Source organism: Hyperoodon ampullatus (genome assembly GCF_949752795.1).
Source record: "Hyperoodon ampullatus genome assembly, chromosome: 16".
NCBI lineage: Eukaryota > Metazoa > Chordata > Mammalia > Artiodactyla > Ziphiidae > Hyperoodon > Hyperoodon ampullatus.
In genome coordinates this window covers 56,919,971-57,041,866 of record NC_136929.1, presented here as the reverse complement: position 1 = coordinate 57,041,866, position 121,896 = coordinate 56,919,971, and the positions used below count along the sequence as shown (strand labels likewise).

The 121,896-nt window shown below is 46.1% G+C and overlaps 1 protein-coding gene across 1 annotated transcript; it reads left to right on the top strand.

Moving 5' to 3' along the window:
* Positions 1–933: 933 nt before the first annotated feature.
* SIAH3 (siah E3 ubiquitin protein ligase family member 3) lies at positions 934–78,376 on the top strand (the record flags this gene model as incomplete). The annotated part of the gene is made up of 2 exons (XM_079721967.1): positions 934–1,181; positions 77,702–78,376. The coding sequence occupies exons 1-2, from the start codon at positions 1,047–1,049 to the stop codon at positions 78,374–78,376; spliced, it is 810 nt and encodes a 269-aa protein (XP_079578093.1). The 5' UTR covers positions 934–1,046.
* Between the last annotated feature and the right edge of the window lie 43,520 nt (positions 78,377–121,896).

Genomic DNA, 121,896 nt, shown 5'->3' with positions numbered 1-121,896 from the left:
TTTGCAGAGACAAGCAAATGATGTTGTATGTGTGCTCTTAACCTCTATTTTAACGTCTCCAACCATCTAGTGGTTAATTAGCAATTTGCTGCCCACCAATATGCAAATGAATGACAAGCAAAAGCCCTCCGCATCTGTAATTATTTTGCTGATTTACAAGCCACTCTCCTCTCCGTGTAGGTTTTTCTGTGTGTGTGCATTCATGCATCAGGGATTTCATTATTTTTAGAAACGTACTCTGTACACTTTTATGCTTTAATATTTTCAGGCTTCAGTAATTACAGCATTATAGATATACATACATGTTTTTCCCCCTCAACTCCAAACGCATTTATTTGTCAGGAATGCTTTTTCTCTGATAAAGAGTGGAAAGGCAGATTTATCAAGGGGCTGAAATCCAAACTGCAGAGAGAGTCAGAGCACAAGATTGAAAGATGCACGTTTCTGCTGTTGCCAAATCCTTATCTGGAATCTGAGGAGTCTTGTAATATTTGATTTTCTCCCAAGCAGCTCTGGTGAATCAAGCCGCGATCTGCGTTATCCATCTGCTTACTTTGGTGCAGGGTGCTTTACTATTTGGCGGTTGAAATGCTTTACGTTTTTGCCAGCGCGTTAAGAAAGCCTCTCGTGTTAAATTAAGTCAATTAATAAATGGAGACACATTAAGCAATCAATTTTGTCAGCCTATCTCCCCAGCATTATGTATGGTTGGCTGTAATCACAAGATAAATGCAATGTGCTGATCTATGGTAATGTTCAATGATACATTCTCCGCCAGGCTCAATTCATCAGGGAGTTTCGGTCGGGGAGGCATTTGTTATTGGCTGTCTCTGCACCTCAAGGATAACATTTCTGTCCTTTCGATTGGCCGCCTCGCTGCTGCAAGATTCTAACCGTCTTATTTTGATGATTGAATATGAAGGCACACTAAGCCGGGCTGGAGCGTAGTGTCTCAGAGGCTGCGCTCCTTCCAGACCCCAAGGACTTACAGCTTCCTCCGCTGCCTTCCTGTGCCAACAACCACCCACCCCCCCAAAAAAGTTGTGATGCTTTTCTTCACCCAGTGCTTTGGGGCTGTGTTAGATCTCATTCACCTCCGCTTTCAGCACTACAAGGCTAAACGGGTGTTCTCCGCCGCTGGGCAACTTGTCTGCGTTGTAAACCCCACGCACAACCTAAAGGTGAGTGGCTCTCTCTCGCTTGACGTTCCCGCGGCTTGGGTTCAAGTCCATCCTCCGGGGGCGTCTGTGATCCTCCCGCGAGCGCGGGGAACGCGCGGCAAAGGCTGGTCCGCTGGCGCCAGGACGGTGTTGGGTACCCGGGGCCGGTGCCTCGGCTCATTCTCCCTCTCTTGGTGGTTGGATGCTCTCGGCGACAGTGTGTTGTTTCCCCGACTGGCAAAAGCAACTGGAGTGAGAGTCTTTTTTTTTTTTTTTTTCCACGCTGTCAGCCTAGGAGTGGGGCGGAGGTCAGAAGTGAGGACGGTGGACGGCGCAGGGGGCTTGCCCCTCTCTCTCCCAAGTATTTGTGGGCAAGTGTTTAGGAGACAGGATTTGAAAAGTTACCCAAATCGCAGTCTGTCCCACGTGCTGGAAAGGCAGGCGAGCACACGGATTTAGGAAGCCCCTCTGGCTGCCGCTGAAGTAACTGGGGTCGGGGTGGGGGGACAAGAACCCCGAGGCAGGGATCTGGGAGTTGGGGGAGAGCGGCTCCTTCTTGAAAGTGTTTTCCCCTTGTGCTCAGACTCGGCGTGAGTGGGGATCGGGGTGGGGGCGGGGATGTCGGGAGGAGTTTGTCTCCTTTCCTTCCTGCGAGCTAGATGCGCCCGGTGCGCGGGGGACAGGAGGGGCAGATGTGCTTCAAGAGTATCGAAATGAAACCGGCCCCGAGCCGCCACTGCCCGCATCACCGCAGGCGCTGCGGGTGCCTCTTTGCTGTGGCCGCCGCCGGGCTGCGCTTCCGACGCCGCTGCGTTTGTGCCTTCAGGTCAATGCCCTTTAAGGGAACAGCCAAAATATGGGCTGGAGGGACCGCTTCACATCACCGCCGAGACTGGGGGAAGTGAATGCAGAGCCCCTGGCTAGGGGAGGCAGGGGAGACGGGAAGGCAGGGCGGGAGGGGCGGTGCGAGGGCGCAGCTGAACTCCCCGCAGTGGGAAAGTCTGAGCCCAATGGGCTCTGTCCCCAAATAAACGATGGACTCGCTTGGGAGTTGCTTTCCTGTTCTCGTTATACCCAAGGTGGAGTGACGGGGGAAGGGCACGTCTGCAGCTGAGCCACGGAATAGTCTCTGCCAGAATAGATCTGTCATTCTGACCACTGCTGTTGGGCAGGAGATGTTGCTTGTTGCTCCACACTTTCTAAACTCCTGCAGTCAGACTCTCTTCAGCTGGAGCCCTGCAGGCCAGTGCTGAAGGATGCCTCCCTGCAACACCCCCGCCCTTCCCCACAATTCCTGGAAGTCCTCAGGAGGGACAGCTGCCTGGAGTCCCTGGGGCCATATGCCAAGGCCACTCCTGGATGGAGGGATGATGCACTACTGTGGGACAGCTATGGTGCTCCTGACCTAGGAACCGGCTTTCTGCGGTACCCAAGCTGTGACTAATACCATCTCCCTCAACCGCTCAGCCTCCCAGATCCCAGTCCCTCCTTCTCTCGCGCTCTCTCTCCCTTTCTCTCTCTTCCCCTCAGTCTCCTATTTTCTTTTTCCCTTCATGGCTTACTTTTATAAATGAGAATTCACCCCCCAGTCATCCTTGGCAAAGCGAGTGTATGATGTACCTACTAAAATATGATTCTGAATTCCATTTTAGGGCCACTTTTGAGACTGCATTCAAACTCCCATTATTTTGTCGCTTTACATTAGTTAGTTCCCTGTGGCAAGAAATTTTGTTTATTCCTGTTTCGTATTTTAAAGCCTTTACAATTTTTTTATGAGACTTAGCATTTCCAAAGTTTGAATTTAGATGGTTCGTTGGCTGCAGCAGATGATGGAGGGGAGGAAGGGTGCTAAGGTCTTGGTGTGGGCTGGAGTGAAAAGCCTCTGTGTGTATGTTTCAGTGATGTCAGCCTGGACATTGATAGGTAGTCCTGCTGCCCGGACTCAGGAGTCCAGATTCAGTGTGGCAGTCCTTGGGTCAGTGCTGACTAGCTGTGTGACCTTGAATGACTCGATGTCTCTGAGCCTTCCCTTCCTCACCTTCAAAATGAACCTATGAATCTTTAGCCTGCCTCCTCCACGACTCTGTGAGGCTGAAAAAGAGATGATACTCAAGGTAGATGTGCTTTATAACGGTCTCCTCCAAAAAAAGATTACATTATTGTACATAATTTGTAGGGTTCCATTAGGAACTTCAAAAGTTATCACTTAAAGCCTCCGGCCAACCTAGTAACATAAAAATAGTTGACATATGCTTTGAGAGGCTATTTCCCATGGCTCACTTTTTCACGTACATTCTCATTTGGCTTTTCATTTCCTATAAAAAGCCACTTAGAGATTTTGCTCAGATGAGTGTCACTGCAGATAAACAAATCAAATCGATGGCCGCTAATGTTACCAGGGGTTGCAGCAGGACACACAGGATTTACGGAGGCTGTACCAGGCGGAGACAGACCTCCGCATCTCAGGTTGCCCCTGGGGAGGTCTCATCCAGGCTCCAGGTGGCCCATCAGGTAAGTTTTACCTGCTTCTCAAACCTGAGGGCTAACAACCCTTTGGAGCTGATAAAGGAACAGTTCTCTAGGAGCATTGCTGCCCCATCACTGATATTAAAAAATGCATAAAACCTCGAAAGAAAGTGCTCCTTCTCAGCATTCCTTTCCATAGACAGACCACAGAAATATGCCTTAGATGTAATAAGCTGTGATCCACATAGGAAGAAAAATTCTTTTTTTAAAGAAAAAAAAAAAAAAAGCTGTGGCAATGTTAACCCAGAATAGCTATTGATCTGCGGTGCTTCCCCGCATTTTGTATGACAGGCTGGTACATAAAATGGTGACCAAGGACAGAGACTGCAACCTTGCTTTCAATTTTCTAGGTTGCATATTGCTACAAAGAGGGCTGGGAAGCCTGTGTTTTTCTTTGTGGAAGCATTTTTTGCACTTTGTCCTTTCCTGAGAATGCTAGCAGTACTTTAGGACCTGAGGCAAGTGCGGAGTTATAATCAAAATTCACTTACTGAACAGAGAAAATTGTGTATTTACCATGCTTCTACGGGTCACCTTCATTCTCAGTTTTATTAAGGCAATTACTCGGTAACCTGGGATTCCTTCAAGCAAGCTGATGCCTTTCCTTCTAAGTGGAAGGCAGAAGCCTTCCCGGGGAATGCAGACAACCCAGTTAAAGCCATGACACTCCTTAAGCCCACCCTACTTTAAAGGGGTGTTTAGAGTCGCTGGCCTGGAATAGGAGGGTCTTCTGCTTCAAGAAGAATCCATAGCAGAGCTGGCTCTGTGGACTGCAAATGGCACTCTGTGTTGCCCCGTGTCTGTCTGTCTGTCTCTGCCTACAGGGATGGCTCCTTAAAGGGATCAGGCCCCCCACTTCTCCTTCCCACCCCATGAAAAGGGACCACCAAGGAGCCGGTGATCTTGGCTGGCTGCCATCTGCTTCCTCATTCATGGAGGTCACTGAAATGTGGCCCACGGGCTGCAGGCTGGCACCGGGGAGGGTGCGGGCTCCTGGTCCTGATTCAGCACTGCTTTCTCCCTCGTGTCCTTTGCTTGTTTCCAAACCAAGAAAGCCTTTCTCTCCTGGCTCCTCTCCCATCGACACTGGCTGCTTGTACAATGCCCTGCCCCGGGCAGCCCTCCCTGCTTCCGACCCATCCCCAGAGGTGCCCTGTGAGGGGTGACCTGGCCAGTCTCTGCACCCAGGCCTCTCCAGGGAAGGGTCTGTAGTGGCAGCCAGACCCCTCTGGGGTCAGTGCTCAGCACTTCCCAAGCGGACAGGCGCTGAGCTGAGGCTGGCTGGGCGACTTCCTCCCTGTAGCCACAGCGCTTGATAAACCAGGTTCTGAAAGAAGTCTAGCAAAACACTTGCTGGCAGACTTCCAAAAGGCCCTCACCAGGGCCAATGTCCATTGCTGAGACCCCCAGTGCCCTCCCCAGCATCCAGACCTGAGGGCGGAACCTCCCCACCTCTCCTGGGAGGCTATTCATACCTCCATCCAGCTGGTCCAGTCCCTGCAGCTCTTTTCGATTATTACCCGTTAACCTTGAGTTGACAGACAAACAGACACACACACACACACACATACACACTCACAGTCATGCAAACACACACAGTGGGAAGGGCATATGGGACAATGATGGCTTTAATCTGTGCCTGACAGATACTAAATCTAAAATTAGGGCATTTTAGTACCATCACTTGAAGCATCCACGTACCTTTCATTCTAAGACCAACCCATATGGATGAATGTGTTCTGAGTGATGGTGGAGCTGGTGGGCTGGGGATCAGCCAAGGAGGGAGCCGAGGAGAGGTGGGGGGACAAAGGCAACCCTCACCTCTACCGTTCATGGGCTGATCTTTGGAGATCCCGTGCCTGCCCTGGGGCTTTCACTAACTCCGCTTGACGTAGCATGGCAGGCAACTGAAGGAAAGCTAAAGACATGAACATCATTTTTAGAGATTTAGAGGTGGCCCTGGAGTATTCAGCCTGAATAACTGGTTTAAGGCAGTTAAAGGCTTCCGATAAGATTGTTTCATAGGCAGGGTGTGGGTTGCTCAGCTCTTCCTGACACAGCCATGTCTGAGGGTCGCATCCCCAGTCTTCTGGACATTTCACCACCTTCCTTTGCTGCCCGGGCTGGAGGCTCTTCACAGCTCCAACAGCACCTTAGACGGGGGCGGGCAAAGGAGGAGGGAGGAGCTGGCTGTCCTCACTCTGTGAGCTTTATCCTAAAGGCTTTCCCTGGCTGCCTCCTCCAGCCCTTTGGTTTCTGTGAATATTATAAGACATTCTACACTGTAGGCACAGAGCAGTCATGCAGCTTTTCTGGTTAATGGAGATTGCAGATGAGGCTCCTGAGTCACATAACTGGAGGCGCGAGCCCCGAGCAGCCATTCGGTTAGCAGCGCGCTGGTGATGGGGAAGCAGGGGAGGCTGAAGCTGGCGCAGAGGTGACATGAGCCCCTTGCCTCCGTACTGCATTTACCCGGCAGCCCCAGAGCAAATTTTGTGGCTCTCCCTTCACCACGGTCCCTCAAGCTGCAGGGACTGTTTGGAAGAAATAAGAAAACAGAGACTGAAGGCTTTTTTTGAAATCCACAGAGAGGTCAGAGCTATTTGGATGGCTTCCCTGGGGCAAGGCAGAATGTTTCCCTAGCAATTAACAATAAGAAAAAAAAAAATTAACTGTCTGGGATGGTATTTTACTCTTAGCAAAGTCATCTGGACTCAACCAACTCTGTTCCCCAAAGGGGAAAGGCGGCCTGTTTAGACACAAAGTGCCACATGGAAGGGGTTACCTGGAGAATGGAGCTCCATTCTCTATGGCTCAGAGAGTGATGGGGAGAATGCCAGAACTGGGAGCCTTAACTGTCTTAGTTTACAGTTGAGGAAACGGAGGCCAAAGAGGGGAATGACTTGTATTCAGTTCCTACGGCTGCTGCAACAAATTACCACAAATGGGGCAGCTGAAAATCAGAGTGATCTATTTCTCAGAGAAATCAGGAGGCTGGAAGTACAAAATCAAGGTGTCAGCAGGGCCAGGCCTCTCCAAGGCTCCAAGGAAGAGTCTGTCCCCTGCCTCATCTGGCTTCTGAGAACTCCACGTGTTCCTCGGCTTGTGGCCGCATCCCTCCAATCTCTGCCTCTGGGGTCACATGGCCTCCTTCTCTCCTTTGTGTGTACCTCTTATAAGGATACAGGTTATTGCATTTAGGGCCTACTTGGATAATCCAGGATAAGCTTCTCATTGCAAGATCCTTAATTTAATCACACCTTCGGTCATATAATATTCACTCTTTTGCTAGTTAAGGTAATATTCACAGGTTCCAGGCATTAGGATGTGAATATATCTTTTCAACCCACTACTTGACTTTTGCAGAGTCAACCTATTTAGTGACAGAATTTAGGAACCAGAAGTCAGCTCTCCTGATGTCAGACCTAGATCCCCTGCACTGCCCCAGGCTGCCTTCCAATTAGCCCTAACTAAATATCCCTTGCTTGGGTGCATGCTGTGGAAGAAGAAAATTGTGGGGACCCCCCTTCCTGTACCCCATCAGGCCCAGGCCAGCAGTGTGACCCCATGGGCTGCACCACACACCCACCATCTCCCCTTTGTCAGATCCACATTTCAATCTGGAGCCTCTTCATCTTCCTCCCTTATGCCCCTACCCCCTCCATAAATCTTCTTCCCTTTTCTTTTCTGAATTCTTTAAAAAAATATATAATTAACATGGAGGCATGCACATCATATTTAAAAAGCAAATGTAAAGAGATACGCTGTCAAAAGCGTAGAGCATAGGGAATTCCCTGGCGGTCTAGTGGTTAGGACTCCACGGTTTTACTGCTGAGGGCCTGGGTTCAATCCCTGGTCGGGGAACTAAGGTCCTGCAAGCCACAAGGCCCCAAAAAAAAAAAAAAAATGCATAGCGCATTATATTTTGCCCTTAGTACATATTTTATAAATCCACCAGGTCAATATGGGGAGAAGCAGTGGGTGTAGGAAAAAAACATGGGCTTTGGGGCAGACAGGTCTGAATTCAAATCCAGGCTGTGCCACTGGCCAATGTGTGACTTTGAACAAATGACTTCCTCTCAGAGGCTCCATTTCCTCCCTCTATAAAAAGGAGAAAAGAATACCCACCTTGTGACCACCTAGAGGGGTGGGATAGGGAGGGTGGGAGGGAGACACAAGAGGGAGGGGATATGGGGATATATGTATATATATATATAGCTGATTCACTTTGTTATACAGCAGCAACTGACACACCATTGTAAAGCAATTATACTCCAATAAAGATGTTAAAAAAAAAAAAAAAAGAACGCCCACCTTCTATGACCGCTGCAGGCGTAAATGAGTTCACAAAAGGAAAATGTCTACCACAGAGGAGAGAGTCGGTAAATAGCAGCAGTTATTGTCAACACGGGTCATTACGATAAAACTAAAAGCGACTCCTGGGAAGTTAGAGTCAACTCTCCAAAACCCCACCTCCGGTCTTTCTCCGCCTCCCCTCCCTCCCTGCAGGCCTCGGTACTTGCTGTTCCTTGGTATTTGTGAATTGCCCTTGGCCTTGAAGAGATTTTGAACGGAACAATTTCTTGCCTTACATAAAAGTCAGATTTGTCCTAATGTCAAACTTCAAAGAAAGCCCTGAACCCTGCTTGGGTTCTGAGCCCAGAAGTGCAGTGGGAGACGGGCTGGGGCTGGGAGGACACGTGTGCCTGCGGTGGAACAGGGGCTGAGGACCTGGTGCCCATCATTGGAGCCAGGAGCCAGTGCTGATGAGGCCCCTTTTCCTCCCACCCCGGGACGGGCCCTCGTGACTTATGCATGCCTTCTTTTCATTAGAGGCAGCTGACTAAGCACAGGGGCTAGCGGCCCTGTGAGGGGCACCTGATCCGGAGCAGTGGGGGGGTCTGAGGCTGAGTGACACCACTGAGAGATGCAGCGGGGTGGGGAGAGGTAGGTGGGCAAAAACTGCAAGCCCCCCTGGGAGACTGGACATTTCCTCTCTGCCCTTCAGTTCATTCTGCCTTGAGGAAGTAGCTTCCCTCTGAGCCGGGCAGGATGAAGGGGGTTGATGCTTAGTGGAGGACGCAGCCCCTGGCATCAAGGGCAGGCGAGAGGTGCTCGGACCTTTCTAAGCCAAGAAAGAATTCCTGGATCCCACTGGCATCAGACACTTTTTTTTTTTAATTGAAATGCATTTTGAGTACTTAAGTATGGATATTAAACCGGGCATGACTATCTCTTAAACAACTATGTTTGAGTGTTGAGTGTGTGTGTGAAAGAGTATAAATTTAGCCACACAGATTTCAATTACGTGCATTTAATACATTTACACTATTATTATAGCTATCCAAAGAGAATCTACTCAAAATGAAATTACAACCATTATTTGAAATTAGAAGAAACTAAAACTATACAGTATGGATCAATCAATTAAACTAGGAGAATCCCCCAAACCATTTTTTTTTCCAAATTTATTTTTTATTGAAGTATAGTTGATTAACAACTTGTATATATATATTTTTCTGTTTATAACAAATTTAATCAGTTATACATATACATATGTTCCCATATCCCCTCCCTTTTGCGTCTCCCTCCCACCCTCCCTATCCCACCCCTCCAGGCGGTCACAAAGCACGGAGCTGATCTCCCTGTGCTATGCGGCTGCTTCCCACTAGCTATCTACCTTACGTTTGGTAGTGTACATATGTCCATGCCTCTCTTTCACTTTGTCACAGCTTACCCTTCCCCCTCCCCATATCCTCAAGTCCATTCTCTAGTAGGTCTGTGTCTTTATTCCTGTCTTACCCCTAGGTTCTTCATGACATTTTTTTTTCTTAAATTCCATATATATGTGTCAGCATACAGTATTTTTCTTTCTCTTTCTGACTTACTTCACTCTGTATGACAGACTCTAGGTCCATCCACCTCATTACAAATAGCTCAATTTCGTTTCTTTTTATGGCTGAGCAATATTCCATTGTATATATGTGCCACATCTTCTTTATCCTTTCATCCAATGATGGACACTTAGGTTGTTTCCATCTCCGGGCTATTGTAAATAGGGCTGCTATGAACATTTTGGTACATGACTCTTTTTGAATTATGGTTTTCTCTGGGCATATGCCCAGTAGTGGGATTGCTGGGTCATATGGTAGATCTATTTGTAGTCTTTTAAGGAACCTCCATACCGTTCTCCATAGTGGCTGTACCAATTCACATTCCCACCAGCAGTGCAAGAGTGTTCCCTTTTTTCCACACGCTCTCCAGCATTTATTGTTTCTAGATTTTTTGATGATGGCCATTCTGACTGGTGTGAGATGATATCTCATTGTAGTTTTGATTTGCATTTCTCTAATGAGTAAAGATGTTGAGCATCCTTTCATGTGTTTGTTGGCAGTCTGTATATCTTCTGTGGAGAAATGTCTATTTAGGTCTTCTGCCCATTTTTGGATTGGGTTGTTTGTTTTTTTGTTATTGAGCTGCATGAGCTGCTTATAAATTTTGGAGATTAATCCTTTGTTAGTTGCTTCATTTGCAAATATTTTCTCCCATTCTGAGGGTTGTCTTTTGGTCTTGTTTATGGTTTCCTTTGCTGTGCAAAAGCTTTTAAGTTTCATTAGGTCCCATGTGTTTATTTTTGTTTTTATTTCCATTTCTCTAGGAGGTGGGTCAAAAAGGATCTTGCTGTGATTTATGTCATAGAGTGTTCTGCCTATGTTTTCCTCTAAGAGTTTGATAGTGTCTGGCCTTACATTTAGGTCTTTAATCCATTTTGAGCTTATTTTTGTGTATGGTGTTAGGGAGTGATCTAATCTCATACTTTTACATGTCCCTGTCCAGTTTTCCCAGCACCACTTATTGAAGAGACTGTCCTTTCTCCACCGTACATTCCTGCCTCCTTTATCAAAGATAAGGTGACCATATGTGCATGGGTTTATCTCTGGGCTTTCTATCCTGTTCCATTGATCTATCTTTCTGTTTTTGTGCCAGTACCATACTGTCTTGATTACTGTAGCTTTGTAGTATAGTCTGAAGTCAGGGAGCCTGATTCCTCCAGCTCCATTTTTCGTTCTCAAGATTGCTTTGGCTATTCGGGGTCTTTTGTGTTTCCATACAAATTGTGAAATTTTTTGTCCTAGTTCTGTGAAAAATGCCAGTGGTAGTTTGATAGGGATTGCATTGAATCTGTAGATTGCTTTGGGTAGTAGAGTCATTTTCACAATGTTGATTCTTCCAATCCAAGAACATGGTACATCTCTCCATCTATTTGTATCATCTTTAATTTCTTTCATCAGTGTCTTATAATTTTCTGCATACAGGTCTTTTGTCTCCTTAGGTAGGTTTATTCCTAGATATTTTATTCTTTTTGTTGCAATGGTAAATGGGAGTGTTTCCTTGATTTCACTTTCAGATTTTTCATCATTAGTATATAGGAATGCCAGAGATTTCTGTGCATTAATTTTGTATCCTGCTACTTTACCAAATTCATTGATTAGCTCTAGTAGTTTTCTGGTAGCATCCTTAGGATTCTCTATGTATAGTATCATGTCATCTGCAAACAGTGACAGCTTTACTTCTTCTTTTCCGATTTGGATTCCTTTTATTTCCTTTTCTTCTCTGATTGCTGTGGCTAAAACTTCCAAAACTATGTTGAATAAGAGTGGTAAGAGTGGGCAACCTTGTCTTGTTCCTGATCTCAGTGGAAATGGTTTCAGTTTTTCACCATTGAGGATGATGCTGGCTGTGGGTTTGTCATATATGGCCTTTATTATGTTGAGGAAAGTTCCCTCTATGCCTACTTTCTGCAGGGTTTTTATCATAAATGGGTGTTGAATTTTGTCGAAAGCTTTCTCTGCATCTATTGAGATGATCATATGGTTTTTCTCCTTCAATTTGTTAATATGGTGTATCACGTTGATTGATTTGCATATATTGAAGAATCCTTGCATTCCTGGAATAAACCCCACTTGATCATGGTGTATGATCCTTTTAATGTGCTGTTGGATTCTGTTTGCTAGTATTTTGTTGAGGATTTTTGCATCTATGTTCATCAGTGATATTGGCCTGTAGTTTTCTTTCTTTGTGATATCTTTGTCTGGTTTTGGTATCAAGGTGATGGTGGCCTCATAGAATGAGTTTGCGAGTGTTCCTCCCTCTGCTATATTTTGGAAGAGTTTGAGAAGGATGGGTGTTAGCTCTTCTCTAAATGCTTGATAGAACTCGCCTGTGAAGCCATCTGGTCCTGGGCTTTTGTTTGTTGGAAGATTTTTAATCACAGTTTCAATTTCATTACTTGTGATTGGTCTGTTCATATTTTCTATTTCTTCTTGTTTCAGTCTCGGAAGGTTGTGCCTTTCTAAGAATTTGTCCATTTCTTCCAGGTTGTCCATTTTATTGGCATAGAGTTGCCTGTAGTAATCTCTCATGATCCTTTGTATTTCTGCAGTGTCAGTTGTTACTTCTCCTTTTTCATTTTTAATTCTATTGACTTGAGTCTTCTCCCTATTTTTCTTGATGAGTCTGGCTAATGATTTATCAATTTTGTTTATCTTCTCAAAGAACCAGCTTTTAGTTTTATTGATCTTTGCTACTGTTTCCTTCATTTCTTTTTCATTTATTTCTGATCTGATCTTTATGATTTCTTTCCTTCTGCTAACTTTGGTGTTTTCTTGTTCTTCTTTCTTTAATTGCTTTAGGTGTAAGGTTAGGTTGTTTATTTGAGATGTTTCTTGTTTCTTAAGGAAGGATTGTATTGCTATAAATGTCCGTCTTAGAACTGCTTTTGCTGCATCCCATAGATTTTGGGTCATCGTGTTTTCATTGTCATTTGTTTCTAGGTATTTTTTGAGTCCCTCTTTGATTTCTTCAGTGATCACTTTGTTATTAAGTAGTATATTGCTTAGTCTCCATGTGTTTGTATTTTTTACAGATTTTTTCCTCTAATTGATATGTAGTCTCATAGTGTTTTTGTCAGAAAAGATACTTGTTGTGAGTTCAATTTTCTTAAATTTACCAAGGCTTGATTTGTGACCCAAGATATGATCTGTCCTGGAGAATGTTCCATGAGCACTTGAGAAGAATGTTTATTCTGTTGTTTTTGGATGGAATGACACTTTTTAAAAAGCACAGAGGTAGGCCACAGGGCTGAGTTCCCTTACTCCAACCTGAGTTTCTACACACACACACACACACACACACAAAGACACACACACACACACACACACAGAGTCAATGGAGGTTCTGAGATGCCAACCTGTTTGTACCCTGAGTAGTCTCTGAATAGCGCACGATCACAGGGTACAGGGCTTCTCTGGTGGCGCAGTGGTTAAGAATCCATCTGCCAATACAGGGGACACGGGTTCAATCCCTGGTCTGGGAAGATCCTACATGCCATGGAGCAACTAAGTCTGTGCACCACAACTACTGAGCCTGCGCTCTAGAGCCTATAAGCCACAACTACTGAGCCCACGTGCCACAACTACTAAAGCCCACGCACCTAGAGCCCGTGCTCCACAACAAGAGAAGCCACTGCAATAAGAAGCCTGCACACAGCAACAAAGAGTAGCCCCCACTCGCCCCAACTAGGGAAAGCCCAAGTGCAGCAACGAAGACCCAATGAAGCCAAAATATATATATATATATATGTGTGTGTGTATATATACATATATGAAGATCACAGGGTACGAAGCCCAGTGGATGGGGAAACCTGGTCCCCAGCACTGTGGAGGAAAGCACAGAGATGAACAAGATCCCTCTTCCCGACCCAACCTGTAACTGACCACTCCAGCCTCAGGAAAGAGGTAAAAGGGAGAAGACAGTGATGGGCGAGAAAAGAGTAACATTCTAGTTGAGGTCCTGGAGTGTGGGCTTTGGAGTCAAACTGATCTGGGTTTGAATCCAATGCTGTCACTTGCCTTGAGTAATCTCTTTGACTTCCCTAAGCCTGCATTTCCTCAACTATAAAATGATTGTTCTGAAGGTGAAATATCATGATATACATAAAGTGCTTAGCATAGCACCCAGCACCTAATACATACTCCATAAATGGTAACTATCATTGCTAGTAAGTGGAGTCCCTTAGAGATGTTACTTGATACACAAGATGTGACCAAGATTCTTTTGCCCAACTTGTATGAGTGATCAAACTTCTACTCAAACTGGATGTTGGGGGAAAGAGAGGGATGGGTCAGCAGTAAAAGGAACTGTCTGTTGAGTGACCAAGATTTTGAGCATGGCAGGTCCAAGCTCAGAGAACCAGAGCCATGCTCCAGTTCCAGGTCCTGGTCTAACAGATGAGGCCCAAGGGGGTGATGCCCAAGGTCACAGCTGATGAGGGGCAGGGTCCACTGCTCTTCCTGTGCCACCACACTGCTGGGGGGTAGGGGCGTTGGATAAGGATGCTGCCTGTCTGCTATGACCCCCACACACTGGGCATCTTCCCCAGGGGTCCCTGTCCTCAGGACCTTGCCAAGGTATAAAGCAGCCGGGTAAGAGTGGGGCGTTAAAAAGGCAATGTTCCTCATATCTCTAGTGCTGGCACAAATACATAGCGAGTGACTGAGATGAGGCTCTACGTGACATCACTCAAGCCAGGAAGCCATAACCCTAGGCTTTCACATAGCAGGGTGGATCAAGTTCTGCTACAAAAGGCTGCATTTTCATCTTGACCTTGGGCCCAGGATGAAAGCACCACCAGAAACCAATCTGAAACCAGCCTAATGTTTTTAGCAGAAGAACAAGGTCCTTGTGGATAATTTAGAATTGTGGTGTAACAGGAAATAGCAGTTCTACTTGCAAGATGCTGTAGCTCAATAATTCCTTGGTCCTTTAATGTATGTTTAATCACGAACCGGTGATTAGGAGAGATCTGTGAGCCGCAGAGCTATCTCCAGGTGGCACTGGGAACTCCAGCCAGGAGACACTGGCCTGTGGAAGGGACAGGGCCCCGCAGGATGAAACTGGAGAGTGTTCTCTATGGAAGGGAAAGGCCATCGCAGACCACGTTTGGGGAGGGAAGACGGGGTTAGCATGGCATTAGGAAGGCTCCACAGAGACAGAACCAAATCAGATCAATACCAGCTTTTACAAAAGACTGGCCAGCCCATCTAGCGATCTGCCCAGCTTTGTAGCCAATGCCATGGTCCCTCAGATCTAATTCCTACGACTTCATCAAGGATGTGCTGGGAAGTCCCAGGCAAGTAGCCACTCAGAGCCTCGCGTTCCCTTTCTATAAATTAGAGGTATATCGTGACTTAGGCTAAGCTGGCCACATATCCTGAAATCCACAGACTGTAGTTTTCTGCTGTCACAGTTATGCACACAGTAATAACAATAATGATCAGAACAACCACAAAATAGCTACCATTTATTGAAGGCGTGCTATGTCCAGGAACTGTGTTAAATGCTATGCATTTAGTTCTCCCTAGGAAATAGTATATTATCATTCTATCAAAGCAAAGGAAAGGAAGAGAACTTACTCAATCTTACACAACTGTTTGCGGCGGAGCCGTTTAAAATTAAAATCCTGTGCTTTTAAGCACTTCTTGGTATGTCATCCCTCAGTGTTCTCTTTTCACAACAAACAACTGGCCATAGGACTAATATTGAGTATATTATATTTCATTGAAAAATACTGCGCTAAGATCCTGTCTCATTCACCTTGTGTCTGCATACATCAAACACACACAGATGTCCCAGCTCTTGGGGGCTGATCCTGGGAGGAATGCTCTAGGCTCCCGTGGGCTGCCTGGTGGAATGGACACCTGCGTCCAATGGCAGTGACTTTGTCCCTTCCTCCTGCTTCCTGGAGTCACTTCCCAAATAAACCACTGCATCCGAGTTTTTATCTCAAGCTCTGATTTGGGGGAACCCAAGTTAAAACTATATATGTGTTTTTGTTTGTTTGTTTGTTTGCAGTACGTGGGCCTCTCACTGCTGTGGCCTCTCCCGTTGCGGAGCACAGGCTCCGGACGCGCAGGCTCAGAGGCCATGGCTCACGAGCCCAGCCGCTCCACGGCCTGTGGGAACTTCCCGGACCGGGGCACGAACCCGTGTCCCCTGCATCGGCAGGCGGACTCTCAACCACTGCGCCACCAGGGGAGCCCTGTGTATATGTGTTTGAATTAGCTCACGTTTATTGAGCACTCACTAAGTGCTAAGCGTGATGCTAAGTGATTTACCTGAATTGTCTTTTTAAAAATCCTCAGAACTACGCCAACAATCTATCCCCAAATTACACACGAGGAAGCTGAAGCACAGAGAGATTAAGTAACTTGTCCAAGGCTGCATTCAATCAGTGGTAGAGTTTAGCTGGTGCTTTTAATCTTTGTTAAGCTGTCTCTCCCTCTCGGTCACAGAACTGCTTACCTGGAAGCTTCTACAAAGAGCCTAGCCTTCCAATTCAGGCTTGATAAAAATTATGATTTGCATAAAATACTTGAAGGAAATCTTGGCAACAACTTTATTTAAGTGCACGACTCAAAATTATCCTGCAGAAAAGGAAGTTGGTGCTCCGTGATCATTTTTTTAAATGGGTTACATGGCTGGACAGGAGGACAGATCATCTGCAACTAGCACGGACCCCCAAATCTGGGACATGTGATCATCTTGTCAATTCCTCACTTGGTTCTCAATGGCAGTGGGAACTAGTGGACCACGTCAGAAATGCAAACGTTCTCTAAGCACTGGTATAGCATTAAACAGGCCACTTTTTCTCTGAGAAAAGAAGAAAGAAATCTTTTCAGACAAAAGCAAAAATGTCCTTCAAGAGAATGTGGCTCTTCCCCTGTCACACCAGTTCTCTGAGAGAGTCACAGGACTTTGAAATTTCCTTTCCCATTAGCAGCCATACTTTATTACTAAATTTATTTTTTTTAACTAAAATCGAAGAGGAGGGAAATTTTAATGACCATTTTCTACCTCACTTCACTGAGCCTCTACCTTGATTAGGGGAAGGGTCGACCCTTCCCCCTAATGCACTTCAAACATTTCCTTTTTCCAAAGCTGCCGTGGGAAGAACTGAGCTGAGGGAGGTGTCCGGGTGAGAGGTGAGCCTCTGGGAGGAGAGCGGAATGATGTTTGTGAGCTTTGTGCCCAGGGTACAAGCTGGAGCCGCAAGGAGCAGCGTCTACACTGACTTCAGGGGGCGTGAGGAAAACGCTCAGCCAGGCGCTGTGGAGGGGAGGCCACCAAGGTAATCCCCCAGGGGTCACCTCATCCAGCAGCTCTGACATCTGGGGAAAGTCACAGAGGCTACAGAGGGCTGACGGGGGACACTGACACGAAGGAACTAAAGGAATTCTGCGAGGAAAGTGCCTCAGACTTGAGCGATGTGCCATCACCACCATTCCGAGCCCCGCATGACCCCTGCTCATCCCCACGCCCCTCAGGGTGACGGCCTGAAGGACCACAGCGGGGGCAGGGGGCTGGCGCTGCAGGCACCTCTGCCGACCCCAGCCCTGCCCGGCCTCCCCGTAAGCAGGAGAGCTGATGAGCACGTGAAGAAGCTGCCTCAGTGAAAAGACAGTCTCTTCAGCAAGTGGTGTTGGGAAAGTTGGACAGCCTCAGGTACATCAATGAAGTTAGAACACACCCTCACACCATACACACAAATAAACTCAGAGGGGCTTAAAGACTTAAATATAAGACATGACACCATAAAACTCCATAAAACTCCTAGAAGAGAACATAGACAAAAAAACTTTCTCTGACATAAATCGTAGCAATATTTTCTTACATGAGTCTCCCAAGGCAAAAGAAATAAAAACAAAAATAAACAAATGGGACCTAATCAAGCTTATAAGCCTTTGCACAGCAAAGGAAGCCATTAACAAAACGAAAAGACAACCTACAGATTGGGAGGAAATATTTGCAAACAATGTGACTGACAAGGGCTTCATTTCCAAAATATACAAACAGCTCATAGAACTCGATATCAAAAAAAACAAACCACCCAATCAAAAAATAGTCAGAAGACCTAAATAGAAATTTCTCCAATGAAGACATACAGATGGCCAAAAGGCACATGAAAAGATGGTCCACATCACTAGTTATTAGAGAAATGCAAATCAAAATGACAATGAAGTATCACCTTACATGGGTCAGAATGGCCATCATCAAAAAGTCTACAAATAATAAATGCTGGAGAGGGTGTGGAGAAAAGGGAACCCTCCTACACTGCTGGTGGGAATGTAAACTGGTGCAGCCACTATGGAAAACAGTATGAGGGTCCTTAAAAAACTAAAAAATAGAACTACTGTAAGATCCAGCAATCCCACTCCTGGGTTTATATCTGGAAAAGACAAAACTTCTAATTCAAAAAGATACATGCACCTTAATGTTCACAGCAGCGCTCTTTACAATAGCCACGGCATGGAAGCAACCCAAGTGTCCATCAACAGATGAAAAGATAAAGAAGATGTGGTACAGATACACAATGGAATATTACTCAGCCATAAAAAAGAATGAAATATTGCCATTTACGGCAACATGGATGGACCTAGAGATTATCATACTGAATGAAGTCAGACAGAGAAAAACAAATATTATATGATATTCCTTATATGTGGACTCTAAAAAATAATACAAATGAACTTATTTACAAAACAGAAACAGACTCACAGACATAGAAAACAATCTTATGGTTACCAAAGGGGAAAGGGAGGGATAAATTAGGAGTATGGAATTAACAGATACACACTACTATATATAAAATAGATAATCAGGGCTTCCCTGGTGGTGCAGTGGTTGAGAGTCCGCCTGCCGATGCAGGGGACACGGGTTCGTGCCCCAGTCCGGGAAGATCTCACATGCCGCGGAGCGGCTAGGCCCGTGAGCCATGGCCGCTGAGCCTGCGTGTCCGGAGCCTGTGCTCCACAACGGGAGAGGCCACAACAGTGAGAGGCCCGCGTACCGCAAAAAAAAAAGATAAACAACAAGGAAGGTCCTACTGTATAGCACAGGGAACTATATTCAATATCTTGTAATAAGCTGTAATGGAAAAGAATCTGAAAAAGAATAGATATCTATATATGTGTGTGTGTAACTGAATCATTTTGTCTACACCTGAAGCTAACACAATATTGTAAATCAACTACAGTTCAATTAAAACAAATAAATAACAAAAGACAGAAAAATAGAAGCTGCCTCATGAAGCCCAAGTGATACATGTTTATGGTAATTAAATAAATGCCAGTTGGACCCTTCTCAGCGTGCTTGCTGAAGTCGGTGCCAGACACCTGAGGCTCTCCAAGAACCCAAGAGAAATGAGAGCGGAAAGGCGGGCTCCCAGCAGGCACTCACCACGGCTCCATGAAAACGCTCGGCCGAGGAGGCTTCCTCAGAATCCAGAGGCTGGAGCCCTTATCTGCGGCCTGGCTCTGTTCCCACGGGGTCTTGGGCAAGTCATTTAACCTTGGCTTCTCCATCTGTCAGGTGAGAGGTGACACTTGCTCTGTGCCTCCCTCCTGGGTGACCTCGGTGTGCGGAGGACCGCTCTTCACTGCCGACCTCATCCACGCGTGGTCTCTTTTCAAAGGGGTTTGAGACAATTGAAGCCAAATGGTAGCGTGAACAGGTGAATAAAATGGAAGAAAAGTGGAGGACGCGAGTAGTTAATTGGAAAGCTTAACCCATTTATCGTTGCAGAAATTTAGTAGAAAAGTGAAATTCTACAGATGTATTTCAAACACCTCTCAGTGTACTGGAAAGATCATGGCCTTTGGACTCAGATGTGGTTTCAAATTTAGTTCCAGTATTCATAGCTGTGTGACCCTTGGCAAGTGACAACCCCTCTGAGTTTCATTTTTCTTGTCTATAATAAGACAAATGCTGCGAAGCTGGTGGAGGCTTCAATGTGACAAATACATGCAAACGTACCTAGATCAGTGCCCAGCACGCAGTAGTGCCTTCGTGGACGCTGATTTCTTTTTGCCTGCCTTCCTTCCTCTTTTCATTTTTTTTTTCCCCATGGTAAATAAGGAAGTCTCCAGGAAACACTTCTGGCGTTATTTGAATAGTGGATTAGATGAAACTCTCTGAGAATGAGAAAGTTTGAAATTACGAAAGGAAGAGAGCCTTGTCATGCAGGGAAGGGAGAAATCTTCAAGATGAGAAATGACTCAGTAAACTTATCCAAAGTCACCAGATGAGTCTTTTACATTCTCTACGTCGTATTTTTGTTATCTGGGTGTAGAATTAATACAATAAGTTCTCTCTACAACTGAGATCTCCCAAGGGTATCTGGGAGTAGAACAGGGAACCCTGGGAGGATGTTTTTTCCACGTGAAGCTGGGAAGACCAGGGGCAGGGTCACTGTTAGGGAGGGCAAGGGGTGCAACTCCAGACGGACGTGAAACTTTGCAACATCAGGACGCCTGGGCGGTCTAGGGGGCGCTGGAACCTGCCAGTCCCCTGTTCCTGGAGCTGGCACTGGACGGCAGACGTCTGCACATTTTCTACTAACCAACTAGAAAGTAAAGATGATACAGCTTCCCTGGTGGCGCAGTGGTTGAGAATCCGCCCGCCGATGCAGGGGACACGGGTTCGTGCCCTGGTCCGGGAAGATCCCACATGCCGCGGAGCGGCTGGGCCCGTGAGCCATGGCCGCTGAGCCTGCGCGTCCGGAGCCTGTGCTCCGCAACGGGAGAGGCCACAGCAGTGAGAGGCCCGCGTACCGCAAAAAAAATAAAAATAAAAAAAATAAAGTAAAGATGATAAATGCAGCTCCTTCTTGCACTCTGAGGTCACGTGGGTGTGTCCAGGCAGGCAAAGAGACAACCAGCAAAATTCCAGGCAACTGGCTGGTATCAGGGATGCGCAGCCGCAGGAAGCAGCCCATGCCACCTCCTCTGTGTAGCCTGTCCTGATAACCCCTCACCCCAGGGAGAATCAAACCCGCCTTGTCCACCTCAACTGAATTAATGTTCATCACAGCCCTCAGACTCTTCCACTCTATGCAACCATTTGCACGTCTGTGTCCCTGTCACACACGGTGAGACCCTCCAAGGCTCTGTATCCCCAGGCCTAGCGTAAATGACCATCGCACACTAGGTGCTTGGTGAATGCGGGTCTAATTAATAAATGGAAGGCTCAGGACTGTAAGAACATGGTAAGGAAGCGGGAGAACTGAGCGGGTTAGCAAGACAGAGGCTCAAGAGCAGGGAAAGAGACAGAGCCTGTCTCCTGAAGCCTACGCTAAGCTGGAAACTTACAAGGAGGACAGTCGGGTTACAAGGCCAGAGCTAGACGAGCAGTGAAATTTGACCCAAGCCCCGCAGGTCCCTCCTGCTTGGGGACAGTGTTGGGTTTCTGAGCCTGGACTGGGTCTGGGCTCACAGTTGGGGTCAGTGATACAATCAAGTGTAGTGTGATGCTGAGGGAGGGACTCTGGAGCCACACTGCCTGGGTTCCACCACTGCCTCCACAGCTATAAGCTGTGCAATGCTGGACTTGCAACCTAGCTTTTTACTGCCTCAGTTTTCCCATCTGTAAAATGGGAATCGTAACAGTAGTACTTGCATCCTAGGATTGTTGTAAGGGCTGTTGTCATTACCAGATGCAAGGAGGGCACACTTAGTCCACAGGTCCTGACAGTGATGCAGTGTAAGAGGAAAGAGGAATCTAGTGGGTTCTGATTTCTATCCACTCTATTACAGCTGCTCTAACTTAAACTGGGTAGTTGATCATCTGCAGGTCAGTTCTCTCTCTACATGCTGCTGAGAAATGTTTTAAGGTCCACTTTGGGAGAGTCTGGGAGTCACTACCATGATGGTGCCACGGGTACTTTTAAAAGAACATGGGTTTGGGCTTGTTTTGCTGGTGTATTCAAATGAACCAGTGGGCTTTGTGGTTTAGGCTTTCTGTCCCTTTAAAAGGGACAAAAGAACATTAGAAAGCTCCTTTAGATGTTAAAGTTCCTTTTTGTTTTTAAAGGCACATGTACTATGAGCCAGGCACGCTGTTCTAATTACAAATATTAACGCACTTAATCCTCAAAATAATCCTGTGAAATAGGGCAATAACTATCACTAGTATACAGATGAAGAAAGGCAGAGAGAGGGTAAGCACTGTGTCCGCAGCCACACAGCAGTGAGAGGTGGTGCCAGGAGCATGAACTCAGGAGCCTGGCCCCGGAGCTGCTCCAGTGTCTCCTGTTACACCTGTTATGCCAGAAGATCTAAGTTTGGGTAAATTCACAGGAAGGTAAGCGGGCCTCTCCCAGCCCAGGGTGGGTTGAGCTGCCTGATGGTCCTAGGGTAGCTCTGTCTTTCCTGCTGGAAGGAAAGGAGAATCCCACAGACCATATCAGACTCCCTGGGTTGACTCCAAGTGGCCCAGCTTTGGAAGGGAAGTTCTGTGGTCCCCCCAGAAAAGGAGCTGAGAAGCCAGGCAGACAACCCCCATGAGGTCAAGGACACTGCCTACCAGCTATGGGGCCTGAGCTCCCAGGGAGCACAGCCCTGTAACCTGAGACCTTAGAGGTAGATCGCTTCTTCCCCTTGGTTTACTATTACCTCTCAGATGGTCCCCGACTCAGACAGAGGACTGGGGGCCTGGGGGACTTCCTCCCTCTTCTCAGCAAGTGGAGGGAGCCCCAGGGAGCCCCACGGATGCTGGTAAACAGGTGTATGTGATTGCCAGGCCTTCACAATTGGACAGCCTTTCCTTTCTCCTGATAGAGGTAAATGTTGATAACTCAGTGATGATGATAAAAATTGTAAAGTGCCAGGCACAGCATGTTTAGTTACAAAAGCCAGGAAATAATTGCTGCAGCCTTGCCGCTAAGAAAACCAGTTGTTGAGTCCAGGATAATTCTAGTAAGAAATTGGCACCCAGGGATTAATTGTTTAGAATGTAATGACCGCTACAACCCAAATTAATGAGAACAGAAGGCAGTTTCCAATTTGAACCTCAGGAATGAAACAGACCTTGCCAGGCTGGCTGATACAGAAAAAGAGAATGGAGGACTTTTTTTTTTTTAACCTCACTAGTGATTGGGCGAAAAATCAGAAAGCATTTTGCAAGAACAGCTTCTGAGAAGACTAGCCAAAAGTCTGTGAGGACGCCTCAGGAAAACTCTTGATTGATTAGTGAAAGCCTGGCTGAGCTCGTCCTAGAATCCCTGAGCAGGTCTGGGGGCAGCAAGGCAGGGGTGAATCATCAGCGCGCTGGGGGAGAGGGAACGGATGCCAGGCATGGAGACAGACCCGCCCCTGACACTTCAGCTTGACCTTCAGCAGATCACCTCTCCTTTCTCAATCTGCTCCTTCCTGCAGACCTGGGATGGACTGCAGTACTTACCCTGCCAACCTCCACGGCTTATTGTGAGGGTCAAACAAGAAAATACCTGGCAAAGTGCTCTGTGGTCTTTAAATCACAATGTGGGTGAAGAGTAGTATTTGGATAAATTACCTCCTTCCACATTCTTTTGTTTGCTTAGCCCTTGTTGTTCTAAAAAGGACTCAAGGCAACCTGCCTATTTTTTCCTCATTTCTTGCAGAGTCATAAGCACTCTGTAGAAAAATTGTCATGGCGAGCAGTGTTCAGCCCCAGAAAAGACCCAGGATGGTTTGCTGGGTCCATTGGACAGGAGTCTGAGGGTCCCGGTGGGAGCAGAACCCTTAGCAGGTCTTCAGAGCATTGAACGTGATGGGGAAGTGAACATGGGGTAGCCCATTTGTTCATGTGTCTACTTACTGAGCTCCTGCTATGAGCATATATTTACTGAGGACTTGCTATGAGGATTGGCTCTATCATGGAGAGATAAAAGGACCCTCAAGGGGCTTCCCTGGTGGCGCAGAGGTTGAGAGTCCGCCTGCCGATGCAGGGGACGCGGGTTCGTGCCCCGGTCCGGGAAGATCCCACGTGCCGCGGAGCAGCTGGGCCCGTGAGCCATGGCCACCGGGCCTGCGCATCCAGAGCCTGTGCTCCGCAACGGGAGAGGCCACAACAGTAAGAGGCCCGCGTACCGCAAAAAAAAAAAAGAAGGACCCTCAAAAGATACCTACTTAACAAATACCCATGGGAGAGGTCCCCAATTCTTCACCAGTTTCCCAGTTCTTATCCATTTCCCTCCCATCTCCATCCCTCTTCCTAGCTGACATTGGTAAAAGAGGTGCTGAGCAGGATTCCCCTGAGTTCTTTCAACTAACTGGAAGGCATGCTCATCACAATGAGGAATCCCAGGACTGCCCGCCAGACTTGAGTGGTCAGAGTAGGTACTGAGACAGGATGCAGACTTGGTGCTCCTGGTCAATGGAAAATCTCGAGTGCTGTCAGAGGATGTGGTGAAATTGGAAACCTTGTGCACTACTGCTGAGCCTGTGAAACGGAGCAGCTGCTGTAAGTAACAGTGTGCAGTTCCTCGAACAATTTAGCATAGAATTACCATCTGACCCAGCAATTCCACCCCTGGGTATACACCACAAAAACTGGAAATGGGCTCAGACAGGTATTTGTACACCCATGTTCACAGACGCATTAGTCACAACAGCCAAAGGGTGGAAACAACCCGCGTCCATCAACAGATGAATGGGTAAGCAAAATCCATATGGTATATCCATATAATGGAATATTGTTCAGCCATAAAAAGAAATGAAATTCTGACATACGCTACAACATGGGTGAACCTTGAAACTATGAGGCTAAGTGTAATAAGCCAGTCACAAAAACACAAAAACTGCATGACTGCACTTATATGAAATATTTCAAATAGGCAAGTTCATAGAGACAAAAAGTAGATTCGAGGGTACCAGGGGCTGAGGGAAAGTGGAACTAGGGAGTTTTTGCCTAATGGTCACAGTTTCTGTTTGGGGTGATTTTTTTTAAGTTCTGGAAAGAGATAATGGTGGTGGTTGTACAACATTGTGAATGTAACTGATGTCACTGAATTGCACACTTAAAACTACTAAACATGGCGAATTCTGTGTTATATATTTTTTTTACCATACCAAAAGTATACTTTGTTCAAAAAAAAAGGTCAAGTCCTTGAACTTGCTGGTCATAGCGGGGCCCTAGCTTACCATGGGGAGCTTCATGCCACGCCGCTCTCGCCCTCACTCTCCGGCCTCTTGGGCCTGGTTCAGCCTTCCTGTTCATCGTGCTCTCTCCCATAGCTGTGCCTTTGGAATGCTCCTCCACCCACCCAAAGCAAGCCTTTTCAGACCCCTCAGGCTAGGTCAGGTTCCTTGGTTATATGCTCTCAAAGCCCATACACTTTCTCTTCAAAGTACAACCTCCAGTGATGGGATATTCCAATGATGCCTGACTCCCCCTGGCTCTCCCAGGGACAGTTTAAATCTCTCTAGTTTAGTGCCATTGCCCATAGCAGGCCCTCAGTACATAAATATGTGCCGGATGAAGAAACACATGAAAGACTGAGCTAGTCCGTCTTCTTCCCACCTCCTCCATCATCTCTATCCCATGATTCATTATCCACAGGACTTCGGTCTGTCTGAAATAATTTGAAGTATTTATTTCTTTATGTATCTGTGGCGTCCCTGCCTTCTCATTAGAATGTGAACCCCTTCGGGGTAGGTCCCTTTTCTGCCTTGTCCACTGCACTACCCCCAATATAGAACAGTGCCTGCCATATTGTAGGGCTCAATGGATATCCATTCGATCAATGAATAAGCAGACCTTCATTAGCTCCTGCCTGGATTATCTTCTTCTCGATTTCATGGTCTCCATATCAACGCCAGAGTCCTATGGCTACAGACGTTGATTTGCCTGTGTCCCACTTCTGCTTCAAGCCTTTAGTGCTCCCCCAGGGTCCAGAGGGATGGTCCCTGTTCCTGTTAGAGCATACACTGGCCTCTCCTGACACACCCCAGGTCACCGCTCAAACCTTCCCAGGCTGGAGGGCTCTAAGCTCACTACACAGACCGTTCTTAACTCACACTGTTCTCTCTCCCCAGAATACCCTTCCCTGCTTCTTCGTCTGGTTAGTACTTTCCCACCCATCAAGACTGCTCAGATGCCATCTCTTTGCAGGATGCCTTCCCCAAACCTCTATCATGACCCAGTATTGTTAACCGCTGGGCTCTCCCACTAGACTTGAGGCAGGAGAGCTGGGAGCAAGTTCCGCTCATGTCAGGACAGGGCTCACTGCCCGGCAGATGGCAAGCCCTCAGTGAAGAGGGGCTTCACCAAACCCAACTGTTCAGAGTGAACTTGAGAAGGACAAGAATGGTCTCTTGTTTGAGACCAATGATCGCAATTCTGTAGAACCACCCTTGGACCAGACAAAAGGGCATTTTAAGCCCCGAGCTCTGCAGGTCCCACCTGGCCCTCATGCTGTGTCCCAAGCCTGTGGGGTAAGGAATCTGCAGCTGCAAGTGAACATTCCCACCTGGAGCTCGCACCTTCCCTTCCAGGCCTCTCTCTGGGTATCCAGAGCGTATCTTTTGCAGATCTGTGCCCCATGCCACCAGCGTGCTGGGCGGCTGATTAAGGAACGTTAAGGCTTCCTTTTTGTGGAGACCGTGGACAGAACTTAGATGTGCAGGCTGGGGTGACCACGTACATACATCGGGTATGGGATGGAGCCAGAAATAGGAAGGGAGGCAGGGCAGGCTGCCCAGCCTAGAACCCCAGCTGACTCTCTACCACCATGTTTCAGAATTCTGAGGAGTCTGAGCACTCTACATTCAAGCTTGGTCTTCTAATGTGTTATGAAGATGTTTACTTATCAGGATGGGAAAAAAAAGTGCTTTATCAATCTATTGGCTTAGCTGTAACCCTGAAACATCTCGACAAGTGGTCTGTGGGCCTCTATGTTACCCTTGCCTGGGGTCTCCCTAATGTTAAGGGCAGGCCTGACCTGACCACCAGGAGAGGGGCATCATGGAGTGTGGGGCTCGTGTCTCGAACACAGAAGCCTCTAGAAATACGAGGTATTTTTTTACTCTAAATAGAGATTTTACATATAACTGAACCCAAGATATAGATAGGATTTATTAGCAGGGCTGAGAGACAGAAAGCACCTCTCGGTCTCCTCTGAGGAAAAAAATGCAGGAAGGGAAACAAGCAAGATTGTTTTGTCTCAAACTAATTGATGTCAGAAGAGGAATTACTGGGGGGTGGGGGGAGACGGAGAGAAGCTTCCAGAACGCTGGAAGTGTTCCACATCTTGATCAGAGTGGCGGTTACTGGGTCATGCACATGTTAAAATTCACCAAGCTGCACCCTTGAGATTAATGCACTTTACACACGAGCAGTTTGGGGAGTCAGTCGGCTGGGGCTGGCCAGCTCCATGCCCTCAAGCAAGTCACTTATCCTCTTAAACCTCAATTTACTCACGCGGAGGAGGTAAGGTCAACTCCCTACCTCAGGGTACTGCAGGAGAGGGAGGATGTGCAAGTGCTTCATCACTGGTGGTGATTATATTGTATCAGCGACATTAACTACTTGTGCATTAGCTATGTAAGCCGGTGCTTAAAATGCTTGAAACTTTGAAAAGTATGGATCTGTTTAAGGTAGAGTTTTTCTAAATGCAACAAAATGAGTTACTGCTGTCCAAAACTCTCCTCTGCCTAACAAGTCTATCAATACCACTCATTTTCACTGACGGATTTCTTGGACACCACACTTGGGTCTAGGTGTCAACTTTTCTGCATGGTAAGCAAGTTTCCCCTTGGCCATCGGGCATGATGATGTGACTGGAATTCAATCCTAAGGGCAACTAGAGCCCACTGTGGAAACTGCCTTATTGAAAAAGACCTTTATTACTCTTGCAGTGGACTTCACCTTGGGCCCCCCAAAGAGGCCTGGTCCTGGTTGCACTGATTCCTTATGGTCATGTCTCAGCTCTAATCTAATTCCACATGTAAGCTCAGAGGATGTGGAGAGATTTTTCTGACTGTTTTATATTAGGTAAGCCAAGCCAGGATAGCAAGTTTTGAGTCTCACAAAATATTGACTATGCCTTCTTTGTTATACTGCTGTTAAATTATGCTGTTCTCTAAATCCAACTTCCAAAAGAGAAGTGGGCTTCTCCTAGAGTCCTAGAAGCTTTGAGAGCAGCATCCGTACATCATCAAACCTTTACCTGGTGCCCGCCAAGGACAAAGGACCATCACAGGTACCATAGGAAGAAATAAAGAGGATCTCGGCTCTCAGAGAGCTTAACTGGCAATCAACCCCCTAAATGACGTATCAGGAATGTGAACTTCAACCATGGAAATGGGCATGGGTGCAACAAACTGCAGTATGAGTCAAGCCAGGACCAATACTCAAGAGAAGGGTGGGGGCTTCCCTGGTGGCGCAGTGGTTGAGAATCTGCCTGCCAATGCAGGGGACACGGGTTCGAGCCCTGGTCTGGGAAGATCCCACGTGCCGTGGAGCAACTAAGCCCGTGCGCCACAACTATTGAGCCGGCGCGTCTGGAGCCTGTGCTCCGCAAGAAGAGAGGCCACGACAGTGAGAGACCCGCGCACCGTGATGAAGTGTGGCCCCCACTTGCCACAACTAGAGAAAGCCCTCGCACAGAAACGAAGACCCAATACAGCCAAAAATAAATAAATAAATAAATTTATTTAAAAAAGAGAGAGAGAGAGGGGTGGGAGAAGGAACCAGAACAGGGCACTCACAGAGGCAAGGCACAGTGCGGCTGCTTTGCTTATGTCTCATTTAGTCTCCCCAACAACCAGGCAAAGCAGCTAGGGTTATTCTCATTTCACAGATGAGGAAACTGAGGCTCAGAGAAGCTAAGACATAGCCCAAAGTCAAAGTTTGTAACAGAGGCAGGACTGGCTACATTTGTGAGGCACAGCACAAAGTGAAAATCTAGGACCGTATGTTAAAAAATTAAGAATTTCACAGCAGTGACAGTAGCGCATTAAAATCAAGCATGGGACCATTCCAAGTGCAGGGCCCTGTGTACCTGCACAGTTTTGATGCCCATGAAGCCAGCCTTGAATGGAGGAGCTACAAAGAATTGTGGAAGGAAAGAGGGATTAATCTTGGTTGGAAAGATTGATAAATGAAAAGCTTTATTGATAGGGGTGGCAATGAGCTGGAAGGGGAATGTCACTTTGGTTTCATATAGTCAGACCCAAGACCACCCTGGTGGTGCTTTTTAACCTGAGCAAGATGTAGCCAGGAGCTTAGGTATCTCCTGAAGCCTATGAGACTAAAGAGTCTGTCCCAGGAGCAAGCTGCCAGTGCTTGGTTTAATTCTTTGCTGTCTGCAACTTTCCCAATCCCTCTGAGAACTCTGTGACCTTCTGGACCAGCTCCAGGCCTAGACTGGACATGTCTGCCTAGTTCCCTATCAGTTAAGAATAAGTCGAAAATAACAGAATAATTAAGCATCAGTGGCTTGAACAAATATAGGCCTATTTTTCTCACAAAACAAAGTCTAAGAGTAGATAGTTTCTAGCATTAGTTCAGGTTCTCAAAATGTCAGTATTGGCTTCTCTGTGATTCTCCTGCCCTTTTTGTCAGGGTATCACCTCATGGTTGCAATATGCTTACTGTAGCTCCAGCCATCTTGACTGCATTCAAGATAAATAGAAGAGGAAAGGGTGACACTACACACAATAGGGAAAGCAAAAGCTTTCTCAGGATCCCCACCTCCAAATGGTGGCCCTTAAATTTCATTGACTAGAGCTGGGTCACAGCCACCCAGAACTGCCAAGAAGGGTGGAGAATCAAAGAACAGTGACTGGCTCAGCACTGGAACTGGCCACTAAGCTGCCATGAAGTACTATTAGCCACGAAAAAAAGAGAACTGGTGTTGAGTAGGTCTTCAGCCTGTTGGTTACCCTATGGACAAATCTAGTGCCCGGTGTTCATCCCAGTCCACCTGTATGTCTCCCAGAAACAGTCCTAGGGAATCTTCGGGTCATGGTTGGCCTGGGTATCAATCTGGGGGTGCCTGTTATCCCAGGACTGTGGGCAGCTAGGCAGTCTTCTAAGTGATGACCTGCGGTCCCATGGCGCCTCACCTCTTCCCTTTAGGGCACTTACAACTCACACAGAGGACTTAGGTCTTTCCAAGGATGCCCTTTCTCTCCTGTGGGGCTATAAACTCCTAGAGGGGATATCCATGTTCAATTTGAAGAAATGTATTTAAGGATGTCCGTTGTTAGGAATTGAGATGTTGCTGTAATCCATTAATGCATAATAAAGGCTGCAGCACAGACACGAGGAGAGTGATAAGAGAAAGCATAGAGTTCCTGTAATAACACAACTTGGAGAGTGAAGGAGGGCTTGCAGAGAAGGCTGTTGACTGATCTATCCATCCATCCATTTAAATGTTTATTTAACATTATGTGCCAAGCACTGTCCTAGGCTCTGAGGATATATTAATGAATAAGATAAACAGGTCCCTGATCTCACGGGGCTGATCTCAATCTAGTCCAGGGAGGAAGAAAAATAAAGCTCAAGTAAATAAACAAATATATAAGGTAACGTTACATGCTTTACAGAGAATTACAAGCTTCTATGAATTGGGTCATCCAGGAAAGCCTTCTCTAACCAAATTGCATGTGACTTCAAATCTGAATGAAGAGAACGGTTCCAGAACCAGCCCTGCAAGGCTTGGGGGAAAACACCTTTCAGGCAGAGGCTAAACAGAGGAGAAAACAAGAAACAAAGCTTCAGGGCTGGGGTGTTGGGAGCCAGAGCGAGGCAGGCAGGGACCTCTGAGTGCTGAGGGTCCTGGGCTTCCTCGGCGAGCGGGGGGAGCCTCCGGATGAGAGCTGGGTCTTAGAGGATGAGCCCAGGTAGTGAGGAGGGAGCAGGGGGAAGGGGCATCCTATGGACAAAGCAGGATAATGGCAAAGCCCAGAGGCTGTGTGTGGCTGAGCAAGTGTGACGCGGGGGAAAGGGAAAGTCCTCCGAGACACAAGGGGCCACTGACAAGTGTCCTTGTCCTAGACCCTTGAAAACTGCCTGGGGGAGAGTGAATGCAGAGAGATGTCTTAAACTCAGGGCAGAGAATGCCAGTGGGAGACCCTCTAAAGGCGTCGAAATATCCAGAAAAGAAATGACAAGGACACACACCTTGGAGGGGGCTGGGTGGTGGGAAACACAGTCGACCTGGGAGATAAGTAGCAAGTAGAAAACATGACCGGGCTTTCATCTTTGGACGCTCTGCAGGGCCCACCTGGTACTCTACCTGTTACAAGCGTGCTCTGACGGCAGTGGAAATGAATGAACAGACGATGCGAGGCTCAGAAGCTCCAGAGAGCAGTGACAGGGAAATGAGTCGCAGCAACAGAAAGGGCTGCCTCCTAAGTCACTTTCTGTTTACCAAGAGGTTTCATAAAAGACACTGACTTTTTTATTTTCCCCTACCAGGAAAGTAAGCTGGGAGAAGTGGTCACCTGGAGCACTAATTTACAAAGGTGCGAAAAGGTCACTTCAGATTTACCGCTGAGCACGTCACCCCGACTTGGCTGGGGGCAGGGCTCCCGGCTTTGGTGAAATCGGTTTCCCCTCCTGTGTTTTATGGTGAGCAGCACGGTGGGAAGCTCTGGCGTGGAGGCTGCAATCCCTTCCCTGCCTTTTCTCCATCATCTTCCTTCCCATTTTATTAATGTGATGTTCCCAGAGTCGAGATAATGATTTAAAAGCTCTAATTTTGTTACATTCTGAAGGCTGTCTGCCATCAAGGCTGATTGTAATGAGATTTGGGAAGGAGCTGAGCTCTTAGCTGGGGTCAATTCATCTCTGGGAGAAAGTGCTACCATCAAAACGCCCAGGAATTATTAGCACTTAGAGGATGGCTGAAGAGACCTATTAATGCGAGCTGCCTGGGGAGTCCTGAAGTGTGAGGTGCAATTATATTTCTTATTTATTTCCTCCGGCTTCATATTTAAGGGTGAAGAAAAGATAGGGAGAAAAGATCTAGTGAAAAATCACTAAATACTTAGTGATGCTGTCCCAGCGCCTTGCCCAGGTACCACGTTCTGGCACTCGTAGATGTGAGCACATCAGCACACGCTAGGTCTCGCATCCACTTCTCAGCCCAGCCCTGCAGACAGGAGAGGATGGCCTGTTCTCCATGTTCGTTTTTTTAGAATGAGGAATCTGAGGCTCAGAAAGAATAAGTCCCTTTCTCTAATAAGTGATAGAGCAGGATTTAAAGCTGGATTTTCCATTCCCGGTGCACTGTTTTTATAAATCCATCACACCCCTTTCTTTACATGCCAGGCTCTGTGTGATGCAGTCTGGGGGTCCGGAGAGATTTTAGCAAGTGGTTTCCAACCCTGCCTGCATGTTAGACTCAGCTAGGAAGCTTTTTTTTTTTTTTACATCTTTATTGGAGTATAATTGCTTAACAATGGTGTGTTAGTTTCTGCTTTATAACAAAGTGAATCAGTTATACATATACATATGTTCCCATATCCCCTCCCTCTTGCGTCTCCCTCCCACCTAGGAAGCTTTAAAAGAAGAAAAAAATGTCAAAACCTGGTCCCCACCCCCAGAGATTCTGCTTTAATTAGATGAGGTCAGGCCCAGACCCTTTGAGCTTACAGAGATGGGAGAGAAGGAAGAATGTGGGAAAGACACTGAATCGTAGGGGGGCCGTGGTTACTCTGTTACTATTTTTATTACTATCAATGCTTTAATGACTGCAAGAACGGCCATGTGCCCTGCCTGCTTCTGGGCCTTAATCACACTCAATCCCACTAACAAGCCTCTGAGGCAGAGAACATAATTGACGCTTTTAGGCAACTTAATATGGCACAGGGAGACGAATTAAGGGCTTGGAACTAATAGGAACTGACTTCAAAACCAAGTTCTGCCGGTTTCTATTTGTGTGATTTTGAACAAGTCACTTAAACCTCTTTAAGTCAAATTTGCCTGGTTTGTAAAATGGGATGTAAAAATTGCCTAAGTTATAGTGTGTGGAGATCAAATGGAAGAAAGTGTGTCTTTGAACTTTGTGGAGTCTACTACGTAGGCCATCAAAACAACGTCCTGATGATACTACAGAGGAAAAACACTGAGGATCAGAGCAGGAAGCAAGTTGCCCAAGGTCACAGGCGGGACACACTCCAGATACAAATCGGTATCACCTCCTCTACTGTGGACCTACAGGATTAAACCACCAGATGAACATTTTCGTGGCACCTGGTTGCCCTGAAGGCATCTGCATCTTTAGACCTCTGTCTTAAAGGAAGGGCAGGATAATGTGGGCGGAGAGGAGTAGGAAAAGCTTCCTAGTGTCTTTGGATGGTGTAAGTCTGAGACCAAAATGTTGCCAGTGCTTGGGGGATCACGGGATAGACCAAACTCTCTAGGGCCGAGAGTTTACATTCAGATAAGTGGAAAATTTTAAAGCTGGAAGTCATATCAACTGTAGGTTTCACGAAGGAAATGGGAAAAACTCCAGAGGTAGAACGAGACTTAAGGTTTCTAAAGTAGTAGCTATAAAAAGACTTGCCTTAGAAACTGGGGCAGACTTGCCTTGCCTGTAGCAGTTCGGAGGATCAGCTGAAATAGCAGACGAGCGCTTCTCAGCGCTGGCTGCATATCAGAATCACCTGGGGAGCTTTCACAAGACTCCAGAAGCAGATTAAGTCAGCAGGCTGGGGGTGGGCCGGGCAGTAAAAGCTCCCCAGGCAAATCAACTGTGCAGTTAGACCTGAGAAACCGCCACTCTGAAGCATCATGCAAATCTGAGCTGTGATTATGTTATTAGGCAAGTACCCCCAAGACCATCATGGAATACAGTGCCCACCTTCTACTGAGGTTCAAATAAGAGCTAACAGCATTATCTACAGCAGAAGGGACCAGTTACACCAAAGGAGGAGCTGTCCGTCCTGAGGGGGGATGAAAAGAATCCCTTGTGGTTGCCTCTCTCTAGGGCAACCCGAGCATAGACTTCCACGACCATGTGACCTCCAGCCTTCATTGGCTCTTTTTTTTTTTTTTTTTCTTTGCGGTATGCGAGCCTCTCACTGCTGTGGCCTCTCCCGTTGCAGAGCACAGGCTCCGGACGCGCAGGCTCAACGGCCATGGCTCACGGGCCCAGCCGCTCCGCGGCATGCGGGATCTTCCCGGACCAGGGCACGAACCCGTGTCCCCCTGCATCGGCAGGCGGACTCTCAACCACTGCGCCACCAGGGAAGCCCCCATTGGCTCTTTAATAAAGGAAATAAGTGAAACCGCACGGAGCTCATATTTAAGGCTGGGCTGGAGGCCATGGGGGCAGGAGGTGGAGTTGTACAGCACTTCAGCCTTCAGACCAGCTCCTGTTTCAGAATGAGGATGAATTTCTGTCTCCCAGGTCTGCGTACACCCAGCTCTCACACATTAGCTATGTGTCAACTGTACTTAGGATACTGACTTTTAAAAAAATAACGTTTTTCTGATTGGATGAAAAATACACGTTCATTTTCAAAATTTGGCAATAAAAATATTAAAACTTAAATTGCCCATAATCTCACAGCCCAGAGGCAATCCTTATTAATATTAATTAACATTATTTATGCCTTTTTCCCCCAGTCTCTCTCTCTTTCTCTCTCTCTATACTCACTTGATAATGAAAACTTTAGCTCACTTTTTCATGGCATTAATCACTCCTGAGTAATAATTCAGAGCTGAAGCTTAAATCAGAAAAGATTCAAATTCAAATGCAGTTTATTACATTACAAGAAAAACCCCTTTAGCTCAGTGTGTTTTCACATGATCCAATATGCTGCTTACTATACAGGCACACCTCATTTTATCGTGCTGCACAGATATTGTCTTGTTTACAAATTGAACGTTTGAAGGTTTGTGGCCACCCTGCGTTGCCAGATGATGGTTAGCATTTTTTTAGCAATAAATTATTTTTAAATTAAGGTAGGTACATTGGTTTTTTAGACATAATGCTATTGCACACTTAACAGGCTACAGTGTAGTGTAAATGTAACTTTTATATGCCCTGGGAAATTTTAAAATGTGTGTGACTTGCTTTATTGCAATATTCTCTTTATTGCAGTGGTCTGGAACCGAACCTACAAGATCTCTGAGGTCTGCCTGGACTTTGAAAAAGTAATGAGTGATTAGTGGGGAAATATAGTCACTTCTAAGAAATTTACATCAGAGTTGAAGAACAAGTTCCCAAATCACATTCCAGAAAGACTGCAGTTTTTCTGCTCATTGTTCCCCAGTTATGGGAGCAGGATATCAGACGGGTGTGGGATGAGACCTCAGTGTCTTCAGAAGGTGCCCTGTGAGTAGTTGAGCAGGTGTCAGGACTCACTCTGGAGGGCCTGGGCTGGTAGCTCCAGGAGCCAGACTTCTCTGAGATGCCCTGGGTCCCACATGTCCCCCGCAGTGGGGCACACATGCCCCAGGAGCAAAAGCATGGAATCCCAGTTAGGAACACACAGGTAAGATGCATTCCCTGATGATGGCCCTCATAAATCCCTCCTGCCTCTTCCCCAGGCCCTCAGCCCTGCTTCCTGGAGGGTGGTGCTGAAGCATAAGAACCAGAAATCAATTTGGCCCGTGAGGAAGCACCTCCAGGTATCTTGCAGGGCACACTTGTTCTGTTCTCTCTTCCTACGCAGCTGGCTGAGTTGCAAATCGCCCCCTTCACTGCCTTTCTGCCCCACTTCATTGATTATCGACCCAATAATCCAGGACAGGTATTTCCTGGGGGCACCATCTAGGTGATGAGATAATTAAGAGGGGCTACAGAGCTGTTTAAGTAACACGTGTTTGTAATTTGCATCTCTGTATAGTTAATTAGGACAACAGTTAAAATTCTCTCTAGCAGTTTTCCACCTCAAAGTCTAATTATTCTTATGGCACTGACATTTTCTGATGGCCTACTATGTGTCAGGCACTGTACTAGATCCTGGGGCAATATGGTCCAGGCCTTCAAGGAGCTGAAGGCTTATCGTTGTGGAGACAAGAAATCAAATAAATGTAACAGGCTGTGATTGGGCTATCAGTATCTGTGTTAGTTTCCTAAGGCTGCTATAACAAATTACCACAGCTTAGCTTGTCTCATGGTTCTGGAAGTCCAAAATCAAGGCACAGGCAGGGTTGATGCTGGGAGGGAGAATCTGTCCCACACCTCATTCCGGTGGCCTCAGGAGTTCCTTGGCTTGTAGATGGCGCTCTCCCTGTGTCTCCACATCCTCTTTCCTCTGTGTGTGTCTGTCCTTGGGTCCAAAATTATCTTTTGATAAGGGCACCAGTCATATTGGATCAGGGCCCACCCTAACAGCCTCATTTTAATTTGATCATCTGCAAAGACCCTATTTCCAAATAAGGCCACATCCACAGGTACTGGGGGTTAGGACCTCAGCATCTTTTTCGGGGGCACAACTCACCCATAATGGTACCTGTATCTATGTACAAAGCACAGAGGGGAACACAGAAGAGGAGCAACAGAGCCTGCTGAGAGAGTTTGGGAAGGAGAGGACTTTCCAGGAAGACACCAGCAGCAGCATGTCAGAGAGATGTCCCACAGCTGGCTGTTCCCTGGTGAGGCCGCTCCAAGGACCCCAGAATCTGGGGGAGGAGGAGAAAGAGAAGCCCCTGGGAACCCAGAGACGCTCACAGAAGCGGCCCTGGTGGAGAGTCTTTCTCCCCAGGTTATTCAGGATGTGAAGAAGGAAGGGAAGGTGGTGGGAAGAGGGTCAGCGGCTGCTCAGAAGGACTCTGGAATCACCAGGCACCATCACCCTGAGCAGACCTGCCCCTAATACTTGTGAGGCCTGGGGCAAGAGGAAGCCCCCATCTCATATGTCAACACTTTGCAAAGAGCAGCCCCACGAGCCTTCAGCATCTCGATGAGGGGAAGCAGGCGAAGGTGGACGGTGCGCGCCGTTACCCGTGCCAAGCAAGCGTAATCAGAGGGTGCGCCCCGGAGGGCTGCCGTCCTGAGGCTTCTGTTGATGTTTCCATCCGGATGAATGCCATTCCTAAAGGGTTTTATAACTCAACTGGTCTAATTGATAACAACACTCTAAAGAACATACATGCACATAATTTTCCACTCCACTTGTTAGTGGAAATAAGTGGCTGTAAACACCTCTCTTCTTTTGCTGGGATACGAACACCGGATAAGCCTCCCTTGGCTGTCTTTATTCCAGTCTGGTCACCAGGATCCTAAGGTGAAGAGGCTGGCAGAACCGGGGCCAGTAGGTCGCCAGCCCGCAGGGCACCGTTCCTGGGGCCTTTCCCCTGGAGCGGAGCAATGGGGTGGCGCAAAACAGACACAAACTAGAGGGCGCTTCAGCCTCCCTCCGCGGTCTCAATGCAGGCCTAGCAGGGCGGCTGCCGGGGCTTCTTCACTCCTGCCTCCAACCCACCTGGGTGAATCTGGGTGATGCAGCTAAGTTTCTCTGTGCCTCAGTTTCCTCATCTCTAGCACGGGGTTGAGGAAGATTCCTAACTGGTGGCTTTGCTGTGAGAATGAAATGAGATCGTGCATGTAATGTGCTTCCCTTGAGAAATGTTACACAGGTAGTACCTATTGTCATTTTTATTATGAGGCTCCCCATGCTGCCATGTCACCTGAACTGCCGCTGTCAGTTGTGTGACAGATGAAGAAACCAACTCCCAGGAAGTTCATTGACTTGTCTGGACTCTAGAGACCCGGGGCAGGCATGGAATTCGGGGCTGTTTTTTTTCCTACCAAGTCCTTTGTGATCATAGTGTGAACACCTGTGATCAGCAGGAAAAGCCAGAAAGCATGGTCTTTCCTGGTGGATAAAATGTAACACTTTCAAATGAATCAAGGCAACCTGAAGGCACCAGGGCTTATCCAGTGTAATAGTCAAGGTTCTCCAGAGAACAGAACCAATAGGATCTGTATCTATCTATCGATCGATCGATCAATCAATGCATCGAAAGAGAGAGATTTATTTTAAGCAATTGGCTCACACGATTGTGGAGGCTGGCAAGAACAAAATCTGCAGGGCAGGTGGCCGGCTAGAGACCCAGGGAAGGGTTGATGTTGCAACTAGAGTCTGAAGGCAGACTGCAGGCAGAATTCCCTCTTCCTCAGGGTATGTCGTTCTGTTTTCTCTTAAAGCCTTCAACTGATTGGATGAGGCCCACCCACATTGTGGAGGGTAATCTGCTCTACTCAAAGTCTACTGATTTAAATGTTAATCTCGTCCCCCAAATATTTACCTTCATATCAACATGTGCACTGGTCTTTGATCACATATCTGTGTACCATGGCCTAGCCAAATTGACCCATAAAATTAACCATCACATCCAAAACATGCAGCAGTGCAGGCCCTACCCAACAAGTACCCGCAGTGATTTTTTTTATTTCTGCTAGATCTCTGCAGGAAAATAAACTCATGACTTGCAGCCCAGAAAGACCTGAGCAGCATGGGATTGTGGGGAGGAGCCGAGATGAGAATGAAGCCTACACACTGAGGCATTACCTCTGCAGGTGCTGCTGACTGTGCCAGCTAGCCTGCTCCCGTTTCTCTTTGCTTGCCCAGTTCTTGTTCATTCCCTGAGAGGTCACTTCTTCTGGGAAGCCTCCCCCCGACACTCTGAAGTGGTGCTCGTTTTCCTCTTAAATATTCCCTGGCACCCAGTGACCACACCGTGCCAGGGCACTTCTCCCATGTGATGTCACTGCTGGTTACTTGTCAGTTGCTCACACTGGACTGTCAGGGCTTCAGGGACTACGCTCCACAAACACTTCTTGAATGGATGGATGAGTGTTATGGACTTCATGTTTGTGTCCCCCCCAAAATTCATATACTGAAACCTTAGCCTCCAAGGGGATGATATGAGGAGGTGGAGCCTCTGGGGGGTAATTAGGTTTAGATGAGGTTATGAGGCTGGAGCCCCCATGATGGGATTAGTGTCCTTCTTCTAAGAAAAGACTAGAGCTCCGTCCACCATGTGAGGACACAGCAAGAAGATAGCCATCTGCAAACCAGGAAAAGGGCTCTCACCAGACCCTGGAGCTACCCACACTCGACCTGCTCACAAGTGCTGGGACCTTAGGCCTTGTTCTCAGCACCCAGCGCGAGCTGCCTCACCTGGATGCCCTGGGGATGGGGAGGTCGGTCTGTCTATCTATCTCTCTCTATCTACCTATCTATCTATATCTAGATATATATAGATATACACACACGTGCATGCCCATATGGGTCACAGAAAAGCGCGGTAGTAAGGAAGCTGTTCCCCAGGCTCCCAGTGATTCTGTCATGATAACGATCATTATAATCATTATAATATTAGCCACCCGCTGCTCCAGAATGGCTGTGAGGATTAATGGGATGCTGTTAACAAAGTCCTTGGGGAAAGCTCTTTAGCAGGGACTGTTTTCAACCTCTTTCAGTTGGGGGGGAAGAAAGGATAAACTAGGAATGGGACCACATCCTGGCCATCGCCCTGCCATGTCCTAGCTGCAAGGCCTTAGGCCAGTTGTGTCACCTCTCTGACTCTGTTTCCTCATCCATAAAATGGGCTCACAGGTCTTGTCCGTCCTCTCTCCCGGGATTTGGGTGAGGACAAAAGGAGATCCTGTAAGTGAATGTCCTGTGAAAACTAGCAAGCTTGGGACACCTTCCCAAGCCTGACCCTGCATTATCAACCTCAGGTCCTGTTTCTGCATCAAACAGCTTGGGAGTCCACTGGCAGCTCCTCCTCAGAAGTCCCTGGTCTGCTCGACATGACTCACTTGTTTCTTCTCTATCTCCACTGGTGCTGGGAGGTATCCTTTGGATGAACGGCTCTAGGCTAAAAGGAGCACATGGGGAGAGCTGGGCTCCTGTTCTCTGAATATGTCCCTCGGCATCTATCCCCGCCCAATCGACAGCTGAGGAATCTCTGAAAGTTCAGATGGAGGCTTCCCACAGGGTTCCAGTGCAGAGCTCAGGCCCTGAGCCCTTCTCACAACAAGACCAGGTTAAAAGCTCTCTGATTCCCCAGAGACGGAATCACCTTCCCTTTGGAAGACTCTTTCCCTAAAATGACCTCTGAGCCCTAGGTCAGTAGAGGCTGGTGTACATAAGATGTGGAAGTGAAACCAAGAGCAGCAAACTCCAGGATAGGGTGGCCCTGGGGACCTTGGAAGGAGAAACTGGAGCAGGTGACAACAAAAGTAGTTATTTCCCGTCCGCAAGAAACTTCAGGACAGGAAGAGTACCAGGACCACAGTTTCATAGCCTAAGACCCTGAAGTGGTTTCCTGAAATTAAAAAAAAAAAAAGTCACCCATAAGAGGTGTCATTTAGAGGGCATAAAAATGCTTTTCCAGAACATCTGTTTGTCCTATCAACAAAGCCTAATTACAGAGTTTTCAAAATCTAGTTAGGCTGAAAACTTTTTTTTTTTTTTTCTGCACGGCTTGTGGGATCTTAGTTCCCCGACCAGGGATAGAACTCGTGCTGTCGGCAGTGAAAGCACAGAGTCCTAACCACTGGACCACCAGGGAGTTCCCTGAAAACGTTCATTTCTCTAAGGAAAGGTTCATTGCCTCCCTCATGGCCAGAGTACGAACTACCACCACCCTTCACCCCCTCCAACTAGTCCTGCCTTGCTAAGTTCCAGAAACGATCACCACCACCACCATCATCATCATCACTAGCACTACCGACACTGATTAGCAACTCCTCTGTCCCAGACAATGTGCTAAGGTACATGACTCTCTTTTAATTCTTAAAATCACCCTATGACAGAACTTCTCTCATTGTCCTAATTTTACATAGGAAGCTCAGAGAGGTTAAGTAACTTTCCCCAGGTTGCACAGCGAATGAACAGCTGAACCAGAACTCCAAAGTTCATGCTCTTAACTTCTCTATTTTACTGCTCTTGGGCGTAACAGAATAGTTCCTCAACCATATTCCTGTGGAAACCAGCCAGAGAGATACGGGCATGCAAGCTGTGCATTTTCTTTCTTTCTGACTCTGGGCCTGGTTTCTGTCTGTCCCAGGCCCTTGCAGGTGATGTACATGCAGACCCTCACTCTAACTAAAGAAAATGAACCAGAGGGCCCAGGGGAACTTTGTAAAATTTGTTGCTTCGTATCTCCAGAACTGCCTGTAACTGAATCGGTAGTGACAATTCACTGTCGAAGTTTCACCGTAGAATCTGTTCAGAGCAATCATTTTGGTAGAATACCAATTCTAGACTCCCATCAGTCACACAAATAGAGCAGCACATTGTTTCTCTAAGGGTTTGTCTCTGACTCCAAGGCTAGAAGTGGAGAAACTGACTAGCTCCACGCAAACACTGGGCTAAAATTCCAGTCCTACATCACTCCCTGTTGCAGCATTTTTCTATTTCCTGAGTGTGATTTGCTCTGATTCCAGGACACATCAATACCCCATGTCTAAGCCACCAAATCAGCCACTGGTAGCAGAGTCTGAAAAATACCTCCTGGATTTTAAGTATCCAGGGTGGTTTGCAGCAGCACCACATCAGCCCGACAACACGAGCCAAGATATGTGTGTTCCTGATACAAACCATCCTTCACCCAGGCTCTGTGTGGAAGCTGACTCCCACGCGAAGCAGAAGTGCATCCATCCATTCAGCCAGCTGACCATTGCGGAGCATCCCCAGTGCGCACGGGATAGGGCCGGACCTGCTTGTCTCTCACCTTCACTGAAAGGTGGAGGTTGGGTTGAGCAACCGGAGGGCCCTGGCATCCCCTGGGGGAGGATGCAGAGCTCGGTTTCCTGGGAGGGTCCAGAATGTTGGCTGTGGGCCACTGTGACCTAAGCTGACAGCTCCTCAGCTACCTTTGCTGAATTGTGCCTTCAGCTTGTTGCCCCAGGACTTTGTACTGGTTTAGGAACTTTGGGTGCTGTGGGTCAGAACTGGCTCAAATAGGGGGCCTGCTGATAGGAGGAGTTCTGAATGCAAGTGGTTTTTTCTTCTGTTTTTGCTTTGTTTCATTCCTGTCCCTTTCTCTCTCTCTCTCTCTCCCTCTCTCCCTGCTACACACATTCTTTTTAAAATAACGTTTACTTTTTTAATGACAACATCAGCACATGCTCTGGAAGGATGCTTATAAAATATAGAAAACCACTAAGAAAAAAATTGCCTATAATCAATCCCACCCAGAGATAACCACAATTCTGGTGACTGTGCTTCCAGTAAATTTTTAACACAATACATTTGCTTGTATTTTTATAAGAGGAGCATTAAATAGCATTATGCATATACAGTCTTATCTTTCTTTTTAAAAAATTAATATATTGTAAACATTTTACAAGGTCAGTATGAAGGTAGGACCTTTTTGGGTAAGCACCTTGGGTACTTTTCAGCCCCGTGTTCCCTGACTTGAGTCTCAGCCAGGCTAGAGGAAGATGGTCCAAATTACTGATGCCCTTGGCTGAAACTGTCCTTGCAGTCTTTTTTTTTTTTTTTTTTTTTTTTTTGTGGTACGCGGGCCTCTCACTGTTGTGGCCTCTCCCGTTGCGGAGCACAGGCTCCGGATGCGCAGGCTCAGCGGCCATGGCTCACGGGCCCAGCCGCTCCGCGGCATGTGGGATCTTCCCAGACCGGGGCACGAACCCGTGTCCCCTGCACCGGCAGGCGGACTCTCAACCACTGCGCCACCAGGGAAGCCCTGTCCTTGCAGTCTTGAAGCAACTGATCTGCCCATGATCAGGCATCATGCCTGGCAAAATCCCCATGAGACACAGCTCTCCGTCTCTAGTGGGCACATCTGATTTATTTAGGGCATTTGTTAAAACATCCAGAGATTCTCATTCCACAGATCTACAGGCACGAAAAACATGTCTAGTACTTGTAATGATTTCCAAACCATAGTCTATAAATTTCCAGGGTAGCCTTAAATGTGGAATGGAAATTATGGAGTCCATTTAAAGATCTCGGTTCTATAGAGCCCCCAACGTCCCCAGTCCCCTCCACCCTAACTCCCAACAACTCAGCCAATTACCTTAAGGCGGCAGCCACTGAAAGGTCAAAGGTTATGCAGGGCAGCCTCAGGATTTATGTCCACTTCAAGACTCATTGACCCTCATCAATTTCTCTTATGTGTCAGGACTGAGAAGGGACCATCAATATTGTTACAACAGAGTTGGAGGCCCGCTCATTCCCCGTGTGGGATGTGCCGCGGAAGGCATAAACCGAGGGCACTCTGGTCTCAGAAGCTTCTTATTCAACTAAGCTCTTTCAGATGAGAAATAAGCACAAATCTTAAACATATTCATAATTTGAGAACTGCAATAAATGCAAGATTCTTTTCTCTATAACTGAATTTAATATATATCTTGGGTTCCCATTCCGTCAAGAGTGGAAACAATCTTAGCCAAGTTGAAGATTCCCCCACTTTCGCCCAGAGTTGTGTCCACATCTTGAGGAGCCTATGAAATGACCTTTTTTTTTTTTTTGGCCTCACTGCACAGCTTGCAGGATCTTAGCTCCCCAACCGGGGATGGAACCCGGGCCCCCTGCAGTGGAAGCTCGGAGTCCTAACCACTGGACCACCAGGGAAGTCCCTGGAGTGATGTTCTGATCTGTGTTTAACAGTCAGCTCTCTGGGGGAAAAGTACGTGTATACATATATACGTAAGTTTATTATAAACTTACACAGAAGATGTGCGACAATTCTAAAAAATAATAAAATATACAATATTCTTAATTTTAAATTCCATATAGCCACACAGAATGCCTTGGTTTTGCTGAACTTTTGTACCCATAGCCAACCTATGGTTGCAATTCAGCCATCCTTTGACAAGGTCAGATTACTATGAGAAGTCACCACAGCACTGATGAATGTGTATGATTTCCCCGTGAATGTTGCTTGATAGTTTCTTTTATGTGAACAAGATAAAAGTAAACCAGCAAAGGTAAATAACAGAATATCACTCACTCCTCAATGATTTGAATGACCTCTTGTCTGAATCAGGTAATAATTTTAGAATACTACAAGAATATTTCCTCAATGTTTTGCGCTATTTAACACACCAAAAAAAACAGCTATATACACAACACACTTTTAAATGTAATTTGCCTTGTTAACATTTTCTCCATTACTTTCTTCAATCTACTCTAGACAGTCAAAAAAACAGGAAATCAAGCCCTAGTTTCCAGCATTTGCCAATTTCCTAAATACTCTCACGGTGGCTAATTTCAAGCTACTGAGGTGACATTATACCTGAAGTTGTGAAAAGATGTTTACCATTACTTAGCATTTCCATCATACAGATAAAGATATAAAGGTTTATAGATATGTAAATAACCTCAAGAACACATATAATAGTAAAATGATTAGGAAGTGATAAATTTTGAGTATTTACTACCTTTCTTTTTTTAATGTAATTTACCTGTCAGTTTACATAATTTAATTTTAGTAATGGCTGGGTTTAACAATCAGCACATAAAATTCCTGAAACTTTAACAATTAGCTCTTGTGAGCTGATAGACACTTGCCTATGGGCTGTCAGTGATTGGGTTTGGTGGACATTCTTTCTAGCCACTGTCATCTATCCATACTGACACCCACTAAGAGTTCTTGCTGACCTCTGGTCATGGGTCCGAGCAGGACACCGCTGTGTCCTGATTTCTCTACACACAGTGCCTTCTCCAGGTCCATAAGCTCTCAGCTCACTCCTGTGCCTCTATGGATGAACTGGGGATGCAGATTCTAAAACACATTAGAAGACTTGGTAGTATATACTAGTCCATGCCACTCTCACTTCGTCCCAGCTTACCCTTCCCCCTCCCCGTGGCCTCAAGTCCATTCTCTACATCTGCGTCTTTATTCCTGTCCTGCCCCTAAGTTCTTCAGAACCTTTTTTTTTTCTTTTAGATTCCATATATATGTGTTAGCATACGGTATTTGTTTTGCTCTTTCTGACTTATTTCACTCTGTAGGACAGACTCAAGGTCCATCCACCTCACGACAAATAACTCAATTTCGTTTCTTTTTATGGCTGAGTAATATTCCATTGTATATATGTGCCACATCTTCTTTATCCATTCATCTGTCAATGGACACTTAGGTTGCATCCATGTCCTGGCTATTGTAAATAGAGCTACAATGAACATTGTGGTACATGACTCTTTTTTAATTATGGTTTTCTCAGGGTATATGCCCAGTAGTGGGATTGCTGGGTCGTATGGTAGTTCTATGTTTAGTTTTTTAAGGAACCTTCATACTCTTCTCCATAGTGGCTGTATCAATTTACATTCCCACCAACAGTGCAAGAGGGTTCTCTTTTCTCCACACCCTCTCCAGCATTTATTGTTTGTAGATTTTTTGATGATGGCCATTCTGACTGGTGTGAGGTGATACCTCATTGTAGTTTTCATTTGCATTTCTCTAATGACTAGTGATGTTGAGCATCCTTTCATGTGTTTGTTGGCAATCTGTATATCTTCTTTGGAGAAATGTCTATTTAGGTTTTCTGCCCATTTTTGGATTGGGTTGTTTGTTTTTTTGATATTGAGCTGCATGAGCTGCTTGTACATTTTGGAGATTAATCCTTTGTCAGTTGCTTCGTTTGCAAATATTTTCTCCCATTCTGAGGGTTGTCTTTTCATCTTGTTTATGGTTTCCTTTGCTATGCAAAAGCTTTTAGGTTTCATTAGGTCCCATTTGTTTATTTTTGTTTTTATTTCCATTTCTCTAGGAGATGGGTCAAAAAGGATCTTGCTGTGATTTATGTCAAAGAGTGTTCTGTCTATGGTTTCCTCTAAAAGTTTGATAGTGTCTGGCCTTACATTTAGGTCTTTAATCCATTTTGAGTTTATTTTTGTGTATGGTGTTAGGGAGTGTTCTAATTTCATTCTTTTACATGTAGCTATCCAGTTTTCCCAGCACCACTTATTGAAGAGACTGTCTTTCTCCACTGCATATCCTTGCCTCCTTTGTCATAGATTAGTTGACCATAGGTGCATGGGTTTATCCCTAGGCTTTCTATCCTGTTCCATTGATCTATATTTCTGTTTTTGTGCCAGTACCATGTTGTCTTGAGTACTGTAGCTTTGTAGTATAGTCTGAAGTCAGGGAGTCTGATTCCTCCAGCTCTTTTTTTTTTTTTTTCCTCAAGATTACTTTGGCTATTCAGGGTCTTTTGTGTCTCCATACAAATTTTAAGATTTTTTGTTCTAGTTCTGTAAAAAATGCCAGTGGTAGTTTGATAGGGATTGCACTGAATCTGGAGATGGCTTGGGGTAGTATAGTCATTTTCACAACGTTGATTCTTCCAATCCAAGAACATGGTATATCTCTCCATCTATTTGTATCATCTTTAATTTCTTTCATCAGTGTCTTATAATTTTCTGCATACAGGTCTTTTGTCTCCTTAGGTAGGTTTATTTCTAGGTATTTTATTCTTTTTGTTGCACTGGTAAATGGGAGTGTTTTCTTAATTTCACTTTCAGATTTTTCATCATTAGTGTATAGGAATGCAAGAGATTTCTGTACATTAATTTTGTATTCTGCTACTTTACCAAATTCATTGATTAGCTCTAGTAGTTTTCTGGTAGCATCTTTAGGATTCTGTATGTATAATATCATGTCATCTGCAAACAGTGACGGCTTTACTTCTTCTTTTCCAATTTGGATTCCTTTTATTTCTTTTTCTTCTCTGACTGCTGTGGCTAAAACTTCCAAAACTATGTTGAATAACAGTGGTGGGAGTGGGCAACCTTGTCTTCTTCCTTATCTTAGTGGAAATGGTTTCAGTTTTTCACCATTGAGGACAATGTTGGCTGTGGGTTTGTCATATATGGCCTTTATTATGTTGAGGTAAGTTCCCTCTATGCCTACTTTCTGGAGGGTTTTTATCATAAATTGGTGTTAAATTTTGTCAAAAGCTTTTTTGCATCTGCTGAGATGATCATATGGTTTTTATCCTTTAATTTGTTAATATGGTTTATCACACTGATTGATTTGCATATATTGAAGAATCCTTGCATTCCTTGGATAAACCCCACTTGATCATGGTGTATGATCCTTTTAATGTGCTGTTGGATTCTCTTTGCTAGTATTTGGTTGAGGATTTGTGCATCTATGTTCATCAGTGATACTGGACTATAGTTTTCTTTTTCTGTGACCTCTTTGTCTGGTTTTGGTATCAGGGTGATGGTGGCCTCATAGAATGAGTTTGGGAGTATTCCTCCCTCTGCTATATTTTGGAAGAGTTTGAGAAGGATGGGTGTTAGCTCTTCTCTAAATGTTTGATAGAATTCGCCTGTGAAGCCATCTGGTCCTAGGCTTTTGTTTTTTGGGAGACTTTTAATTAATTTCAATTTCAGTGCTTGTGATTGGTCTGTTTATACTTTCTATTTCTTCCTGGTTCAGTCTCGGAAGCTTGTGCTTTTCTAAGAATTTGTCCATTTCTTCCAGGTTGTCCATTTCTTGCATATGGTTGCTTGTAGTAATCTCTCATGATCCTTTGTATTTCTGTAGTGTCAGTTGTTACTTCTCCTTTTTCATTTCTAATTCTATTGATTTGAGTCTTCTCCCCTTTTTTCTTGATGAGTCTGGCTAATGGTTTATCAATTTTGTTTATGTTCTCAAAGAACTAGCTCTTAGTTTTATTGATCTTTGCTATCGTTTCCTTCATTTCTTTTTCATTTATTTCTGATCTGATCTTTATGATTTCTTTCCTTCTGCTAACTTTGGGGTTTTTTTCTTCCTCTCTCTGATTGCTTTAGGTGTAAGGTTAGGTTGTTTATTTGAGATGTTTCTTGTTTCTTGAGGTACAACTGTACTGCTATAAACTTCCCTCTTCGAACTGCTTTTGCTGCATTCCATAGGTTTTGGATCATCGTGTTTTCACTGTCATTTGTTTCTAGGTATTTTTTGATTTCCTCTTTTATTTCTTCAGTGATCTCTTGGTTATTTAGTAGTGTATTGTTTAGCCTACATGCGTTTGTATTTTTTACAGTTTTTTTCCTGTAACTGATATCTAGTCTTACAGCGCTGTGGTTGGAAAAGGTACTTGATACGACTTCAATTTTCTTAAATTTACCAAGGCTTGATTTGTGACCCAAGATATGATCTATCCTGGAGAATGTTCCATGAGCACTTGTATTCTGTTGTTTTTGGATGGAATGTCCTATAAATATCAATTAAGTCCATCTTGTATAATGTATCATTTAAAGCTTGTGTTTCCTCATTTATTTACATTTTGGATGATCTGTCCATTGGTGAAAGTGGGGTGTTAAAGTCCCCTACTATTATTGTGTTACTGTTGATTTCCCCTTTTAAGGCTGTTAGCATTTGCCTTATGTACTGAGGTACTCTTATGTTGGGTGCATAAATATTAACAATTTTATATCTTCTTCTTGGATTGATCCCTTGATCATTATGTAGTGTCCTTCTTTGTCTCTTGTAATAGTCTTTATTTTAAAGTATATTTTGTCTGATATGAGAATTGCTACTCCAGCTTTCTTTTGATTTCCATTTGCATAGGATATCTTTTTCCATCCCCTCACTTTCAGTCTATATGTGTCCTTAGGTCTGAAGTGGGTCTCTTGTAGACAGCATATACATGGGTCTTGTTTTTGTGTCCATTCAGCCTATGTCTTTTGGTTGGAGCATTTAATCTATTTACATTTAAGGTAATTATCGATATGTTATTATCAATATGTATGTTCATATTACCGTTTTCTTAATTGTTTTGGGTTTGTTATTGTAGGTCTTTTCCTTCTCTTGTGTTTCCTGCCTAGAGAAGTTCCTTTAGCATTTGTTGTAAAGCTGGTTTGGTGGTGCTGAATTCTCTTAGCTTTTGCTTGTCTGTAAAGGTTTTAATTCTCCGTCGAATCTGAATGAGATCCTTGCTGGGTAGAGTAATCTTGGTTGCAGGTTTTTCCCTTTCATCTCTTTAAATATATCCTGCCACACCCTTCTGGCTTGCAGAGTTTCTGCTGAAAGATCAGCTGTTAACTTTATGGGGTTTCCCTTGTATGTTATTTGTTGCTTTTCCCTTGCTGCTTTTAATATTTTTTCTTTGAATTTAATTTTTGATAGTTTGATTAATATGTGTCTTGATGTGTTTCTCCTTGAATTTATCCAGTATGGGACTCTCTGCCTTTCCTGGACTTGATGGACTATCTCCTTTCCCATATTAGGGAAGTTTTCAACTATAATCTCTAGAAATATTTTCTCAGTCCCTTTCTTTTTCTCTTCTTCTTCTGGGACCCCTATAATTCGAATGTTGGTGCATTTAATGTTGTCCCAGAGGTCTCTGAGACTGTCCTCAATTCTTTTCATTCTTTTTTCTTTATTCTGCTCTGTGGTAGTTATTTCCACTATTTTATCTTCCAGGTCACTTATCCATTCTTCTGCCTCAGTTATTCTATTGATTCCTTCTTGAGAATTTTTAATTTCATTTATGTGTTGCTCATCATTGTTTGTTTGCTCTTTAGTTCTTCTAGGTCCTTGTTAAATATTTCTTGTATTTTCTCCATTCTGTGTCCAAGATTTTGGATCATCTTTACTATCATTACTCTGAATTATTTTTCAGGTAGACTGCATATTTCCTCTTCATTCGTTTAGTCTGGTGAGTTTTTACCTTGCTCCTTCATCTGCTGTGTGTTTCTCTGTCTTCTCATTTTGCTTAACTTACTGTGTTTGGGGTCACCTTTTTGCAGGCTGCAGGTTCGAGTTCCAGTTGTTTTTGGTGTCTTCCCCCCCTGGGTAACATTGGTTCAGTGGGTTGTGTAAGCTTCCTGGTAGAGGGGACTGGTGCCTGTGTTTTGTTGGATGAGGCTGGATCTTGTCCTTCTGGTGGGCAGGACCGAATCCGGTGGCGCGTTTGGGGGTGTCTGCGAACTTATTATCATTTTAGGCAGCCTCTCTGCTAATGGGTGGGGTGCCTTGCTAGTTGTTTGGCATGGGGTGTCCAGCACTGGAGCTTGCTGGCCATTGAGTGGCACTGGGTCTTAGTGCTGAGACAGAGATCTCCTGGAGAGCTCTCGCCAACTGATATTACGTGGGGCCGGGAGGTCTCTGGCAGTCCAGTGTCCTGAACTTCGCTCTCCCACCTCAGAGGCTCAGGCCTGATACCTGGCTGGAGTACCAAGACCCTTTTGGGAAGTCTGAGGTCTTTTGCCAGCATTCTGTAGGTGTTCTGTAGGAGTTGTTCCACATGTAGATGTATTTTTGATGTATTTGTGGGGAGGAATGTGATCTCCACATCTTACTCCTCCGCCTTCTTGAAGGTCCCACCCATCCCTTTTTGTTGCCAAATTATATGCCATTGGATGGATATACTACATTTTCTTTATCCATTTATCAGTTGATGGGCATTTGGTTTTTTTCACGTTTTTGGCTCTTGTGAATAATACTTCTCTAAACATCTGTGTGAAACTTTTTGTGTGGAATTAAGTTTTCATTACTCTTAGGTATGTACCTAGGAGTGGGTCATATGGTAATTCTATGTTTAATGTTCTGAGGAGTGGCCAGAATGTCTTCCAAAGCAGCTGTACCATTTTGCATTTCCACACACAGTGTATGAGTGTTCCAATTTCTCTACCTCCTCACCAACACTTGTTATCAATCTTTTTTATTTTAGCCATCCTAGTGGGTGTGAATTGGTATCTCATTGTGGTTTTGAGTTGAATTTCTCTGAAAGCTGATGACATTGAACTCTTTTTATGTGCTTACTGGCTATATATCTTCTTTTGAGAAATGCATATTCAAATCCTTAACCCATTTCTTAATTGGGTTATTTGTCTTTTTGTTGTTGAGTTGTCAGAGTTCTTTATATATTCTGGATATGAGCCCCTTATTGGATATATGATTTGCAGATAGTTTCTCTCATTTTTTGCTTTATCAAATATCTTTTCAACATCAAGGAAGATAATTATGTAATTCTTTTTTATCTATTTATATGGTCAATCATATTAACAGCTTTCTAATATTGAATCATTCTTGCATTCCTGATATGAATCCTTCTTAGCCAAGGGGTATTATTCTTTCAGCATGCTGCTACCACACTCTATTTGGACTATTTTATTTAGAAATTTACACCAATATTCATAAGTGAGATTAGTCTAAGCTCTCTTTTTGTGCTATCTTCATTAAATTTTATTATTAATATTTTGATGGTTTTCTAAAAATCAGATTTCCTTTTAGTCTGCTTAACAATTTAAATACGATAAGGATCATCTGTTTGGTAAAGATTTGGCAGAATTCCTCTGTGGAACCACCTGGGCCTGGTGGTTGCATATTGGGAGGGTGTGAGAGAGGAATGACAGCTTTCTCTATTGCTTCTTAGATTTTCCATCTCTTCTGAGATTACTTTTGTGAACTCATCTCTTCTAGGGAAAATATACATACATTTGCATAGGCTGAAGAAAAACAGTGTTTCATAATTTTTACAAATTTCCTCTCTGCTTATTTTCATTTCATATTTGTACACTGTCCTTTAGTAATGACTCAAGGTGTTCTCTGGGGGAAAGGAGACCGCTCTGTGTGTCCCACCTTTGCCCACTAACCCCAGTGGATCAATTTAAGTGTGAGACAAGAAGTTAGATCCAGCTTGGTCAACCCAGGCTCTCCATGCAGGACACTTGGTACATGTTCCACCAAGTCAAGAGCCATTTTCCTCTCCTTCTCTTGAATGTTCTTCACATTTCCCCTTATTCCCTTTGAGTGATTCCCTGAACAAACATATGCTAATCAAGACTTAGGAAGTAGCTTATTGCTAAATTTGAATAAGGTCAGTAATTTGTTAAGAGCATTGCACCGATTTTATTTTCCTGATATTGACAATTGCAAGATGGTTATACAAGTTGTTAGCATTAGGTGAAGCTGGATTCATGGTACATAGGAAATCTCTGAAATATTTTTGCAACTTTTCTCTAAGTCTAAAATGAGTTCAAAATAAAAATATAATTAAAGAAAATACCTGATAGCTTACACAAAACTTGAATGTATGACTTTACAGCCTAAGATGGAGTATGTGCAATATAAAAAAGTCTTTGCTTTTTACAAATAGATTTGTTTTAATTCATATGTATTTATAGAATATTAATATACTAATAGTAGGAATGGTAATAATGAACTCACCTAAATTACATATAAAGTGATTTTATTTTTAAAAATGTAATATGTAAAACCATTCTATTTGTAAAAGTTCCAACCACAATTTACTTTCTAGGAATCTGTTTTCAGTGTACAACTATATGCATCTCTAAAAAGGGGTGTATATAATTAGATTAAAATATACACTTTAACTGCTACCAACCTTATATCCCTCTTTACATCCCACCCCATCTACGTGTCAAATTTTTAGTAAGAAATTTGCTGATGTCAGCCTCTTCCCTTTCCCCCTTAAAATCCTTTAGTGGACCCACCGAAGCCTTCATGACAAGACCCGAACTCCTTAACAGGGCATCCACAGCTCCATGGCCTCTTCTGTGTCGTTTCTCATCATTCCCACCCACCATGACCTTGACCACCTCGACTTCCCAGGCTGGCTGAATTATTTGTAGCCTTCAACTCTGTCGACATGTCCTTGCTTTTTGTCTACCTGAATGTCCTTTCCTTCTCCCCACAACCTGCCCTTTGCCAAGGTAGTCCCTATTTGTCCTTCAAGCCTGGGCTCAGCTATCAGCTCCTCCATGAAACGTTCCCTGGCTGGACTTCTCTCCTTGTCTCTCCTCCGCTCCCACCACTTCCTGGCCATATTTCTACCACGGCACTGACCACACATGTATTGTAGTTGTCTGTTTTCCAGCCTGTCCCTCCATCAGACTGTCCTCTCTTTAGAGGGCAGACACTAGGCCTTATTTATCATTTTATCATCAGGATGTATCACAGTTCCTGGCACATGGAAGATGGTTGATAAAGTGTGCTGAGTGAATGAATGAATGAATAAAATGAAATCCATACACTCCAGCTTTAGGCAAATCAACAGACACTCTTGATCACCTCTACATACCCACCAGTGACGTGAGCATGTCAGAGCTGTATAAAGTGCAGTCCCCATTTCAAACTACTTCAAAGAGTAAGTTGCTCCTGCCCACACTCTACTGAACAGGCTTTGTAATCCAAGGCTGCTCAACCCAGAACTCCTGGTTCTGCCTTCTTTCGCTTGCCTAGTGCATATTAATTGGGGATGGCAATGTGCTGAATGCAGAACTGGAGCTAGCAGGGCACTTTCATGAAGCTCTCCGAGGTCTCTGCTCTCTGTTTTAAAATAGTGCATCATCCCAGAGAACCCCACCCCCTATCCCAAAACATGAACCATGGCTCCTAGTGACAGCCAATTGACTCCCCAGTCTAGCGTATGAATACCTTGGCTGAGAATTATCCTAATAATCCAGAAGCTTTTCCCACTCTCCTTTCTGCTCAGGGACCATACTCCAAGATACAAAAGAAAGATTAACTCAATAGTTCCTTCCCTGGCTCACCCCACTGTGCTCTGTAACCTCACCACCCTCATCATCAGGTCAGGGCCTAGTGGCTGGGAAAAAACTAGACTCCTGTCATTCTGCCACTTTATTGAAGCTTAAACTCTTTTTTTTTCTTTTTTTAACCAATTTTCTGGCTGATTCTTTTACATAATGTCCCAATCTCCATGAAGAGCGTTTTCCCCTCCTGTTACCTGCATCTTCCAGAGTCAGCCTGGACGGGCAGACTCTGCACCGAAACTCAGCCTCTCTGCCACTGTGACACTAGGCCAGAGTCTTCTGCTGCCGGCCTAGACCAATGCCTAGAATGTAGGGAATATCGGCAAATGTCATCAACTGGGTGACAAGTGCACTTGACCTTCCCTATATTCAGGAGTACATGAGACGCTAGGCATGAAAACACTTTCAAATGCTAAAGTGATGGTTTTTAAGGCAGTAGTTCTTGACTGAAGACAAGGCAAAACAATGAATAATGTAACGCGTTATTAAGTATCTGTTGAGCTCCTGCTGTGTGAAAAGCTCTATGCACACTATTTCCATTATAATTTTCAGTCACTAATATTAGAAAGCATGGCATATTCAATACACCCTGTGTATCATGATCATGTATCCAGGATATGAAACCAATCCAAAGTGAATCCCCATGCTACCCCCCACCCCACCTTGCCCTCAAAGCTCTCGGTAATGTGGTCACACCTCTCTAATTCGGCCTTATTTCTCATTATTCTGCTAAGGCCTCACCAGTCCATGAAAAGACTAGCTCCAAACCAAGCTCACGTTGTTCCCTGGCCTCCGGAAGCACTCTCTTCCCAACCCTCCACCATCCAGCTCTCATCCATCATTTCTGGTCCATTTCAAGGGCCAACCCCTGCACAAGCCTTTTCCTATAACTCAAGCCATTGGATACTAGAGGGAACGCAGCCTGCATCACTCCACGCTCTCTTATATCACAGAAACATATGGCTTCACATAGGGGCTTGTGCTGGCAAGCCCCCTGATGGCCAAAACAGCGACGTCTCTGTGCGTGTCCCCTTCAACACATCACACGGTGTCCAGCATACTCTAGTTGCTTCACAGGCACAAGCTGGTGGATAAGGACCCCGGGAGAAAATGGCCCTGAGCCTACCATCAAAAGTGGACACAGGCGGAACTGGCCCTTCTTGTGGGAGGGTCGCGGAAGCGAGGCCCCCTCCCCCGCTCCCTGCTGTGAACATGGCACCGGGAGAGGTCACCCACAAAGACAGTGTTCTACCTCATTACCAGTTCAGTCCCCGTGGAAACCTTTGCCAGGGCCCTTAATTTCTTGTGTTAAAACAACACACGAGGTGACCCCAGCACAATCTCTAATAGGTAGCATGGGTCAACAATTATTCATTTGTACTACAGCTTTTCGCATGACGGGCTGAGATGAAAACTGGTCCTCTTCCTGGCAAGAGCTATAAATTAGTTTTATGCTACTGTTAAACCCAGAGGCAAAAAGGGGGAAGGGACTGGAAGGCGGGGGGAGGGTCAGTGAATAAGGCCTGGCTGCTTCCAGGGCCAAAGCTACTTCTTGGACCCTGTGGACAAGGGCGGAGGGGACAACAGAGGACAGTGAGACTGGGCCACAAAAGAAACTGATGCAGAGACTCTGAGACAAGACAGTGAACTCTTTGAAGGTCTGAACTGAATCTTAGTTTTCTTTTTATGCCCAATATCTGGCAGGTCTGCTGAATGAATGAATAAATGATTGGATGCATGCAACTGTATCTCTCAGCCAGATGTGCACAAAACCAATTATGCCACCCTCCGTATGAGTCTTCCATGAGTTCTCTGAGGCCAATGGAGCCAATAAAAATGCTGGTGCTAATCAACATTGTTTGACACGTACTGTATTGTTCCATAAGCTGTCAAATGGAAAAAACAGTGTACAAGACCATACATATAATATTTAAGTATTTATGTTTAAAAGGCATTGAAAAAAATACCCACCAAAACATTAACACTGGTACCAACAGGATAGTGGCCTTCTGAGTTTTCTATTTTCTTCTTTATACTATGCAGAATTTTCTGAAATTTCTTTGACCAGAATACATTCCCTTCTGATCAGAGGAAAAAAAAAGTAAAAAAATAAAAATAAAAAAAATCTACCATCAAGCCATAGTTGTCTGGGTTAGAAAAAGAGAACAGTGGTGTAGATCATCTAGAAGATGGGAAAAATCATCCACGCTTGACTTTGGAATATGTTACATGCATTTTTCCCCCAGAAGATTTATCTTCCTAATTATGCTTTGCACTTTACTTAATATCAGGATTAGTTCTAAGTCCCTGAGCTCCCTTGCCAACTAATGAGCTGAACTGGATGGCAAGAAAAAGTCAGCTTGGAGTAAAATGAAATATGAGCTGCAGATAATCCACAGGCGGATACTTGAGCTTTGGCTGCACACAGAGAGGGGGCAGGACGCCCTGGGGGCCTCTGTTCCCCTGTGCAGAAGCCAGATTCCCAAGGGTCAAAACCCAGCTTCACTACTGCTAACCCCAAAGTTATAGGGAGAGACCCTATCCTTTCTTTTTTTTTTTTTTTAACATCTTTATTGGAGTAAAATTGCTTTACAATGGTGTGTTAGTTTCTGCTGTATAACAAAGTGAATCAGCTATACTTATATGTATATCCCCATATCTCCTCCCTCTTGGGTCTCCCTCCCACCCTCCCTATCCCACCCCTCTAGGTGGTCACAAAGCACCGAGCTGATCTCCCTGTGCTATGCGGCTGCTTGCCACTAGCTATCTATTTTACATTTGGTAGGGTATATATGTCTATGCCACTCTCTCACTTCGTCCCAGCTTACCCTTCCCCCTCCCCGTGGCCTCGAGTCCATTCTCTACGTCTGTGCCTTTATTCCTGTCCTACCCCTACGTTCATCATAACAATTTGTTTTTAGATTCCATATATATGTGTTAGCATATGGTATTTGTTTTTCTCTTTCTGACTTAACTTCACTCTGTATGACAGACTCTAGGTCCATCCACCTCACTACAAATAACTCAATTTCGTTAACTTTTTATGGCTGAGTGATATTCCATTGTATATATATGCCACATCTTCTTTACGCATTCATCTGTCGATGGACACCTAGGCTGCTTCCATGTCCTGGCTATTGTAAATAGAGCTGCAGTGAACATTGTGGTGCATGACTCACTTTGAATTATGGTTTCCTCTGGGTAGATGCCCAGGAGTGGGATTGCTGGGGAGAGACCCATCCTTTCTGTGCTCTAGTTTCCCGGGATGCAGATTGCTAGTGATAATGGTCCCCGCCTCCTGGAGCCAGAGAAGGATTAAAGGAGATGATGCGTGTAATGCACTTAGCCCAGGCCCTCAGCACGTGTCAGCCAGGACAATTATGTTGGGGCACAGCCAGCCCACGATTTGCATCCATATAATACTTTCTTCCAAATGGATTTCACCATTTAAAACACATTTCAACATCTCCTTTCTATCCTCTAGTTGGAGGGCAGGTGCCAACATTCTCATTTTACAGTTATGGAAATGAAGACCTGGAAAAGTGAAAAGAGTTGCTTTGGGTTTTGGAAGCAGTGGAAGAATTGGGACCACATCGCATTTCTTTAGGAGCCTTTATGGCCAGGTGCCCCTGTCCCCGCCCCATCACACATGGTCGGGGCTTCAACTCTACGCCTCAGTCCCTTTCTTAGCCAACACAAGGAAATTTAAGTTTCATCCCAAGGCTTGTCCACTAAGACTTGGAAAGATTAGCCAAGAAATTACTGTTAAGTGCTCGGCCAAGATCAAATGCTGTGGAAACGCCGAGTTCCAGTAATGGGGAGAAACTGAAGAGACTTCCATTCACTCTGACTCTTTGTCAGGAGGCTGGCACGTTAGCAGGGCTAGAATTGAGGACTCGTCATTTCTGTGTTTTATGGAGGAAGGCCTTTGTGCCATTATCAATTTATCTCCTTTCCGAAATCTTCTCCAGTGTCAGATTCATGGAAGAATCTTTTGGCCATGGTGGAATGGGGGAAGGTACAGGGAGGAAGATAAAGTCCTTACAAACCCCCTGCTTTTGCAAGTAATTTATACAGAGACCAGACCCTTAGATTCTAGAGAGGAGTCTAGCTCCTTCCTCACCTCCCACCCAAGGCACCTTCTTTTCCCTCTTACCTTCCCTCCCCTCCCCGTGGGTTCGACATTAAGAAAGGAGGGGGCCTCCCTGGTGGCGCAGTGGTTGAGAGTCCGCCTGCTGATGCAGGGGATACGGGTTCGTGCCCCGGTCTGGGAGGATCCCATATGCCGCGGAGCGGCTGGGCCCGTGAGCCATGGCCGCTGAGCCTGCGCATCCAGAGCCTGTGCTCCGCAACGGGAGAGGCCACAACAGTGAGAGGCCCGCGTACCGCAAAAAAAAAAAAAAAAAAAAAAAAAAAAAAGAAAGGAGAAAGCAGAAAAGACAGGGCAGTTTGCACTCAGCTTCTCTCTGCAAGACACCGCACAGGGTACCGCCCTGATCATTCTCCTACAAATTCCTGGCTGACCCCTGTGAGCATGTGCTCTCCCTGCTAGGAAAGTCTGCTCTGTGAAGACTGGAACCACCTTGTCTTGTGCACGTCCCATGGCACATAGTAACAGCTCAATATAGATTTGTTGAATGAATGAGTGAGTGAATGAATGAATGAATTCACTCTGTGACAGCAGACGGCATGGCTATCAACGGACACTGCCAAAGGGGGTGATGCTTGTTTGTTTAGGTATTACTACTTAAAACTTGGAGGAGGAAGCTGTTTCTAAATTCCAAACATGAAAACCCAATTAAATGAAATAGTAGGAAATTACAGGCAGCCATAAAAAATGAAGAATTTATTAATTAAAGCTAAACTTGCTCCTAAAAAATGAATTGAAATACTGTGAAAAGAAAGAAGATAAACCAACTTCCCATTCTGTGCTTAAAAATTCCCTCAGAGCACGACATAAATCACAGCAAGATCCTTTTTAACCCACCTCCTAGAAAAATGGAAATAAAAACAAAAATAAACAAATGGGACCTAATGAAACTTAAAAGTTTTGCACAGCAAAGGAAACCATAAACAAGACCAAACGACAACCCTCAGAATGGGAGAAAATATTTGCAAACGAAGCAACTGACAAAGGATTAATCTCCAAAATATACAAGCAGCTCATGCAGCTCAGTATCAAAAAAACAAACAACCCAATCCAAAAATAGGCAGATGACCTAAACAGACATTTCTCCAAAGAAGATATACAGATTGCCAACAAACACATGAAAAGGTGCTCAACATCACGAATTATCAGAGAAATGCAAATGAAAACTACAATGAGCTATCACCTCACAATGGTCAGAATGGCCATCATCAAAAAATCTACAAACAATAAATGCTGGAGAGGGTGTGGAGGAAAGGGAACCCTCTTGCACTGTTGGTGGGAATGTGAATAGATACAGCCACTATGGAGAACAGTAATGGAGGTTCCTTAAAAAACTACAAATAGAACTACCATACGACCCAGCAATCCCACTACTGGGCATATGCCCTGAGAAAACCATAATTCAAAAAGAGTCATGTACCACAATGTTCATAGCAGCACTATTTACAACAGTCAGAACATGGAAGCAACCTAAGTGTCCATCAAGAGATGAATGGATAAAGAAGATGTGGCACATAGATACAATGGAATATTATCCAGCCATAAAAAGAAACGAAATTGAGTTATTTGTAGTGAGGTGGAGGGACCCAGAGATTACCATACTAAGTGAAATTAAGTCAGACAGAGAAACACAAATATGATATCACTCATATGTGGAATCTAATTTTTAAAAAATGATATAAATGAACTTATTTAACAAAACAGAAACAGACTCACAGATTTCGAAAACAAATTTATGGTTACCAAAGGGGAAACATCGGTGGGGGGAGGGATAAATTAGGAGCTTGGGATTAACATACAGACACTACTATATATGAAATAGATAACCAACGAGGACCTACTGTAGAGCACAGGGAACTCTAGTCAATACCCTGTAATGACCTTTATGGGAAAAGAATCTGAAAAAGAATGAATACTTGTATATGTATAACTGAATCCCTATGCTGTACACCTGAAATTAATGCAACATTGTAAATCAACTATACTCCAATAAAATTTAAAAAAATAATAACACACACACACAAAACATTCCCTCAGAGCTATGCCTCCCCCCTGCCCCTCCCGTGAAGTGGGTGTATGTTACCAGGCTCTGTCTGGGTACTGGGGACCCCATACGACTGACAAATCAAGCCGTTATCCTGCAGAATAGGGGAGCCAGATCACCTCTATGACGAAGGTGCCCTCAAAGTTTGTTAAAGAATCAGAGACTTGGGCTTCCCTGGTGGCGCAGTGGTTGAGAGTCCGCCTGCCGATGCAGGGGACACAGGTTCGTTCCCCGGTCCGGGAAGATCCCACATGCCACGGAGCGGCTGGGCCCGTGAGCCATGGCCGCTGAGCCTGCGCGTCCGGAGCCTGTACTCCGCAACGGGAGAAGCCACAGCAGTGAGAGGCCCGCGTACCGCAAAAAAAAAAAAAAAAAAAAAAAAAAAAAAAGAATCAGAGACTTAATAGGAATGTCTGAGGTCCTTAAGGACCATCTATTTGATTCCCAAAGAGATGCCCAGTAGGATCTAAGCAGGCGGGGAAGGGCGGGGAAGGGCGGGCCTAGCCCCTTGCTCAACCTCAAAGTGTGGTCTGTGACCCAGCAGCTTTGGCATCCAAGCAGGAGCGCAGAATCTCGGCCCCGGCGCACACCTGCTGAATCGCAGTCTGCGCTTTCACAAGACGCCCGGCTAATTCGCATGCACGCTGCAGTGTTTGAGGACGACGGGTCTAGCCCACTCTCAGCGGAACAGTGAAAGGAGAGTTTTGCGCCTTATGAAACTGCAAGGGATGATATAGGACAGGGGTCCCCAGCTCCTGGGCCGCGGACCGGTACCGGTCAGCAGGAGGTGAGCGCGGGCCAGCGAGCGAAGGTTCACCTGCCGCTCCCCATGGCTCGCTTTACCGCCTGAACTACCCCGCACACCCACCGTCGGTGGAAAAATCGTCTTCCACGAAACCAGTCCCTGGTGCCAAAAAGGTTAGGGACCGCTGCTATAGGAGATTTATACAAGTGCAGGGCACATGCCTTCCCTTCTACAACATCCCCTGAGAGCACTGGGAATGGCAGAGAAATAGGAAGCCATCCTGGGGTGACCCCAGAGGCGACCCGCGCTGCAGGCGCTGTTCAGGCTGTTGCCATCCTAGCCTGCAGAGGGCCGAGCCAGAGCTTGGGGACCATCTCCTTCCCTTTGGGCCAGCTGGAGTGTTTGGGACCCTTGTAGAAAGTGAGCACCCGCCAATGGGGAAAACAGGACCAAAACAGGACCAATGTTGAAATGTAGCCACGGTGAATTCTGTAAAGAAATACAGCTCTGGGGACAATTTCAATTGCCTTGGAGTACGTTGGGCTAATTATCTTTGCAGACACTAATAAACGTGTTCCTTAGAGACGCACGGTGACTGTCATAACTCAAAGATGAATATTGGATAAATGAGTTATTAGGGACTGGCCAGACTGCTAACCTCCCAAGCCCAAGGGGCAGCAATTCCCCTTTCTGCCTTCCCATGTCTTCCCCCTTAAGCCTAACTAAGATTTGCGTTAAATATGTACGCAGCTACTGGGGGAGCTTTAGAGTCAATAAGACACCGGCCCCCACCTCGCTTAAGGGGATTGACTTGGAGCCATCAGCAGGGGTGGGGAGAGCCTCCCTGCAGAGACAGGAGGAGACATTTACTCAGCCAGGCCTCAGCCCGCAGCCAGGGGTTAGTCTCCTCTAATCCTTGGTCCTGCTGTGGTATTAGTTTCAGTCCTTAGCCCCCAATCTAGTCTCAGGAACAGCCTTCTGCCCTAAGGACCAAAGGGCTAGGCTTGCCAAACTCCAGGCACAGCTGTGAATACCTGCAATCCTTTCCTCTGGTTTCCAGTCTCCCTGGGAGTGTCAGCCAGACCCCACCTTTTAAGAGCAAGGAACTCTTAACTCTCCCTGGAAACTCAGAGCCTGTCCCTGTTGTGACTCCCATCCCCATCCTCTGATCGCCCTAGTTATTAGCATCCCAGGCAACCAGATCACTAGAGGATCAAATGAACACATGGGAACATGAAAGAAAAGGTTTTCTGGGTTCTGCCTTAAGCCCTGTACGATACACCCATTTAACAGTGACCTGGAGACAACAGCCATGCACACCCACTCTCTTTCTTTTTTGTTTGTTGTTTGGTTTTTGTTCTTTCACGTATAGCGTGCAGTGAGGTACACAATCTCTAGTATATATCCCAACAGTTGTTTACATATATATGCATCCAACTAACCACCACCTGGATCAAAAGTTAAAATATTTCCATCTCCCCCCCAACCAGAGGTTCCCTCATGTCCCTTCCTAGTCAATATGCTCCCACACAAAGGTCCCACTGTTCAGACCTGTCACCATAGGTCAGTTATGCATGGTTTTGAACTTCATACACATAGAATCATTAAGTATGTTCTCTTCTATGTCTAGCTTTTCTTAATCAACATGTTTCTGAAATATAGCCATATGTGTAGCAGTCTTTCATTGTCTTGTGATATCTGGGTAGCATTCCATTGTGGGAATATACTACAGTGTATCCATTGAAAGGACGTTTAGGTGGTTTTTAGACTTCTGGCTACTATGAATTAATCCTTCTATAAATATCCATGTGTATGTTTTTAGATCACACAATGCTCACTTCTGTCAGGGGCTGAATGTTACCAAGATGGGTGTGAGATTTTACTCAATTTAAGGCTCACAAAGTAGCCTGCCCATTTCATGGATGCTGGCAGAAGACACAACACTCCTGGGTCAGAGGTGAAGGGCCGTTTCTCACCCACAGCAAGAGCAGCAGCCAGAGGATTTGCATTTTTGCACCAGTTCTTTGAGATCCAGTCCCTAAAGGGTAATTAATGCAGAAAGGGACAAATGATGCCCACACACACAGTAGGGTGTATTACAAATGCTTGGGGAACCCACATTTTTTTATAATGGACAGTAAGCATGTCTGCCTTTAGTTCTGGAGGGAGATACAATATCTGTGTCCCAAGACTGTAAGCAAATCTGCCTTTAGCTAGAGAGACACTATCTCTGTATCTCAAGGCTGTTCAGTATACAAACAGCCTTGAAAACATAGTCTGGAACAAAGGACATTCAATGCCTTGCTTACAAGGTGTACAGAAATGCAAGAGCCCAACAGAGAATTGCTTCCCAAAAGGTAAATGCCCAGGAGTGGAACTGCTGAGTCAAAGGGGCTGGCCTATATTTAGTTTTAGCAGATGCTGCCAAAAAAGGGGTCCCAAAGTGATTGTACCAATTTGTACTCCCATTAGCAGCGTCTGAGGTTTCAACTACTCCTTGCCAGCACCTGGTATTGTTAATCTGTTTCATTTAAGCCAAACAGCCATACTGATCTGTTTCACTATGGCCATGCCTTTGTTTTTTCAGGAACTCTTCCACATGGCAGATGTTTAGGTGTTATTTATTTGTTTATTTATTTATTTTTGAGGTACGCGGGCCTCTCACTGCTGTGGCCTCTCCCGTTGCAGAGCACAGGCTCCGGACGCACAGGCTCAGCGGCCATGGCTCACGGGCCCAGCCGCTCCACAGCATGTGGGATCCTCCTGGACCGGGGCACAAACCCGCGTCCCCTGTATCGGCAGGTGGACTCTCAACCACTGCGCCACCAGGGAAGCCCCTAGATGTTATTTATAAGGGTGGTTCAGATCAACATGAATATTATTGCCTTTACCAAATTTTCATTTGTCAACTACATATTAACAGCCATATGCCAGGTGAGCAGTGGGCAGTGTAGATATGAGGCTCTGGGAAGCAGACACACAGGGCAAACTTCTCTCAGGAAACACATTTTAAAGACATAGAAAGTAGGATATGGTTCCTAAGCAGGGGGAGCTGGTCTTAGGGGAAGCACTGCTGTTCAGGCCCGGCCACCATGAGGGGCCCGAGGAGACAGACTTGCTCAGTGGAGGAGAAAGGGGTGTGATGGTGGGAACACGGGAGGGCCAATGACCAGACCTGCTCATAGGATCACCTGAACTTTCTAGCGGGGCTGCACTGACCAAAATGCTAGTAGATGATGATGACAATGACGATGATGAAGATAACAGTAATCAGTTACTGAGTATCCCCTATGTTCCAGGCACTAAGCTAGGGTCCTTCCATGTATTAAATTATTCTGTACATTGCAGCCAGCACCCACTGGCCAGTGATGAGATGAAAAGATTTAGTAAAAGGCTTTCTGCTAGCAAAAACACTGGTCTTGGATGAGAGCTGTCAGGGAGGTGTTTTTGTTTTTTTGCGGTACGCGGGCCTCTCACTGCTGTGGCCTCTCCCGTTGCGGGGCACAGGCTCCGGACGCGCAGGCTCAGCGGCCATGGCTCATGGGCCCAGCCGCTCCGTGGCATGTGGGATCTTCCTGGACCGGGGCACGAACCCGTGTCCCCTGCATCGGCAGGCGGACTCTCAACCACTGCGCCACCAGGGAAGCCCAAGTCAGGGAGGTTTTAAGAGAGATTTGGAGGGGCTTTGGTGTTTTTATGATTCCATCCAATTCAGTTACATGTCTAGAAATTATGTAGGGTGAACTTCCTTAGCTTACATCTCGATTAGCTAGCTATTCAATAACAATAATAACAATAGTGATGATGGTGATAATGATAATATCTTCCTACTCTGGTCTAGGCATGATACAATGTACTTTGTATTTCATTCAGTCCTTACTTCAACCCTATGAGATATTACAATTCCCATTTACAGAGGAAGAAACAAGTAGGGAGAGGTTAATTAACGAGTCCATGGTCTCACAGCTTTTAGTAGCAAAGCCAGGATTCATACCCCAGTGGGTCTGACTTCAAAAACGTTTTCTTTCTACTCTGCAGCACTGTCTTTCCATCTACGCGTGGTCAAAAGACACGCTTCTTATTTTAGGAACAGGCTTATAGGAAGGCCTAATTTGCTAAGGATGATTACTGGGAATTAAGCCTGCCGTTGGAAGATGGATTTTTGTGTGTGTGAAATGACCTGGTTCTCTGCTCTAGATTTGTGCAGCTCTGGTTTTAGTACATGGATACTAAGTTGACAATCATCCTGGGAAAGACTGCTACATCCATGCCTGGGGGTAGACACGGTGTATCCTGACAGTGAGGTCATTCCCAGTCTCAATCATCCTCAGGCAAGTCCTCAGGGAGGAAACCAGAATTCTGAGCAGAGGTCCTAAGCAGACAGAGAGGGACCCCCTGCTTCTTTCACAGCCTTGTCGTCTTGGGCCTAGAAGATTTAGAGGAATACAGGTGTGTAGGCATGAGTTTGTCAGCGCTGGGAGATTTGGAGACAGACTGGGAACCAGGATGGGACAGGCTTGAAAGTCCTAGAGGCCAGGCCTCATATTTACACAGTAAGCTAGGCCTGATCGCAAGCACTGGTCCAGGGTCAAAGTCTGGTCAGAGTGAGCTCAGGTTTGTTTTTGCTGCATTTTACTTTGAATCTGCAAATAAGCAGGTCAAAGATACACGCAGGGTCAGGGACACACATGAGTGAACACTGCTCTCCAGTGCCTCTCTAGCTCCCTACAGACACCAGAAGTTCATGGTCTCAGCAGCCACAGGCTATTAGAAATTTGCCAGGTCAGAGTTGGACAAAACTCTGATGGGGAGACCTGGGGGCAGGGGGTGGAGGGAGGGAGGAATGGGGAGAGTCCCTGTCACATCAACATCCCAGTGACACGTGCACTTCACCCAGGTTCTCTAAGATGGAAAAGTTTAAGACCCAAAGGAATTTATCCATTCATTCAAAAACAAAAAAGCCTACTGAGCTCTTTTAGGTATCAGAAAATGTTCTAGAGATACAACGGTGAACACAACCAAATTCCTAGTCCCAAGAAATATACATTGCAGTAGGGAAGACAGATGGTACACAAATAAATATATGACCTACACTATATATACTATAATATAATGTTATAATTGTATAGAACTGATAAATACTAGGAAGTGAAATAAAGCAGAGTAAGGGGATTGAGAGGGTTTCCTTAATAGATAAGTGAAGGACAGCCTCGGACTAGAGGTAGCTGTGGAGCAGAGACGTGAATGAAGTGCGAGAGTAAGCCATGTGGGTAGCTGGTATTGTTCCAAGTAAAGGGAATAGACAGTGCAAAGGCCCTGTGGCAAGTGTGTAGACAGCGTGTTCAAAGAACAGCAAGAGGCCAGTGTGCTTAGAGCAGAGTAGCAAAGGGATGCAGGGGAAAAAAAGATGAGGCAGAGAGTTAGCTGGGGGCCAGAGGATGTTGGTTCTTTTTTTTTTTTTAATTGAAGTATAGTTGACTTACAATGTTGTGCTTGTTTCAGGTGTATAGCAAAGTGATTCAGTTATACATATAAGAATATCTATCTATATCTATCTATATATATTCATTTTCAGATTCTTTTCCATTATAGGTTATTACAAGTATTGACTATAGTCCCCTGTGCTATAGGTCCTTACTGCTTATCTATTTGATATATAGCAGTGTGTATCTGTTAACCCCAAACTCTTAATTTATCACTCCTTTTCTCTTTCCCCTTTGGTAACAATAAGTTTCTTTTCTATGTCTGTGAGTCTATTTCTGTTTTGAAAATAAGTTCATTTATATCACTTTTTTGGATTCCACATATATGTGATATGATATTTTTCTCTGACTTACTTCACTTAGTATGATAATCTCTAGGTCCATCTATGTTGCTGCAAATGGTATTATTTCATTCTTTTTTTATGACTAATATTCCACTGTGTATATATACCACATCTTCTTTATCCATTCACCTGCTGATAGACATTTAGGTTGCTTCCTTGTCTTGGCTATTGTAGACAATGGTGCTATGAACACTGGGGTGCATATATCCTTTTGAATTAGAGTTTTCATCTTTTCTGGATATATGCCCAGGAGTGGGATTGCTGGACCATATGGTAGCTCTATTTTTAGTTTTTTAAGGAACCTCTGTACTGTTCTCCATAGTGGCTACACCAATTTATATTTCCACTAACAGTGTAGGAGGGTTCCCTTTTCTCCACACCCTCTCCAGCATTTATTATTTGTAGACTTTTTGATGATGGCCATTCTGACCAGTGTAAGGTGACACTTCATTATAGTTTTTGCTGTTGTTGTTGTTTTGTTTTTTTGCGGTACGTGGGCCTCTCACTGTTGTGGCCTCTCCCGTTGCGGAGCACGGGCTCCGGACGTGCAGACTCAGCGGCCATGGCTCACGGGCCCAGCCGCTCCGTGGCATATGGGATCCTCCCGGACTGGGGCACGAACCCGCATCCCCTGCATCGGCAGGTGGACTCTCAACCACTGCGCCACCAGGGAAGCCCTTCATTGTAGTTTTGATTTGCATTTCTCCAATAATTAGTGATGCTGAGCATCTTTTCATGTGCCCATTGGCCATCTGTATGTCTTCTAGAGTATGTTGGTTCTTGATGGCATGGATAGGGAGTTTGTGTTTCACTCTGATACTGATGGAAAACTATTAAAAGATTTTGTGAGAAAAGTTACAGTCTGTATGAGGCCAAGAATGGATGCAGGAAGACTTGTGTATTCATTTCTTAGGGTTGCCATACAAAACCACAAACTTGGTGGCTCAAAATAACAGAAATTTATTTTCACACAGTTTTAGAGGCCAAAATGGTAAAAATCAAGTTGTTGGCAGGGCCATGCTCCCTCTGAAGGCTCAAGGAGAGAATCCTTCCTTGCTTCTGGTTCTGGTGGCTCCGGGCATTCCTTGGCTGTGGCAGCATCTTTCCAACCTCCACCTCTATCTTCACATGGTCTTCTTGTCTGTGTCTGTGTCTTCTCTTCTGTCTCTTCTAAGAACGCTTGTCATTGGATTTGGGGCCTACCTGGATAATCCAGGGTGATCTCATCTTGAAATCCTTAATTTATCTAGATCTACAGAGACCGTTTCCTCAAATGGAGTCACATTCTCAGTTCCAGGGGTTACAATGTGGACACCTTTTGGAGGCCACCTTTCAACCCACTACATCTAGTCAGGAGGCTATCACAGTAGCCCAGAAAGGCGGTAAGGGTGACACTTGCCTTAGAGTGGGGGCAGCCAGATGGTGAGAATTGGTTGGATTGTATTAGGGTGACAGCTTAATGGAGAGGATTCACTCGTTCATCATCTCCACAAATATTTCTCGGGTTCCTACCATGTTCCAAGCACTGCCAGCACTAAGGATACAGCATGGAAGAAACAGATGCAACACTCACCCACCTGAGCTCACATCACGGTCCAGCAGCAAAACACCTAAGTGTGCTATGTGTCTTAAAGGAACACGCAACAGTACAGAACACTGGAAGGAGGAATACAACTTAGCCAGGCCAAAGGGTACCCCGGGGGTGGGAGATGAGGAGGGTTGAGAGCCCTGGTGGAGAGAGCTGAATTTGTGGAGTTCCTGGTCACAATGTCTTTAAAGAACCAGACAAACAAGGGTGGCATGTGGCCTTGGGGCAGCCTGGCCATCAGAATGTCTCAGACCACCCGGGACATCCCGCGGTCCACTCGTAGCCTGCCAACACATCTGCTTCTGAAGTTTGCATTTGCATGTGTAACCATTTTAGCAACCCACCCCCCTCCCTAACTTTATGGCCCCGGATCCTACCATAGCGACATCAGGTACATGAGCAAAATTGTCGCCCACAACCCGAGGTTATCCAGATCAGGTGAGACTGCTCCCAGCATGCTATGTACACCACCCTTGAGTCACCCCCAGGGTCCTTAAGTAATCCTACCCAGATCCCTGCAGTTAATGGGTCTTCAGGTAATCAAATCCTAACCTTTAAATTGCTCATACAGACCCTGGGTTTCACTTGCCGGTTGCAGATATAAAAGTCTGACTACTCAAAAAGTTGCTTTTCAGGAAAGGTCCTTCCTCTGCAAGATTCATAAAACTCATTAGCATGCTCAAAACCTCGCAGATAAAAGGCAGAGTCAAAGAATAAGTGGAAATGAGCAGGATTCCTCTGCTGTGTGGTTTGACTGCAGGCCCGCCCCTAACGTTTGCGGGGCTCTAGGCAAAAGTGAAGGCGGAGGCCCACACACTGCATGTCTAAACACTTAAAAGATCAAGGTGAGAGACACTTAAAATATGGTGTCCCCTCCTACTTTAATAATTATCCCTTCATCACGATCTGGATGGCCACAGCCCCCAGTCCGCAACCCGTCTCACTTTCTTCCTAATGAGGCTTCATCCTGCACTGAAATGAGTCCCAGGCAAAGGCAAGTGGACACCCTAGCCCACACATCCAAGCCCCAAATAGTCCCCCATGGGCCACATCTCATGACTAACGGTCCGCCTTCTGGATAATGGATCCCAGAAATAGCACAGGCTCCCAGAAGCTGACTCAGAGCCACTGGGTAGGGAATTCCAGGATCCCAGTTATCTGGAGTATGGTCTGGAAGGGCCAGTTCAGGGCACTGGGTGGGCACAACCCATTAGTCCCCCCACCTTACGGGGAAGGGGAAAACTGGGGGAGGGCCCATAATCTTTGGTTGGACTGAAGTTACTTCCTGATGATTGTTAACAGAAACTGGGAAGTATGGGGGCATCCAACCTTTAGTTAGGTCACTGGTCCTGCTGAAGTGCCAGAGGGGAAAGCAGGTCTAGACCAATCTAAGAGGGTTCGATTAAGACCATCTAAGTCAGTCTGCGGGATCCAGGGTTGATCCAGCAGACTGTCCTTCCCAAACAAATTGTAAGAAACAATCTGCTATTGATAAAGGGAATGCCTAAGACTCCGAATAATCTCTGTACAAAGTCAAAGCAAAGAAAGTACCTCACTGGCATAAGAAGTTCCTTCTTGGAGGCTGTTATTTGACTTTCCATGATGGCAGCTGGATACGTATCAGTGTCCTGCTCCTGGTCAGGTCCCACTGTCCCATCACTGTGAGAAGCCACCAGGAGACCCACCTGATAAGCCAACAGCTATGGACTCACGTGCACGTGCGCACACATACACACACACACGCCACGCCACACATATGTCTACAGGAAGGGAGGGTAGAGAACAGAGCCTCTGACTGAAGACAAGCAGCCTTTCCATGGATACAGTGCAGGATGCGGGTGCATTTATGAATCGTTCATTCATTCACTCAAGCAACAAATACGCAGGGAGAGTCTAGTAGATGGCAGACACTGCATGGCATTGCCCATCACAGGGCTAAGCACTGGGCAAAGTAAACCCTGTCTCTGCCCTCTGACTTCCAACCTAGCTAAGAAGAGAAAGCCACGCACTAGTGATTTTCAAAACGAGTTGAAATTAAGAAATGAATTGTACGGACAGATCTTGACCACTGCTTGACTTCTCAGGTCAGGGAGGGAGGCAGCATCCCCGTCTTACAGGGGCTGGTGGTCTCAAAGTGACCATACCACTTGGGACCATGATGGAGGCATGATGGGCGGCCGTGGGCCAGGATCTAGGAACTAAAGAAAGGCCTGGGGTGCTTGAGGACTGAGTCATATTTTTGGTTTTCACAATGTCGTCCACACATTTCTTCCCAGCTTCTCACACAGCCAGGGTCTGAATTTATAAGACGACCAGCTGAGTCACGAGCCTTTTGAGACCATAGGACCAGTGCCGGTGTAGACATCTGTATGAATCCCTTTCACTGTTTTTCACCCATGGACCTTGGGTTCTAAAAATTTGATCCACCCACATTTTTATCTTCCTCTTTTCACAGTAATAACTCACTTTCCTCTTTTTTATTTCTGGCATATATAGCTCAGGACTCAAGGCTTCTGTGTGTTTGCTAACAAGTGTCTCCTTGCTCAATTTACATAATTTTAATTGCCACTGAGGGAAGTTTGTATGCAGTGATCTACCAGGAGCAAGATTCTGATACTCTTAGAGATGGTACCAGACCATGGTAAGTCCTTGACTCAGTGGCCAGAGTCACGAATAGTCAGGGAACAAGCTCCCGGGCTCGTCCCTAAAGTGTGGGATTCCTCTGAAGTGTTTTAAACAATCTTCGTAGCTTGAAAACCAGGAATTTCATCAAGGAGAGTCCATTTCTAGCATCTACTATGCTGATTAACAAACTACTAATTTCGCCAATGGAAACCTCTGTGGAAATGTTAATTAGCAGCATCTGGTGTGGATCAGAAATACAGATACTAATTGAAGCAACTGTAGTCGTTATCTCTGGAGTGTGATCTTTGGATAAAATGTTAGGTGATCACCTTGAAGTGAGAACTCCTGATTAGGGAACTGACAGCCCCTGGAGTGTAGGTTAAAAATGTACACATTCCTATCACATTCTCTCTATGAAAGCGTTTTAAAGAAAATTACAGACATTATCATGCTGCCCACACGAAGCTCTCATTCATTCTGTGTTCTAAGTATAACCGTCTGGGGGGAAAGGAGCATGAGACACATTTTCTAAGGAAGACAGTCTATCCCAGGCAATTAAAGCCCCGTTGTTGTTTTCTATCTCCGTGTAACTTATTTCTCAACTGTTTGCTGGAAGCTTTCCAGAGTCCTCCTGGGTTTCATATGCATATGCACGGTCATGCTAGGTTTTTCGGAAGAGGGGTGGAGAGGTGGGTGTCCCAGGAAAATGGAACGCGGAACACTAAGCCTTGACTGTCCTTCCGAGAAACGGAGGGGATTTTTTTTTTTTCCTTTGCGGTGTGCGGGCGTCTCACTGCTGTGGCCTCTCCCGTTGCGGAGCACAGGCTCCGGACGCGCAGGCTCAGCGGCCATGGCTCACGGGCCCAGCCGCTCCGCAGCATGTGGGATCCTCCCGGACCGGGGCACGAACCCGTGTCCCCTGCATCGGCAGGCGGACTCTCAACCACCGCGCCACCAGGGAAGCCCCGGAGGGGATTTTTAAAGACTACAGAGTGGGACCTGGAGCGGGTACAGATACTCTCCCTTCTCTGCAGACCTGATTCCCAACTAGGTTCCAGCCTCCCTTCTTTTTTTTTTTTTTAGCATCTTTATTGGAGTATAATTGCTTTACAATGGTGTGTTAGTTTCTGCTGTATAACAAAGTGAATCAGCTATACATATACATATATCCCCGTATCTCCTCCCTCTTGCGTCTCCCTCCCACCCTCCCTATCCCACCCCTCTAGGTGGTCACAAAGCACCGAGCTGATCTCCCTGTGCTACGCGGCTGCTTCCCACTAGCTATCTATTTTACGTTTGGTAGTGTATATATGTCAGTGCCACTCTCTCACTTCGTCCCAGCTTACCCTTCCCCCTCTCCGTGGCCTCAAGTCCATTCTCTAGTAGGTCTGTGTCTTTATTCCTGTCCTGCCCCTAGGTTCTTCAAAAACCTTTTTTTTTAGATTCCATATATACGTGTTAGTATACAGTATTTATTTTTCTCTTTCTGACTTACTTCACTCTGCATGACAGTCTCTAGGTCCATCCACCTCACTACAAATAACTCAATTTCGTTTCTTTTTACGGCTGAGTAATATTCCATTGTATATATGTGTCACATCTTCTTTATCCATTCATCTGTCGATGGACACTTAGGTTGCTTCCATGTCCTGACTATTGTAAATAGAGCTGCAATGAATATTGTGGTACATGACTCTTTTTGAATTATGGTTTTCTCAGGGTATATGCCCAGTAGTGGGATTGCTGGGTCGTATCAGCCTCCCTTCTTTGCAGACCTGATTCCCAACTAAGTTCCAGCCTTGACTTTATCCCAATGTTCTCATACCTGCCCTGAAATGTCACTCCTCCCCGCTCTTCTCTCCTGTGTGTGAGATACATCGATAGCATTGCTGCCTTTCCCCTTCCCCCCTGTACTGAAAGCTTCACTTCATTAATTCTCACAAATAAGGGCATGAGAAAACTCAAAGCACATGCCTGTCGTTTTTTTTTAAGCATTTTTCTTTTTGATGTGGACCATGTTTAAAGTCTTCATTGAACTTGTCACAATACTGCTTCTGTTTTATGTTTCGGCTTTTTTGGCTGCAAGGCATGTGGGATCTTACCTCCCCGACCAGGGATCGAACCCAGACCCCCTGCACTGGAAGGGGAAGTCTTAACCACTGGACCACCAGGGAAGTCCTGCACATGCCTGTCATTTGAAATTGGGTGCAAAAAATCTGCCTTCAGCTGAAATGCATTAATTAGCATGGCACAGTTCCTGGGATCAAGTGGAAGGAGAAAGCAGTCCTCCAAGTGAGCTCGCTGACCAGAGGAAACAGATGCTGGAGAAAGGGTCACGTGGCTTTCCAGGGGCAGGTTTCCTCTTTGGATGCCAGGATTTGGAGGGAGAGCCATTACCAACCATGGGAGTGTGGCTGATGAAATTAAGGAAGGCATTTTTAAATTCAATTACACCCTCAGTGGAAATGGTCTCACTAATGCTTGGGGAGAGAATGATACCCAGTCCATAAAGCCTAACACTTTTAAACCCAATTTTGCAAATTATTCTAAAGGTTAATTCAAGATCTCTCTTCCAAATGGGAATTTAAATATGGCCAATGGAAGGAAGACATCCGCAGACCGACTGAGGGGTTTATCAGCCTGTAAGAGCTTTAATTAATGTAATCACTAATGTTGCATTAACCATTTAGTGAAGGAAAGTAATTACTCACACATCCACTGTATCAGATGGGAAGATTAGAATTCATTTTCCAAAGCGATTAGCATTTTGCCAATTAAAAGAATCCCTTCTCGGGCCTCCCTGGTGGCGCAGTGGTTGAGAGTCCGCCTGCCGATGCAGGGGATACGGGTTCGTGCCCCGGTCTGGGAGGATCCCATATGCCGCGGAGCGGCTGGGCCCGTGAGCCATGGCTGCTGAGCCTGCGCATCCGGAGCCTGTGCTCCGCAACGGGAGAGGCCACAACAGTGAGAGGCCCGCATACCACAAAAAAAAAAAAAAAAAAAAAAAAAAAGAATCCCTTCTCCCTGCCAGCAGCCCTGTGACCTTGCTCACCCGAAGATCATTTAAATGAAACATATTTTGCATCAGAAGATAGAGCAGGAAGAAATGGAGAATTAAGGCTGTGTTTATTCTTAGCGCCTTCTCAGGGCACAGCAAGCGCAGGGCTCTCCGTGAGTTTATAATGTCTCGCTTTATTTGCATAGTCATTCACTTCAGTCACTTTGGATTATACCACTGGCTGCTCTGTTACCCTGCAGCAATTAAACAACGGAAAGGCCAGTGGAAGACGAGGCCAAAGGGAAGCAAGGGGAGAGTCTGGGTGGAATGACCAAGCCTAGGGTCCAGGGGTTGGACAAGTGCCAGGACTCACTGTTGCCCCATCCTGAGTGACAGCTGGAACCGGCTCTGCTGGTGGGCTTGGGCCATCATGCTGCCCGCAGGGGCTCCCTAAAGTGTGAAGCTGTGTCCCTTGGGCCCTCCTACGGATGGCCCCTGAGTGTTGGGTGTCATCTCCGTGCCAAGACTTTGGCAATACGGTCCGACTGCTCTCCAGCCCTCCTCCTCACCATCTCTGGCAGAGCCTCTAGTGACAGCCACTTGGAACTTTTCATTTCTTAGAAATCCCATGGTCTTTCAGATCCAGCTCCTTGGAACCTGTTATTCACCCCATCAGCAAACCTTCTGCCTACTTTGTTAGAGCATCACCCTTCCTGCTTCGCCCAGGGTAAATAGCACTTGGCACTGACTAGAATAGCTATGGCCCCCACTTGGCACACTCAGAGCCCCTCCGGTCCTGCATTTTTGCATTGTGTTATATTATACTAATCACAGTGAGCTACTGAGACAGGAACTGGGATCGTACTCTGCTCAGTATTCTCAGCCTGTGCTGAGGCGGTGCACGTGTCAGCTGGTGTATCCATTCTTGTCGAACGGCTTAATGATTGTGGGCATGTATTAGCCCTCCCTGCCTCGCCCCTGTCAGCCTCATCGAAGCTCAGCCTAGGAGGCCCAGACTGGTCGGATCAGCTAACATCACAAAGGAGGGAACTGAGACATTTGCATACAGGTGGGCATTCCCTCTTCACATGTGCTCCTCAGTGGTGAAGCGCCATTTCCAACGGGGGCTGTTGACCCTCGCTGAGTGCACCTCCTGGGCTTCCTTCTGCTATGTCTGCTATGTCTCTGACTGCGTTTAGCCAATGGGAGGCACTGGCAGGAGACTGGAGTTGGGGAAGAAAGGGAGGTCGAGGTGTTTCTTCCTCATGCCCTCCTTACTTTGATTTCACATCTCTGATACTAGCTGCACAGAACAGGATGGAGAAGATGGAAGATGGATCTGCAGAAGGGCAGAGAATAGCCCAGAGGCCATTTCTGAGATGGGAATTTCAGGATATTCCATCATCATGCATCGGCATTGGACAGGAGGCCCCGGCCAAGTGCTATGTTGGGGTCTCCAGACCCTTCTGGTGGCCTGTGTTCAGCCCAGAGTGCTGCCCAGGTGTGAGGGTCAGCTGACCAGGACCAAGGCAGGCAGCCATGGGCTGAGGGGGAAGGCCACCGAAATGCTTCATCCCAAACCGTATCCAAATGGAAATGCCATACTGATGTAATACTTGATGTGGTTAGTAAAGCTGTTTGACAGGCACTGTTTCATTTGATTCCCCTAACAACCCTATGAAATAAATATTTTGCTGATGGGGCAACTGACTTAATCAAGGCTGCTGGACAAGTAAACGGTGGAACAGACCAAAGTTGGCCAACATCCGGCTGGTGATCTTCCCAGGCTATGATCTATATCACCTTTAACTGATCTGGGCTCCATTCCCATCTGCACCCCTTATAAGCTGTGTGACCCTGGGCAAGTGACTCAACCTCTCTGTGTCCGTTTCTTCATCTAGAAGACACACATAACATGTTTCTCTCGTGACTGCTGTGACCTAAATGAGGGTGGGGGGCTTCTCAGAGGCTGGGAGAGGGGACAGCGTTTGGGGCTTTCCACGAGAAGCCAACACCAGGTCCTCTTGAGCGAAACAGAAGAGGCTGATCTTCTGCCGGGCCTGTTGGAGGACCTGGGAGGGGTCCTTGCATCTGGCTGGTGGAGTGTATGAGCCTGGGCTACTTGTACAATCCCAAGGGATCCTAGGAACTGGCCCCCCTCCTTCACCCGTTGACTAAACGATATCAGCCACCAGCAAGCAGGTAGGAACTAAGCCAGATTTAACTTTTTTAAAAAGTAAGAGGGCTTCCCTGGTGGCGCAGTGGTTGAGAGTCCGCCTGCCGATGCGGGGGACACGGGTTCGTGCCCCGGTCCGGGAAGATCCCACATGCCGCGGAGCGGCTGGGCCCGTGAGCCATGGCCACTGAGCCTGCGCGTCCGGAGCCTGTGCTCCGCAACGGGAGAGGCCACAACAGTGAGAGGCCCACGTACCGCAAAAAAAAAAAAAAAAAAAAAGTAAGAAAATTGATCTTTTCTGTGAGAAATTAAATAAAATAATGACACAAAAAATATCTACTTTCCACAGCGCCTAACACTTAGTAGATGCTACATACTAGTTAATTCCCTTCCCCATATTTAACACTAAAGGCTGAGTCAGACCCATCACTAGCAGGATTCTGGAACACAGCCTTTCCATCAAGGGGAAGACACTGTCCCCCTTGGGACAGGTGGCTTGGCGGGTGTGCAGGATGGGTGACGACAGGCTGCCCAGTAGCTGCCACGCAGGAGCTACTGGAAGGGCCCTGTAGCTCACCCTCCAGGTCGGCTGGGCTCCAGGCGGGGGAGAGAGCGGGGGTGAACAACTCCAGAACAGAGCTAGTCGGGCCCCCAGTGTGTGTGTATGTGTGTCTGGGTGCTCTAAAGAAAGGGAAGCTCGCCAGGCCTCCACTCTCAGCCACTCTCTGAGCCCGGGGAGATAGAGACTGGCCGCAACAGTGATGAGTATGAAAGACAGACCATCACCCATCACCCTGGTCCTCTACATGCTGGGAAGGAACCGAAGCGAGGCAAGTGCCCAAAGGCACCCGAAGTCCAGAGGGGCTTGGAGAGCGAACCTGAGGGCAGCCCAGAGAAGGCTACCACGTGAACGCCTCATGCCTGGAGCACCCTGCAGACCGGCCACCTCCCCTGCACAGCCCAGATCCCACAGACTAATTAAAGAAAAAAACCTCAAAGAATGGGGGAGGGAGCTGGAGGTGGGATTACTGAGAGGAGGGCAGTTGCTGTGTTCAGAGTCATGAGGCGTGAAAATGAATCCCATCTTTCACTTCCCAGTTTTGTAACCTTGGGCATGTTACTACTGAAACCTGTTTCTTCAACTGAAAAACAGGAATCACAGTCCTCGTGGCAGGCAGGAGCCTTTTCAAAACCATAATTAATTAGATATGTACTAATGTCTGTACCACCTACACCGAGAAACGCAGTGTTTATTTTGCTCACAGCTGTATCTCTAGGGTCTGGTCATGGCAGGTGCTCAGTAAATGCTTACTGATACCCGATCAGAAAGTGTTGTCACAGCTCCTGATGTTTTGAGGGCATTGGTGGGCACGCTGTCGTGAAGAACAAAAGGTCAAGAGAGTCTCAGGGTGGAAGCTGCCTAGTGGTGAGCCCCTGGCCAGTTGTTCTGGAACAGTGAGCCTAAAGCAGGACAGAAGTGTGCCTGGTGGGGCAAAGTCCCAGGAGTCATAGCTCAGGCTCCCTCCCTGGGGACCGTGGTCCAGCTGCATACAATCAGTGCAGGGTCCCATGGTTGCCTACTACCCAGAAGGGCACCGCAGATAGCACAACCCCTGGCAGCACTGGAAGGACAAATAGGTATTTACCAAAATTTTGTTCTAAAAATAACAGTAATGATAAAATAGAGGGGAAAAAAATCCATTGACTTCCAGTCCCTAAACAAAAATATCAACAGTACCAAAAAAGCACAAAAAAATTGATTTCTTTGTTCTTTATGACTAATGACCATCAATGCAAGTTATTTGAAGGGGAAAATTGCCTGAGTATCTAATTGAAGAATCACAAAGGCATAAATATTGCATTTTCTTGGATGAGTTTTCAGAATCTCAACCACCCAAGGCATCCACCATGTCCCTCATTGTTTTAAAGTTTTGTTTTGTTTTTTTTTGCGGTATGTGGGCCTCTCACTGCTGTGGCCTCTCACATTGCGGAGCACAGGCTCCAGACGCGCAGGCTCAGCGGCCATGGCTCACAGGCCCAGCCGCTCCGTGGCATGTGGGATCTTCCCAGACCGGGGCACGAACCCGTGTCCCCTGCATCGGCAGGCGGACTCTCAACCACTGCGCCACCAGGGAAGCGAAGCCCTGTTTTCTTTTTTAAATATACTAACTAATACATTTGGAAAATCTCTTCTTGCAGGAGGAATCTCTTGAAGGAGCGTCTATTTCCGATTGGGTAAATTGACATTCTATACTGAAATGAAATGACTTGGAGAAGACCTCAGCATCTAAATCTGGCAAAACATTCAAAACAATGAATTCTGTCTCTTTAAAATATTTGTAAAAACAGATAATAACAAGTGTTGGCAAGGATGTGGAGAAACTGGAACTCTCTTAAATGGCTGATGGAGATGTAGAATGGTGCTGCCCTTTTGGAAAACAGTCTGGCAGGTCTCATTTTTTTAAGAAATAGAGCTTTCTCTACCGGTACGGGACAGCCTGCTTTCCACATTCTGAACACCGGGGGAGTCTCAGCCAGGCTGAGAGACTGATCTCACCGCCACTAACGTTCTTCTCTTTCACCTACAGTATGTGTCCGGCCGACGCGCCGTCACCCAGAGCGCCCCGGAGCCCGGCAGCTTCCCCCCTCATCTCCTCCCCCCACTCCTCCGCCACCACGCCCGCCAGCCCCACCTCCGCCTCCACGCCCGCCCTCACCACCCGCCCCCGCACCCGGAGGCGGGGCTACACGCTGCCCAGGTGACGCCCTGCACCTGCCCCTTGTTCTCCTGCCAGTGGGAAGGCCCCCTGGAGGTGGTGGTGCCCCACCTGCGGCAGGTGCACAGGGTGGACATCCTCCAGGGAGCCGAGATCGTCTTCCTGGCCACGGACATGCACCTCCCGGCACCGGCCGACTGGATCATCATGCACTCCTGCCTCGGCCACCACTTTCTGCTGGTGCTCAGGAAACGGGAGAGGCACGCAGGGCACCCGCAGTTCTTCGCCACCATGCTGCTCATCGGGACCCCCACCCAGGCCGACTGCTTCACCTACCGCCTGGAGCTCAACAGAAACCACCGGCGTCTCAAGTGGGAGGCCACCCCCCGGTCTGTGCTGGAGTGCGTGGACTCGGTGATCACCGACGGGGACTGCCTCGTCCTCAACACGTCGCTGGCCCAGCTCTTCTCCGACAACGGCAGCCTCGCCATCGGGATTGCCATCACTGCGGCGACGGAGGTCTGCTCCTCGGAAGCTGCGATGTGAAGCAGGGGCCCCGGGCGGTCACGTGCAGCCACCCGTTCCCCGAGGAACTCTGCCTGGGCCCTCGGATCTCCGAAGGCCAGGACTCCAGGCTCCTTTCTATTCTTCTCCCTCCTTCTCTCCTTCCTTCCTTTCCTTTTTTGTCTCAGGTACTTTGTGGTATTTGGTATTCGTCTGCCATGGCCATTATATTACGTAAACATCTTGTGATTCAAGATCTGGGTGTGAGGTTTGTCCTGATTTGTTGGTATCGTTTTATAGAACACTTTTAATCGGATTCAGTCAGAATGGTGATTTCTCGCCACCTTCTCCTTGCAATTCCCTTCTCCGCTGCTTCTAAATTGAGCAAAAGTCACCAAGGTCACAAAGCAGACTCTTGGGGTTGAAGGGAGACTTAGCGTCCAAATCATTTCTTCCTTCTCTTTTTAATCTATTTCAGAGTGAGCTAACTCTGAAATGCATGCCGACAGCAGATTAGGGAACGGGACCTGGCCAGCTCGGAGGTATGTATTTCAGACCAACCAGACGCAAGTCTGCCACCTTCCCAGGAACCTCAGGGGCCACGCTGCCTGGACACAAGGAGATGGCATCTCCTCCGAAGGCCAGGTCGCCGGGCTGGAGGCACCACCATGCCATGTGTCCTCTGGATTGATCCCGGGGCTGGGGGTAACAGGCAGAGGTTGAACCCTCTTTTGGCAGGCTGTTATGAGCTTGCTCTCAGCCCTGGCCAACTTTTCCTGCTCCGAAATCAAAGGCCTCAAGGGTTTGGTGCTTTCTTGAAAATCTCTTTGCCTTCTGTTGAGTAAGTCATAGAAAAGGATGGGCAAGATGCAGGGGGAGAGAAGCAGCCGAAAAACCGAAGGATAAAATGAATCTCCCACCTCTGGGAGGGCATTCTCTCCTGAGAGAGCTTTATTACCAAGCTATAAAATCCATCAATCCTTTCCCTGGGCTGGAGCACTCTCTTGTTTTGTTTTGTCTTGTTTTTGCGGTACGCGGGCCTCTCACCGCTGTGGCCTCTCCCGCTGCGGAGCACAGGCTCCGGACGCGCAGGCTCAGCGGCCATGGCTCACGGGCCCAGCCGCTCCGTGGCATGTGGGATCTTCCCGGACCGGGGCACGAACCCGTGTCCGCTGCATCGGCAGGCGGACTCTCAACCACTGCGCCACCAGGGAAGCCCGGAGCACTTTTGTATCAGGCAAAGAGCCCTCTGTGCTCTTGACAGCTCATAAGCAGAACCACGATTCAGCATCAAACACAAGGAACTTGAAGGCTGCAGCCAGGTCCTCTGACCTGAAGGGCTGTGCCCATCACTCAGACACCTGAGAGGGTCCTCTTTCCTTCCCTTACTTCTAAAACGCTCCGAGGGCCCCATTCGGCACACACACGCTATCACTGGTCAGTATGCATCCAGCGCCCCGTTGCAGTATGAAGAGGCCACGAAAATCCATACTGCCTCCAGGTGGAGGGCCTTCCCTTATTCGGCTGTCAGAACAACTTGCCAGCCTCTCCTTGTGGAAGTCTCTCGTGGTTTTGAAGAAAGTAAGCATGTCCAGTCGACTCTGTCTCTTCTGACGGAAGCTGAACACCTGTCAGCCTTCCTGGTACGCCCTCCTCCCCCTCCTTTTGGCCATTTTTGTTCTCCTCTCGGCCAATCCCTGGTTGCAGCAGCTGCATGGGGCCCCCAAACCCCACACGACGCTCACCAGTGGACCTTTCGCCAAGCAGACGTTGTTCTCGGTCCTGTTCCCTCCCCTGGCCATCTCGGCTGGGTCCTGGCAGGCCTCCCAGTGAGGATTTAGTTTCGGGCAGCTTTTGCCCTGACTGGCCATCAGCAATCTTTTCTCTGCCAAAAATAATTGATCCAGAAACACAACACCCTTCCCCCAACAACTGGGTAATCCTGCAGCTCCAGCTCTGCAAGGGCAGGGTCAGTCGATAAAGGAGCTCGGAATGCAGCCCCCTCTAGTTATACAGTAACCGCTGGGGCCTGGGATCTGAGGTTTTGTTCTCTAGGAGCCCTAAGGAGACCAATAAACACTGTGTCACTGATTGAGGCAAACGCCAGGTGCGCAGTCCCAAGAGTTGTAAGCTCCTTTCCCTTAGTGCTGTCAGAACATCCCACAGGGCACCAGCATCCCCCGCCTAGAACCGCATCGCCGGCCTGGCAACAAGCTGAGGCTGGTTGGTCCATGTGAGGAGAGACTGGCTCCTTACTTTACCCCCAGGCCCTTCCCCAGAACCTAAGACCCCCTTGGCTGTAAGTCCGATGCCTCCAGAAGCTGCATTCCTTCCATGGTTCCTGATTCTCCACCACTTAGAAAACATTTGTGTAGCGTCACAGGTGCCCCAGATAAACAAACAAACCAAACTCGTTAAGAGTATAATTACCATCCACGGGGCCTTAGGGCTCGTGCAGACACCACCTCTGCCTTCCTGTGGTGCCAAGTTAGGAGAGCCTAACTGAGAATACCTTCAGGCTATTAGTAGTGCACACAGGACTGTATTATGAATAAGTGATCCCAGGTAGGAACGGATATTTTTGGTTCCTAGAAACCTTTAGATTAAAGGGTAGAGGTGTGTTATTTTCATCCATCTATGGTGCTCCCAAGAAGCCCTTCCTCTCTATAGCCATGTGTGAAGAATCGAAGGAAAAGGAGCAAACTAGAAACAATGAACAGGGATTAGAAAATGGTACCAACAAAGTGTGCTGTGTTGAGCTTTACAGTCACAGAGGGTTCCCTCATTTGAGTCTCAGGCGAATCCTCATCAGCATCCTCAATATACTAAAAAAACAGAAGTGCAGAGACATGAAATGACCTTCCCAAAGTCACACACCAAGTGGGTGGGACCACAGCTTGAACCTGGCCCACCGACTGCAAACTTGGTGTTCTTGCAGAGGAAGATGAACACAGAGTAGTCAGCATGTTCCCACCTCATCAGTGGACTGGGGTCCCAAGGGTCCACTGGGTCTTGGTTCGGGGAGCAGGGAGAGTCTGAAGTAGCTTTGCTTTTAGAGGCATCTCAGCTCGAAGAACTGGTCAACCTGGAAGCAGGGGGAGGGGTGGGGGGCAGGGGAACCAAGGAATGGGGTCTTCAGTGGCCTCAGGCCCCTTCCTATATCACATCACCCACTGCAGGTTCCTCATTTTTAGATTCCCAGGAGTCTGCTCAATACAGAGCCCTGGGATCTGACTGCCTCATGCACACCCAGGTGCTGACTTGATACCCACACTCTAAGGAGTACAGTCAGCCCTCTCTATCTGCAGGGGATTGGGTCCTCGATACGCCCCCTAACCCCACCCCTGGATACCAAAGTCCACAGATGCTCGAGTTCCTTATACAAAATGCCATAGTACAATCGAAACCCACAGATGCAGAGGGCCAACTGTATTTGCATTTAAAAAGTAGGCCTAGGGATATATGTGAAAAGAATCTTAAAAAAGAGTGGATATATGTATATGTATAACAGATTCACTCTGCTGAACACCTACACAACATTGTAAATCAACTATACCCCAATACAAATTACAATTTAAAAAAAAAGTAGGCCTAGGGAGACAGCAGCCCTTGACAGCAAGAAATGAGTTACCAGCATTTGAACTTGAGGCAAGAGGTGTGAAGAGAAGGTCATTCCTGCCCTTGAGGCTGAGCCTGCATAAATGGTCAGTGCAGAATGGAAGTCAGGCCATGCAAAGAAGATTGCCTTTAATTATCCTTCTCACCATGTACTTGCAGCTGGGATAGACGCCATCACTACCTGTGGCTATTGTGGACCTTTAAGAAATGGATCAGGCTAATAATAATAATAGTACTCATGGCTACCACTTATTGAGGGTTTACTATGTAACCTAGTGAGCTAAGTACTTTGAGCATATTATCTCATTTAATCCCCACAACAACCTTATGAAGCAGGTACTATTATTTCACCCATGAAGAAACTTAAGCTAAGAGGGGTTAGACACTTTTAAGGTCACACAGTAGCAAATGGTACAGCTGAGTCTGGAATTCAGCGTGTCTTGCTCCAAAGTCCAGGCTTCAGACCAATACCAACTATGTCATTTCTAGAAATTCATGGACCCAAGGCTCAGAAGGACCAGTCATAAATTCTGAATGGCACAGAGGCCTTTTAGTAGAGTTGTATTAAATGCACCCTTTCATTTCTTCCCTTTCTCCCTCTTTTCCCAGACGAAGACAGAACGGTGTGCTAGAGCTGGCTTGTGTAACAGTTGTTAAATTTTTTAGGAATTTTACAAACTGTTAAGCACAGCCACTATTAAAAATTAAATTATATAAATTTACAATTAAATAAGTTCTATTAAAAAGAAGGTAATAAATACTCAAAACTCATCACTTCCTAATTATTTCACTACTCTTTTATTTTCTATGCTCTCAAGGTTATTTACCTTGATCATATGTGTGTGGTGAACATACTATATAATGATGCACTACCAACCCCATGTTTGGTGACATCATGGTAACAGCTTGAAACTGGCCACGGTGGCAGTGTTTACCCCATGGAAATTGTCAATGCTATAAGCCAGGGTGTTTCCCACTTGGAGAACTAGCTGTGAAAACATTTCCAGCACACCACTGCCTGGACAGCTCTGATGCACATGGCAGGGTGGGGAGCGGGGACTTTGGAAGGAGAAACAAGAGCCTGGTGGCCACACTGACAGGGACAGAGGTAACAGCCAAGCTAGCCAAATAGCAAATTTTGGGGAAAACACAAATTGTTCCGGAGAAGGGAGTCTGAGGCCTCTAAGCAACTTCAAGGGCACTCCCTGCCCTATTCCAGATCCTTCCCTATTGCTGTTAGTGTGGGAAGTTCTATCTGATGACTTTCATGGAAAAATTATGGTCCCACAAAACCAACCTATTGCAATCCCAATCCCAAAAGTAAGACCAAACTCTACAAAATTAGAATCTCCCATTGCTTGTTCTTATAGGTCATTTTTCTTACCTCTGTACATAGACCCAAACCTAAAGAAATATTTTACTTTTCAGTTAGAGATTGGAAATATCCAACATCTGAGAATGACACAGTGGGCAGTAGCTGCAAACATCACATAAAATGCATGACCACAGAAATAGGACCCTCACATCCTCAAAGCTGAAGGACAAAAACGGGGACAGATCAGGGGATGTTACATGAAGAACAGAGCCTAGCGCTAATCTGGCTACTTCACTGCAACCCAACAAGGAGCCTGTTCACAGTCCGTAGCCTACCCAGACCAATACTCTTTCCACATTAAGGGTATGGTTCCCACTAGGATAAGAGTCACAAGGAACTCCAGGCTGAGTGCCCTGTAGCAGGCAGAATCTCCAAGGTCAATGGTGAATCCGTTACTCTGATCCCAGTGGCTTCAACGTAAGTGAAAGAAGTGAGGCTTGTTGAAGCCCCCACTTGGATGCAATTTCTGGTGGAAGGGGAAGGGACTGTGGACTGGACATCAAAGAATTATGCTTCGATTAAAGTTCAGCTACAAATAGCATCAAGAGTAGTCTCCTAGTAGATTGTTAGACCTTCAGATTATTTGTTCTGAAGATTTCCTTTAAGAATTGGTGAGCTCTCTAGTGTGTTAACCTGGAGAATGGCCAGCCAAGGAAAACTTCCCTGAAAAGAGATCCAAGAAATCTGTCGTAGATAAGCGTTGACTTGTTTTCCCCCAAATCAGATGATCACATGGGTTACCTACATGGGTTAGGGTTTGTGTTTTCCAATACTGTATGAAAATATTTTACCTTGAGTACTGTACTATAAACACTCCCCTCCCCTTTTTAACCTTTTTTTAGGGTATTGAGATGAGACAGAGAAAGGAAATCGAGAATCACTTTACTCGATCTGAACTGATGTATATATAATTTTCTAGGCTTTCTTATGACGTTAAAGACAAGAAACAGCAGCAGATTTAGAATTCTACTTTCTCTCTACTCTGTCTCCCATGAAAAATGTCATTAAATTGCATTTGATATTGTTTCCTCGAACCTTTGGAGTTGTTTGTTGTTGTTGGGATGTTTTTTCTCTCCGTAGGCTACTGTGCGACATGAGGGAATAGAAATGAAACGCTATACCCGACAGTGCGATGATCAGAAATTCACCAGCTGCCACGTTTGACTCATGTTTCATTATCTTCCTCCCCTTTTCATTTTTGCCTCCATTTTAAAGTCATAATTGGATGTAAGGGAGAAAGTACGGCTGAAGGTGAATGAACCCTGTGGCAGCGAATCTGCCCTCAGTACTATTTCAGCATCTGGTGCTACCCTGAGAAGAGAGACCAAAGCCTCCCTCGCCGGCCTTCACTGCCCACCCCCTTCCTCCCAGTGCCCCCTTATCTCAGCTCTCCCCCGCCTCTGCCTGACAACAGTGTCCCTGAAATTTACTTCTGGGCCTATCAGATCAGTTGTCAAGGGAGCCTTCATGGTTTAATTCTTTAGTTTCAGGCCACTGTTAGTTACTCACAAGATCAGGATTGAGCAAGAGTTTTAATCCTATTGCCTGTCAAGTCGTCTTAACCTCTATCTTCTTCCCTCCGTTCTTAGTCCCAGAACCTGTTTTCTGCTCTCACAAAGGTTTATAGAAAGCGCCTTGAATTGATCTGAGAGATCAAAACTGACCACAGGGCCAGCATGAATATTCATGAGCCAGGTTACTTTTCAGGCCACAGCCTTTCTTGGGACAGTTCTGCACACCATGGTGTCCCAAACACTTGCCCTTGCCCTAAAAATACACTCAGAGATGCACAGTAAGGTTGCTGAGTGCCAGAGAGACACTCCACTGAAAGAAGGAGGAAACTCACCCATCGGAAAGTCAGCCAGGGAGGGAGGCCCAGCCCCGAACCCACTCGGGGATGCAAGGTTAGTTCTCAGACTTGAGTGTGCTTAAGAATGCTCAACAGAACTTGATTTCTGGGCCCTAGAAACCAGAGATTTTCCTTCAGGAGGTCCAGAGTGGAACCCAGGGTTCTGATTCAACATTCTCCCCCAGAGGATTCTGCTGGAGGTATGTGGCTGAGGATTAGATTCTCAAATCCAGAACTGAGCACACTGGTGCTAACAGGGGCCACAGGAGACAATAAAGGAGCACATAAAGCCACCTGAAGAAGAGAGCCAGTCTCTCTGTGGAAGGAAGGAAGGCAGGAAAGGAGGTGACGGGAAGCGATCACAGTTACCTTCAGATGGAGAAGCAGGAAACACTTAAATGGAGACCAAAAAGGAGAGCAGAGGGCAATTGGGTAGGGGTTCCCTGTAACCAAGTGGCAGAGGGAACTCTATTCTCCTGTCATTTGGGGGCAGAGATGGTAGGTACAGAGGAGTGAGAGAAGGCTGGGCAGGCAGGATGCCGGAGCCGTGACCAGGGCTGGCAGACGGAAGCCAGCGTGAAAGGGTCCTCAGTGCTGCGTGTCACGCAGTGACAATCCTGGCAGCCTGGTGCTGACGAAGGGACTGTGTAAATCTTCCCCAGGAGCACAGAGGGGCTTATCTTGTAAATCCCTGCCAGGTTGGGATGGTAATTCATATTTAAATCTCTGCCCCCAGCCCTGACAGGGAGATACCTTGCAAATCCCCAGGGAGGCATTTATTTATCCTGCAAATCTCCCCAGGATGCCTGAACAGGGGTCACCATTTCAGGGCCCTCTGTGGGGGATGTGAATTATCAGGCCACTTTTGGCAGCCGCTCAGAGCTAAGCCCCATGTAAGCCTTGCCTATGGGGCGAGAGAAAAGGAAATCACTGAACTAGTTTCTTACTAGCCTAGAGGTAGACAAGATAAACTCTGTACACCCTCTGTAAGGGGGCCATTGGGAAAAGCATCTATTAAGGATAAAGTTGGGGGCATGGATTACCACCCATCCATGAGGTAATTCAATCTTCCCTTCTCTCTGCCTCTTCCCAGGTTCCAAATCAGCTTTTGTTAATACACAGAGATAGACATTTCTTGATTTTTACATCTGACTTGACACATAATTCTGGCAATTACAGAGTTAAAAAACAAAACACAATCAAACAGGAAATCAAGCACCCCAATACATCGAAATGTTAGGGAATCGTTGACGGAAACCGCCCGCCTTGGCCAGGCATGGTGATAACCGCTTGAAGGACCTCATCCGGAGGTCTCAATGAAGAATGCAGTGCTGCCGAGGAAAACTAACAGGGAGAATTCGAGAGGGACCGAAAGGAGGAGGGAGGAGACAACATGCCCTGCCAACCTCCCAGAAACCGTCACGCTGGATCCATCTTGGCTGAGAGACGCACGCGCCACTGGGAAGGACCCTGAGTCAGACCAGCTACGGGCCAAGCAAGATGATTGGCCAGAGACAACCCGGAAACTAACGCCATCACCATAAAACCTGAGACTGCAAGCCGCGCGGAGAGCCATTCTCCTTGGTTCCCTTACCCTGCCGCTCTCCGCTCGGGTGCCCCTTCCCAATAAAATCTTTTGCTTTATCAGTACGTGTGTCTCCTCGGACAATCCATTTCCTAGTGTTTGACAAGAGCCCACTCTCAGGCCCGGGAAGGGGTCGCCCTTCCTGCAACAGAAAAGCTTCCAGATCATTCAGAAGGTGAGCCCACCACCTACCTTGTGGTCCTGCTTCCTGCAAACAATGACAGAAGGTCGCGGTCGGTCAGCAAAACTCAAGGACGGTCTCCTGAAACTCTGGGTCCATCCCCTCAACACTCGGACCTGCATCTTCACCCACCCGGGAAAGGTGCTCTGTGAAACAAGAGAATCAGGAAAACCACGGTCACTGGGGCTGGTTTAGTGATGTGGCCACATCCTGAGGGTGAGGCTCAGTTGGGGAATGGGCTCTAGAGGGGAGAGGGCGGAGGATAAGCCTGCTTGGTAAATAAAATAAGAAGTATTTTTATTTGCTAAATCTGTTAAACCTAGGAGGAAAGAGTCCCTAAAGTGCATTTGTTTTATTGTGGGTGCAGGTTACTAGCCACAGTAGGCCCTCAGGGGGCGTGTCCCCATCTTGCTAATTCTGCCTCTAATCTGGGGAGCCGAGTGTATGGCCAATTCTCTCCGGCCACAGGGCTGGTGGAGCGGTATTCCCTAGGCCTAGCTGCTGCATCCATGGTGGGCTGTTCTCTGGGTGGGCTCTGGTGGGGTGGAACTCGTCTCTGCTTTTTTTTTTTTTTTTTTGCGGTACGCGGGCCTCCCACTGTTGTGGCCTCTCCTGTTGCGGAGCACAGGCTCCGGACACGCAGGCTCAGCGGCCATGGCTCACGGGCCCAGCCGCTCCGCGGCATGTGGGATCTTCCCAGACCGGGGCACGAACCTGTGTCCCCTGCATCGGCAGGCGGACTCCCAACCACTGCGCCACCAGGGAAGCCCTTGCCTCTGCTTCTTAACAAGCCCAGGATGGCTTGAGATCCCAGAGTCTCAGGGGCGCTTGGGCACAGGGAAGCCATGGCAGTTTAGGAACAGTCGCAAGTCTTCATGTGCCATTAAGAAGAGTGCTTCAGGACAGGATGTAGGAGTGCCTTCAGCCTAAGCAACAAAATATTACTGAATGCCTATGTATGTTGGGCTTGCTGGAGGATACAAAGGGAAAAGAGGGTCTGGTCCCTGCCCTCAGGAACGTCTCAGTGGACTCAAGGAGCCAAAATAAATGCATTTAAATGTGCATCAAGCAACTCTCAAATGGTCCAGCAGTTCCTAAGCAGCAGTCCAGTAGCAGTGGTTGGGTTGGATTACATGCATCCATAGATTTGGCCAGAAGGAGACAATGAGCCCAAATGGATTTAGACGATTTACTGTTGACAGTGAGAAGAACATTTTAGTCCAGGTTGCCTGAGCCCCAATTCCAAAAGAACAATGAATAGGTGTTGACTATGCACAGAGTGGGGATGCATTAGGGAGAGGAACCCTGAGATCAGGAGACTCTGATCTTATACGGGGTTGCTAGCAAACCTGCCCATCCTCCTTTCTGGAGAGAGAGATTATTTTTATTACTCTGGAATATAAGCAAATCTCTCTGAGGAGGGAATACCTCTATTTTTTACTACCCAGGAATGTAAATAAATTTGTTCTAGAAGGAGTCACTGTCTCCATGCTTACACTGATATTCCTAAAAAGATAGTTCTAGAGCAAACAGGCTCTTCATGCCTAGACGAGTAGAAACACACAGCCTTAGATAATAAAGAGCTAATGAAATGATTAATACTTTAACTGGGGCTTCCCTGGTGGCGCAGTGGTTGAGAATCTGCCTGCCAATGCAGGGGACACGGGTTCGAGCCCTGGTCTGGGAAGATCCCACATGCCGCGGAGCAACTAAGCCCGTGCGCCACAACTACTGAGCCTGCGCTCTAGAGCCTGTGAGCCACAACTACTGAGCCCACGCACCTAGAGCCCATGCTCCGCAACAAGAGAAGCCACCGCAGTGAGAAGCCTGCGCACTGCAACAAAGAGTAGCCCATGTTCGCCGCAACTAGAGAAAGTCCGCGTGCAGCAATGAAGACTCGATGCAGCCAAAAATAAAATAAAATAATAAATAAATAAACTTTAAAAAAAAAAGACTTTAACTGGCATGGTTTGAGGAGGAACTTGATGGAAGCTTATATGATTTAAAAAAATGCTTCATGGAGGAAGAAGAACTTGACATTGTCCCTGAAGAACTTGTAAATAATGTCCAGGACTCCAGCCCATTCTATCTGCTAGGACAGGGGCTGGCCAAATAATAAATATTTTAGGTTTTGCAGACTATATGCCCTCTACGGCAACTATTTAATTCTGCCATTGTGGTGTGGAAGCAGCCTCAAACAATACATGAATGAATGAGTGTGCTGTGCTCCAATAAAACATTATTTACAAAAGCAGGCAGCAGACAGGATTTGTCCAATGGGCTACAGTTGGTCAACTCCTGCAGTGGAATACACAACAATGAACTTTAATACAGATTCAAGGAGATGATCAAATGTTGGAATGGCAGAAAGGATTCATGCAACGGGAAGAGAGTTGGATGAAGAAGCACTGAATAATGAAGAGAGTAATAGAGGAAATATCTAGATTAGGTAATTTGTAGGATCCTTTATCACTCTGATATTCCATAATTGTTTAGGGTCTTGGTAGAGTAACTATAAACTCTACAGGCATTTTGAGTTTTCTTCCAGATATAAGAATGAAGTTAGAGCCCTATTAGAATCTTAATCTATATATTCACCTCCAAAATTCTAGAAGAGCTAGAGATTCTAGAAGGCCACAGAGAGCCTTACTCATGATAGCTCCTAGGTTCTCTGAAATAAATGATAAAGGGGACTTGGAGTCTGATGGTCAGTGACCTGTCCAAAACACCAGGATTACTGCTTCATTATAACAATGAGGGGGAATGCATTGATGGGGAATCCTTTAAATAACTTCCCGGAAGCAGAGGACAATCAAAATACAAGGGTGCTGTCTTGGGAAATCCAGGTTGTCATAAGACATAAAGACTTTGGAATACAATACTATCTAGTGCCACTCGAATACTTTCTTTCCCAGTGTTTTAAGATGCCCAGGATTTGTTTTAATCAGATATGATCAGATGGTAGACACAGAGACAACTACCTTTGAAAGAAAAGCTTATTACTTATAATTCCCAAGAGGAGGGGGGACCCACCATGCCACAACAGAGCCACACAAGGAAGCACCAGGGTTGATCTGGAGGCAGGAGTGAGGGGAAAGCGTCCTGGGCAAAAGCCATTATTGGTACTTTTTTGGAGAAGGAATGGGTGAGGCAGAGGAAACACTGAGCAGGTTTAGAATTAGGTATTTGAATCTCAGTGGCCTCTGGGCTACAAGGATTGTCTCTTATTTGCTGGACACTTGGCCCCTGGGGTGATTTAGGGCAGGGGCCTGATAAAAGGAGGAGGGTAGGGGTGTGGACTCAGGATTGGTTGGTTTGCATATCAAGGGCCTGCTCTCAGGCAAGTTGTTTGCTCTCTCTAGGAATTATCTATCTAACCTTAGGAGGGGCTGTCCCTCTTCTAGGTCCTCAAGGCCCCAAGATGGCAAAACATCATAAAAAATAAAAAATAAAACACATGATTAATACAATTTTCCAGGCCCTGGAAAATTTTGTTCTAAATGTCTGGACAGAAGAAACTATAGACTAAAAGAGTTTTAATTCCTTGGAGAAGGTCATGTGGGCTGAAAGAATTGTCATCTTTGTAGAAAATTCTCCCTTCACACTTGGGTGGCTACAGTACCAGCTGTGGAGTGAGGCCCAAACTAAGGCAGTGGGAGCAGCAGAGCTTAGAGACCGACAACAGCCTTGCAGGAGAACAGCAGTTCATAAGGAAAAGGTGTTCAGCCTAGGTGAATGCTGCCCTCTGGAGTTGTGCAGTGCACCCCCTGCACAGCTGTACACCAGAGGCCTGAGGGTGAACCACCCAGGACAACACAGGAATGGGGGAGTATATCAGTCAAGATTTTTAGTTGTGGACAATGAAATCTACTGCAGCTAGTTTAAGCAGAAAATACATGAGGTAGTTCACAGGCAGGCCAGAGAGTCACAAAGTCAGGGACGGAGCAGCCGGAGAAAACACCCAGCCACTGCACAGAATTCTTCCAGCAGAAATACCACTGTGTTGACTTCTGCTTCTCAATACCTTGATGCTAGGAGGCCGGATGCTAGGGTCAGAAACTCTGCCACAGCTGCTTCAGAAGAGTGAAGGCACCCCAAAGCAGAATACGGCACCCCAAAATGTGACTATAGGAGTTCAGGACATGCCACCCCAAAATATGCCACTTTGGTATATTGATTATTTTGAGCCCTAGGCACTTGGAAAAATCCCAAACATTGTACAAGGAAAAGCTTTCTCTGAACTCCCCTTATCTGCCTAAAGAAGATCCTCCAGAAGGAACTCAACTGTCATAAATCCCCTCCCCGGGAGTTTCATCAACCAGGGAAGATGGACTCATCACAGAAGAGAGAACTAGAAGTCGGCACCACACTCAGACAAACTTCATCACAAACTACCACGCCTCCCATCTGGTCTTCTAAGGGTCCATTCATCGTTCCTAAAAGTCAATTTCTCCCCCTCCCGCCGCAAAGGCCTACCCCCGCCTCTCCCTGGCCCTATTAAGATGGTTTTTAAGCCTGAATTCTAAGCCACCTCTTTGAGTTACTCATTTTTCCTGGGTGTCTCCCATGCATACATGAGGTGTACATGTTAATAAACTGCTGTTTGTTTTTCTCTTGTCCATCTGTGTTTTATTACAGGGATCTCAGCTAAGAACTCAGAAGGGTAGAGGGAAAGTATTTTTCCTCCCCTACAAGGGCCAGATATCCCTGCCACTGTGCTTGCCAGGAGATCAAATCCCTAAATCATATGAGGAGTTCTAAATGCCAGGGAAACTAGGCAGAACTGGTCTTAGCTTTCAGGCTCTGTAAGCTCCAGAAATCAAACTGAAAGGGACTGGAATCTGTACCACACAAGTCAACTTACACTACCTGTCACAGTAAAGAATGAGAGGCTTCGAGTTCCAGGAACACAACTGGGGATTCAAAGTAGCTACCACTGGGCTGATCGCCTGAGTTCTGGCTTGTCCCAGTGCCGGTGTGGGCTGGGAAACAAGGGGTGAATAATCTGAAGTAAGAAGCACCAAAATCCTTGAAGTAGACTGCATTTTGCCAATAGACCTATTCCTGAAACAATGAACTAAATCACATACTAAGTGCCACATATAATATTTACTACTTAACCCCGTTGTGCATCCTCTGCAAAGTGAACAACTGTACTTCTATATTTCTCTCACGCGAAGCTGGATTTAATGTATTGAGCTTTCTTAAATCAAGGTATACTATCCCCTTGGAGCCTTTAAAAGAACGGAACGTCACAAATCTCATGAAAGGAGGCCATAAAGAGTCACAGTTTTTTTTTTTTTTTTTTTTTTTTTTTAGATGTTTGGGGTAGGAGTTTATTAATTAATTTATTTATTTTTGCTGTGTTGGGTCTTCGTTTCTGTGCAAGGGCTTTCTCTAGTTGTGGCAAGCGGGGGCCACTCTTCATCGCGGTGCGCGGGCCTCTCACTGTCGCAGCCTCTCTTGTTGCAGAGCACAGGCTCCAGACGCGCAGGCTCAGTAGTTGTGGCTCACGGGCTTAATTGCTCCGCGGCATGTGGGATCTTCCCAGACCAGGGCTCGAACCCGTGTCCTCTGCATTAGCAGGCAGATTCTCAACCACTGCGCCACCAGGGAAGCCCAAAGAGTCACAGTTTTGACATAACAGGCATGACATAACTGCAAAATGGAAACTGGCAGTTGGCAGTGTCGCCGTTAAGCTCCCTGCCTTCCAAATTAAGAGCTGGAACTCATCAGCTTGGACACGGAGGGAACGATCTGTGTGATCCTAATACCTGGCTGCGTCCACTTAGTAGCTAAAGTCCTCAGAGTATCAACTCGAACGCAGATCCTGGGTCCCACGTTCACATGTGTGCTATAAATACTCACTCAGGTGCCGGATGGGAGGCATAGGTACTTAACGCTCTCATAAAAGGCAGCATGCAGATGGTAATTAATGCCTCACACTGTCCCCAACGCGCAAAGCAGATTTGCTACAGTGGCAGCAACTCTGATTTCTGATTTCTTTTTTTTTTTTTTTTTTAATTTTTGCCCAGACAGCCGGAGGCCAAAAGCTGTACATTATGAAAGCTTTCTCTGCCAGTTCCCTCAAATCTCAGCACATAATGGAGACTGGTTCTCCTTAATAGATTCATGTACTCCTTCCCCAGTGCCTTGTCAAATAATAGCACAGTCCAAGCAATAAGAGAGGAGTCCACACTCACAGCCAGCTCACAAGAGCAACAGTGGGAAGGGGCCTTGTTTATTACCCTGTCTGGAGCAGAATCAAATTATTTATGGACCATTTAGATGCAAATGTATCATTCATTTAGCAAACACGCTGCATATGCAGACAGTTTAGCCAAACAATGGATCTATAAGGACATCCCCCACTAATCTTCGAATATCAACTGTGCCTTTTCAAAGGGGATTTGGATTTTCTCTGAATTGATCAAACTTGACAAGTAATTTCTACCTAATGTTCTGGCTAGGCTCTTCTCTCTTCACCATCTGTAGGTGAGAAATCCTATTGTCTGCTAGTGAGGAGGTAAAACCTTTCTGCAGGTTCTGTTTTGTTTGGTTGCCTTGAAATTACAAAACCTTTCCAGTCGACACATGCCCCATCCCCCAATCAATTTACGCTTCCTGAGCTGTTGAAGGAGAGGAAGCTGTGAAGAAACCTAAGCCATCTTTGTACAAAGGGAGACAGTGTTCTCACACACCAGCCCACAAGACCGCCTCAGTCCCTGCCTGGGAATTGTACACCAGCCACTGCTGTTCCAACAACTCTCGGAATCAATGAAAACCGCATTAGGGAAAAAGACACCGAATTTGAAAACTCTCCCTGTCCTGGAGTTTATTATCGAAACACCAGCTTGATTCAGTTGTAGTAAACAATTGGGTGAATAGGAGAAGACCAAGGTAATAAGCCCAGCAGGTCAGAGATGTAAGATGGGATTAGAAGAATTTTTCTACCGCGGGCTCAAAGGGAGGGGCTCGGGGGCTGTGTTGCCTTTGAATGAGCTCAAAGGTCAGCCTCTAGTATTCTACTAATCTCAGGACTAAAACCTACGTGAGTTTCTGTCCTAGTACCAGGCAAGTGACCTTTAAAAAAAAAAATCACATTTTTCTTTGTCCATGTCCAAATGGAAAAATACTTGTGATCTGCCCACTGTCTCTTCAAGGAGCCTTAGCCCAACAGAATCTCCTACCAATCCCAGGAGATCCTTTGGCTTGGTCATTAGAAAACAATAATTAAATTGCCAACAAGTCCTTTAACTACGTTACCCCCATTTTACTAGAAGGCCAGTCAACGCCTAGATTCAACTGACAATGATAAAGTGGTAATGATGTGTACCAGGAACAAGGGGCCAGATGCCTTTGAAATTTTTTAAGGAAACAAACAAAAAAAGCCTTGATATTGTTTTTTATTAATTCAACAAATTTTATAAAATGCTGGCTAGGGTATAATTCTCCAAGTGCTAAATAGAATACATGCCAAATGAATAGTAAGTCCCCTTATCTATCCCACCCACCCCAACACTAGACACACACACACACACACACACACACACACACACACACACACACTCTCTCTCTCTCTGTATCCAAACTAGTTTCCCACTCACCACTCCTTGCAACAATTCTTAAAACCTGCTGCTTTACTTCCTTAACCGCTAATGTCATCCTTTATCTGTGTTCTAGCTTCATCCCTCACTATGGAGCAAGTTGACTTTTGCAAACTCTGAAAAAATAATTCCACACCTCTTGGCCTTTCTGACAGGATCTACTGGGTCCCTGTCTGCAGATTTGAGGATTGGCTGCTGTGACATCAGTGCCGTTCTGTTGTCAGCTATCCTAGCTCTTTGGTTCACTGTGCTCCCTCTCCAGGCCTATCCCCAGGCCCAGCGCCTATGTTGACAGTATGTCCTCTAGGGCCCACCAGGGACATGTTCTCTACTCACGCAGGTTTGAGGATGCTGCAGTCCCTGCAGAAGCTGGTGACTCTGCTTCCACATAAGCAACCACCATTCCCCTACAAGTCAGAGCCAGGCCTGGTGGTATGGGGACATCCAGAATGTGAGGCAAGGCAGGAGCACCTTGAGAGCCTAGATAAGCAGGCAAGCAACTTCTCAAGAACATGGCATCAAGTTGTCCTATTTCTCTGCCCCATATGGGAGGAGGGCCACCAGAGGGAAAGGAGAGGGAGAAAGAGCAGGTAGGGGTGCAGTGGAGAGACGGCAGAGGTGATGAATGGGGGAGGGAGAGGCAGACCCAAGGATTAGACTAGATTAGTCTTCTCCAGCTTTAGGGCGCCCCGGAATCACTTGGGGGTCTTGTAAAAATGCAGGTTCTGATTCCACAGGGCTGCGTGTAGCATCTCAGACTCTGCTTCTCTGACAAGCCCACGGGTGACGGCTGCACTGCTGGGCCTCAGACCACACACACTGTGTAATAAAGACTGAGGGACTTCCCTGGAGGTCCAGTGGCCGACTCCGCACTCCCAGTGCAGGGGGCCCGGGTTCGATCCCTGGTCAGGGAACTGGATTCCACATGCCGCAACTAAGAGTTCGCATGCCACAACTAGGAGTCCGCGTGCCGCAACAAGGATCCCGCGTGCTGCAACGAAGATCCCGCGTGCCACAGCTAAGACCCGGCACAGACAAATAAATAAATAGATATTTTTTTTAAAAAGACTAAGATGATTTCTTAAGGCCCCTTCTGTGCCGGGATTGAGCCTATAATCCTCTAAAGGGCTGGAATTAGGGTGACCACACTGACTGGTGGGAGCTGTGAAGAGGCGTCTTTATTCAGTATGACTATATGCCTAGTAAAAATGGGAGATTCTGGAACTATAAAAGAAGGAGAGAACAGATTTTGGAGGATCACTACTGCTTCTGCCACACTGACACTGAATCACCACTTACTGTGTGCTGAGCATTGGGCTTGGTACTTTATTGGCAAAGCATGACCTATAAGACAGACACTCTTGGAGCCCAGAAGTAAACCCACACACCTATGATCAATTAATCTTCAACAAGCAAGGCAAAAATATACAATGGAGAAGACAGTCTATTCAGCAAGTGGTGTTGGGAAAGCTGGATAGGTTCATGTAAATCAATGAAGTTAGAATACTCCCTCACACCATACACAAAAATAAACTCAAAAGGGCTTAAAGACTTAAATATAAGACATGACACCATAAAACTCCTAGAAGAAAACATAGGCAAAACATTCTCTGACATAAATCGTAGCAGTATTTTCTTAGATCAGTCCCCCAAGGCAATATATAAAAGCAAAAATAAACAAATGGGACCTAATCAAACTTATAGCCTTTGCACAGCAAAGGAAACCATCAACAAAATGAAAAGACAACCTACAGACTGGGAGAAAATATTTGCAAACGATGTAACTGACAAGGGCTTAATTTCCAAAATATACAAACAGCTCATACCACTCAAAATCAAAAAAACAACCCAACCGAAAACTGGGCAGAAGACCTAAACAGACATTTCAAAGAAGACATAGAGATGGCCAATAGGCACATGAAAAGATGCTCAACATTGCTAATTATTAGAGAAATGCAAATCAAAACTACAATGAGGTATCACCTGACACCAGTCAGAATGGCCATCATTAAAAGTCTACAAATAATAAACACTGGAGAGGGAGTGGAGAAAAGGGAACCCTCCTACACTGTTGGTGGGAATGTAAATTGGTGCAGTCACTATGGAAAACAGTATGGAGGTTCCTTAAAAAACTAAAAATAGAACTACCATGTGACCCAGCAATCCCACTCCTGGGCATGTATCCAGAGGAAACTAACTTGAAAAGATACATGTACCCCAATGTTCATAGCAGCACTATTTACAATAGCCAAGATATGGAAACAACCTAAATGCCTGTCACCAGATGAATGGATAAAGAAGATGTGGTACACATCAATGGAATACTAATCAGCCATTAAAAAAAGAATAAAATGATGCCATTTGCAACAACGATGGACCTAGAGATTATCATACTAAGTGAAGTAAGTCAGACAGAGAAAGACAAATATTGTATCACATGTGGAATCTAAAATATGATACAAATGAACTTATTCACAGAACAGAAACAGACTCATAGACATAGAAAACAGATTTATGGTTACCCAAGGAGAAAGTGGGGGGACAGATAAATAAGGAGTTTAGGATTAGCAGATACAAACTACTCTGCAAAATAAACAACAAGGCCCTACAGTATAGCATAGGGAACCATATTCAATATCTTGTAATAAGCAACGTATAATGGAAAAGAAGATGAAAAAGAATATATATATATATATATATACACAAAACTGAATCACTTTGCTGTACACCAGAAACTAACACAACATTGTAAATCAACTATACTCCAATAAAAATTTAAAAAAAAAAAGACGGCCACTCTTGTTATTCCCATTTTATAGCTGAGGAAACTGAGGCTTGCTTAGGGAGGCTTAAGTTATTTGCCCCAAGTCACCCACCTTGAAAATGGCCAAATTAGATTTTGAATACAGTAGGCTAAGCCCAGAGCTGTAATCACTATAATCTGCAATCAATTTGCCATGGCCAGGTGACTTGCATTTAAATGAGGACTCCATCTCCTCCTGGATGCGTTCTCTTGAGCATACAGTAAGTGAGTGATAACAGTGTCTATTATTACTATCATAATTATTACCATTAATTGAGACCATGGAGCAGGATGCCTGTGGATTTAGAAAGCAGGGGAAGGAAGGGAGGATCGCTGGGAGGCTCCTGAACCTCCTGGCCAGAATTAAACCTCTGCCCATGGAAAGCCCGGAACCAAGAAGCATGGCTCTCATTCTTTTGCCCTGAATCAGTGATTCCCCTTCCTGAAGCATCAGACACCCAGTAGGGAAGTGGGGCAAAGATGACCTCAACCTTAGAGCTATCATTTTCATCAGCTACATTTACAAGGGATGGGACACATTTACAGTTGCAAAAAGAGGACCAGAGAGACATGGCTGACTGCTCAGCCAATGGTCAGCTCAGGCAGGACAACACGGTCAAGGCCCTGCATTGAAAGTGACAGTAGGTTGGGGAAGACCTTAAAAGCTGGCACAGGGCAGGAATAGGGTGAGGAGAGTGAGGCATTCACTTTAGGAGCAAAATTTAAGGGAGTGCCAAAAATCAGTAATCGAGATAAATAATATTTTAATGAATTTTGTGTGTGTGTGTGTGTGTGTGTGTGGTACGCAGGCCTCTCCCTGTTGTGGCCTCTCCCATTGCAGAGCACAGGCTCCGGACGTGCAGGCTCAGTGGCCATGGCTCACGGGCCTAGCTGCTCCGCGGCATGTGGGATCTTCCCGGACCGGGGCACAAACTTGTGTCCCCTGCCTCGGCAGGCGGACTCTCAACCACTGCGCCACCAGGGAAGCCCGCAATATTATTTTAAAAATCAAAATTGGGGCTTCCCTGGTGGCGCAGTGGTTGGGAGTCTGCCTGCCGATGCAGGGGCCATGGGTTCGTGCCCCGGTCCGGGAAGATCCCACATGCCGCGGAGCGATGGGGCCCGTGAGCCATGGCCGCTGAGCCTGCGTGTCCGGAGCCTGTGCTCCGCAACGGGAGAGGCCACAACAGTGAGAGGCCCGCGTACTGAAAAAAAAAAAAAAGTCAAAATTGATTCCCAAAAATTCCATGCAGAAAAAAATGATCAGTAATATAAATAAAGACCAGATGTGACCCTGAACTTTGTACAACCCTGAGAGTGAGTTCCTCACCTGGTCCAGCCTTGATTAGCTGGGCAAGAGACCTAGCACCACACATTTGGTGCAGGGACAAAAGGAGGAGGTGTGGTTCCCACCCTTCATAAACTTACAGGTTTATCCTGGTGAAACTAGGGTGCACTCATAACAGTACAACTGCTTGCTGGGCCAAAGGAAGTTGGAGCAATATTTAGGAAGGATAAAATGTCAATATCGCTCAAAACCCTTCAAAATTCACATGCACTTTAACACAGCAATTCTGCTTCGAAGACATTATCTCAAGGAAATAATAACAGATATGTGCAAAGACATTCATCACAGCATAGTTTATATGAGAGAACTCTTAGAAGCCTCTTACATGGCCCAAAATAAGGAATTGATTTTAAAACAATAACGAGATATCCATATAATAAAATATTGGGTTGGCCAAAAAGTTCATTCAGGTTTTTCCGTAACATCTTACGGAAAAATCCGAATGAATTTTTTGGCCAACCCAATACTATTCTGCCCTTTAAAACAATGCTGTAGAAGAATTGCTGATGACATGAGGAAAAGCTCATGGCACACTGTCAAGTGCGGAAAGTAACTGAATATGTATATATGAAAACCCTCGTTAAAGAGCTAAAAATGATTACCTTTGGGGGCAGTGGGATATATGGTGGTTTATATTATATTCTGTATTATCAACATTTTCTAAAATGAACTGTTTTTATAATCGGATGTCAGTATACTCTATTTTTTAAGAAGCAAGGATCTATTTACAGATTAGTAGAGGCCCGTCAGGAAGGAGACACATCATTCCGGGGAAGGTGATGGGCACAGGCAGTGGGGTTGGCCAGGCTGGCTGGAGCAGGGGAAGTGCCCAGCTAAGTATGGTGTCCTCGGACGCACCCATGGAGGAACAGGGGGGCACAGAGCCTGGAGTGGAGTGAAGGTTCGTCAGACTCAGAGCAGGAAACAGCTGCCCCCATGGCTGCCAATTCCAGAAAGCCCTGATAATCCTAGATCCTGCACACAAAGGATCCAGTGAACCTGTTCCATCAGAGAGGGAAGGAGCCACAGGCATAATTCAGAGCCGTGATGAAAGTTCCAGCAGCTCCTCTGATTAAAACTGCAAATCCACAATTCTCTACCTAATCCCTTGGTGAAAGGGAAGATGAGCACAAGTCCGCAGCCCTGATAACTCCTACTACCCCTTTAAGTCCCATGTAAAATTTCAGGCATCTCCCTGGAGACCCCAAGCTGGGCTATTGCCATTGCTTTCCCACTCATTGGAAAACTATAATAAGAAGGGAAACATTGCCGATTCCATAATAACCTCAATAATAGAGCAGCTTGCCTTGTGCTCCCTGATGACTCTATCCGTTTACTAAATACACTTGCAGGGCTTCAAAGGATGAATGATGGAGGTTATTGTGAGCGCTTGATGTCACTGCATTTTTCATTATATTAAAACAATAACATTTGTACTGGGGGAGATCATTTGGTCCAGAAAACCTTCCGACTCCTGCGTGCTGGGATGGAGGCTTTGCAAATCTGAACGACTCCCTTTGGGGACATAAAGACACGCAGCTTTCTGTGCCCACAACGGAATCTTTAAACCACAGCGGGAGGAGGGGCGGCATGAGCACAGGGGCCGCAGTGAAGCTGTCGCTTCTTCTTCCCTTTTTGTTCCAAACCACTTCGCATCTGGCAGCTCATGGTGTCTTGCGAGGCCATGGCTGTGAGCACAGGAGGTGAGGGGGAGTCCGTGGGGCAGGGAGAGGCTGGAGCGGCTCGATGGGGCAGTGGACGACGCGTCCCCACCCCGCCGGCCCCCAACCCCGTCACAAGGTCCAGAGAGCTGTGCGGTGGCTGTAGCCCGCCTCTGCTCCTGAGGAAGACCCAGCCACCACCATGCCCTCAAAGAAACTGCATTCCCAGCCCTGGGTGGCCCTTATCAGTCAAATGACAACACAGGGGCCCAAGGACCCCTAATGCAGAATCCACTGGTTTCCTATTTTCCCAACACTGTATAGCAGAGGGAACCCTACTCAATCATCTGTAATGACCTATGGGAAAAGAATCTAAAAACGAGTGGATATATGTATATGTATAACTGATTCACACTGCTGTACACCTAACAGGAACACAACATTGTAAATCAACTGTGCTCTAATAAAAATTTAAAAAGAACCAGTCCACAAATAGACCACGATCGTTATTTTTGCACAAGAGCGGCAGAGGTGTTAACTGTGGGGCTGTCTCAGGCTTGACACAAAGCAATACATTTTTAAATGGGCGTCTGGTTTGAGATAAAATGACAGGTGCACTTACAGTGGTAACAAAGGGGGGTGCCTCGGACAATGTAAATTTCCATGGCATGGGATATGGCAGATGATACCACTTCCCTTCATCTGGAACAAGCACTGGACAATGAGCCACACTTGTACTGCAGAGAGGAATCAGGCCCAGAAATAAACCAGGAGCCACGTGGCAAGGCGTGCATTAGCCTGAAATCGAGAAGAGAGGCAAGGCTGAAGGATGGAGTATAGCGGGGCCAGGGGAGAAGATTCTGCTGGCCAAGGGTGTGGCGGCCCTTGGCATTGTCCTTCGTTTGGCCTAATCCCCAAAGTCACCTCACTCTGTAAAACCCTGCATGTTGGGGCAACACACAATTTTTAGGAAGGGGTTTTCCCCATGCATGACATTTCTTTTCCACACCATAATAAGAGCTAAGGCTTACCAAGGCAGTCTTTCCCAAGTTTTTACAGGCATATGAATCACCTGGAGATTTTGTTAAAATGCAGATTAGGATTTGATTGGCCTGTGTTGAGGTCCGAGATTCCTGCATTTCTAACAAGTTCATAGATGTTGTGGATTCACCTGGTCCATGGACCACACTTGGAGAAGCAATGTTACATTGTTACCGTGAGCCAGGCAGGCACTGTTACAGGTGCTTCATGCATAGTGTGTACTCATCACAACAAACCTCTCAGGTAGGTACCATTTTGTAGATGGAGAGATGTGAGCACAGGGGGGTTTTGCAACTTGGCTAAGGTCACACAGCCAGTAAGGAACAGAGCCAGGATTTGATCTCTGGCAATCAAGTGCTAGAGTCTGACTTTTAAAAATCAGTTTTAGGGGGCTTCCCTGGTGGTGCAGTGGTTGAGAGTCCGCCTGCCAATGCAGGACACACGGGTTCGAGCCCTGGTCTGGAAGGATCCCACATGCCACGGAGCAGCTGGCCCCGTGAGCCACAATTACTGAGCCTGCGCGTCTGGAGCCTGTGCTCCGCAGCAAGAGAGGCCGCGATAGTGAGAGGCCCGCGCACCGCGATGAGGAGTGGCCCCCACTTGCCGCAACTGGAGAAAGCCCTCGCACAGAAACGAAGACCCAACACAGCCATAAATAAATAAATAAAATTAATAATAATAAAAAAAGAGCCGGTGACACGTACGTGCGCCAAGACAGTGCGAATTGGAGGAAAAAAATCAGTTTTAATTCTTAGAGATATAATTCCTCATACACCCCTATCCCACAGTGAAGTCATATACACAGGTTCTGTTTTCTGCCTGTGGACATTTCTTCAACATGGTTATTTGACGACATTTACAGAGCGAGTGTTTTGAGCCAGGCCCTGGGCTAAGCTCAAGTTTGTAGAGAGCCGGCCCTGCCTAGAGGAATGGGGGGGAGGCAGGCAGGGCAGTGGGACAAGTGATGTGACAGCTCTAATGCAGAGTGACCCACCCTGGGATCACAAAATGCACTGGATAAACCCGCATAGGTTACACTGTTTTCTTCTCCCCAGGGTGGAAGGGAAGGGAAGGGAAGAAGAGGGAAACTAAGATTTTATCTTTCAAAAGCCTCATACAGGGCTTCCCTGGTGGCGCGGTGGTTGAGAGTCCGCCTGCCGATGCAGGGGACACGGGTTCGTGCCCTGGTCCGGGAGGATCCCACATGCCGCGGAGCGGCTGGGCCCGTGAGCCATGGCTGCTGGGCCTGCGCGTCCGGAGTCTGTGCTCCGCAACGGGAGAGGCCACAACAATGAGAGGCCCACGTACCACCAAAAAAAAAAAAAAAAAAAGCCTCATACATGATAAGACTTGTACATGTATTACCTCATTTAATCCACACGTCAGCCTGAAATATAGGTGATATTCTCCCCTTTAAAGCTGTATCAGACCCTGTCCTAGGTCACAGAGCTCGCTGAGTAGGAGCTGGCATTTGAACTTGTCTGTAACTGACTCCAAAGCTGGTGTTTTTCCCATATGCCGTTTTTCCTGTTATGTATGTATTGCTGCGAAACTACCCCAAAATATAGTGGCATGAAACAACATCCACGTGATTATGCTCAAGGATTCTGCAGGACAGGAATTCAGAAAGGGCACAGCGGGGAAGGTTCTCTGCTCCAGAACGTCTGGAGGACTCACTTCCAGGGGGCTTCTTGGCTCACAGTTCTGGTGCCCGAGACAGGAAGGATGAGCTTGTCCAGCTGGGACCATCATTTGGAGTGCCTTCCATGTGGCCACTCATAGCAGTCTCAGGATAGTCAGACTCTACACAGTGGCCTGGGGCTCCAAGAGAAAGTGTTTCCACAAGCAAGGTGGAAACTGCATGACATTTAATGACCTAACCCTGGAAGGGTTAAGCATCGCTTCACCCTTCTCTGTTGGTACACCATGGTCACAGAGCGCCCCCAGATTCAAGGGAGGGGACATAGACCCCACCTCTTGATGGGGAATGTGTCAAAGAACTTGTGACCGTGTCGTAAAACCACTACAATCACTTTCACCCAGAGGAACCACCCTCACATGTGGCCCTTGCCTTTTGGAACCACATCGAAGACTTTTTAATAATTCAGCCCACGAGGATGTCAACCAGCACAGCATGGGTCTACTTGGACCCCACCCAAAAGAGTGAGCTACTGGGATTCCCTGGTGGCGCAGTGGTTGAGAGTCCGCCTGCCGATGCAGGCGACACAGGTTCGTGCCCCGGTCCGGGAAGATCCCACACGCCACGGAGCGGCTGGGCCCGTGAGCCATGGCCGCTGAGCCTGCGCGTCCGCGTCCGGAGCCTGTGCTCCACAGCGGGAGAGGCCACAGCAGTGAGAGGCCCGCGTACCACACACACACAAAAAAAAGTGAGCTACTGATGGCTGGAAGACATCAATGGGATGAACTCACCATTAATGCACCCTACAGGATAGCTTTAAGGACTGCACTCACAGGGAATCATGGGCCTGGCAATGACCGCAGACTCTCCCCCATTAATGCCCAGCACTGCTGTTGAATGTTAATGCAGAGGATATGGCTGATGAGCAGCAACAGTTTCCCACCCACCCACATCTTCCTTGGATCCACCTCCTCATCACAGGCAGCAGTGGCTCCTCGATCAGGTGTCATGGTTTAAAAGCTTCCACATCGGGTTGGCATCATCCAGTACCCCCGAGAAGGCCTTGGCTTCCAGGGGACACTTACAGTGGGGACCCTTGCCACCAGTAAGGAGATTCTCTCAACCTCTAAGGATATGTTCGCCTTCCACCCTCCCTGGAGCTTTACGTCACAAAACCCATGGCTCTGAAAGCCCGACAAAGAGCCACAGGGAGCCGTGCACCATTCAATATGGCGGACAGGTGAGAACATAGCAAGTAACTGATGGGGAGTTGATTAGACAGGAAGCCATTTAATCAATCTGAGCAGGCACTGCACACCACTCATATAGAGCTCAGTCAGAAACAATCGGCATGTGAGAAATACCTCCTTCACTAATAATTTGGTGCTTTTCCCCTACACAACGTGGACTTATACTGATTTCGGCTTAACCACCTCGATCTAATATTTAGGGCTTCTAACAAAATGGAGTCTGTCCTTCCTTCCTCCCTTCCTCCCTCCCTTCCTCTTTCTCTCTCTCTCCTCCCTCCTTCCATCCTCCCTCCCTCCTTCCTTCCTTCCTTCCTTCCCTCCTTCCTTCCTTAACAATTTACTAGATAATCTAGGCACTAGGAAAAGATCAGTGACCAAAACAGGCAAAAATCCCCGCCCAGCCTTCATTCTGGTTGGGAAAAGATAAGACCAGTGAGTACACTGAACAGTTTATACATTATGCTAAAATGCGGTAAACGCTATGGGAAAATTAAGAAGATTGCAAACAAGTGTGGGTGGGATGGTAAAGTGTTAAACTGAGTGGTAAGGGAGGGAATCACGGTGAAGATGGTGTCAGAGCAAGAATGTGAAGGAAGCAAAGAGGTATCCACGGGGCACAAAAGCATTCTAGGCAGAGACAACAGCCACCTCTGGGGTGGTGGTGGGGGGGCATGATTGTGGGATAGATTGAGCAAGAAGTCACTGACAACGAGGTCACAGAGGTATAGAAGGGCCCAGTTATGGATGCTGGCTTTTATCCTGGGGGAAGTAGGAAAACCAGGAATTGTAGGGTTTTAGCAGCAGAGTCGCATAATCTAACTTTTCAGAGGTTTACCTCGGCTGCTGTATTGAGCATGGACTAGAGGGGACGAGGGTGGAATCAACGAGACCACTTATGAGGGCACTGCAGAAGTGCACGAGAGACATGGTGGTGGCCAAGACCAGAGGGGTATGCGTGCAGGTGCAGAGATGTGGTCAGATTCTGCATGCATTTGTTGAGTGAAGAGAATTTACTGCGGATGGAGATGGGATACGAGAAGAAGAGTGGCATAGGAGAGGACTCCAAAGTTTTGGACCTGAACATCGGGCAGCATGGGGTTTTCACTACCCAAGATGGGAAGAATGGGAATGGAGCAGAATGGAGAGAAGATGAGGAGCCCTGTTTGGGGCATGTTCAGTGAGAGATGTCCACTGGACACCCAAGAGGAGATGTCAGGTAGGCAGTCAGATGGTGGTAACACTAGCTTTTGGAGGATCCACCCAGGAAGCAGCCATTTCTAAAGGAATGCCTGCATGTTCACAGGTGGCTGCCAGCAGGAGCAGCTTTTCCTAAAGATATAAAGGTAATGATCAAAATAAGAGAGCGAGTCTAAAGTCAGTCAATCAACCAGCATGCACATTCTGGCCCCCTGCCCGGTGGCAGCACTGTTCCAGGCACAGGAGCGATGGAGCAGGAAACTCAGACGTGGATATTTCCTTCAGGGTATCTTTAACCCCTTAGCTGAGCTGACACTTGAGTTGCACCCAAATCAATGAATTCATAGATCTCCATAGAGCACAGATTATGTGCTGGGCACTGGAGGAAACACAAAGAAGTAGCAAAACACAGCCAAGAGGGCTTCCCTGGTGGCGCAGTGGTTGAGAATCTGCCTGCTAATGCAGGGGACACGGGTTCGAGCCCTGGTCCGGGAGGATCCCACATGCTGCGGAGCAACTAGGCCCATGAGCCACAACTACTGAGCCCGCACATCTGGAGCCTATGCTCCGCAACGAGAGGCCGCGACAGTGAGAGGCCCGCGCACCGCGATGGAGAGTGGCTCCCGCTTGCCACAACTAGAGAAAGCCCTCGCACAGAAACAAAGATGCAACACAGCAAAAATTAATTAATTAATTAATAAACTCCTACCCCCAACATCTTCTTAAAAAAAAAAAAAAAAACACAGCCAAGAGAGTCATCCATAGTTAGAGGGGAAAGACATAAGCCTCTGAAAATTTAAGGAGAAATCTATGAAAAGTCACAAAAAAGTCAATGAACTAATGTAAAATAAAGGTAGAAAATCCCTAGCAAATGACTTCTTATTCTGGATGCTTATTGGAGTTCTGAGTATGAATTTGGAGGAAGTGGGCACCTGCTTGAATTTCAGGAAGCTCTCTGCCCATGGTCAAGCTCTAGAACACTCCACCTCTGGTTTGCGTAAGGCTTCAAAAGTGTGATGCTTCTCTTTGCCGATAATGGAGTTTAGGAATGATTTCATATGTGGACTCCACGTCGATGGTTTTCAAACATCAGAGTTTGGGGAACTTATAAAAATTCAGTCCTGGACCACACCTCCAGGGATCTTGATTCATTAAGTTATCTTTAGTCAGATAGTCCCAGGCTCTAACAACTCATCACTGCAGCCATAGATCGGAATGAGCAGGAAAGCTACCAGGTCCCCCAGGATTAGACTTGGGGAGGGAGCAGTCAATAGAATTTAAGGGAAAGGCTTTGCTTTGATATTCATCTATGATACTAGTGATGCACTGATTTACTCAGAACTCAGGAGTTCTATTTCAACCACATATTGTTATACTTTTCACTCTAATGAAACAGAAAACAACAAATATGGTGTAAATCCATTTTCTGCAAAATGCAGTGGAGTATATTCACCCAGCACTGCATCAATAACGAAGGAATAAAAGCAACCACTTTGGTTGGACTTTTCCTACTTTTGGTGCACTCGGGTGTTGTAATTTTTAAAATCAGCTGCTTACACTCAGTAAGCCGACAACATCCTACCCCAGCCCAGACTATTTTCATGTATCTCTCCCTGAAAGGTCTTTTTAGTAGTGAGCTCTATTTTTTGACCCCCTAAATACAAACCACACGTTGAAATATTTTAACTATGGTCCTTTGAAGGGGTGGTGGGGGGACAAGTTCATGTAAACCTATGTCTCCTGGGCTCCACGTATTGCACCGAAGCAGAGCTCTATGGGTTCAGGACTGTTATAACCCTACAGTTCCTAAGATGTCAGAATCAAAGACAAGGTCATGACAGCCTACTGCTTTCCTTATTTTATGTCTGTTTAAAGAGATCAGTTGACACTGACTTGTTTAAGGATGAAGATCTGCCCAAGATCACCCACTAAAAAGTGGCACCACTAAAATTTGAATCCAGGTCTGTACAACTCCCAAATCAATTCCCTTTCCCTTTCTTCCTTGTGGAGGACACACCCAGATCAACCACATTTGCAACCAGCCTTTTCCCACAATCAGTCAAACTGAGAAGCAGTGACAGTTCTCTCACCTCCTCTGCTTAGGTCAACCCAGAACCAAATCTGATGGCAAGTTTCTGTGTGCTGAAGAGCTCTTATCTTACACACATCAAAAATAGTGCAGACGAAATTAAAGGACTCTACCGCATGGGGGGGAGGGGAGGAGTCCCAGAGCCCCCTCTGGTGAACACTTAATCAGTGGATAGTACATAAAATGTTTACCAATACATTCTTATTCTTCACCCTTTGCAATCATGGTTTCATGCAACCCTCTCAATCACTGTCAATAAAATCAACGGAACAGCATCACTAGTACAATTTTGGAACCTGGCAGGTGGATGGGGGAGGAGAGGAGGAGGGAAGCAGAGAAAAATGGATGGAGCAGTCACTGAAGTCAAGAGAACAACAGGCTAAATTGAGTGCTTTCTAATCTAATGTATTTAAGTCAGATTCAATAGAGCTTGGCACTGATCCCTGTTCACTGTGCTACCACGATCTCAGCAGATTCTGATTAGTGTATTGGGCGCTTTCTGAAATCCTCTTTCTCATGGTGGTTCAGACTGAGCTTCATGGAAGTTGTTAATGCTGTTTGCCAATGACTGCTTGTTCTCCCCCCTTTCAGCGCATATAGGAATTGCACTTCCTGGTCTCCTGTGGTTGGGTGAGGCCATGAGACCAGTTTGGGCCCATGAATAATTGTGTTTCTTCCAGGCAGAAACTTTAATTGCAGGTGCAAGAACTTCCCAGGCATTCTTTTCCTCTGGCGTGGCAACTACCAACTTCCAGATGGTGGCTGCCCTGTCATCCTGGGTTCTTGAATAATCGCTAGGAGCAGAGACCCCTTGGCAACCTGGGTTAGGCATGGAACATTTGAGTATCTTCCTACATGCCCATGACCTATGGCATGTATCATGCATGCAAAAATAAACCTTTATTGGATACAAATGAACTTATCTGCAAAACAGAAACAGACTCAGACTGAGAGAACGAACTTATGGTTACCAGCGGGGAAGGATTGGGGGGAGGGGTAGACTGGGAGTTTGGGATTGACATGTACACACTGCTATATTTAAAGTGGATAACCAACAAGGACCTACTGTATAGCACAGGGAACTTTGCTCAATATTATGTAACAACCTCAATGGAAAAAGAATTTGAAAAAGAATAGATACATGTATATGTATAACTGAATCACTTTGCTGTACACCTGAAACAAACACAACATTGTTCATTGACTATACTCCAATATAAAATAAAAAGTTTCAATAAATAAATAAATAAACCTTTATTGTTTTAAGTCACTGAGATTTGGGAGTTTTGTTACTGCAGCATACTCTAGCTTATCTTGATTAATTCAGCAATCAAGCTTTTTGAACCAGGAACAAGCAAGGAAACTGGGAGCTTTGACATTGTAGGAAGGCTTTGCTGGCATCACCTTTGAGGAATTATGTTTCCCTAAAATTTCTGGTGTTCCAAGAAAACCTCTATTTCTGGGGTGCTGCAATATGATGATCTTAAAGTCCTGTTGAAGCCGATTTGAGTTTATAAACCCTCTCATGATTCTAGAGGGTATGACTTTCAATACGTGATATATACCACGAGTCCCTGTAGAGATACTCAATAGACATCATACAGACTGAAAAGCTGGGGCAAAGATGGGTCCAGCCCTTGCATCTGTGCCCCCCACTTTAACACAGTGTCGGGATTGCAAAAATGCTCTCAGGCTGAACTGCTTTGAACTGAATAGTTTAAATCCCAACCCCATCATTTACTAGCTGTGGGCAGATTGCTTAATCTCAGTTGTTTTCATCTGCAAAGAGAAAATCATACTACTGTCTACTCATAGTGCTGTTGTCAGGAAGTCATGAATCGGTATAAGTTAAGGGCTTGGAAGAATGCCTGGCACACAGTAAGCACTATATATATATATGTATATACATATATATAATTAATATGATCAATTACAATTGTATATTAATATACAATTAATATTATCAATTTATTGTTAATATTATCATTAGTCCACTTTTTCCACCATCTGTGAATTTTTTTTATTAGACAGGTAAATCTGAGGAAGCCTATAAAGCTTTTTCCTGGCTGTAAAAAGTATTTTTAAGTGAAAATACAGATTTTAAGCCTATTTTTCTCAGTCCCTAAGGATTTGCTAGCCATTCTGCCGCAATCATTCAGATGGCAATGCCTTGGCAGGCATCCCTGTAAACACTGTGCAGCCATCAACAGTACATACGCACTGGCCCGGGGGTTTCTATGATTCACAAGGCCAATGTTCGTTATTGGGCTACTGGCCATAAGTGGCTATTATTTTTGGCTCCAGACACCATCATTTTAAGAGTTCTCCTTGCTGCATAGTATTCACAGGTCCCCATGAATATTGAGACATATCAAAACGTTCAGACCTTTTGAGATGGAGGCTTAATTTTTAACTTCTGATTGAAGTCAGTGCTCCATTTTGTTGAATGATCATGGGCTTAAGAGTTGTGGGGAAGGAAGCTCAAGGGACAACCAAATGGTGCATCAACATTTTTCAGGGAGTCCCACTTGACTTTCTGAGTAGCTATCGCCAAAGCACCTAATACACTTGGAGGTACTCCCGGAGCTCAGTGTGCTCACAAACACAAGCGCTTACAGAACATCAAGCTTCCCTTGCTGGCCCTCCAGGTGCTCTCCGAGGTGCTAGGGACCCATCGTACGGTGCTCAGAATGTGAAGCCCATGGCAGCCCGATCTGTGCAAGGAAGTTTTGGCAGATAATCATGCCTGAGCCCTCAGTCCCACTCAACTCCTCCAGTTTTGGTCTCTTGCCCAAATGTGAGTCTGTTCTATGGGTTACACTGAAAAAGGAAGTAAATAAATTAACCCTTATTTTGCCCCTGGAAGGTTTGGAGAGCTCTGCTTACTTATTTTTTTAAGTCAGATGGATTGAGGTAAAATGTATATCCAATAACATTTATCCTTTTTAGGGGTACACAGCTCTGTTGCTTTTAATCCAAAGATCCAGAAACTTCTTCTCTAGGGTCCTCCTGGGGGTGCCAGGGAATCCACTTCAGTAGCTCAGATGCACAAATACAGCTCTGGTCTCTCACTTCTGGTCTTGCATCCTCACCCTTCAATTCCCCAGACAAGTGATAAAAACCACTTTTGAAAACTTACAAGTAAAGGGCATATAAACTCTAGTTTTCTATTAGGCCCCAAGAGACTGAAATGGCACCTTCCAACTCAGCAGAGTCATTTATATATGTATTAATCATGCCTTTTTATTTTCTGTATTTCTGATGCTTTGACATCTGGGGTCTTGCTGACCCTAGAGGGACTGCCCCTCCCAGGGCTAGCCAGTTCCTAGAGATAGTAAAACACTTGCCTGCAAGTGTGCCTTTTATATGCAAACTAACCAATCCAGAGCCCACAGCCCACACCCCCATCATCTCCTCTATTGGGCGGTCACACACCGAGCCTAAACCCCCAGGACCAGGTACCAGACAAATAAAGACAGCACTTGCACCCCGGAAACCTAGTCAACCCTAACCTGCTTAACCTGCCTTGCATTTCCTGTGAAAACCCAAGTAAAGGCTCTGGCCCACATTTTCCCCTCACTCTCTCTGCTCCTGACCTACCCTTGGTGCTTTCCCATGTGGCCCTGAATGGCATGCCCCCCTCCTCCTGGGAACTGTGAGGAAAAAGCTACCTTTTCCATTTTAACTGTCCCCGAGCTTCTGGCCTCACCATACCTGATCAGTAATAAAATCTACAATTAAAACAATATACATCTGCATATTATAGACATTTTCACAAAGTACATGTCCAACTGACTGTGTGAAAGGCTCTCATTGAGAGGCATGCCAATGACCACCTGGATGACCTTCAACACCACCTGCACAGCTGACACATGGGCCAATTCTGACTCCCAGTCACAGTGCCATTAAAAATATAAACAGCTCAGGAAATGGTTTGGTAAATGTTAACAAAATTCATTCATTCAAATATGTATTGAGCAGCTATAATGTATCAGGTAGTACTAGAGATTCAATAATAAGCTGTGGTCCAGACCTCCAAGAGCTTCTAATATAAAAAAATGGTACCCATACATCACCTCATATTCTATAGAATATAGTAGATAGTCAACGTGCTCCTGGCCTCCTAGTTGTGGTGTCATGAGGGGTAGGGGAGGGAACCTTGGGGACACCAGCAACAACGCTGCCAGAAAGGAAGCTAAAGTACTGGCAGATGTAAAAGATGAATAAGATTTTTCTGCTCCATGAATACCTTCCCTTGCTTCCTGAAACTCTGGCCTTTGGCCTGCCCAGTTACATCAGTTTTTAGTATTTACCTCAAACTTCCAGGAATTTCTTATTCAAAAAAAATTTTTAAAGTGTGACCCTAGTGATGTCTTCTGGGTCATAGCCTGCAAGATTTGGCATATCTGCCTTCCATTCTTTGGCCAAGCAAGAAATGAAGTCAAGCCAAAACAGACTGCTGGCCCAGAAGACATTCATACCAGAGCAGGCACCACTCGGTGGGATGTCCTAGCAAAGGGCAGTGGTGGCAGAGGAGGGCTTGCTGGTCATAACTGCTGTATATCAAATATTCCCATTTCTCTGTGTTAAGGCGTAGGGAAGGTTTATCCTTGCTGGCTCCCCTGTGGTTGGATGGAGCCATGTGACAAGTTTTACCCAGTGAATTGTAAGCAGAAGAATGTGTGTTAGTCACTTCTAGACCAAGCGTGTAATTGTTGAAGAGAAACCCTGGAGCTGCACTGCCCAATATGGTAGCCACCAGCCACGTGTGGTTACTGAGCACTTGAAATGTGGCTGGTCCAAACTGAGATGTGCTCTAAGCATAAAATACTCTTGTGGAAATTATAACACTGGGCTAGATAAAAAACATTATCAAAATTAATTTCACCTGAATCACCTTCATTTTGCCTTTTTAATGTGGCTACTAGAAAATGTGAACTTATATATGCAGCTCATGATACATTCCTATTGGAGCTGCCCTGGAGCTTTTCTCTCCTCTTCTACATGACTGGGAATGTGCCAGATAAGATTACTCCTGATGACCAGGGTCCTGAGGTGGGAATGACAATGACGTGGGGAGAGCCCTCCAGCTACCCTCAAAGGACATGCAGCACAAGCAAGAAATAAACCTTTCATTAATCTAAGCAACTAAGACTGGGTTGGTTCACTACCACAGCAGTCTATTCTAACTGATACAAGAAGGATGAAGACACTTGGAGCCAGCCTGGGTACAGGGCGGGTAAGACATACAGTAAGAAAGGGACACAGAGGAGATGTTTCTCATGTCATGTCTTGCCTATAATCATCCCTGCACGTGTGCGAACACACTCACACTCACACACACACCTGTTTATGTCCTATGGAAGAGGAGCCAGGACATGAAACACTCTTTATTGTCCAGTAACATTTCAAATCCACCAGTAGCAGACAAGGCTGCATGGCTCTTATAAAAAACTTGTCTTGTAAGAATGGTTGACGCTGGGGTTTTGGGCTTGGCTGTGTAGCACCCGCCTGTTTTTACCTCATTCCTGTCCATGCAACCACCTCTGATATTTTACTTCTAGGGCTGACAATCACCATAATGCCTCATTCAACCTGCATCCTCGATTCAGTAGGGACCCATGGTGAGAGCGCAGGGAAAAATAATCCTGGGACGAACAACTGAAGGGAATTCTGAAAAGGGTGCTATACCAAAAGGTGGACTTAGACATTTGGTCTTCAGTGAACACTGAGGAAGGGGGATCATAAAGTCCTGTCGTAAAGGAGGTGTGAGTCGTGTTTCCAAAAATGGGCTTGCCAAGAATCAGGAATCTAGATTCCCCTACCATTCACCTATCTGCTACCATCCTCATTCCCTGCTTCCATTACAGGTGTTTATGGCTGTAACGGAATATTTAATTAACAGTGGTTCAAAAGAGGAAATTTCTTTTTCACATAACAAGAAGTTCAGGGATAGTCAGTCCAGGGCAAGTGTAGCAATTCAACAATGGCATTAAGGACCCAGACTCCACCCATCTTTCCTTTCACCTTCCTAAGCAGGTTGGTACATTGCCTCATGGTTGTAAGATGGCTGCTTTAGCTCCAGCATCACGTCTACCTTCATGATGGGAAGAAGAAAAGGGGAGGAGCTAGCTTCAGTCCTAACCCTGTGGTACAAAAGGTAGGGCAGATGCCCAGGCCTCACACTTGGGGAAGAAGGGATATACTTTATAAGAGGTGGGTATGGGGGAGATGTACCTTTTTCTCCTAAATCCACAGGCCTTGACTCAGGGTTTCATCAGCTGGTCACCTTTTTGAAATTTTTTTGCTCAGAGGGGTCTCCTTTTTGTAATATGCACAAAAGCACTATTTATGCTGGTAGACTTGGACCTAGTACCCTCAGTTGAAGGGCCTCTGCTTCTCACCCTCCAAGGATGCCCTTAGCCGGCTGTAATGCTCACTTTTCCTATAAAAGTGACCGACAGTTTGGAAAACAGTGCCTTGGGGTTAGAGTGTGTAGCCCACGATGGGTCATCCCTGCAATATCTCCAGCCCCATGCTAATCTTAATCCGCACCTCCTTCCCACATCATCACCACCACTAGCAGCAGCATCCAGAAACACAACAGGTTCTAACCTCTCCTTACGGCAGCTGATTGGCAATTCATTCCCACCCAAATCTTAGCAGATAATGACCAAGCATTATGCCCCTGGGAGCCCCTGATACTAAGAGGCTACCATGGAAGTAGCAACGCTTTTCCTAGAGCTCGAGGGCCTAGGGTAGTTATGGGGCTGAGAGAAGAGGACAGCTCTCTGGAGGCAGGCTCTCTGACTCCTGCAATCCCACTTCCGGTTCCGCTTCCAGTTCCAGAGGCCAGATGGGATTTTCTGCCACCCCCACTCTGAGAGAGAAGCTGCGCCCATTCCATAAAGACAACTCTCACAAATGGCATTTCTGGCTGGGAAAATTGCCCTGCAGCAGAAAGAGCTGGGGCTAATTTAGTGTTCACTTCTCATCAGCTGAAATGTTTTTATTTTTGGAGAGAATTGGCGAGCCATAATTATTATTGATCTCTGTGACAGCAATCAGAGAAAGCTTTCGTGTACCCTCAAAAGAGCAGGACCAGAAATAGATGCCAATCCCTCAGCCAATCAGAGCTTCTTCTTGCTCTAAATTGATTTTAGAGCTGACTTGCCATTTAAAGAAAAATAATAATAATAAAGTTCTACATAGTGAATCTGGATGTGGCAGTCACTCCCCTGTCAGTATTTATGGAGCATTCACTGAGGTCTAGCCATATAGTCTTAGAGAATATCTTACCTGACTTTCAACAGATGGATATTAATGGGATATTTACTTACAGAGTAAAATTAAATTGGAGCTGCATCTTAATGTACAATTTACATAATCAGCTTTGTTCTGAACTGATGAGCTGTTTTCAATAGCTCTTGGGACCCTTCAGTCACAGCTGCCTCAAAGCCACAGCCACTGAGAATGGAGATTAAACAGTTTCCTAAAGCCAGAAGTCTTGATGAGGATCTATTACCCCATCCTGGAGACCTCATAATTTCTCCAGACGCTGGCAAAGGATCAAAGATCCATGTTCGCTTCTTGCCGTCATTTGGGATCAAAAGAAAGACGTTCAATTTGCATTTGGAAACCATTACAGTCATGGATAATCTCACCCTCACTTCTATAAAGTTTATGGCATTTCAATTTTTTAATGCCTCACATTCCAAACAACACACATAATTACCAATGTACTATACCATGTGCTTGGGGAGCCTGGAGGAAATCTTCCTAATGATGAATTTCATTGTAATACCTGTGCACATAAAGCTGGTTTCCTGATCACAGGCAAGGCACGTTCAGAGCCTGGAGGGGTACAGGGAGTAAATGCTCAAGGGGAGAGCCCAGTTGGCAGAACTGGACCCTCAATAAGGAACTGTTATCTCCTTATCCCGACCCCCACCCAGAGGGCAGTGCGTTGACCAAATACTTCCTGTCCTTCCAACGCATCTGATCTTAACCAGCTCCCTGGTGAACAGCATTGCTCCTGCAAGAAGTCACAGCAAATGAACACTTCCTAAAAACTCAAGCTCTTTAAGTTCGCTTTGTTCATTCCTTCAGACAGCCTTAAGAGACAGCAATTATTACTGGCCCACCACCCTTTACAGATGAGAAAACTGAGTCCTAGAGAAGTTAAGTAATTAGCCCCCAACCCCCTAGTGCATTAAATCGAGTAACCAGAATTGGAACCCAGTCTGTCTGGCTCCAGAATACAAAGTGCTTACCCACCCTGTTCTACACAGTCTCCAAACAAACAAACAACACAGAGAGTTCTACTAGTAGACCTGAGGTTCCCAAATATTAATAGAAATAAGAAGAGGCTTAAAATGAGACTTCCACAACCCAGGACTGTATTTGCTAACCTTGATTCTTACGTTGGGCGAACAAAAAAATCCTTAAAGGAGAGGTTGATGTAAATTATTTATTCATCCATTCACTCATTTATTCATTACAATAGGGCTTGTAAGCTATAGTTAAGATATAACAGAGAGGTCAAAATCATACCCCATGGGGAGCAAGCAGTAGATAGGAGTAGATATGGTTGGACTCCAGGAAACAGACCTTTAAATTATGCAAAACTGCAGGCTCACGTAGATAGCTAAGGGCAGTTAGGTCATTTTCTCCCACCGGGATATCTGGATTCCACAGGAAGGGAAGCTGGTTGCTTTGGACATCAGTGGGGTATTCCCGAATAGTTTCATCTTCTAGTCGGAGCTGGAGGCTCTTCTCACCCTCCTTGTAGTCCTTGGTTAATTCAGCCGAGCACCACACTTCATCGGGGTCAGGGATCCAGACCCTTGTGTACTTACTGGCTGTAGAGCTCGCTGACCGACTTAACCCCCATGAGCCGGGCCGAGCCTGGACTCCGTGGCCAGTACACCACTGGAATCTCTAAAAATTTGGGGTTTTGTGATGTCAACTGGTTATCTAAATAAACTTCAATTCTAACAGAAAGGTTCGTATATGTGAAACATATTCCTAAAATTCACTGAGCTCATTAGAGACGATAAATGTGGTAGGAGAAACATACACCTGGAGGAGGGTCTATTGATTCCTCCGCCCGCTAAGCACGCAACCCTCAGCTCGTGGACCTATGTTCCATGATGGGATAAATGGCTACTGACATCCTGTTCACTCCTAAAAGCCTAACTCAGGGGATTTCCCTGGTGGCACAGTGGTTGGGAATCCGCCTGCCAATGCAGGGGACACGGGTTCAAGCCCTGGTCTGGGAAGATCCTACATGCTGTGGAGCAACTAAGCCCATGTGCCACAACTACTGAAGCCCGTGTGCCTAGAACCCGTGCTCCGCAACAAGAGAAGCCACTGCAATGGGAAGCCCACGCACCGCAACAAAGAGCAGCCCCCGCTCACCGCAACTTAGAGAAAGTCAGTGTGCAGCAACGAAGACCCAACGCAGCCAAAAATAAATCAAATAAATAAATAAAAATTAAAATTTAAAAAGCCTAACTCAGTTCCACTGCAGACTCCACGCTTGCTCTGTAATGATCCAGGAACAAATAGATGAGAGCAAGAGTGTGGTCTATTTCCCCATGGCGTCCAGGAAGGTGAGCCCCGCATATATAAGATGCAAAATTAGGAAAGGTCAAACTCTGACTTCTCACTCGGGGTGCCCTTTCATGGTTTCAGTCTGCGGGGGATCCAAGGTCTTCAGCTAAACATAATCCAGTCCTTTACCCTGTAATGTTCCATGTACCAGACCACTCTTGCCTCTTATTGCTTTACTAAAATTGGCCTCATCTGTCCCCTTCCCCTAGGATCCTGCTCTCTATCCTGTGCTAATGGGCACTAAAAAGTTCAGGTCGGGGCTTCCCTGGTCGGGCAGTGGTTGAGAGTCCGCCTGCCGATGCAGGGGACATGGGTTCATGCCCCGGTCTGGGAAGATCCCGCATGCCGCAGAGCGGCTGGGCCCGTGAGCCATGGCCGCTGAGCCTGTGCGTCTGGAGCCTGTGCTCTGCAACGGGAGAGGCCACAGCAGTGGGAGGCCCGCGTACCGCAAAAAAAAAATAAAATAAAATAAAAATTAAAAGTTCAGGTGACCTTTCGCAGAGGTATTTTACCTTTAAATAGGAGCTCTCTAGAGGTACAGTGCTTAAATTTCAGTTGTGTTTCTAAACGGTGGCAATTTCAGGCCAAGGCAACAAGTTGAGAGAGAAAGGGGTGGGGGGAGAGATGACCACTGTAGTGGGTTGGATGGTGGCCCCCCAAAATATATGTCCATATTCTAACCCCCGGAAATTGTGAAGGTGACTTTATTTGGAAAAGGAGTCTTTATAAATATAATTAAGTTAGGATCTCAGGATGAAATCATCCTGGATTATCCAGATGGGCCCTACATCCAACAACACGTCCTTATAAGAAACAGAAGAGGAGACCCAGACACAGAGGAGAACACCATGTAAAGATGGAGGCAGAGATTGGAGGGATGCAGCCACAAGCCAAGAAGCACCTGGAGCTACCAGAAGCTGGAAAAGGCAAGGAAGGATTCTCCCCCTTGAGCTTTCAGACTTCAGACACGCTCTTGGAGAGCTGTCTCCCAGGTTGCAGCCCAGGATTCTTCGTGGCATTCTTCCCTACCAACCCACAGGCTTACACTGGGAAGAAGATGGGGAGCAAACGCCAACATTCTTAAGAACCCAGATCGGGAGGGTGGATCGTGAGGAATAAAATTTGTAGCACCAGGACATGCTTAAGAGAGAAAGTCACAATTTCCTAAGATATTGAAGAAAGGTTTAATATAACAAAGGGGATGGATGGGATAAAGAAATAATGGAGTTAAAATGAGAAAAGAAATACTTGGACAAGTTCACAAGTTCATTTCCCTGGTGGCGCAGTGGTTAAGAATCCGCCTGCCAATGCAGGGGACACAGGTTCGAGCCCTAGTCCGGGAAGACCCCACATGCCACGGAGCAACTAAGCCCGTGCACCACAACTACTGACCCTGCGCTCTAGAGCCCACGAGACACAACTACTGAGCCCACGTGCCACAACTACTGAAGTCTGTGCGCCCCAGAGCCCGTGCTCTGCAACAAGAGAAGCCACCGCAGTGAGAAGCCCACGCACCACAACAAAGAGTAGCCCCCGCTTGCCGCAACTAGAGAAAGCCCACGTGCAGCAACAAAGACCCAATGCAGCCAAAAATAAGGGAGGGAGGGAGGGAGGGAGGGAGGGAGGGAGGGAGAGAAAGAGAGAAAGAGAGAGAGAGAGAAAGGAAGGAAGGAAGAAGGAAAGAAAGAAAGAAAACAGGGGGAAAACCAGGTTAGAAGCAAGGACTACTGTTCTTCTCTATTAAAAAAAAAAAGAACTAAAATTAGACTGCAAAATGATTTCTACAGGTAGATGATGGAAGACTTGTCACTCAGAACATTTAAAGCTAAATCAGTCTGCAGGATACACACAGGAGAAGTGAGATGCATCACCCAGGCCATTATTCAAATGATTCAGAAAGAAAAAGAAAAATGCTCTTTGGGACTAAAACAGTTCTCTTGTCTGAAAAATCTGCATTTGATCTTCATGGGGATTGAATTTACCTGGCAATTGCTTGTCTACTTCTTTGTATACACCCAGATGTTTAAATGCATTGAACTTTCTTAGGAGTACTTCGTTGAGGTTAGGAAAACATCCTCTGCCAGCAAGACAATCAAATTACCGTAAAGACGATTTCAACAGCTTCCAAGAGCTCTGGAAACCGAAGATCTCCACCTAGGTGCTCTGAGAGGTGAAACGCAGGGGCTGTTTGTGAGCAGGCCCTGTGGCTCCTGCAGCCCCACCATCTTTCTCCATCCCCCTCATCCACACAACAGGGCAGATTATTCTGAGGGCCATGACGTCATTGCTTGAAGGACCCCACCCCTGTGGGGTCACCTAACCAACCTCGTCTGTAGAAGAAGGAGGCAGGAGGGGGCGCTCTCCGTTCTCCCAGAACTCAGTCCCAGTCACCCTTCCCCATAAGGCTCAGCCAGGAATGTACTCTGCCTTCCTTGAAAATCAGATTTTACCCACGCTTTGCACAAGCTCCTTTACTGCAATGAGCGATTCCCATCAGCACCGTGTCCTCTTCCATCCTGCTTGTTTGGGTCACGTGTTAGCGTTCCAAGAGATGCATGCAAAAAGGAAGTGAGGTGGGCAATTTCTACTGTCAATTTTCTATCTCTATAGTATGTGTAGAAGTAATCAGGAGCGTGCCATTTAATCTTTTTTGCTTATATCTCCAAGATAAGTGTTTCCACTTAAAAGGTAAAACCTGGGACTTCCCTGGTGGTCCAGGGCTAAGGCTCCACGCTCCCAGTGCAGGGGGCCCGGGTTCCATCCCTGGTCAGGGAACTAGATCCCGCGTGCCGCAACTAAAGTTCCCACACGCCGCAAGGAACCTCCCACGTGCCACAACTAAGACCCGGCACAGCCAAATAAATAAATGAACATTTTTTAAAATAAAAGTAAAAATAAAATGTAAGACCTTCCAGTCTTCCCACGTGGCCCCACAGATGCCCTGTGATCCAGCCTTTGCCTCCATCCTAAACCTGCCTCCTCTCACTTTCTGCCGTTTTTTTTTAAACAAGTGATCAGTTTATTAAGAATTAAATGAGGGTATGGAATGTGATACAAGACACTCAAAATGGATAGAATAGTACTACTCACACAAAAAGTTAAATCTCTTTTAAAAAAATCACAAGACAAATGAAAAAGCAATTCCATCATCATAAAGTAAAGTATTTCATGCAAAAACTTCAAAGAAATCCCCAGTCCCCCCCAACCCCCCCCAAGCTCCTAACAAAGCTATCTGAAATATTGCCATGCTAACATATTAACCACAATATAATCATTCATAGAAAAGCAACACACTAATGAAGCAATGGATTAGATGAAACAACACAGGCTTCAATATCGTAGACTCATAGACCACGATGATTTTACATGATAAGCAATTCCAGAGTCACTCATAGTCACCTTCTGCCTTGATGCTCATTCAGCCACACTGGCCTCCACAGCAGGCTGCTGCTGCCTCAGGGCCTTTGAACGTGCCACTCACCTGCCTGGAAAAGCACCCCCACCCATTCCTCCCTCCGCAGCTCCTCCTCTTCATTCCAATCTCAGCTCAAGATATCTCAAAGGGGCCTTTCACTCTGGTTTCCAGTCAGCATGTGAGGACGGAGATCAGAGAAAAATCACCTCGCACTTTCGGCAGGGGGAGGAGAAAGGTAGCCATTTTGAAATACACCAGAATGCTCTGTTCTTCTTAACGAGGCCTGCCCTGAGGAGACACTTTCACCAGCACCTAACCTGCGGGGGTTTTATCAGAGCCCAGCCTACCTTGGGGAAGGGAAATACCCAACTCCAGCCCCCTCTAGCCATCCTGTCCCACCTAAAGAGGGGGAAAACTGAGAAGCACTTGTGAAGGTCACAGCCCAGAATCACCAAAAGGCTGACACCATAGGACAACAGACTGCTTCTCCTCCCCCACACCTCTGCAACACTCAGTATACATATGACATCACATCTTCCCACATCACATCACATCACATATCACATCACCCATCACATCACGTATCACATCTTCCCATATCACATCACATCACATATGACATCACATCTTCCCACAGCACATCATATCACATCACATATCATATCACATCTTCCCACATCACATCACATCACATATGACATCACATCACATCTTCCCACATCACATCACATATCACATCACATATGACATCATATCACATCACATCACACCTTCCCCACACATCAGTACACATCCTGTATAAAAACAGGGGAATGCAATAAAGAATTTCACATCTCACACCTTATTTAAGCAGTCTCAAAGAGGCCTTTCCTTGACAGTGCTGTCTCAAACCGTACACACCTTCCATTCCAGCAGCTCATTTCCTATGTCTTTCTTCATAGCATTTAGCATTACCTAAGATCACCTTGCTTGCGTGATTACTTGTTTATTGTTTGTTTCTCCTACTGGAATATAAACTCTTATGTCTGCCCGGCTCCTCAGTGAAACTCCAGTCCCTGTAACAAAGCTGGAACAGAGTGAGGTGTTTAGAAAATATTTGGTAAATTACTGAATAACTGAATAAACACAAGCCCGTTGGTCTATGCATCAGTAGCATGACTTTCACACTCAGAACATATATTTTGATCAGCTCCTCTTCTTTGTCTTGGATATTTTTAAGATGCTTTCCATTAAAAATATATATATATATATATACACATATATATAATGTGTGTATAGGGCTTCCCTGG